At 38.8% G+C, this 144,179-nt stretch overlaps 1 protein-coding gene across 2 annotated transcripts; it reads left to right on the forward strand.

Annotated features, from left to right (window-relative positions):
• Nucleotides 1–1,135: 1,135 nt before the first annotated feature.
• On the forward strand, nucleotides 1,136–109,389 carry arnt2 (aryl-hydrocarbon receptor nuclear translocator 2). 2 transcript variants are annotated; one of them, XM_084722239.1, is made up of 20 exons: nucleotides 1,136–1,458; nucleotides 12,799–12,910; nucleotides 23,127–23,174; nucleotides 25,327–25,374; nucleotides 27,731–27,944; nucleotides 30,436–30,649; nucleotides 41,685–41,787; nucleotides 54,604–54,669; nucleotides 57,584–57,669; nucleotides 68,112–68,188; nucleotides 70,779–70,913; nucleotides 74,632–74,706; nucleotides 78,997–79,148; nucleotides 88,966–89,041; nucleotides 89,343–89,466; nucleotides 89,614–89,716; nucleotides 89,805–89,943; nucleotides 92,507–92,657; nucleotides 108,506–108,651; nucleotides 108,806–109,389. In XM_084722239.1, exons 1-20 carry the CDS (start codon nucleotides 1,428–1,430, stop codon nucleotides 108,902–108,904), a joined length of 2,199 nt encoding a protein of 732 aa, XP_084578365.1. In that variant the 5' UTR covers nucleotides 1,136–1,427; the 3' UTR covers nucleotides 108,905–109,389. The 2 variants fall into 2 exon arrangements, with proteins under 2 accessions (XP_084578365.1, XP_084578373.1); XM_084722247.1 differs by lacking the exon at nucleotides 25,327–25,374.
• The last annotated feature ends 34,790 nt before the right edge of the window (nucleotides 109,390–144,179 follow it).

Raw genomic sequence — 144,179 nt, forward strand, 5'->3', positions numbered from 1 at the left:
TAACCCTACATTTCTCCGCTTGTCTTCCACGCCCCCCTGCAATGACTCTACACCCGCCAAGGGGGGGAGTGCCTCCCAGTTTAGGAACCTCTGTTGTAGAATATAATGCACAGTTGTAAACAGTGTGGCAAGATTGGGGTGTTTTCCACTCAGTTTTTTGGGTTGCATTGTGCAGGCTGAAGTGGGCTTGGACACACAGACAGAATTTGAGCTGGTTTAGCATGACTAGGGCTGGTTTTTAAATACATTAAACATGACTCTATATTAAAAATATATTCCTATGTATATATGTATTCCTTACCTATGCAAACACATGCAGTCACTCAGTACATAAGTTGATATGACATAAATCTTTATTCTGCTGAGAGGAAATCTGCAGCTATCAAATCTGTATATTCATTATAACAGAAACCTCTTGCAACACTGCAATGTCATTATTTGTCTGGCTCTCTGATAGCATGGGATTGTGTGCACTTCTCTCTTTCCCTCCAGATGCATGTGTGTGTCGGAGCACTTTATCAAAGCCTGTTAGATAAAACCTATTATTTTATGTTATTTGCACTGTCCCTTTATTTTTTCTTTATTTTCAAGGCAGAAATGGGGGGAAAAAGGTTTTATGGTTGTGTTGTAGCCTCCTATTTGCATTCTAGTCCATTTGTAAATACTTGTACTTGTAAATTGTTGTTTTATTATAATACCATATTACAAATGAGTTATGATCGACAATAATATTCCTATTGTTTATGAATTTCTTTGTATTGTTTATTTTTTTGTCATCAATTTGGGTGGATTTTGTGCACTTCTTCCAATCCTGGAAAACACTGGCTGTAGATTAAACTACTCAGCAGTAGATAAAGTAGTTAAAATGAGCTCAACCTTAGACATCTTCAGCAGTAAAATCAACCTAAAAACAACATATATACTTTTACTTTTCATAATTTGTGCGAATTTAGCAGATAATACCTTTTTAAAAGGTGTAAATATCTTTAAAAATGAAACTTAACAAGCCAACCAAACTTAAATCACTATGTAGCATCACATTGGAAACGCCATACGTATTTAGCCCACATTACATCCATCACTGCACCAGTCACACTGTATAACATTAATTTATTCAAGCAAGCCTAAAATCTCGCGGTGCTACCATTCAGACATCTTGCATTTTATTAAGTCTGGTCTTTGGAGAAAATTTTCATTAAACATACACTATACACATATATTCTACACAGAAAGAGGCTTTTGTTAGTCGTTTGAATCCAGATTAGTTTTCCTCCGGGTTAACGGATGTGAGGCGGTTGGACCGACCGAGCCTCGCGTGCCAATCCAGCGGAGTTTAGACGGTCTCTCACGGGGGCTCTGTGCTCTCTGCCCGTATTGTGCGTCATCTCCATCGCTGCCGTTTTGTTATTTTTCTCCACCGAGGGAACATGGCAACTCCCGCCGCGGTCAACCCGTCCGGTAAGTGAGCGCCCGGTCTGCCGGTGGATACGGAACTGCATGTTTATGAATGTTGTGCGGAATATAGAAAAAACAGAAGCAGGGGTTTTGTTCAGACTGTTGCTGAAGAGGGCTGAAGCGGCGACAGGCCGCCGAAGCCTGGCTCCAGCATCCATCCCCCTTCCCCCACTGAACCGCCGCTCACAACACTGCTATTCTTCACCGCTTTGGGGCCAGTTTATACGGCCGAATGTAAAAACGACTTGGTTGTTGTGAAAGTGTATCCTCAAATACACCTTTGGTATTACAATATGCTGCTGTTTTTCTCGATATAGCTAGGCTAATGCGTTCATTACGCCGACCCTTTGCTTTCCTCGCTGTGATACAAAAGGTTACTTTGCATATCGTTGCCCTACAGCAGTGCCCTTCATATGTTAACGTTATTTGTTTAATTTTAACATTTGTTTTGCAAAAACATAAGCATGCTGACAGGGTCACTTGTATTTGTATTTTTCTGTTCCTCGCCTGTTGATTCCTTTTTGTATATAGAAAGGGTTAGTTCGATATGTTCGCCTCGGTAGAATACGAGGCAAACGCCAAATCGTATTTAAAAATCTGAGAATTTAAAAACATTGGGGCATTTCCTAACGGTACATACGACAAACAGCATACACTAAACACTAAACTGTTTCTCTAAAGTAATTATACAATTCGGCATCTAGTTATTACACAGTGAAACGCGTATTTAAATAATAACCAAACTTTTATGCTCCATGACCCTGGTGTTGACTGAGTCCTTTCCCTCAGTGGACAGTTGAGAACTGTGTGAAAAGGAATAAAAGTTTTAGTATTTCATTAAAATATGTGGTCCTTGATGATTCACATGTTTAGCCGATTTGCTAGTATTCGATGTTTATATAACGAAGTGTAATGTTAAGCTCCAAGTGCTGTGTACGTTTCTGGGTAAACAAAGGAAGATTAAATTGTTAAATGTTTAAACAGAGTCTGGTTTGATGTTCTCTCAGTGCTGAGCTGATTGTTTTGTACAGCAAACAACATGAATCTGAGTTGAGTTTAGGCACCTTAATAAAATGATAGTTTGTTTCTCTTACATTCAGATTAGACACTGTAACCTCAGCAGCCCTGTTTTTTTAGGGCTGATACAGATACAATTATTAATAATCAAGGAAACCAATAACCAATATTTGGAACCATATAAATTGTAGTAACAATTTAAATCTTGGTGTTTAAAATTTAGAATAACACAAATTCCAGCACAAAACTGTTCCCTTAAAACATGTTTAATTACAATAGAACTTTTCAACATTCAACCAAGAGAGATTATGTGAATGAGACCCCAGAATGGTACAACTACAGGTAGCAGCATCAGAGCCAAAGTAGCACAGTTCTAAATTAATTTACCTCATCGTCAATCAGATATATATATATATATATATATATATATATATATATATGTATATAAAAAGACAGATTCTGATAATCATAAAAATGATGAATATTGGATATGATAATTGGCCAAGGTGATAATCCATCTCTCCCTAAATCACAGTAAATTAAATTTAACAAATATGCAGTTACCATCTTGCTTTCATTACTTTGTTTCTAATAAGCTTCATTTTAAAATGGTCTGAGTTAACTTTCCTGGCAATTAAATGGAACACATTTGAATTAAGTAATTGTACAAATCGTACAGTGGCAACTGCATGTGACTATGTGAATATGCCTTAAAGTTTTTATTATTTGGCACTATTAGAAAAAACATCCTGTTATAAAACATTCCACATAGCAGCTTTTGCTTCTTGCCTCTCCAGATAGGCCTGAATAAGTATTTGGGTGAAAGAAAACAACCCCATAAGGATCTCTCCAAATTGGGAGAGAGTGGCAAAGTCATTATTCCTGCGTAAAGGACGGAGACTCTGAGCTTCTGAGACCTCCATATGAAAACAGGTCAAGCATACTCTACCTCACGCTCTGTGTCACTTCATTGGTGATGTAAATGAAAAGGGAATATAAATAAAGAATTGGCTGGTTATTAGCACCTTGGCTGCATACAGAGTGTTGAGACGAGGTGTTGTTAGAATGAACAATGAACAGATGAGAAAATAACCCTGTCAGATTAAAGAAGGGCACTGTGAGAAGACAAAACAAAATCCCTCTTCTTTGTCTCTTGCAAAAATGAAAAGGCACTCTCTCTGTCAGTCACTGCACATGAGAGTCATGTATGTTGTATGGATCCTCCAGGCCAGGCAGGGACAAACCCATACCTTCATTATCCCCTGCATGTTCTGCTCGTTGTAATGTAATGACCCACTCAGATGTTTGGCGGAAGCGTGCAGTGAGAGCTACGTGCAGTTCCTCTATCCGGCGATGACACCCAGTTAGAATTAACTCGTGCCTAATGCTGCCGCTGTGGCGGCTGTAGCCAGAGGAGGACATAGTTAGCCCGCTGATCTGTGATCAGCCTTACAGTTTCCCCTGGCGTGGCACTCCGGTCAGGTGCGTTGACCTCAGGCCAGATACCCGGGGGATGTGGGAATGCTGTGTCACTGCAGGATTATCTCCAGCTGGCCGTCGCCCAGATCCAATTGGTGTAAGAGCATGTGAAACATGACAAGTGAAATGATCTAATGAGGATCGCGTGTTTGGAGAGGACGAAGGTGATTTCAGAGTATACGCATCAAACTGCAGCATGTGTAGAAAACTGTCAGGTACTGAAAATCAACAATCCACAACTACTTTGATCATTGATTTATTATTCAAGTCATTTATCAAGTTTGTTAGTTGTGAGGATTCTGCTGTTCTTTGTTTTCTATCACCATAAACTGAACATCTTTGAGTTTGGACAAAACAACATGTTTAGATGCATCACTTTGGATTCTGGGAAACTGGGAAACTGTGACTTGCTGAATGATTAATCAAAATTTTATTGAAGTCATGATATGGCCCACAGCAATTTTCAAATCTCAGGAGGTGCAATATGTGCTAAATGCAAAATGTGTGTCAAACTACCATTTAAATTAAATATCGTGCTGCAGAAATGTCCTGGTCTACGCATCATTTTTTTTTTCAGACAAGAAAACATCTTTGTTTGGTACAGATCCTTGCAAAAATCACACCATAATATGTTTGAAATGAAAATGAGAATAATGATATAAAAATGAGGATGGACATTTTGACTATTTCCTTACCTTTTACTGACAGTAAAGAAAATTCACAGACCTTTTTCACAGCAGCTATCTTGACATGAAGTAGTAGGATAAACTCAGGTGTTACCAATGATACTAATTAAGGTTCCCTTCCATTCAGTTCAAACAGAGTCAGAGTGCTGCTATTATGCATGTTGGTTCACCTGAAAGGCCCCGTTACACTTAATTAGTAAGGGAAAGAACTGGTGTGCTCAGCCTGACTGTCTGAAGTATCTGACTGTTGACGCTCCAAAAAATTCCAAATGTGTGCACGAAATCATCGGCACTATTATTGCAATAAAAGTATTAAATCTTCTCAGTGAGTGCTGATGATTTCATGTGCACGCTTAATTAGTATCATTGATAACACCTGTGTTTAGCCTGCTATTTCATATCAATATGTCTCCTGTGAAAAATGTTTATTTATTGAGTGGGGGAATAAACAACAGATTACTTGTAAATGAAAACCAGTAGTTAAATTGTTACTTGGAAGCCAGTTTTTTCAATATTGTGTTGTATTTTCATTAGGAAATTACAGTATTAAAATAAAAGAAACTGTTTCTCTATAAACGTGTTAAAGTTTGGTAAATTTTGGACCAGAAAAAGACCACTGAGCCCTCTACAGTTGTAACACTGAAGATTAAAAATCCCTCTGTGTTTGAGGTAGTGTGTCCCCTCAGAGTTGCTGTAAGGCAGGATGTATTGGCAGCTCCATTATTCTGTTATTTTGACCCGTGGGAGAGAAAATAAAAATAAGCTCTCCTGTTTATTATTTCCTTTTTAAAGCTGTTTAGCAAACCCAAGATGTAGTTTGCAGCCATCGATGCCACTAATTGCTCTGAAATGATCGTGATCCTGTCAGAATTCTGTACAACTTAAGTCGACCAGTGGGATATTGATTCTGATGTCTGATATATGCTTGCAACAACCAGGCACTTTGGTGATGTTGGTGCTGGTAAAATGTTTGATTCAACATCTGAAGCTTGATAACTCGTCTGGATGACTCAGGGAGACCACTACTGCTGTTGCCATAATGTGCATGCAGCTTTTCAATGATGCCGGCTGTAGAAGGGTCTATACCGATGGAGTACTTCATTTGATACCTTTTTCACTTGTGGTGACTGGTTGCAAGCAAAATTGCATAACTAGTCATGTTTCCTTAGATCTGGGTACCAAAAGAATTGAATTTAGGTATGGTTTGACTGAGGAAGTTTGTACTGGATTATTTCAGTCGATACCTTATACATATATTTAGATCTGACATTGATATTTATATATTTAGTTCTGTGTTTGCATTCAGACAGTGAGATTAGTGGTGCATTTCCTCTGTGCATGCACAAACACGGAGGGAAATGTGATTTGTTGAATTTAAATTCTGTCAGGTGTGCACAAAATATGAAAAGTAATGGTAAATTCTTGTAAAAAAAACCCAACCTGTCCAATGTGTGTCCAGCTGTTGAGTTGGTGTAATTTAAGCCGCGATTCCATCGCAATAACTTTGATCAGAGAGAAGGGTCTTTTTGATGAAAGCATGGACCTGAGTCTAAAGTATTGCACAAATAATGATGCCTGCTCATTGCTTTGTATGGCGTCGTTGTTGTACAGTCGCTAGTTGTTAGTGGGTTCATTTGACAAATCTCTGTGGGTCTTCAGAGAACGATAGAAATACAGACAATACTAAACTAAAAGTTCAGGGTACTTTAGGTGGAAAAGAGCAAATATCTATTAATAATGTGAAATATAAAAGTGTAACTGCTTTGCTTCAGCTATGTGTAGTGGAGAAATGATGATGAAATGATGGATTTTATCAGAATTTTCTGAGTTAATTTATCGAGTAACCAGTTGTGTCAGACAGTATCAGACATCAGAGAAATAGAAATTCCTTTTCAAGGGGAACCTGGCCAAGATAGCCACTTGAAAATAAATCATTTCTGTCAGATGACATAAAAACAGGAATACATGTTCCGATAGGCAGGTCAGTAATCGTTATAATTTTGTTTCCAGTTTTGTTAGTTTGCATTTAGTTGGTAAAGGTTTTTATAATTAAGAAACTACTTTGAATTTATGTCCATTTGTGTTTGTGTGTGTATTCCTGTTGGAGTATCAGTTGTCCTTTTTGAATGGTAAGTGTCCCGAGGCTGTTTGATGGACTTGGTGGTTGGGGAAAAGAGTTGGAGGGAAGACAGAAATGATGACAGGGAGGAGAGAGAATAGAAACAACCTTGTCTGAGGGAGAGCAGTGATTGAAAAGGAGAAAGTATGCAACATTCCCCTCGGTCTCTCAGCAGGCTCATTAATGCGTTTGACCTCGGGGCTTTTTAGCTTTGGCTGTCTGAAGATGTACTGTATATGTGACTGAGTTAAAACCAGGCTTCTGATCAACTGGAGCCGTGTGTCTTAGAGGCTCTGCAACAAAGAAAACCTGAAACACTTGCCATGCATTTAAAGAAATGTGGAGATTGTCAAATTATTCTTTTGATAGCAAAGCGGTCCTCTGTGCTCCCACTTGAGCTTCATGGTGCCAAGTAACAGTGACATGTGGCAACTTTTTTGATATCGAAAACTGTCAAGTAGGGATGTGCCCTGTTTTATCATTCATGACAATACCTGTATAAATCTTAATGTCATTTTTAAAAAATGGTCATATGACTTGTACGGCATTGTGACATGTTTAGGTGTTTACGTCATGGCTTAAAAAAGCAGCAACACATGGCTGAATGTGTATGTAACTCTGCTGGCTCTGCTGTGGAGGAGGCACTTCCCAAAATGGAACTTCTGTCGTGTGGAAGTGGTTGAATAACTTGAACCTTTTTTAGAGAAAAAGAACAGAGGCACTGCACAAAATACTCTGTCATCAAGTAACTATTTAGTCTAGTATCTAGTTAGCTTGATTTCATTGTTGATGTTTTCAGTTTTTAAAGCTGGTTAATAAAGTACAAAGAACTGTTGTCAGAGCAACAAGTCCTTAGGCCCAAACCTGCTAAAGTGGAGCTAAGTGGACCAGGGTTTTCCCTGGATTTCTTTGAGACAAAGGTGGCAAAGGCTGGAGAATGTGCTTGACATGTGTGGCGCCCTGCACTTAAGTGGGAAAAAAAAAAAATCACAGTTCACTTTTTGTTTAATCATTAGGGCAGACAAAGGAACCAGAAAGAATAAGGACAAAAGAGCACAGAACCTGATACTGACATAAAATCATAAATTTTCCATAAATAATATAATTAAAGAAAAAGCACTAAAATCCTATAAAAAGAGCTTTGTCTTATTTGTCCAGTGTAGTAATACAGTTCAATATTGATTTGGAGTCACTGGGTCACAAGGCATGGATGTGATTGAAATAACTGCAATTATATTCTATTCAAATATTTATGTAAAATAAATGAATTACAGATTATCAATCAGAATAGTGTTTGCTAAATGAGACCAAGTTATTATAAGTTTTTGATCATAATTTTCACAAAGTCAGAAGGGATTTAAAATAAGATGGATTTGTGTCATTCATACTGTAATTTATTGACGGTCCCTCAGTGAACTGACAGAAGTTCTTGCAGAACTTCTTGCATCTGACTCATCTGTACAGTTATGTTGGGTGATTGGATGAATATAGAAGCTTGAATTCAGAAAGTGTACAGTTCTCTTTTTCTGTTTAAAATGGGTGTGAGAATGTTTCATTTCTTGACACTTTGTTAGTTTATTTTGTTTACTGGACATAATGAATGTACGTAGCGTGCATAATGTAGTGAACTCGCTGCTCTCCCTCCTGAGACTCAGGAGGATGGGAGGTGGTGTTTGTCAGTAGTTGCTGATAAAAGGCACAATAGTTTTGGTGTAAAAAATCCTTTAGGCTACAGAAATGAGTTCAACAGACGGGGAAACCTTCCTTGCTCTTGCGGTCACTATTAAATTACTTCAGTCAGTATATGAGCATGTGCGCTGTGATGCGAGCTCAAGCCTTTCTACATGCTTGCGACTCACAACTGCTCAACACTTACTGTTCGTTGGATTGACTTTTGTGACTTTAGATGCAGGAATGGAACAGACTGCGGCCGATGTCTCTCCTGTCTTTGTCTCCATAAGTTTGAAGGAAATACGATGGTTTGTTAAAGTTTTGTTATAAACACTCCCTTTGTAATCTTGACTGTGTACAGCCTTGACAGAAGTTTGACACAATCACTGTGCTGTTGATTTGTAATGTTTTGTTGTAACAGCAACACTGTGATATAACACTCAAAACAGAGAAAAGTGCTTTTTCTGTTTCAAAACAAATAACAGGGTCAGCACAGTGAAGTAGACTGCAGGCTGCTCTACAGCCTCCACATCAGCTAGAAATAGGGTGACCAGACGTCCTGAAAAATACAGGACAGTCCCAAAATTACAAACAGTCGTCCTGAATCCTGTCCTGTTTGTCCTATATTATATGACAGTTAATATGAACAACATATGGATCTGTAAAACTATTCTGATCAAATAGGTTATATGTGCTGTAATTCCCACTTTTAGTTGTTAAAAGATGTCCTGTTTTTGTAAATATGCTATATAATCCTGATGTGTTATCACCTGTGTATTGCTCTGATTAGGCTCATAAATAACAGATTGTTGATGTCATTCAACCAATTTGCGCAGCTGCCACTGTGAGAGGAATCTGTGACAAAAATATCAGCTTAAGGACAATCTTATCTGCTGAGAAGATATTTAAAATGACCGTAACACACTGTAGAATAATTTGTGCATCTTGTAAACACCCAGAACACTGTGCGTCATATCATCCTCAGAACCTCCTAGTCTTCATAATATTAATAACAAATTATCAATTTCAGTCCGATGTCACTGTAAATTATACTATACATTTTAATTAGGCGTGCATGACTTGATAAAGAAGTCATATTGCGATAATTTTTGTATTACAATTTTCATTTTTACTGAAAGTTGTGATTATGTGATATTTGTTGGGGTCTGAACCATCTGGCAAACAAGGTTCTTAGGCCAGGAAGTTTCTGCAGCACTACAGTACTTCATTTTATTACTTATATTATTTTAAAAAATTGCAATTTGGTTCTTCATTTTTACAGAAAATGAATGAATGAATGAAAGAGGTTAATACAGGGACATGGGAAAAGAACTTGGAAATTAGGGGTGTCCCGATCCGATATTGATATCGGATATCGGTCCGATATCAGCCAAAAAACGAGTATCGGATTTTATTGGACTGCATCTAAAATCTCTGATATAAGCGCTCTGATAAGCAGTCCATTTTCTGCTCCAGCACTTCTATCCATAGGTGACTCTGGTTGCTGACTATTGTTCTCTGTTTGAGTAACATCACTTGATCAAGCCTTTTCTAACATTCCACACTACAAAATATGTAATAAAAGTATGTATAATTCGTGCTGATATCGTATCGGTATCGGCCAATACTTAAGACTGCAATATCGGTATCGTATCGGAAGTGAAAAAGTTGTATCGGGACATCCCTATTGGAAATTATACTTTTGGATTATTCTGACTTTTGTGTTTAGCAGGAGAGGTGACCGATGGGACTCACTTTAAAAGCCAGTGTATTACTTCATGGCCCAGGTATAACACTTTAAACAGTTAAGTGCAGTTTGGGTTGTACATTAGTCGTGTAATAGAGTGTCTATTTAGACTGTTAGGAGAGGCAGCAGTGAGTGTGTGCTGTTCCTGTCAGGCTGAATGACCACACTGATTGTTAGATGGAGCTGTCTCTTAATCAGATTATGCTAGTTTAGAGCCTTGTGTTACTCATACTCACTTCATGAATGAATGATAGAAAACAGCTCCTTGGAAGGCCAGGCACTGCAGAGTGTGTGTGTGTGTGTGTTTCTCTGGAAGCAAAGACGGCAGGCTGAATGCACACTGTATCAAATATTAACTATGTTACTTGGTGCACTGGGGCATACCGGAGGGTTTGTTTGGCCTATCCATTGCATCTGGCTGAATGAGTGAGTGAGTGAATGGAGCGGAGAGATGGAGGGGAAAACAGCAGGGCAAACAGAATGGATCTGTGGATGAGCGAGGGGGAAAGTAATGCAGTGGCAGTGAGAGAGAGAGAGAGGTAAATATGAGAGGAAGATGGAGGCTGAATTGGCACGTAGTATAATACCTCTCAGCCATAATGACACACACACACACACACACACACACACACACACACACACACACACACACACACACACACACACACACACACACAGTGGCTTCATGTTGAATGGAACAGCCGGCTTCATTACTGACTAAAAGCTCAGTCAAGGGCCTGTGCAGGAAAATGCATGTGTATTTCTAAAATCTCATCAGATAGACGGCTGCTAACGAGAGCCTCAGGCTGCTCTGTGTAGGTCTGTGTAGACTGGTTGCTCTGCAGATCCCAGTCCTCTTACTGAATATGGTGCTGCCAACAGACTAACACACTTTCAGAACCAGATAGTTTCCCCAGTACAGGCCCATGTTTAAATGCCTGACTTTCACCATTTTCACCATTACAGTAGTTTTAGGCACAGATGAAACAACAATCAGCTTCTTGATAAACCGTGACAAAATTCCTCATGATAATATTATTGTTTCAAATGTTAATTTTCATAATAATCATGTTTGATTGCTGGGCTTTGAAAAACTTACAGTAAATACTGTCCAGCATCGACCAAATTTGGCAACAGTTGCAGCTGCAACAGCAACATGGGTGTGCTTTTCATCACTGAAAACACTGACATCACAAAGGACATGATGCCATTTAGAGCTGCAATGATTAATCAACTATGGAATATATTGCCAACTATTCTCATAATCCTTTGAGTAATTTCCAAAGTAAAAGAATCAAAACTCTCTGATTCCAGCTTCTTAAATGTGAATAGTTTTGGTTCCTTTATTCCTCTATGACAGTGAACTCAATATCTTTGAGTTGTGGGCAAAACATGACATTTGAGAACGTCACAGTGGGCTTTGGGAAACACTAATAGACATTTTTCACCATTTTCTGACATTTTATAGACCAAAAAATTATTAATCGAATAATTGAGAAAATAATTGAGTGATTAATCAAATATGAAAATAATTCTTAGTTGCAGCACTAATGCATTTTCAAATCATTGAGGTTTTCATCATAAAACTTGCTGAAATAATATCAGTGTGTGTATCAGTACTTTCTGAACATTTTCAGTACATTTTAACAATACCAAAATAATACTAATGACCATGATAATTTGGCCACTGTAATTTCATAGTGTGAATTAGTAGTAGTTCCTGAAAGTATTGGTTCGATTAAAAAACAAGATATACGACTTCTTGGCTAGTAGAGGAATCTGGCTGCACGTGAAGTCTTTAGATGTGTCAGATTTGAGCCACTTAAACTTCTGCTTCCATTCGCTCTGAAATTTTCATTGCATCTTGTTTTTTGATAGTCCACCCTTTGTATTTCTGGTTCTTCTGAAAGGATCCTGTTAGCAGTTTTAGTAGGCTTAGTAAACTCAGACTTCAGAAGCCCTGACATAGTGGTTAGTGTCGAACCCTGTCAGATCTTACATTGTGAACATTTTATCTATTTTCAAACTTAGCTTTGTGGATTAATTGATTAATTTGCTTATGGGGAATGTATAACGTCCCGAGTCAATCTGCTAAATTGGTATTGGAGCTACTGATACTAGTTATCACAACATTATCTTGTTATCATTGTGCTGTGATCAGGCTGTTTTAAGAGCAAAGTTCTACAATTTTTGAAACATGCGTTGTGTACATTATTTTTTGATAGCTAGCAATTTTCTTCTCTGCATTTGTTGGGACATTTCAACATTTTTGTGATTAACTTCTACCACCATTGGAATAGCTCATTCCATCAGCAGAAATATGACATTCATCCATGTGCACATGCAGAAGACACCAATATACAGCAATAGTCAATATTACCAGTTGTGTTCCATCAAAATAAGTGAACTAGAGAGAATTTGTAAAGACAGAGCATCACTGAAAGGAGCAGAACATCAAGATTTAAATGTCTTTTTACAGTTGTTTCAGACAAGCTTCTGAAAATGATGTAAAACTCTACAGAAAATGTTCATTATGTTTATAATAACTACTAATGGAAAACACACTAGTCCTGTATGTTGAATACTTCTGCTAACCCCCCCGCTGTCACTGTCGTATCTTCCAGAGATGGGCAGTGAGTTGCCGGGGACAGTAGCGATGCCGGGAGGAGTTGGGGCCGGCCAGGTGAGGATGGGAGGAGCCGTGCCAGGCCGTGGAGGCAAGAGGAGATCAGGAGGGTGAGTATCTGACCTGCTGTGGAAATTAGCCACAACAAATACAGTTTCTCAAATTTCTACATTGTTACAGGAGGGTCTGAAAATAACACTCAACTGTCCCCAGAAGCTAATAACTCCTTTGGTTCAGCTGCTTTCTCTCCTCGTCTTTTGCTCTTTTGCGTCAACTATCCAGTACACTTGAAATTCTGTAAAAAAGTCTAAAAACCAGTTAAACATTTAACAGTATCAAAACAGATGGGCAAAGGGCAGCTCAGTGGCAAAGGAGCAGGTTTTGTCTCTGTCTATTTCTCTGCCCTTCCAGCGTTCAGTTCTTACAGTGACCAACAATGGACACCTTGACGGTGCTGCTAGTTGTTACCAATGATTGCAATTTGATTCCTGTTTTCATTCCCAGAATCACAGCTACATTCTGAGACAGCAGACACCATTTTTCCTCATAATGTACTGCTATTTACATCGATCATACGTCTTGGACCATCTCTTGTGTCCTTGTACTGTTATAGGTTATTTTTATATTAGTCAGCCTAATGTTAAAGTAAAGTCAGTGTTTACTCCATATTTGGCAACAGCATGTTTGTCACTTATAATGAAACATCTTTCTTTGTAGCTTTCTTAACATTTTGCACAACTAAGAAGGTACCAAAGAGTAATAGTGGACAATTAAAATAAAAGAGAGCTACAACATTTTTTTAATTAATTTGAATTCATATCACACTTTTGTCCAAATTGACCAGTTTATAACAAGCCATGTCTTGAATTTGATAATAATAATAACAATGAATCAGAATAGGAACTCTTGAAGTTCCTGAACTTTTTTTGTTCATTTCCACCAAAATTATTTTGAAAAAATCAAAAATACATATTTTCCACCTGGCCTGTAGTGCTGTTTATCCATGTAGATTTTTATGGTGTAAGTTGTAGAGTTTTTGAGATATTGGTCATAGAATAAATATGAGGGACAGACTTAAAGATCTCTGTCTACTTTTGTCTTTGTGGAACCAAAGCTGTGTTTCCACTAAGCACGTCAGTTCAGTTTGTTACACATTAGATGGTTATTTTCACATTTCCATTGGCAAAAGCTGTGGATGGTACCAATATATTTGCTCTGTTTTGTCCTGTTGAGGTTGCTGAGCTGATACTAAAAGTCACCAGAATGGCCTCTGAGGTAGTATTTCCCAAACTCGGCTCATCAGTCTCTGTCTTGCTGCCTGCACCCTTATCTCAAACAAAGCTTCTCTCCTTGTTGTAGTAAAAACACACAAAGTGTAAAACCTTCACTGGACACCTGTAAATCATACCTGAGTATTCAAGATTCAGAAACTGCATTAAGTCTCTCTGCCAGTTTGTGGCTCTCAGTGGATTACATTCTGTACTATTCTACTGACAGAGCACTTTGTGAAGGTGCCAGGAAAGCTCAGGCAAGTGGCCAGGATGTGATACTTGCCAGTCCACGTTAGGTTTTGGACAATCATAGAACATATGGATTAATGTGGCAGCTTGCAACAAAAGATTATCTACTTTATTAAAGAATGATCACGACAAAGCGATGGGAAAAAATATTGAAATGGTTATAGAAACTTAAAGGAGAAATCTGTCATATATTTACTGTAATAAATCATAAAATGACCACGATGTGTCAACGGAGATCAGGGAAAGACGTTTAAATACTTGCTTCTCTGACATCAATGCGCCAGCCACAGTGTCCTCCTTTGAAACATCTATTCTGGAACAGAATAAGTTTAGCTTTAAGCTCTTAAGAACTCATTAATAATCTTGTAGAAGGCGTTGGTGTATATAACGGTTAATTGAGCAAAATGTTAATGGAGTTTGGCGGACAGTGAGACAGGCAGCCACTTAACTTGAAGTTCAGAGTGTATATTTTCAGAGAAGTGGGCTTTTGTTTTCAGGATAACGGGCTGAACTTCACATTGACAGGTAACTGTGTGTTATTAACAGCTGATCAATTTACAGTGGACTAGGAATGCACTGATACCAGCCTCGGGTATCGGTCCAATACTGTCCTCAGGTACTCATAATCTACTCCATTACCGCACACCCAATACCACATCATGAAAAATAGCTGCTCAACACAACCAAATACCTAAAGATCAAACACAACGTAGACTTTAGGGAGTTTGCTGATGCTTACCCTCTTTTCTTGATTGTGTCGTCTTTATCAGCGAGAGACTCTCTGTCCTCAACATCATCCACTAATGACTGCAGAAAATTTGGTGACTGTCTGAAAAATTCCATCTAAGTTCATGTGAAACAGAAATAAAAGCACAAAATGCACCTGTAGACCGCAGCCAGTCACTGTCCAATGAGTCCTGGTGGGCGTAAACTAGTAGAATGCCTTGACTAATTAATGTCGAGACAATGAAGAAACACCGCTGCCACCGTGCTGTAAAGAAGCTGCTACAACTTCTCTATGTGTACTCTTCATTATTCTCCTGTTAATCTTCACCAAAACGGCCTGACAGCACAGTACACCCAACTTCACTGTTTGTGGTTCACAGCAGGGTGAACAAAACTGTTGTACATATGGTACCACACTCATACCTGTCCCCCCTAAACAATGACAGGTAGGAACTAATTAGCTCTTAGACAAGAGGGACATGAAGAAGAAACTTAAATACTACACATGTAAATGTGTGATTAAAATACTAGTTAAAGTGCTGTAAATGATAATGAAATAATTATATATAACACCATTTGAAAGACTAAACTTAATTATTTAAGCCCATAATAATGTATAATTTTTATAATGAAATATATCATGTACTCAGTGAACTGCATACCTTAATAAGGAACACAAAATTAGTAAAGTAACGTAATATAAAGGGGCGGCACAGTGGTGCAGTGGTTACCACTGCTGCCTCACAGCAAGAAGGTCCTGAGTTCGAATCCCCCCCAGCGTCTTGCATGTTCTGTTCGTGTCTGCATTGGTTCTCTCAGGCATGCTAGGTTACTTGGTGACTCTAAATTTCCTGAATGAATGTGAGTGTGAGTGGTTGTCAGCCCTGTGATGAACTGGTGACTTGTCCAGGGTGAACCCCGCCTCTTGCCCAATGTCAGCTGGGATAGACTCCAGCCCCTGATTTCAACTTAACTTCCTATTTGGACCACACCGCTCATTTTTTCCACATACAATTGCTACATATTGTTCCTTAATGTTCACCTTTACAAGGTCTACAACTATTGATTATTTTGATGAATTTTCTCATAAATGTCTTTTGATAATTGTTTTGTCTGTTAAACAAAGGAAACCCTAAAATATTTAGCATTTTTGTGTATTACTGGTATACGCTTTTTGAGTGTTTAAATAAGTGGAGATGTTTAAGGCTTGTCTTCATCCACTCCGCAACTTCTGTTATTGCAAAAAAGAAAGTAAAGAAAACAATGTGACCATTTGTATATTGTTTTGGCATTTCGGTCTGGAGCTTTTGAAAAGTCATCTCAAACCTTATCATGAATGGAACCCTATTTGACATGCAAATGGACATTTCAGATTCTGCATTAGTGTTCAAGCAATGGACTGAGGTGGATAAATTCGGGAGTCTGATTTAGACTTGCTTTTTGTGTTTGTGTCTGTATGGGGGGCCACTATACATGAGTTCAGTATCTTGTAAATCTAATCCTCGGGGGACAAAGCAATGCATTTAACCAATGCACATGCATTAGGCCTACATAAACATGAATAAATAATACAGGCCTGGATCTAGACAAGTGTGTGTGTGTGGTCTCTCTCTCTGTGTGTGTGTGTGTGTGTGTGTGTGTGTGTGTGTGTGTGTGTGTGTGTGTGTGTGTGTAGATGAGCCAGGTTGTAGTTCAGTAAGAAGATCCAAAGACAACAACAGACACACAGCTCCCATGTTGCATCAGGTAGATCATGCATACACAGTGAGTGGTGACAGAGCAGAGGAGGTGTGGGGGAGGGGAGTTTAGTAAACACACGGTGCGGTGCGTTCACATGTCCTCAATATATGAGAAAAATCCAAAAAGGGTTATATTTGGAAAAATTTGAGAAAACGTTATGAAGACTGTACCTGAGAGAGGGTGACAAGCAAGTAAAATTAAAATTCTAAAATATATTTTTTCCTGTGTGAGTTATGGTTTTATGGCTGTCAGTTGAATAAGGTACATAGGACAGAGGTGGGATCGTTGTTTTTGAGAGGGATGGGGGTAATCAAGCTGAATGGGGGTAGGCAATATAACTACATATACAGCAATGATAAAATTTTGATTCATGTATAGGCAATATGTCATTGAGCCTCAGTCGCCAAGGCCTTGTCCCCTTCTGGAGGAGCTCTCATGGTTTCATATAATGGGAGAGATTGGAAAGTGCAGAGAAGCTGCCGTGTAGCAGGTTGTCAAACAAGTAAACATACAAATCCATCAAGATCTCTGGTTCCTCATCCTTCTTGGAAAGGAAAAGGATCCCAAAAAGAGAGCAGTAAGACTGTATGAGCCTCCAGAGAACAGTAATTCTGTATTTTGGCAGCAGTGTTAATTCTTTTGAGATGACAATAAATATCAGTCAGCTGATTTATGCTGAAAAAGAAAGTAGAAACAACAAGGTTTTCACACTGAGATTTGAGGCACATCAGAAACATAAATATTCACTGTCAGTGTGGTAAATAGCTAAATAATGCTGGTGACAGTTATTACTGATAGCTAACGATGGCTTGAGTTTGAGGCTGCTGGAGTTCAGTCATAACGTTGCAGAACAGCAGCGTCAAACTAAATCTCAGCCTAACTCAGATCAACAGTTTATTAACAGGTTTTGTTATTTATGGACAATACAGTTTAATTTAATATTAACAGTGTCTGGTCACTGTGTTCGTTCATGGATCAACTTGTATGGGGAAAGACTGAAGGAGTGTGACGGCAGACTTATTAACCATAATTTATTAAGGTATAATGAATGCTCAGGTTCAGACAGGGCCACAGTAATTATTAGTTATGTCTCTAAAACAAAGGTTTATTTAACTCCACATAAATTCATACAAACTTGTTCACATTTTAATTTAACATTGTTGTTTATGGGATCTTAGTTTTTCTATCCCCCAAAAGTGGGTGCGGCCATGACATTTTGGTGAAGTACCCGCTTGTGGTGGTCTGATTTATCATAGGATTTTCTGTGATTAGGTGAAAGTGAAACCATAGAAACTGTCTGTTTTTTTCAAGTTATGGGTACAAAAAGAATCATATGCAGGTATCGTTTGACTGGAGAAGTTTCAATACTACTTTTTCCTGCGTTTACTGCAACCAATACCTTTAAGTTATTAAGAGGAATAATATATACAAATGAGTTTCTAGACAAAATTAAGAGTGAATAACAAATGTATGATGCTAAATATTATGTGCACAGATATTAACTACGAAGTGTATTGAGACAGAAAGAGCCATAAAAAATGAGAACAGAGCAAACTCTGTCTTTTAGTCACAGTTTCTGATCTCCAATAACTGTGACAAACTGAAAATGTTCAGTTTAAATTACAGTGAAACAGCTGCATGACTACTACTCCTGAATGAACTCATCTCTCTGTCTTTTTTTGCAGTATTATAATACGGATATCAATATTAGTATACTGAAGCAGTTTCCCCAGCCCCATAGTCAGTCAGTCATTAAAACAGTCAGATAACCACACGGTGCAGTGACAGTTATTTGTCCTGACAGTGTCTATGCAGTCGTATTTCAGTTGTTGTAGCTGGAGTGCTGGTGTTTTTACTGCTGTAAAATTTGTCAGACTTGTTAAGAATATTTTTAGCATTAAAAGCTAACAAATGAGTGTGAGTCATGTTAGCCTGTAAGTGGATTTCTCCATTAACTTTGAACCTTTCAAGAAGTGGCTCTATAATAGTAATCCAGCCTGATGTTTGTCTGAACATTTCTATGTTAATAGTACTTCGTCTACATGAGGACAATGTATGCAGAGACACAAACAGGGCGTGCACTGCGCTGCTCCATGTCACGCTGCTCTGCCTTCCATCTCCATCACCCTTTCCTCAGGGCACCAGACTAACTTTTCCACAGGTTGCACTGGTGCGACCAGCTTTCTCAGTTGGTCGCACCAGCACAGTATTTGGTTGCATCTTTTGTTTTTGTGGTACAGCATGGTATTTATCTATGACTTTGCATACTCTACACCTAAATGATTAAATAATAATTATTATTGTTGTTTCTGACATTTAATTGACTGAATTTAGGCAAAAGGCACACCAAAACAAAAATCCATATTTTTCACCTGACATGTGGTGCTATTTATCCAGTTATACTTTCTTGGTATGAGCTGCAGAGTTTTGGAGATATTGGTTGTAGCAATTTCTACCTGGCACTCAGCCTGTGATTGCTCAAAACACCAAAAAATACATTTGAAAAATTAACAGCAACGTCTCTTTCCAGAAGTCTTGACCCAGTTACTCAAGATAATCCACAGACCTTGTTGTGAGCAGTTTCATGTTGGAACCACTTTCTTTCTGCTGTAGAATCTAATGAAAATATTTTTTTTCCAATAGAGAGAAACATGAAACTGCCCACAACAAGGTCTGTGAATTATCCTGAGTAACCTGTTTGTGATTTTTGGAAAGAGACTGGTTTTCAGTTTTTCAAATGTACTTCTTGGTGCTTTGAGCAACATAAGCCAAGTGTCATGTAGTCCCATTATATTGGAGAGAAGGCAGACATCTCTACGGCTGATATTGCTAAATCTCACACCAAACAAATCCAGGTGGATAAATTGCACTACAGGCCAAGGGAAAAATATGTATTTTCAATTCTGGAGGGACTGTTCCTTTAAGGGAACATTTTGTCATTGTTGGGATTCTGTTGGATTGATCATACTGGGCTCTTACATCCTTTATTTTCTGTTCCCTCAGATTGGATTTAAGTTGGTACGTTTGCTCAAAAGATGCTAAGTGCTTTGTCCTGTAGTGGTGTTTCACATTGCCAATTTTAAAGGACCAGTGTGTAAGATTCATTGGCAGATTTCAAGGACCTTATCTCTCCTTCCCCTTCCAAGGATGGAGGAAAAACTGTGGTGGCCGTGAAACTCACACAAAGACCGTATCCTAGAGCCACTTGATCTTCAATAATTGCCACAATCTTGGAACAGATGATAGTCTGTCCATTCTTGAATAAAAGCTCTGTTTTAGCTGTTTATTTTTCTCATTTTAAAGCACGCCATGTGAAATTATTTTTCTCTGACTCATTTCTGTGACTGTCTCTCGTCTTCTCTCTCCCGTGCGTGTATCTCAGTCACTGATGCGATTTGCCATGCTCATGGGAATGCACAGACTTGAGATGATTTACAACACATGCAGTTGGTCTGTGAGCTTCCTGGGCTCTCAATATGTGTTTTACTGCCCTTATACAAATTGGTTTATATATTTGCAGTCATCAAATAACAATAAAATTACCAGTGGTACTAGTAACTAGAGTAAAGTGAGAGGAATTACACACACATCACATAGGTGCAAGGCTATTACAGATATTTTCAAAGAAAAAAGGTAATGCCTGCACACTTACTCCATGCCACAAAAAGTTTAACAGACTATGTTTCAGTCACTCTTGGATCTTCATCAGGTAGACTGACAAACTGCACGACAGCAGGTGTGGTTAACCATTCGAACGTCACAGGTAGGGCTGGGCGGTATACCGGTTCGTACCGAAAACCGTTCTTTTTTTTCGTTATGATATGAATTTTTCATATACCGCCATACCGGTGAATAGCCCAAACAACGCCCGGAACGTGCGCGGCGGGAAAGAGTTTCAGCGGAGACCCATTTCACTGCTGCACACCAACACCACAGGCGTGCTGGCTTGAGCGTGTGTACTAGGGATGTTCATGGCGACTCATTTCTCTGTTGATTAGATTTAAAATTTAATTTAGACTAGTCACTAAGAAAACACAAGGCAGAATTTATTACTTTATAATGTTAAACACTGTCCGAAAAAGTACTGTGTGTATTAAGAGCCATTTGAAGACATTAATCACAGTCTACAATCGCCAAATCGTACTTGAAATGCCGCGCAAATGCGCGCTACTACGCACTGTGCAATACAAACCTTACACGCTTATGCTTCACCTTTTCAGACTGAAGAGCGTCACAGTGTCTGCAGGTAAAGGACCCAGAGCTAAACGTTAGCTTCCAGCCTGACACACAGTGTGGCTAACGTTAGCAGCTAGTAGTAGTAGCAGCAGCAGCATCTCTGCCTGCAGGTTTATGTCTGTGTCTGTGCTTAATGTGGTCACGTTTCTCCAGTCGAGTGAATATCTATCAGCTTATTCTGTCACAGTCTCCATTCATCTGTCCGACTTCGCTGATGTAAACATCCGGTGTTGCCATGGCGATCGGTTCATACGCGCTGTCTGACAGAGCCGCAGCCCCGACGAGTGCCGTGCGGCAACAGATAACTGGCATCATGCATGAATGAAATATTGACACATATTTCATTTTTAAATATTTTAAACGGCTAGTATTTCTGGTGCCGACTAGCGTGGGTGGGGATGTTTAATTGTATAGTCGTCCATGTGATGGTAACCATACTTTGAAGGGGTCATGCTTTTCTGTGTCTGGACATGGAAAAAAAACCATGATACAATCCTTATAACAGTAAAATGGGCTATTTAAAGACAATCAACTGCAGTAATTATGTTCTCAGTAGAAGAAAATGTGGGTAAGAACACTGTTGCATGAAAAAAAAATAAAAAATACTGTCAAATACCGTGAAACTGATATGATTTAAAAAAAAAACGTGATATGAAAATTTTGTAATACCGCCCAGCCCTACTCACAGGGTGATGAACTTTCAGAAACATTAATAATACAATAAATTACAAAAACATTTTGCATTGGAGAAAACCACTATAATACCATGATACAAAAGCCAACTTCAAAATGTCAGACTATATGAAAACAGATTAATCATCTCATATGTGAAGATAAACAGGAACCACATTCAAAAATATTTTAGAATTGATAGAAGGAAGGTTCACATTACAACAATGGGGAAAAACTTTTTCACAAATATGTCTGTGACTGCAACCATTTTTAAATTGTGTTTTAAAGAAAATGTTTAATCTCATACTCTTGATTTAGACCTTAATGTGCAAGAGTTTGGAGATTGAAAGGGTATTGAAATCACCTCCTGCTTTGAGATTGAATGCGCTCAATGCCAATGTGTCTGAGAGCAGCCTTCTGGTGATTTGCCTCTGCAACGCACTGCCCCCTGGGTTACGCTGGTCCTGGGTCCTAATGCAGCTCCTGTGCTCTGCTGTTCTGGTTTTTAGTGCTCTCTGAGTTTTTCCTACATTTGTTAAACCACACGGACATTTTACAAGAAAGGGATTACATTCCTAGAATAAGATATAATGCTTTTGACTTTCATAGTTTTTATTGTTATCAGTTGTGAGTACATGTTACACTTTCTTGTAAAATTGTGCTGTGTGTGTGAACCACACTGATAATTCCCTGGTGATCAAAGAAAGTAGGGGTATGCAGATACAAGATCAGATGTGACCAGCATTTGTCTCAAGTTAAGGAGATGTTTAAACACTATTTTTGGTAAATCTTTGAAGTCATTTTTAAGTAGTAGAGTAGAGCTTAAAATGTGCCAATGTGTATGTATAGTTTTTTTTCAAATTAAAAAAAAAACCCTGAAAAAAATGTTATACTGCAGTGCTGTTTGTACAGTGTCAACAAAATTTGATAATCTCAAAATCTTATCAGATTGACTGTCCTGTCCAGTGCGTGCCTCATCCTGATTAGTTTCTTCAGATGCATTGATGTTGGCTTTTCAAGCCACCGTCATGATACCACGGTCGTCTCTTGTCACAGACAGCTGATAGTTCAAACTTTGTGTTACAGTGATTTGAACCCAGCAGTGGGGTGACGAAATGGCTCATCACTCATGCCTGTGGTGACACGCTGAGATGAAAGCAACAGCTCTGTAATGACGAACTGTCCATCGCAGGACAGATAAACAAATTGATGTATCGCTTTATTTGCCAGCAGACACAACTTTGTCATTTCGCAGCAGCAGAACGAAATGAGGAAGAACTCCAAACTGATGTCTGCTGTCTAAAGTTATCACTGTGGCTGTAATATGTTTTTCTTTACTAGAAAACACCGGGGGTTTACTGATGAGAGAGCGCTGTCAGCTCTCAGTCTGATAGAAATCATATTTACTGTGTTTCCTGTGGTTGTTTCTCAGAATGGACTTTGATGACGAAGATGGAGAGGGACCTAGCAAATTTTCAAGGTGAGACCACTGAAAGCAGATCGCACCGGTGCTGTCTGAAATGTTTTAGAGCTAGTTCACTCAGTCACACAGTTCCTGTTTCAGGGTATCCACAGGTGAGATCAGTTGAAATGAACATTTTAAAATGGTCATTTTTTTACTGCACTCTTTGAGTCCTGAGTTTTAAAAAGTCCAAATTAGTCTCTGAGAAGCCTGCAGATACCCTATGTTTGTAACACTGACTACTGTGTGGACATCTCATGACTTACTTTTGATTTTCACTTCATCAAAAATACAGAGTTCTGTTATGTATTTCTTTTTTTTTAAAGAGGGACTCAAGTCTTTCTCTTTCACTGCATCTCAGCCGTCCTCTCACATTTAATTTATCTCAACTTGTTTTCCTTTTCTTTCTTTCTCCTTCTCACATTGCGTAAGTGTGTACCGTGTACAGTAAGTGCTTTATGTCTGAGCTGGCATCAGTGGATTTGTTGCTGCCGAGTTGAGTAGTGACAGTGTGGAGGAGGAGCTGCTCTCTGCTGCACACAGGAGGAACTGCACTCTTATTAATGGACAGTAGCATTACATGTATGATTTATCTGGCTACAGGACAGCCTCATATTCATACTGTCAAAGGGTTTGCCAGTGAACATACACTTTGTTCATATGTTATTCCCATAAAACAGACAATTCACTGCTGTCTCCCATAGTTCACCCTGCTGCTCAGTATGTGATGCACAGTGATTCACAGCTGCACAGAGGCTAGATATGGAAAGGATGGAAGAGTTTTCCCAGTCAACTGAGTTATAGGGCTGTAACATCAGCATGAAGACACCTCAAAGTTTAGACACATCAGGACACTCCTTTACAGTGTGAATCCACAGGATGTCAGATTACTTTTCTTTAATCTACACTCTTTTAAGTTAGGAGTGACTCCATCTTCTTCCAAAAAGTGTTGCTGTGCTTTAATACACAGGTTAAAAGAAAGTAGTTACACAATATGGATTTTTTCAGCAGAGAATAACCAATAATTACCTGCTTTTCATGGCCAATACTGATAAGATAATTGATATAATAATAATATTAATAATAATTGATAATTTCACATTTTTAGATTATAAAAAGAAGTCCCTATATCCTGTAGTTTATGCACACTTTATAGTAAATAGGACTCAGGTGTAGTGAGAAAAGATGGATGATTTAATATTCTACGGCTCTGACTGAAACAAATCTAACTGACATCACTATTAAAATATAAACAAAGAAAAGATCTGACTCTTCACATGTTATGTTTTTTAAATTTTAATATTTTATTTTATATATATATTTCAGTAAAGTAAATCAGGTAACTTCAAATACTTATTTTCAGCATTTTACCTAATTAAAATTAAATAATGTGTCAAATCAGTTGTTATTGTAGCCAGTATCTATTGGGTGGACTTTCATTATCAGAATGATAAATAATAATATATAATAATAGAGCCTGGGTTGTAACCAATAGATGTATCATAGGAGATTTTGTTTGTCCACCAAATAAACAAACACCTTTTGTAAAACCTTTAAAATGTGTATATTGTTTTACTGAAATGATGAGATAGCCTTGTTAAATCAGTCTAAATGAAAATTAAAATTTTTATTCATGTCTATAAAACATTTAACATGTCAAGCATCAAGATAATAGAAGGAAATTGGGAAATAACAGTAAAAATGGTCTTGAATGATAATATATGTACAAATTAGGCTAACTCTTGCCAAAATGTATTGATAAGGCCTGTTGTGAATTGGGTTGTGATAGATTTCTCAATTTTAAAACGTGGGTCATCAGAAAAAAGTTTTGGAAGCTCTGCTTTAAACCACATATTTCCCTAGTTGTCCGTAATGGTAACCTTCAAATATAACTTTAAAAAATAAAAGCCAGACTGTAAGGAAAGCATAGTTTTGTAAGCTGTGATTACTCAGAGTAGAACAGAATACTATAATCCCTGTACCAGGTACACCAGTCATCAGCACTCTGTTTTGTCCAGTTTTGCTCATGTTGTTACCATCAGACTTTGAACCATCTACTCAAATGCATCAATATATGACAGCCATTGCATGTGAGCAATATGGATACATGCTGCTTTTCATCTGTGTGTGTGTACATTGTGTTACATGCTGTGTCCTCTCTTCTCTGTAGGTATGATGATGATCAGATTCCTGGTGGGGATAAGGAGAGATACGCCAGGTAGGCCTAGCCAGCTGGGGCCACAGAGGATTTTCCATTGACTCAGGGACCAACAGACTGTACAACCTGCACACCTGTTCTGATCTGAACACATTCAAATACTAACAACAGGTGGTAGGGTTTACATACCAACATATTAGATCAATATTGATATATTAGAAATAATTGATAAGCCTGTCAGTGTTGACCATCAACATGAAAAGTCTGATCAGACCACAGAAAGCAGTCCACTGTGGAGAGGGAGTAGTATATTCAACAGGTGCACAGATGTCAGTCGGACTGGGTGATAGAAACGCTGCGTGACAAATGACGTCACAGAAATGAAGCTCCGTCTAACCAATCATATGGTATTCTGTCAGGAACGGCCCACCTTCCACAAATAAGTACAGTTGGGTTGGTTGAGTTGGTTAAACTCAGAAGATTAGTTTTTGTGTCAGATGTCAGATAGAAAGCAGAAATCTGTGTCCAATCACCTGAAGCTTCACCATCCAGAGTAAAGACAGAACAGATGAGCAAGTGCTTCTGGCTTGGCGGTGTCGACCTCTGTGGACTGCGTCCAAGAAAGAAGAACTGCTCAAAAATCACACAAAACTGCAAGGTTGAACTTTGCTAAAGAATGTGGAAAAGAGCCTAATGAATATTTTGGCAGCACATTCTTCCCAAATACATTTGTTTGTATCAGATGGGGTCCAGCATGCTTGGCTTGGACCTCAGCTCAGACTACCACTGTGACAAATAAACATGGAGGTGGGAGTGTGCCAGTATGCCACTGCGGGAGATGATATTTCTCTGGCACCATGAATGCAAGTTTGTAAACCCAAATACTGAATGAAAAGATGAGTCAAAAAGTTTGTCAGGACAAAATAAAAAAAGAGATTAAAAAAAGGAAAAATGTCAAACTTCTGTGACAGAATGTTCTCTGACTCTCATAGAATACCCTTTGAGGTTTTAAAGGGACAGTTCACCCCCAAATCAAAAATACATATTTTCCCCCTGGCCTGTAGTGCTGTCTATCTAGATATTGTCTATTTGAGTAGCAAAGATTGGAGAGATGTCTGCCTTCTCTCCAATATAATGGGATTAAATGGCACCCAGCTTGTGATGCTCAAAGCACCAAAAAATACACACAAAATACTCAAAACCAGTGTCTCTCTCTAAAAACCATCACCTGGTTATTGAGGATAATCCACAGACCTTGTTGCGAGCAGTTTCATGGAGGAATTACTTTCTGTCTAGCAGGAAAGAAAGTAGTTCTGGTAGATTCTACTGCAGAAAGACAGTAGTAGTCTCGTTATATTGGACTCTACAGACATCTCTGCAGCCAATATCTCCAAACTCACACCAAAACTAGATGGATAAATAGCACTAGAGGCCAGTGGAAAAACATGCATTTTTGATTTTGGAACTGAACTGTCCCTGTAAAGCAGAAGGTAGAACAACAAAATTTGTCCAGCAAACAACAGATGACAAGATCATCCGATATCATCGATTGCCAGGAGGATCGAATCTGTCCTTAAAAAACGTTGGACCTAACAAAATAAAAGCATGGAACGTCAGTAATACTGACTTTTGTTGCATGTGATTCTTAATTATGGACATTTCATTATCTAGTGTAATTGGTTAGACATTTTAAATGAATGTGCCCCACTCTTCCTGAACTGGTAACATTTCAGTGATATTGTACAGAGGTAAAATATTGTGTTTCATTTTTTTCCATATTATCCAGCTGTTTGTGTCAGTCTGTTAAACCTGCTGCTTCCTGCCTGATGGTGTTGCTAATCCAGCTACAGGAGTCTCACTAAGATTTTTCCTCCTGATGATAAGAATTGCTTTTTGTCAAAGTTATATACTACAAAAATCCATTGACAGCGTCAGACCTCAGTGAAAAGTGTTGATTTGTATATTAACGGGTCTGCAGGGGATTTAAACTGAGACAAAAAGGTTTAGTGTTTTCTCAAATACAGAGTAGAGTGGGAGCCTCTAAAAGCCTTTCTTGGCAAAACCTTGTGTTGTCCACTCTGGTTTCTGACAAAAATTCCCCACAATCAAAGACACATTTCTCATAAAAGACCTTGCTGGCTGAACTGCACACTCAACTTTCAGTCAAAGGAAAACTGAAAACCAGAAATGCATCTCAAAATAAAAAAAATAAAGAGTTGATGGGTGGTTTTATTCAACTATGCACTCCTCTAACATTTCAAATTAGACTAAAGCAGTTTAGTAAAACCTGTGGTAAAGCTTTGGAGAAACACTGGAGAGAGAAATCACGATCAGATGCATCACAGCTACTACTGGCTACTGGATCCCAGTCTGTCACGTTTCCAAGCGTCTGACGGCTCTTGTCTCTGTTGCACAGAGAGAACCACAGTGAGATTGAGCGACGCCGGCGCAACAAAATGACCCAGTACATCACTGAGCTGTCAGACATGGTCCCCACCTGCAGCGCTCTGGCCCGAAAACCTGATAAGCTGACCATCCTGCGTATGGCTGTTTCCCACATGAAATCCATGAGGGGCACCGGTAACACGTCCACTGATGGAGCCTACAAGCCCTCCTTTCTCACTGAACAGGTACTGTACTGTCAGACACCAAAGAGAAAACATTTTCACCATACATGTTCTTGCTCTTGTATTGTATTTTCTCTTGTTATTTTTATTGAATCACAGTGGCACTGGTCAACAGAAATGTACTTTAATATTAAAGTGAAAACACATTTCTACAGATTGGTCTAAATAATATCATTGTGGAAATGCTCAGTTTGGACAGAGATTTGAAGAGTCAGATGAACATTTTACATTAAAACCACAAAAAACTGGGACTGAATTCTTATCTAGGTTTTTAAAACCAAGATATTTGGCTTCATGCAGCAACATGCCTCTTATATTTTCTCTTAATTTTCTCTTAAGTGAAAGAATTAGATAAGTCAACTCCAGATGTACCAAATGTTTCAAATTTGAGCTGAATGATGAATCCCAGTTGATCATAAACTAGAGGGCTGTGGTTAACCTGGACCTTAAAGGAAAAGCTTTATATTTCTTTTTACACTTTTAATTAAACTATTTAAAAGACATTATTATTTTTTAAATAATAACTTTAGTTACATTTTTGACTCATCTAAAATTAAATTATGTCTGTGTAAGTTTATGGGCTTCATAGATGTCTTCAAGTTTTGTCCAATCAACAGTCTAAAACCCCTTAACTATTGAACATAAGATGTAAAATAGCAACTTTGTGAAGCAGGAAATAGATGGGAGAATACTTGTAAAATATGATTCTTTTAACTGTTAATAGGTTAAAAGGTGTGAGTTTTTTTTAATTATGATATAACTATAGATATTTTATTTATAATTATAATAATTAATTATTTATAAGTGGTATTTTAAACTTGTGTTTCTTTGTGTTGGACAAACAATTAGTGAGAAAAAGAGAAAAGCAAAAGTAAGAAAATACTGGTGAATCCCAGAAATCAACGGGTACTAACAAAATAAGAAGAATTTTTTTCAGAAATGTTTACTTCTTCGTAGTGATTTAATAAATGTATCTGTAATCTGTATGTGAAAAGCTTTGAATATAGAATAATGAAAATAAAGCACTGCCATCTGAGGACCTTTTTTTTCTGGGGTTCCCCTGTTAAGCCTGTGTTTAACGTCACAATGCTATGAACTGTGGGTAATTCCCTCAGGCAAAGTCTGCAGAAATGCCGACTTACGGAAAGTGTGCATGAAAGGCTCAGAGTCTGCAAGAGAGCCCTCATGGACTGTTGTACCAAACGTAAAGTAAAACCACACTCCTATCTGCCGGCCACTGAGCGGCTCCACTGGAGCAGGTGGGCTTAAGGGCCTTGCTCAAGGGCACCTCAGTGGTGGCAGTGATGGAGGGACAAGTGCTGCCTTTCACTTTCCCCACCCACATTTATCCCGCCGGTCAGGGGTTTAAACCGGGGACCTCCCAGTCCTAAGCTCGCTTCTCTAAAGTTCTGGCCATCAATGCCTTTTCCCTCCATCCTCCTGCCAAGAAAGTTTGTAAAATACATCCAGGTGTTCTGTTATTCCTCTTCCACTGTTTGAAACAGCATGGTTAATCCACTCGACTTGTTTAGAATGAGGTTTTGTAGCATCTATCATATTAAACTGAACGTAGACTGCTGGTCTTTTGAACTGTTAGAAAGATTTCTTGTTTGCTGCCATGGCTTCTTAGGTTAGCATTGCTAAAATCTCTACTTGTCATTTGGTTCCACCTTGTAGCCACAGATGCACCTTGTTGTTGATTGCAGTTGTTGTTGGACTACACAATAGGAGTAGGCTAACTCAACAAAATTAGAATTACATCTATCAATATTCCTGGTCAGTGGTCCACTTGGGTATTCGTGGCACAGAATCTGATTGACTCTATAAAACGTGGATCTGAACCCATATGGGTCTCAGGTCCTAGGGTTGGGTGGATAGGTGAAGACCTCAAGTGTGCAGATATTATATGTGTTTAGTTCAGTTACTGCAGTAGTGGTATATTCTGATTCAACAGTGCTACAAGCTCAGTGCAGGTCCATCCTTTCCAAAGTGTTGTCTGGATTCAGACTTTGCTTACTGTGAAGCGGTCAGTGACATAAGTGACCAAAGCTTCTCACTACTTTTTATGTGAATCCAGGGAATTTTTACGAGAAACTGGAACAGTTTTGGTTTTGGGAAACCTGGAAAATGACTCCCTGGGCAGACCACTACCTATTAATCTACAGAGTGGTTTGAGACACACCCTGAGGCAAATTAGAGCCTGATGTCCTCATTTGTCATGATAATATACAATATGTTGAAGCCAGCTACCAGTGTGTAATTGACAGCCTGATTTGTCATCATTCAAAAAGCTCAGTATCTGTATTTTTTTTTTAACATGCTCAAGTTTTGAGTTGAACATAATGAGGGTACAGAGCTCCTTCAGCATTATCTGACTCTCACATTTGTTTGTAATTATGGCTAATTAGTGAATGTTGTAGAGCATGCAGCTGATTAGAAATAGGCCACTTCCTTCCTGATGTCTGAATGCTCACGTACTCTCTGCTCCCTGTAGGAACTGAAGCACCTGATCCTGGAGGCGGCGGACGGCTTCCTGTTTGTGGTTGCCGCAGAGACGGGCCGAGTGATCTATGTGTCGGACTCCGTGACCCCCGTGCTGAACCATCCCCAGTCTGAGTGGTTCGGCAGCACTCTTTATGAACAGGTCCACCCTGACGACGTGGACAAGCTGAGGGAACAGCTCAGTACTTCAGAAAACTCCATGACGGGTACTGTCACTGAGAAAACTCTCTCAGCTCAACTTTCTTTTTTTTTTTTGTTTTTCTTAATTATTGGTTTACAGAAGGTCACAGAGAAGCAGATGAGAGTCAGACACACAAGTAGTACCATTTAATCTTTTTCTAAATATAATAATATATATAATAATATGAAACTCTTTCCTTTGTCACACACAGTGTGTTGCAGAAACTCTAGGCCACATGTGTCAAACTTGAAGGCCAAATCTGACCTGGGACCTCATATCATGTGGGCTTGCAAAGAACCCTTATTGTTATTTTGATCTTACTTATACTACTTTATAATACTTAATACTTTGCAACTTTTCTGCCGATTCTCGCTTAATTTTTTAGTTGTTTGGGCTATAAAATGTCAGAAAATGGTGACAAATGTCTCCCAAAATGTTTCCCAGTGCCCAAAGCTCAGTTTACTGACACAGAGGACTAAAGAAACCAAACAATATTCACATTTGTAAAGCTGAAATCAGAGAATTTTGACATTTTTTTCTTCCTCATAATGATTAATTGAAAATAGTTTAATAGATTAATTTAATAGTTCTAATTAGTTAATCAATTGTCATTCAAGAGGAAAGAAACCAGAAAATATTCATATCTATTAAGCTGCAACCACAGAATTCTGACGTTGAATTGATTAATTAAATAATTGACGCCTAATCACTTAATCATTGCAGCTCTAATAGGTTAAATATATTACATAAACTTTAATATATGAATATGTAATGCATAAGTATAAATTGTACAATAGTTGTACAGGGCTTGCAATTATCTTTCATAGACTTCTGCTTTCAGTGCTAGTTATTGATAATTAAGTTATTTGTAAAACCAATAATCAAATGCAGAGGCATTTATCTTATATGATAACAAGTAGATACATTTATATAGTCCGGCCCTCTGAGGGTAACCATAACACTGATGTGGTCAAGGATAAAACTGAGTTTGACACCCCTGCTTTAGGCAGTGGGAATGAAGAATGAAATTAAGCACAGACATACTCTTGAGTCTAGACTTTTCCTTAACAATTTTGCTTTACCTCAATGGAAAACAGTGATTTCCTGAGGACTTAGTACAAAACAACTGCGGTGCTGAGATAATCTGACTGGGTTTATACTGGGTTATGTAATTATGCAACACTAGATGTTATAGACATGGACCTGCTGTGGTGAAACTACAATGTTCTGGAGATGGACTACTAAAAAACTTAGCTACTTTTCCTCCTGTTTTCTTAACTGTGTTGTTTCATACAGGCTATTTAAATGTGGATATAATGTGGATTCATTACCAAGGAAGTGAAATTGAGAACATTGAGAAGTGTTGCTCACGCTCAGCCCCCTGCCCACTCAGAAATAGCAATTTGTACAAGATAAGATGTGTGAGGCCTACAAATCTACTGCTGTACATATCTGCTCGACATAATCTAAAGGCTCCAGGATCAGGTAGAGATGGAGTGAAATGTCCATGTGGATTTCTAAATCAAAGACAATAATTTGTTCGTGTGGGTGGTGGGCGGATGATTTATGCGCACATGCAGATTTGGATGAACTCAGAGCTGAACCACAAATCAGGAATGCACTGTTTGAGGTTATCCAGACTGGCAGTGTTTTGAAGAAGTGCTTACTTTTTGGAGTTTTTGGTGTCAGCTTCAATTTTAACAAATGTAACAATTTACACTGACTTTGAGAAGTGTGCTGGAGATGTGAGTCTGCATGTTGAGTCTTCTTTTGTGAGTCTTCTTGTTTTTTCTCTGGCACTTTTGGTGAAGCATAATCCCCACAGAAAACTATTTAGATAATACAGATTTATCTTTTGTCCATATACATTCACTCATGCCAGTTTATTAGACACAGCTAGCTAAAACAAATAGGCTGTTCTGTAGTTAATAAGTCTTGCATCTTGTGTGAATTCCCAGTTAGGCCTCCTGGCACCTGCTTAGACTTTGTTTCAAGCTAGAAAAAAAATAAAAGCTGAGACAATAGATACACATTTTGTTACATACATAATTAGTTTGTATTCATTAATGTTAATGAAGCTGATGTAGAAAAAACACCCAACAAATTGTTCAGGTAAATTAAAGTGAGCGTGTAAACATTTTACTAATGAAAGAGGCCGGTCCAGACTCTGGGTTTTAAAGGATTAAAAAGTAATTAGACCAAATTATCTCTCACAGTGTGAAAACAGAAAGGTAGCTCTCCAGGTGGCTGTTAAATTTAGTGAAAAAAAACAACAATAAAATCAGCATGGGCGTCAGAGTTAACATCTCTACCTCCTGTCTGTTTGGAAGAGACAACACCATAGAAACTGGCAGCCAAAGTCTTTATTAAAATATATTAAGCCACGTTCTGCAGTCAGCTGCTTTGAGCTGAATCTACATGTACCTGGATACAATCTCACATGGTTGAACAGCTCAATCTGGTGGACAGTTTAGGTAGAAGGAACAATATTAAATGAACCAGGTTGAATTGATTGAATTGTTTAGATAATTAATCTTGATTATATGAATGACAGCCAGTCATTGATAAACTGGGGGCCTTGACTCAATACCTTTAATGCATTGATTGAAATAACCCGGCACTAAGTAGTATTGAAACTTCTCCAGTAAAGTGATACCTGCATTCAATCCTTTTTGTTCCAAGATCAAGAGAAAAATTATTATTTGCAGGGTTTTTTCTCGCAGCGGATCTCCTCAAGCATCGTTTGATTTAATGTGACGGTGATTAGCACTCTACCTCAGTAGCTAAAACCCACACAGTCAAACGTGGCGTATTTGACAGAATTGGCTGTTTTAATATAAAGGTATCAAATGAAGTACTCTATTTGTATCAGTATCACTTGAAGGGTACTGGTATAGTTCCTGGTATCTTTTTTTTTTTTTTTAAACGATATCCAGCCCTCGACTTACCAGGACAGACACTGGTCCAGTCTAAACCAGGCCTGGTTGTCCTTATATGGCACAGATTCTTTTAAACATAACTGAGCTGAAATTCTGAATAGCGCATATTCAAGAGGCAGGATTCTGAAATCAAATATTGAAAAATATATGGTAAGGGCCACACTTTGGAGCCTAAAACCACATTCCCATCCACAGTACCTGGAACTTTTAGTGGTGTGTTTTCACCACTGTCTAAAGAGCAGCAAAGCTGACAGATGAGTTTTTATATGCTATTTTTTTGTGAGACTATACAATGATGACGCCATAGGAAGCACTTCCTGCTGCACTCCATCCAGAGCAAAAATCTTCTTCTGTGTGGATGTGTCAAAGCACAGTGAACAAAAGACTGGTTTGTGGCTGCAGACTTTTTAAAAAAGGTGTCTGAAATAAAACGCTGTGAGTACTCGACCAATAAGAAGTGGTCTGCATTGTAAGCCCTTAGTCTAAAATTGTTGCACATTTGGAAAACTTACTACCCCATGAGCAGGGATTTTTGGGGCGTAAAATAATGCCTCCAGAGCTTAATTTAGGGCAGATTCCCACCTAAAGGTCCCATGCTTGAATTTCCCACAGGGCTGCAAATAACAGTTATTTTCATTTTTTTTTTAATCTGTCAGTTATTTTCTTGATTAGTGAATTAATTAATCCTCTCACAGTTGAAAAATAGGTCCACATGTTTGGACCAATTTTTCAATAAAACTTTTCATAAAATGTCAGAAAAGGTCTTGGTGTTTCTCAAAGCCCAAGATGCCGTCTGCAAATGTCTTGTTTTGTCTACAACACAAAAATATTCAGTTTACTGTCAGAGAGGAGTAAAGAAACCTGAAAATATTCACATTTAAGAAGCAACAATCAGAATTTAGATTACTTTTCTCTTAAAAACAAACTCAAACAGATTAATTGATAAATCAAAGTACTTGGCGATTAATTTTATAATTAATTTATTAAATTATTAATTATTGCAGCTCTCATTTTCCAGCTGGTGTGGCGATCCAGAAATTGTAAACACAAGTCATGTGGTACAAATGTGGTTTGAGTATTAGTCATACTGTCATAGATGGACAACCGAGACCACACCTTCGAGACAGACCAGAGAGCGGCCGCTTGGTCTGCACCAGACTTTGAGTCTAGTGTTCACAGAACAACCCAAAGAAAACTGGAAAAATCCTCCAGGTTTTGGTTCAACTGGACCAGTCCACCATTAGACCCGAGCCCCTGCAGTGGAACGCCATTGAGTTCCTCCAAATGTTCCTAGTCTCTGGGGAAAGTTCCTGTAGTGGAAACCCAGCTTAAGCTTCTTTTAAACAAGAACATCAATAAAACCAGTTGTATAATGTCTTCTTAGAGGGTCTAAAGTCTAGATATCTCAGCCACTGCCGAGACCCTTTTGTCGCTTATGTTTTTCATTCTGGTTCCCCAACTTTATGGGATGATGAAATGAAAACACTTGTAACTAATATAAACTCAGGCCAAGGTTGCACTAGGTTGAGTCAGGAATTATAAACTCTGTCTTCTGACTTTCAAGTGATTTCTACTCTGCGTTTAAGTGACTCCTCCATGTCTTGTATTTTTCATGTTATATGATAATTCTAGGGTGAACAATGAGTGTGTTATAAGGCACTGAGAGGGATAGTTAAAATACATGCTCACAGTGCTCACTAGAGGGCAACATCGCCTTGTTAAATCCTCTAAATTCCTCTGGATGGTACTCTAGAGGCTCCACACCATGTCAGTTGAGTTTGTATTTGAATCTGTCCGTCTTTCCATCTGACCCCAGAGGCCCTGTGAAGCACACTGAATACCCAGCAGTGCCATGTAATCCACATAACACAGTAATCTCCATGTAGAGCTGTGACAGATGAAAATACACTCACACGGGTATACACAAGCTCATACACAACCTTTGAAGTGCCAGCATTTCTCAGAGTTTAAGTTTCCTTCAGTGGAACTAAATCGGTATGTTTTGGAGACTCTTTCTCCGTCTTCTGCTGCTCACTGTTTGAACTTTCTTGTGCGCCTGTTACAAAACTGCATATTTTTCCAGCCTGCTGACGTGGAAGGACTGAACAACATTAATCGTTTAGAAGTGGAACAAGTGATTGTTTCCTGCACACCAGTTGTTGCTGTCTGTAGTTCGTTGTGGGAATAATCAGTGATCCATTAACTGTTATGGAATCTCTTTTGGGGGGCAATAATAGTTGGGGTGATCTGTGCATTCCATTAGCTAGTGATCAATATCTGCTTCTAATACTTTCAGAACTCCTTCAACAAGGAAGGCAGGTTTTAAAGCAGGTTCCTCAGGCTGCCAGTGTTTAGGACGTGGTTGATTTAGGACGAAGACTAGAAGCAGGGGGAAACGGTCAACCTGGTTCTGTCCAGAGTTCAAACATAAACCTCATGCATATGGTAACGGTGTTGTCTCTCGGTAACATATCCATTTCTGGCCCTTCACACTCACACAGTACATCCTCAATTATGGTGCAGTGCTTTCAACAAGAGGCAGAGCCCCAAATAAAATAATAGCAGTGATTTAATTTGTCACATGACTCTCTGTGGGCAATGTTGAACTCCTTTTTTGCGGCCTTCCTCACATGATTCAGCTCCATCATCTTTCTCCACAAAAATGGTCTGAAAACATTTTTTTCTGTCATTTTACAATCTGGAGAAAATTGATTCACATTACTAGATGAGGAAAGTTTAATCTTTAGTTGTTTGATGTACTTTCTTTGAGAATTAAGTCATGGAAAACGGTTAAAATGTAAATGCTGCCTTGAAGTAACACTGTACTAGGGCTGGTTAATAAATGTCAATACTAGCACCAATACCAGTACCCTTATAGTAATACTGATACTAATGCAGTACTTCAATCAATACTTTTTTTTGAAGGTTCTATATGAAGAACACTTGCATTGATTGGCCGTGACCATAACAATATAAATAGTATTTCTTTTCTATAACCAGGTAACAAAAGGATTGAATGCAGCTATCACTTGACTGGAGAAGTTTCAATGCTACCTTAAAGATATTACATATCCATACCCATCTCTGCACCTTATCATGGATCCCCACCATGATATTTTGGTACTGTGTTACTGTTTATATGCTGTTCAACCAAAATAAGATAAGACAATAAGGCTGTAAAATGCATTGATAACTATTTTATTTTATTTTAACTCATAAGCAGTGAGTCAAAGATGGCAGCAACACAACAAATGGTTGCAGCGTACTGTGTGTCAGCAAAGACAAACATGAGGAAATAGAAATTTTATTATTTTTAGCTTCTTTGCAAAAACAACCATATTTGATGCATTGTAGTCCATCCCCATCTCGTTGGTTTAACTGATACTGAGCTTCAGGTTATCAGTCCTCTGTACTTCCCTGTAAAAATAGTCTGTAAGTGAAGACCTCCCCTGTGCACATAAAAGCTCTCAAATTATGTTCACTAATTTGTTAAAATGCTTATTTGCGAGCACTTCTTTGCTAAAATGGTCCATCCACCTGGCAGGTGTGCCATACAGACATGCTGATTACTGCACATGTGACGTTTTATCTTGAATAAAGGCATTTCTCAGTGTTAGGGCCAGTTAGGTCTAAGCATGAGGAGTGATTAGTTAGGGCAGCAGGTCATTGTCAGGCCTCTGCAGAGGCTTGATGACGAGCTGATCATTTGAATCAGGCATGTTGGGGCAGGGAAACATCTAAAACATGCAGGGCAGGACCAAGGACAAAGGACAAGGATTGGGAAACGCCGGGTTAGGATAAGAATATCAGGGTAAGCCAATCAAAGGTAGCGTATTTGAAAGAAATAAACCTCGTGTGCACAAAAGGAGTTTCTTTTTTCTCAGTCAGTAGACTTTTCTTGCAGCAGCCATATTGGTGTGAAATGGTGGTGTAAACACAGGTGTTACCAATGATACTAATTAAGGTCCCATTCCATTTAATGCAGCAGAGCTTTTGCACTGAGCCAACATGCACAACAGCAGCAGTGTGACTCTGTTTGACCTGAATGGAACAGAACCTTAAAAGGATAGTTCACCCACAAATAAAAATTCAGTCATTATCTACTCACCCTCATGCCGATTGAAGGCCGGGCTTAGTTTTTTGTTTTATGTTTGTTTGTTTTTTTCTATTGTTTTTTTCTGTTTGAAAACTGGTCACCATTCACTTTAATTGTTTGGGAGATTCTGCAACACTGTTTCCCTGTGAAACTCCAGCAGAGTTTTGTGGACTAAAAAACTAAACCCGACCTTCAATCGACATGAGGGTGAGCAGATAATGACTGAATTTTCATTTCTGCATCTCTTTAGTTAGTATTATCAGTAACACCTGTGTTTACTCTATTTCATGTCAGAATGGCTGCAGTTAAAAGGGTCCATAACGAGGTTTGCCAGATACGGTTGATGAATAAATGTTGGTCTCCAAACAGGCATGATGGTACAATTTTAATTGCAATAACAGTATTGTTCATAAAATGTGTAATTAGAAGTTTTCCTCAACTTGTTTAGCTCTAGAAGACATTTTATAACTGTTCTCACAGACAGAATAGTACAATCTGTGACTCGTAAACTGATGCTGATGTGTAAAATTGGTTCAAAATAGCTTATGTGGAAGAGAATAGCTTGTACTTGTGTTTGTCTCCTTTGTTCTGTGTGGGCAAAGTGCTGATGATGTAATCTAGACTGTTATGTGTTTATCTTGGTCATCAACCTCCTCTCCTCTATCTGCATATTCTCAACACAACATCATCATACTCATGTGTTTGCATGTGAACTTCCAGTCAAATTTGTGAGATGCTGAGAATTCCTTTTCCATCTGGAAAGGGTCAGCCACATCCTGATGATGATGGAGACTGATTGTGCAGGTTATGGTAACAAAGCCAAGCTGTGGGGTCTCACCTTTCCTTTTCTCCTCCATCCTGGACAAACTCAGCGTTAATTTAAGCCATAATCCTGCACTAAACCACTTTAGCCACATGATCAAGAAACACAAGGGCCCCCGGGGGTCCTTGAGGCAGTTGTTCTGTATCCTTTGGCAAAATGGGACTCCAAGGCCTTGTTCAGACTGCCAGCCCAAATCTGTTTTTTGGCATATCCAGATTGTATCCAGACTGATTTTGTCTGAGGTTGTTTGAAATTATTCTAATTGGATTTCTGTCATGCAATGCGCTATACAATGACAACATCAAATCCACAGTTACAGAAGTGCATCAGTGCAGCTGAGCAGAATCACTGCTGTTACTAGATAGAGATGAACCGATATGAAAATTTCATGTCACGATTGTGTTATCACGGTTATCAGTATCATCATGATATAAAATGTGCTGAAAATGTTTGAAAAGTACTGATACACACTGAAAATTGGGAAAAACTCTCATCGATTTAAAATGGCATATTGGCCTTTGTGATGTTATCACTGACGCAAAACAGCCCACCCTGCTGTTCTGCCTGCATCTGTTGCCAGCTTTGGGTGATGCTGGACAGTATTCATTGTGAGTTTTTCAAAGTATAGTAATCAAACACAATACTTAAAATTTAAAATTATAATACTAATTTTTTTTAGTTTATTGTGAAACTGATTATTGTTTCAAGTGCACTACTAGCAGAGTGAAATGGAGGACAGCACACACAGAAAAAACTGTTGACAGTTGGGTTTGCATGGTGTGACAGAAGCGCTCTGCACCGTGATGTGACAGTGCGATTGTTTGGAGGGCGAGATGATGGATCTCCATTTCTCATGCTTCCAGCTTTGGAAATCTACATTCCAGGTGTACATAGATACTGACGCCGACGCTGTTACAACAAAAGCCCATGCAGATAGGTTGGTGATATCTGGATCTGGTTTGGGCGATATGTTAAAATTTTCCAACCGGCCACCATCAGCCCATTGATTGGAGATATATTTGTCTCCCCCTCCAACCTCCTGCCGTCCTCTCAAGTCTCAACTGGAAGATATGTGCAAGTAGTGGATTTGCTACGTTAGATATGCCGTTCACTACGTCCACTAAACAACATAAACTCACAGTGCCAAGAAATTAAACATTCTCCCACTTATTTTCCTTTTTAAACAGAGAAACACAACCGTAAACCTTCTGAGTTCATTTTTTTTTTATTTTACCAAAGACGAGCTTAATTGACTCATTAACTCCTTGTAATACACACTTCATTAAAACTCAGCAGAAAACACGTAAAACTCACCAAAACCGCCTTTATTAGTCTGTTCACTCTTCCAACAATCACCAACTGTGGTTTGGTCGAATTGAATCCCTATTTCACTGCATGAAAAGAATGCAAAGAGTCTAATTCTGCAGGCTGTTTTCCTCTCACTGCTCACTCAGTGCTGGCTGAGTGGGTGTGTACTGTGCCGCTGGTTGAGAACGCGGTGCACAGCAGTGGCTGTCGCTGCACACCATTGCATTAGCAAAACAAAAGGACAAATATTGCCCAGCAATGGATTCAGGCCATCATCAATAAGCAGTATATTTGTCCAGTCACTCAACCCAAGCCTTGACACATCTGATCACTTGCTACTAACAGTCCAGACAGTCTTTCTAAAGGTCTGATTTGTGCAACAAATTTGATTTGCTTGCAGCCTGAACAAAGCTGCAGGGAATTCACAAGAATTGTGTGAAGTTATAAAAAATAGTTAGGAACTATTTTTCATAAGTTTCTCTGTCAGCACTTCCATGCCACAGTGTTGACGGTTCTAAAATTGGAAAATCAAGATTTAAAGGGTCAGTCTAAAGTGTCTGTTGTTGAGAGCTCAGTGTTGTGTTGGAGAAGCTTTCCTCTGGCAGCTCCAGTGATCAGCTGTCTTCACAGGAATTTCTCTCTTTTCATCTCTGCTTCAGTGCCAGTAAATAGAATTGGTTGAGGAAATGACTGTGCACTTAGCTCACACAAATGGCAGTTTGATGTTAGTCACAGTCGGATAAATCGGCCCCACTGGGGCCTTTTATTTAGCATTGCCACGGGTCTGGAAAGTACTTGAAAGTGTTTGGATTAAAAAAAATCAAGACCTTGAAAGTGCTTGGATTTACTGAGTAATACAGATCATTAAAGAGTTTTAGCCCTGTTACCTCTGTCATTTCAAAATTCACCTATGATACCATTCTTACCCATCTGGAGCGCGGGGCCAACACTTTCTTGTTATCTATAACTGCCCATGTGGGCTCCAAGCATACAGCAATTTGTTCGTCTCTCTGCTGTGTCATCGGCTTTCGTGCTCTCTTGTAGGCATGTTAAAAGTGTTAAAGCACAAAGGAGTAGTCAGGGACAGGATAGCTGGATAAATGATGGGCTAAAGCTCCAGTAATTATGCTGCATTCTGTTGGTTTTTGGTTCTCTGTCTCTTGGAAAAAAAACACCACACTGCATTGTGTTTAGTCTAATTGTGACTCTCTGCGTCAAAGCTAGGTTGAAAGTGTGTGCACCTCTCCCTCCCCTTCTCATGAATTGTCTATTCTATTTATTTTGCTCCTATAACATGACATCTTTAAAATTGATACCATTAATATGTCCAGAGAGCACATATGTTCTTTTTATTATAAACAATATACTGTAAAAGGAAAGTTATTATTAAGTTATGAAAGTAAAAAAATGTGGCAGCTATAGTTGGTAGAACTTTACCGTAATACAGTAGAACATTCAATTACAGTGAAAAGATATTCGTACCTTTGATTGTAGATTTGAAGTTTGGTGCCATATCTCACCACAAAAATACAAGTTTTATAATTAATAGAAACACCGTTTTGCCATATAACTAGCAGAGAAATATCACATTTCTGTTGTCAACACAATGGTTAGTACGTTTAACAGTGACAAAGTGTGTTTTATACAAATAATAGTACTGGCTACAGTATTAGCTCTTATATATTATTGCAAATTTTTATAGCTAAAGTATTTAACAGTTGAGTATGTATTTTTTTAACTGGAAAACGACCAAAATACAGATTAGGAGAGTTGAAGGAAGAGGCAACTGTTTGTTTGTTTGTTGTAAACTGGTCTTTACTGGTCGACATGTTGCTGGTATCTGTGTGCTTGTGTTGCCCTGTTTCAGTCTTTTCTGCTCTTTGTGTGTTGACAGGACGGATTCTGGACCTGAAGACGGGGACAGTGAAGAAGGAGGGACAGCAGTCCTCCATGAGGATGTGCATGGGCTCCCGACGCTCCTTCATCTGCCGCATGAGGTGTGTGTGTGACTATATCACTAAGTGTGTGTAGGGCTGGGCGGTATGACAAAATTTTCATATCACGTTCTTTTAAAACTCATATCAGTTTCACGGTATTTGACGGTATTTTTATTTTCATGCAACAGTGTTCTTACCCACATTTTCTTCTACTGAGAACATAATTACGGCAGTTGATTGTCTTTAAATAGCCCATTTTACTGTCATAAGGATTGTATCATGTTTTTTTTTCATGTCCAGACAGGTAAAAGCATGACCCCTTCAAAGTATGGTTACTATCACATGGCAAGGACGACTATACAATTAAACATCCCCACCCACGCTAGTTGGTACCAGAAATACCACATTAAGCACACACACAGACATGAACCTACACACGGAGCTGCTGCTGCTGCTAGCAGTGCTAACGTTAGCCACACTGTGTGTCAGGCTGACAGCTAACGTTAGCTCTGGGTCCTTTACCTGCAGACATTGTGACGCTCTTCAGTCTGAAAAGGTGAAACGTTTAGTGAGTTGTTGTCATGTTTTGTACATTAACATGTAAGGCTTGTATTGCACAGCACAAAGTGTTGCGCATTTGAGCGGCATTTAAAGTATGATTTGGTGATTGTAAACTGTGACTAACGGCTTCAAATGGCCCTTAATACACACAGTATTTTTTCGGACAGTTTTTAACATTATAAATGAATAAATTCTGCTAAATTTTAACTGCTTTATGAGTGTTTTCTTAGTGTTAGACTACTCGACTAGTCTAAATCGACAGGGAAATTAGTCGCCAGGAACATCCCTCGAGCACACGCTCAAGCCAGCACACCTGTGGTGTTGGTGTGCAGCAGTGAAATGGGTCTCTGCTGAAACACTTTCCTGCCGCGCACGTTCCAGACGTTGTTTGGGCTGTTCACCAGTATGGCGGTATATGAAAAATTCATATCATAACGAATATAAAGCCCGGTTTTTGGTATGAACCGGTATACCGCAGTGTGTGTGTTTTTATTTCTGTCTGACGACTTTGTGGATATTTTTTTTTTTTTTTTTTTTTTTTTTTTTTGGTATGTTTTTTCTTTGCACAAGACATCCTGAAATATTTCACTCGTGGATTATTCCAGTCACACATTTAAAGGGACAAACTCAAAATCAAAAATACATATTTTTTCCCCGGCCTGTAGTGCTGTTTATCCCTCTAGATAGTTTTGGTGTGGGTTGTACAGTTTTGGAGATATGTGCCGCAGAGATGTCTGCCTTCTCTCCAATATTAGTTCCACTAAATTGCACTTGGTCTTGTTGCTCGAAGTGCCAAAAAGTACATTTGCAAAATTCAAAACCAGTGTCTCTTTCTAAAAATCATGACCTGGTTACTCAAGATAATCCGCAGACCTTGTTGTGAGCAGTTCAACGTAAGAACTACTTGCTTTCGGCAGTAGAATCTACCAGAACTACTTTCTTTCTAATAGAAGCAAAGTCATTTCTAAATGAAATAGCTCACAGCAGGTCTGTGAATTATTAAGTAACTAGGTCATGATTCCTGGGAAGAGACACCGGTTTTGATTTTTCAGATGTATTTTTTTGGTGCTTTGAGCACCACAAGCTGAGTGCCATTTACTTCCATTATATTGGAGAGAAGGCAGACATTGATATCTCCAAAACTCTGCACACCAAAACTATCTATAAGTCGCACTACAACATGGAGGAAAAATATGTACTTTTTAAAATTTTGGTTTGAACTGTGCCTTTAATTCTAATAGTGTTAGACTATTTTTTATGTCAGATAGATAGATAGCTGTTGTTTCGTGAAGCTCACAGAAATGATGAGAATCCTCTAGAGATGTTATTTTTCAGCAGTGCTAATTGTGCATCATTGTATCTGTAATAGATTTAGATAACAACTTATTAAAATGAATTAGATGTGGCTAAAATGAAGCATGCTGACAACAAATGGAGCTTCTGATATAAGGTCACTTCAGCTTTGTAACAGTAAATTTGAATCGTTTGACATGTGAGCAGGCTGAAACGGTACACAGTGGTAAACAGCGGGGGTTCAAGTAATGTGACAGGCAGTCAGCAGCATGTAGCTCACAAAGTGACAGCCACGAGAGGTTTACAAAGACATGAATGGCAGTTTTTCTTTCTTTCAGCTGCTGCACACACAGAACAGTCAGAGATTCCTGCTGAGCTGTTTCTAATTAGCGCCTACAGACAGTTTTACAATAGTGTTTCATATGTGATTGATTATGCTGTTCAAGCTATTATATCCACAATTAATCATAATATGCAGATCTGTGTGGAATGATCAGGGTGAGTCAGAGGCAGAGGAGGGAGCTGGATGGAAGATACTAAGTGAGGGAAAAAGTAGGGTGGAACAATAGGATTTAAATGAAAATGACAACATTAATAAGATTATTCTTGAGAATTGGGGCAAATCATGTTCTACCAACAAAAAAAACCTATAAACCCATAATAATACCCACACTAATTCCAATTTTTTGTTGACTGTTTGATTTTTTTTTTTATTTCTAAACTTGCTCTGTGCCAGAAAACAACCTTGTCCCAGACACGATTTCACAACTTTATACAATTTAAAAATGCGTTAAAATCCTTAAAAATCTAAAACTAACAATATCTACTGATAACATAGGTGTAAAAATGTATCTTAATCATCTTTGTTTAAAATGTTGTCCCTTTAAAGTTGTGTCCCAGATTTCTGTCAGCTCCATCAGATTTTTACAAAAGCATAATTTAATCAGACATAAAGAGGGTCAGCTACACCCTAAGTGAGACCCCTGTCTCACTTCCTGGTTTAAAAAAAGGTGTGAATACTGCTCAAGCACTGGTAAACTTTCTATTTTTTGACAAATTTATGACATAATATTGCTCTCAGATGTGTCTCAACCATAACATATCAACTCTGTAGTCCTTCTAAATCAAAGCTAAATAAGAATTATGATTTAAAAATTTGTATTTTGATTAACATTAAGAGAACTAGGAGTAGCTTTAAAAAATAAAACAGCTGCTCACTGCAACTATGCTGTGAAATGAGAAAAAAAGTAACATTTTGCCAACTCCATAAAACAACTCATATTTTTCAGCATACTTGAAGAGTAAAAATCAAAACCCCCTCAAAGTACAGTTTTGTCCCAGTTCTCAAGAATAAGTGATATATTGTATATCCAAGTCCTTTGATATTGAGTATCTGTAGTACTCTTTAGAGTGTAGTACTCTGAGCATGTACCTACACAATCAACATGACATCTGTTTTCTATACACACATCGCTTAAATCTACTAGGTGGTAATGACACATAATGACCTGCGGTGTATTTAGGTGTGCATAGTTAGATTCTTTGTTGTGCTTAAAGGGATAGTTCAGATCTTTTGAAGAGTTATATGAGATACTTACCACGGTCCCATAACCTCTAAGAAGTCAATATCAGTTTAAGTGTACACTATATTTGTAATATTTTCACTGCTTTGCCTTGCTGTTCGACAGCAAACCAGAAACTCCTGTGTTCTCTTAGGGTAAATGATTGATTTTGTCAAAAGAGTCCGGTTGCTTTGGAGAGGGTGATATTTGGCTTGTATAAAAGATGTGCTCCGTCAGAAAAGGCTGTCTTACTGCAAGGTAAAGGAGTGAAAATATTCTAAATATAATGTACTTTTACACTGATGGTGATTATTTTTAGATGTCTAAAGTACGTTTTGTTGCTGACCCTGTCCACAGCAGTACATTGATCTTACGGCGGTATGCTGCTTCTCCAAAGTGGTCGTGTTGACCGCCATCTACTGTAGGTAACACACTGACTATGGATAAGTACCTCATTCAACCACACTGCAAAATATCTGAACTATGTCTTTGAGGTATGGCAGTTTGTATAAAGAAATGAATTATTGAATCTATTAAAATGACCTAAATTTGTTCACTTAGACTCATTAATGTCATATTTTTGTTATCTGTTAGTTTTTGATTAATTGTCCAGCTCTATGTGTGCCAATGAAGAATCCAGGGCACTGCTGGGGACAACACCAGTGTTCAGCGTCTCCAATCACTTTTTCAGTTTGATCCGTCCACTGCACCCATCCTTTATTTTCCTATAGTTTTGTTTAATCGTTCTAATTTGATCCCTGCACTGAGTGCTGCTATGTCCCAGTTTGTGCCAGTGTTGTGTTGTACTCACCTGCTTGATCAACAGCACTACGGACGACCCCTGAAAATAGCTGGAACTTGGATTTTCCGCTAGATCTTTTCCACTACAGGAACTTAAACGCTCCCTGTGGAGTTTTTAGATGACTAGTACCACTGTGGAACTCTTTGACTGGTCCCCTGTTTTGTTTATGTCGTTTATGTTCTTTAGGGAAGAAGAAGACTGCAAGGTAGTAAACATGCTGGATTCAAAATACCTAATGTTTATTTGATATTTAAACCATATTCATATAAAAACACAAACAGAGGGAAGAAAGTTATGTTTCCCAGGACCAGGGTGCAAAGTAAATAGCAAACATACCTAAAACACAGACTTTAAAAAGACAATAAAAAGCAGCAAAGACCAGTGTTGTGCAAAAAAGTCAATTTCGAGTAAAAAATGAAAGGATAAATAGATAAAAGACTCAATAAAAGCAGCAGAATTAGAGTCAGCATGTGAAAATGGTTGGTGCAGAATGTTTAACAGTCTTATGGACTGTGGAAAGAAACTGTTACACATTCTGGTTGTGTTTGATTTCATGGGGCAGTATTTCCTGCCAGACAGCAGGAGATCAAACAGGCAGGGGTGGGAGGAGACTTTGATGATGCAGAGGCATCTTTCCTGCTAAATGTCCTGAATGGACAGGAGGGGAAACCCAATGACCTTTTCGGCCATCCTCAACAACACACTGCAAAGTCTTCCTGTCAGATACACTGCGCCAGGAAGTGATACAGTTCGTCAGGACGCTCGTGGCAGTGTCTCGATACAAGGTGGTGAGGATGGGGGGGGTTTCACCTGCCTGAGGCTCCTGAACGTCAGCCTTCATCTGCCTCAAGTCCACGATTATCTCATATCGACAATGAGAGACAAGTTGTTGTCTTTACACCGACCCACCAGCTGTTTCACCTCTGCTCTGTGGGCTTTGAGCTTCACTCCTGATGAGTCACACTACTGTAGTATCATCTGCGAATTTGATTTGCAGGTTTGTGTTGGATTTGGCAGTACACTCTTGTGTCAGAAGCGTGAAGAGCAGCGGACTAAGCACGCAGCCCTGAGGGGCCCCCGTGCTGTGTGTAATGGTATGTGAAGTCCTCCTGCCAACCAGGACCGTATGTGGTCTTTCTGACAGAAAATCCAAAACCCTGTTGCAGAGGGGAGGTGTTTTGACCAGACAGAGAGAGCTTCTCTTTTAACTGCTGGTGTTAAAAACCGAGCTGAGATCAATGAACAGCATCGTGGCATAAGTGTTCTCTTTATGATAGGATGGTGTGTGGGGGGAGTGAGGTGGTGTCAGAGCAGCTCCCACACCTCCACACAGGTGTGTCTCTAAAGGAGGCAGCAGCTGCTGAACCCACTCATCATCAAACAAGCCTAATGTGTGATTCTGTCTTGAATTAGAGGACTGTGGAGTACACAGCAACCATTTTTGAGCATTTTGTCTTCTGGAGAATATAGGTGGGTAGCATTTGGTTGCACTGCCCTGCTACTTACTTTGTTGATGTGTGCAAATAAACAAACATCAAATACACTAAAAACAGCATAAACTGAAGCAGATTGCTTGTTAAAAGTTTACGTGTTTTCGTGACAAAGATGAAAGAGTTGGTTAATTTTACAGATCCGGTCTGTGAATATTACAAAGCCTGCAGTGTTTTGATGTTTGATGAGATTTTTAATGCATTAATCTGTTACTCCTGGAGTTCTTGGAATGTATTTTATTGTTACAAAGCTCTGTAAATCCAAGGGGGGCTGCAGATTTGGGTGTCGGTTTTACATTCATCACTCTGAATGCACCCATTCACACTGCCACATTGTTTTCTCATTGTCATTTGATAAATTGTTAACAATATTTTTATATATATATATATATATGTATATATATATATATATGTATATATATATATATATATATATATATATATATATATATATATATATATATATATATATATATATATATATATATATATATATATATATATATATAATAGTTATAGAGCTATAGGGACTTCACCTCCATGTTAAACCAACATGGAAGAGAGGTCTTAAAAGTATTCAGGAAAAAAAAAAAAGATCCTGAACAGCTACCAATGGACTTTGTGGTGGAATTGTTTTGTTCCAAAATCAAGAATCAATTTTCAGTCTTTTAAATACATAGACATGTGCAAATTTCCACAAATTTTAACCTCACATATTTGGTATCTTTGGAAATAGGGCTGTGATGACGATATATCATGTGAACGTTTCATATTATGCTCTTTTGTAGCACTGATCACACTGATGCCTTTCCTTTGTTTATGTTGCTTGAAGGCATCATGAAGCTTGTACCTAAAAGAGGCAGGGATGCACTGATTGACCAGCCACAGACTGGAATGACCAGTTTTCAGTGTGAACAGCCCTGACCTGTGACCGGCCAGTCAGTGTCACATATCTGATTCTGTGCCCGTTATTGTCACACGTGTTCTGCAAGATGGTCACATCATGTGTGCAGCAGACAAACTGATTGTGATATGACACCCACCACCACGCTGATAACAGCTACACACTCAGACACATGCTTGCATGAAGTTGGTGTCAGCAACAGATTCCACGAACAGGATAAAGAGAAGACAGACAGTCTACAACCAGACAGAGCAGCTGACAATGTCGCAGAACAGCCGTAAACTTTGTAGCTCTTCAGGCTAATGTTAGCCAGCAGCAGACTGCTGTTCACAGAGGGACAGTTAAAATCTCATCTCCTGTTCTGTCTGAAGAATAAACAACCTGTGTTGATGTGTCTCCTCAAACATTTTCTCATCTAGACTCGTTTAACTTCTGTGTCTGTTTGTCTCATGGCAAAGTTTTACTGCAGCAAACTGTTGCACCGCATCAATCTCTGGTTGTTTTTACATCTGCTTCCACAGGAGATCACGTGAAATGATCTCGTGAGATCATGTTACCCCTATTCATAATCTTAATCTAAAACTATAATAAGGCCTGGCTTTAACCTGGAGTACTTTGGAGAAAATGTAAAATAGTATTTAATGAATATTTAATAGTCAGTGTCTTATTATGAACATCCAATTTAATTTTTACAAGAAAAGTTGCAAAAATGTTTGTGAATGCTGTCAATTACAGTTCTTAGAAAGACTGAAAATCAGAAAATCGGAATTGGCTGGTCAGACCCTTAAAAAAAACGGAATCGGCCAAGAAAATTGAAATTGTGCATCTCTACAAAGAGGCGCTACTTAAATTATACTGCAGACTGGTCTCCACAACAGACTCAAGCAACACTAACCTCTTATTCATATGAAAGACCATTTCTGCCAGTGATAAAAAAATGTCCCCATGGTAAGTCAGATTTATGAGACTTGAAATTATAAGATAAAAAGGAAAACAATAGATAAAAATTCGTATTCTTTTATAATTTCAACTTTCTATTGATTATGACTTTTTGTCCTAGAACTACAACTCTTATCTCATAATTATTACTTATTTTTTCATCATAAATTCAACTTTTTATCCCATAAAAATGACTTTATCATAATTTCAACATTTTATTTCAAAATTATGACCTTTTATCCTATGATTACTTTTATTTCATAATTTCGATTTTTTTTAATCTCATGATTATCCTTTTTTAATCATCATTTCAACTTTTCATCTCATAATTCTGACTTTTTATCCTATAATTATGACTTTTTTCACCAGCAGAAATGAGCTTCCATAATTCCACTTGCACAAGAATCATGTCAAACAGCACAGAGAGAGTCAGCGGATGAGAGCCACAAAAGTACAGTCAAGTTCTCAATATAAAACCCAGACTCAGACGTTGCAAGAGGCTTTTGATCGCAGCACGCTTTATAATAAAGAATCACAAACATGACAGGGGGGTAATTGCTGCCATACGTACCTTTTTTGGTCATTCTGTGTATTCATTTTATATAAACTATTTATTCTTTGATTTTACAGAAATTGTGCCACATATGATACGTATATGTGATATGCATTGTTACCTGGATATAAAATGATCTATATCGGGAAATGAGAGTTTGGTCATATCACACAGCCCTCCGTGGAAACTTTGGAATCTCTACTACAAGCTTATAAAACTGTTTGAACAAAGATCCAAATTCAGGTTTTTATTGTCCATGATTATGTGAATTATATGTAATGACTTACCAACCAGTGGGAGGCCACTGGAGGAGGTGTTAATCTGATAAATGGCTGTAATTCTTTTCCTCTAAATTAGACATGTCTCTTTATGCAGTTTCGAAGGTACCTGTATTTTGATGATGACATATACGATAAAGTTTGAATGTGCTTGACAGCAAAATTCTTGCTCTGTAACATCAGTTTAGTGACTAGACAGCTGTGACGGCGTGCACACACCAGACCACTTAATAGCACACGGCAGTAGTACAATATATGACACATACCTGCTTTTTAAATTGAGATGTTCATGGATCCATAACCTATTTCACACCACATGAACCTGGAGCCATATGCCTTTCTATCCTGACGTGATGGCATTAATATTCCTGCTTCCCAGAGGTTGTTGGAGAAATGACTGATGTCTCCATACTTCATAGATAATTAGACTTAGCAGACCCACCATCCATATTCTAATAATTATTGCCGTCTGTTGGAAATCACCCCATCTCCACTTCATAGCTTCTGACCCTTTGCAAACCCAGTTTCGTGCTAAATTTGTCTCTTTCCGTGTGCTCTCTGTCAGAATATCACACACTTTGCCCCACAGCCCTCATTACTCATTGGCTGCAAACTACATCAAAGTAGCTTTGACTCTTTCAAGGGCTTGGAAGTGCTCACATTTAGTTTAACAAAATAACACACCTTTTCATTTTTTTCTGGCACGCAAAGGCTGTGTTAGAGTTTGGAAACAGCTTTAGCCTTGTTTTGTCTGGAGCTGACACAAAGGCCCGCAAGTCGCACGAGAGCCGCAGTGTGTCGTGTTGTTAGGAATTTGTCGGACTGGCATGTTCTCCTGTTCTGTTGCTATTCCAGGCTCCGCATAATTCAAACAGCATGCTGCTGGGACGCCGAAAGAGACTTGCAAGCAAACAGTGGAACGCAACCACTTCTGTGACACATACATAAACAAGGCAGAGAGGAACGCAGCACGATCAGCAGGCAAACGTTTCAGGGAAGTGATTATTAGATCCAGGCCAGCTTATGTAATGTTCCGCATCAAGACTGGCCTTTCCACTAAAAAACACCCGCTGACTGTACCACTCAAGGAAATTCAGCTGGAGCCTGTAGCTGCCTGCAGTATTCAGACCTTAACCTGTTTGACTTGTGCTTCATTCTGCACACTGAGCCGAGATGACATGTAATCAGGCCTCTTTTTGGCCGAGGTGCAACAAGGACCTCCTGCCATGGCCAGGTATTTGCACTGTTGTCACTCACTCATGCAACAGGGAAGCTGTGGAACAAACCCCTTAAAGTCTAGATGAAAAATGCCTTTTAACCCTTTTGCATCACGTCCCCTGTAATATTGTGCATCTATTTAACAATATATGCCAAACAAGACAAAATCAATTTCTTTGTATTTTCATATCAAAATCCAATCAAGTTTTTTCCAGTAAAACAAAATATGGCTTGTGCTTATATTAGCTTGAACCAACTAGTTTCAACCAGTAATATCATGACATCCACCCATCAGTCAATCTTTAAAAATTGTGTAAAGCACAGTTGCACATTATACATAGAATGTAGGGGCTGAAAACATGAAAAGACTGAGAACTGTGTAGTACTGGGTGGTGGAGGTAAAGTGTTGACAATTTCTGTGTTCAGGATTTCTTTGGGCAGACCTGAAACATGGCTCAGTGATGCGCCGGTGCTATGGTCCCCCAAAACTATATAAGCCCCACAAAACAACACATAAAAGACACCAACTTACCCTCCCTAACAGTCATTTACAACATACCATCAGCGACTCTCCCAGTCCAAATCAGCCCTGCAGTTCACTTCAGCTCACTTCCTAATTTTATACACAATTTTTTTTAATCATTCAAATTTGGCTGGGTGGTTAATAACACATGGTTGTGTGGTGTGAGAAACTCAGAACACACATTTATTGTTGCTTGATCTTTTAACTTTTAGCAGAGTTAAGCTTCATTAATTTGCTAACTGAGCTAGCAACAGTATGATAGGTCAGTGTGTCCTCTGTTTGCCACCTAAAACCTTGTCCTGTCTCCCGAAAATACCATGGATACAAGCTTGCTGACTAGAATTCACTTTGAAGAAAGTGGTATCTGTGACAGATGGACAGAGGCCCGGACCTCACTGATTAACTTTAGTAGAATAGCACAGCTTTATGACTATTCAGTGATTTGGGAGAAAATGGATCATATTTTATGGAGAAAATCCCTCCCTGGCTGTCTGTTTTTACAGAAAACACTCAAATATGAAGAAGCAAAGAACACCCTGCTTTGAGTTTTATGTGGACTTTACGCCTGCCTCACTGTGCTGATTCAGACAGAGGGAATTGCTAATGAGAATCTCATTTCACTGTATTATTTCACCGGCCATGACTACTTTACAAACATATGTACAACATAAACATCACAAACTGGCATGGACTGGACAGGAAGACTCTGCAACGGGTGATTCAATCTGCCCAGAGCATCATTCATCTACCGCGCATCATCGATAACAGAGGTTTGGTGCCTGTGCAGAGCCAAGGACAATACCCACCACAGCCTGTTCATCCTGCTGCCATCTGGCAAGAGATGCAGAAGTATCCACTGCAGTACTACCAGACTGAAGAGTAGCCTCTTCCCTCAGGCTGGGAGACTGCTCCTCCATAAAAATGGTATTTTGTTTTGGGAGTTGCAACGCAAGCTGTATACTAGCTTGCATTTTATTGTATAACCCTGTGTTGTTTATTGATAAATGAAAGAACCTTGAAACTTGAATATAATTATAGGAGAAGTTCATCTGTGTTGCAGCTGTTCCAGCTGCTGGAGTCTTTGTACAGGGAGTCTTTGTTTTCTGTCTGTGTGATACCTGGTGGATTTGCAGGATGTTTTGGAGGAGCAGACAGAGCTGTGGCTCTGTGCTCCTCTCATAACTGTCTGATCCTTAAACTCGCCTTAACTTAATTCAGACCATACTGTGTAAAAGAAATCCAGCTGTTGATTATCAAACTGGTGTTAAACTCCTTACATTCCTCTTTCCTCACACATCTCCACCTGACTGTGACCAACTGCACCATTTTCTTCCTCTTTTCCAAACTTTAAGTTCTTTAAGTTTAACGATATAGCCCGTTTTGTTCTGCTCTTTTTCTCACAACACGTCCACCACTTGAAACTGACTAACAGCAACATCAGTTACACTTTGGGCCATGTGTGCTGCTGCTGTATTAAGTTATGTAAATGCATGAACCCATGAAGAATATTTTTTATGTTTTGATATGAAAAGTTTTATCACATTACACATTCTTTTTTTTTTTCACTGCAAATCTACTTGCCAAAAGTCAGTTTTGCCCCTATACAAATGTCTCAGTTTGTCAGTTTAGTATGATAATAAATGAAGAAAAGTGGGAAATCTCCATATTTGTTCGATTAGGCAAATGGTAAAAAAAAAACTTTACTTGCCTGACATGGAAGTTTACTTGCCCGAGGCGAGCGGGCAACCCTTATAATTGAGCCCCGTCATACAGGAGAATATTAGAATAGAAACTAAACTGAAATAGTGTCTACATAATATAATTTAATCCAGACACAAATTATGCAACCTGTCCAACTACAACAAAACACTACATCAGTCATGTTGGCCAAATATTTGACACACATATGTGTTGGATATCACTTTTGTCAGCTATGCCTGCTTTCGTTCACAGTGTAACTTTCTTACTTTACCGTCCAAGTTTTGTGTAGAGTTGAAAATGAGCCAGATTCACAGTCTTGGAAATGTCTGAAAAATGCCAAATATGTCTGTAAATCTGAGAGGTTTTTGCTGTCAGTAATCACGATTGAGCCCCCTGAAATATACCTTTTCCAGACATCCGGCCACAGCTGACTGGCTCTGCTCGGGGACAGTTTGAAGTCAGAACTGTACGGGGTCACGTTCATCCACGATCATCCACAAATAAGCATAATTGAGACCACACCGGTCCGAGACTGAGTCAATTTCATTTCCAAAATTCCGATTAGCTGTTCCCAAACTGAGAAATCTGGATTTGGAGGTGTTAGTGTATTTCCTGTAAACCAACAACATCACCAGAGGACACTGCCAGCTGCATCTGGCCTCCACACTTCACTGTGTGGCTCTCAGATTTGGTGGAAGATGTGGTGAATCATACTAAGTTAATGAAATACATATTTACAGCACAAAGGAAAAGGAAATGAGATGGTGACGCTGTGTCTCCAGCTCAGATGGAACTAAAGAGAACACCTAAGTCTTTGAAGAAGAAACATTTTCTTGGTGGAACAGTGCCAGATTGTTTTATGAGAACAGCGGTCAACTTACAGCATTTTACAAAACAATCCAATAAAGAGGGGATCATGTGAGCTGTGTCAGTACATGCTGAATATTGTTTGTCAAGCAGTTGTGTGTGTGCTACCTCCTGCTGTGTTAGCAGCCAGTTGTCGGTATCGTGTACCACTGGAGTGTAACATCTGCTGTTGTGTTTGTGTGCAGGTGCGGCAGCGCTCCTCTGGATCACATCTCCCTAAACCGTCTGTCTAACATGAGGAAGAGATACAGGTACAGATCTTCTTCTCTAATCACGCTTATGATCCATAATCATTCCTTTCCTCCTCACCTTCACTCTCACTCCCATCCTGTCCTCCCCTTAACATCCTCCAGCATCAACCTGTCGATGGGGGACGTGTTCGTGTCAGTTTTCAAAATGCCTCTCCCGTCTCGGTCAGTTGGTCTTAACAGTGAGCAGATTTCATTTCATTTTTATTTGTTCCGCTTATGGTAATACACAACTCCAGGGGAAAAAAAAAGACATAACACAAAAACCAAAACAAAGCATTCCATAACTGAAAAGGAGCATGGAGGAGAATAAATATTGTTTTGCCTGCTCCTTGCTCAAAACATGAATAAACAATAGAAATAGATGATCTGTCAATTAGAGGCTCTTCTTGAACTTAAAAATGTATTCGATCCTTTAAATCATCCTGCAGTGCATTCCACAGTTTGACGCCAACCACTTAAATACACATCTGCTTTAAAGTAGTCCGTGCAAACTAAAGCTTAAAATGAAATTTCCTTCTATTTTCCTCACCCTCTTAACTAAAAACAAACAACTTTTGCGAGTTTCTGCTTAATATCCTTAATTCAACTAAATCCTCTAATATTCCTGACTGATAATAATAAACAGTCTGTTGTTGTGAAGTCTTGAATCCACTTCATGAATAATTCTTACTGCTGTTTTCTGTAACATACAGATGATAAATGCTTTATGTTGCTCATGTACGTTACCTCACAACTCTACACCAGTTGAAATATGGCAAAATGAGTGAAAAGTATATAATTGACTGAATTATTTAGTTTTTGCACGTGTCATCCGTTATCACACCCCCAAAAATCTAAATTCAAACACTCTTCCACTATAAATGGCAGCTATAATTAGTGAAACATTTCATCCTTTTTTTTCCTTTGATAAAAACATAAACTGAGTTTTTTATTTTTTATTTTCTCATGTTTAGGCCTTTTCAGTGCAAATTACAGTGTCCTCCATTACTTTGATCAGTACTGGTCTTAAAATGAGCTCGTTTGACCAAAACGCTGACAACAATTCTCATTCAGAAAACACACAGCATCACTGATAACGCACTGACCTAAAACACAAACAACAGAGAACATGACATAAATGATGAATGAAGTTTAAATGATTTTTCACACAAATAAGTATTTTATTATAGAATAAGAATAACACCTTCTCACTTTATTGACTTTACTTTTGTATATTTAACAAACTGAATCAGATTTTCTATATCTTTGCATACAGTTCTCTAATTAACTCGAAAAGAAGTTGAAACATTAAAACAGTCAGTTTCAGTTCCTGAAATTCTGGAGCTGCAGTACAGTAAAAATCATTCTGAAGCCGCCCACTTTTTTCTGTTTGGTAATTACTATTTCATTTTATTGTAAATATTCTGCTAAGATTATATTTAAATATGGTTATTATAGAGATGCACAAAATTTGCCATAAATCTGTTTTGAATGTGTTCTTTACATTTTGGGAAACAGTGTGTTAACAGTTGAAAAATGTGCAGCAGATATTCAGTGTTTTATAGATGGAGAAGTAATATATAGAAATCTGTGTCCCTGACTGTGTGAAGAGTTTTGACAATGTGACTTCAGTGTTGACCGATGTGCGTGAGCGCTTGAAAAAAAGTGTAAATAACTCCCACTCCCATGTCTGGCTCACTAGCCTGCCATTATGTTTTTATAACCGACGCCTACCTGCACCATTTATAGTTTCCCAGCTTTTATTTAGACTCTGTTCAGACTCTTTTATTTTAACGCAGAAAACTTCAGACAATTTTATTCTATTATCCCAAGTGGGAAACCTAACTTGCAGTCGGGGCATAAGATAAATAACAGCACATATAAAAACAGCATGTAGAAGCAGGCTTCTGATATAATCTAAATACAGATATTCTTGTGACATCAACAGATGCAGATAGTAGATTTCCATTATTGCTCAGGATGGATATCCTTTAAAAAATACCAGTACCCTTAAAATGATACTGATACCAATAGAGAATTCAGTTCTGTACCTTTTTTACACGGTGCAGCTCTCCGGCTTTAAGTTTTCTTCATTCAGTGCTTCATCATGTTGGTCATATTCACTGTTTTTTCTGAAATAATCCTTCCACATTTTCTACATTTATTTTCATCAGATATCACAGCTGTGTAATACAGCCATATGTTTTAACATTTTGGTAGTGCAGGTGTTGTTTGACTGTAGATGTTTCAGTACTTCTTGGATTATTTCAATTGATACCTTAAAGCAGTGCTTCCTAAACATTTTTTTTTCATGGGACCCAAATGACAAACCATTGTGACTGAATTTAAGTTCAAATAATAAATCTTGGGAGGAGTACATTTGTGTATTAATAAACATTCCTGACCCTTTTTACTTCCATACACATTTTAAATACTTCATAAATGAGACATACATTTATTTAGGCTAAATAAACAGGGCATCTTATGATTTAAGATGAAACAAATGAGATAAATGAGACAAAATTAGTGCAATCTGGAAGAATTAACTGGTTCTCATTTTTCCCTCTCATTAGTAAAACTTTTTAATACATTTTAAATCTTAAGTTTGCTGAATTTTTTCCATACTGTTTTATTTATTTGGTGACCCAAATAAAATCTCCCGTGACCCACCTGTGAGTCCAGACCTGGTCTTTGGGAATGACTGCCTTAAAGATACTGAGCACTGATGCTCAGCCCGAATTACTGCCCTAACGCTAAGTAAAAATGCTTGTAACCTAAAAGCCACGACTTAAACAGAGAGATGAAGCCAACTGTTTTAAGTATTAAATGTTTGTAAAGGTCTGTATTTTTGTTGTGTCCTTCCACACCTGCGTCTTCCTACCTAACATGCTGCTGTGCCTGTCTTTGTCTGTGTGTTTGTGGGTTTGATGGACAGGAATGGCCTTGGACCCTCTAAAGAAGGCGAGGCTCAGTACTCGGTGGTGCATTGCACCGGCTACATCAAAGCGTGGCCTCCTGCAGGTAAACAAACACACACACTGGATGCTCTTGTATCTATCCCCGCTTACCCCAAACTTCACCTCCCTGCATGACTTCCTGCTCAGAATCAGTGTGGCCCAGTCTAAGCTAAAGCAGCTGTGGGCTCCGACACAGCTTTGGATCAGGCCCCGGCCTCGACCGCAGATCCACAACAGCCCGTGTGGTTCTGGGACTCATTCAGAGCCGCTTTTTTTGAAAGTCTGTGTTCTCCTTTGACGTAAGACTCATCCTATGATGTTCAGGCACAGAGCAAAACAAACATTTTGTATCTTTGTCTCTGTGTGTGCGACTGCTGGAGTGTTTTTGCAGTCTGTCTTCATGATGATGAATTTCCCAGCTGACAGTGCGGATGTTTGCTGTAACAACAAGCCTGTGTGTGGAGGAGTGTGTCTCCCCTACCAGGAACATCCCAGGAACTCCAGGTGTTCCTCTGTCTGCTCCTGTCTCTCTGTACGCACAGGATGTGGAGTCATGCACAGGGTACCTCCAGGGTTCTCCAAATATAAATGTACTCTTTTAAGACTCTTTTTTTTTTTTTTTACTATTTAACATGAAATTTAATGCCAACTTCACAACCATACTGGCAGAAATATTAAAGATATATTGGGAAATCAGCAACAATTATTTACCAAGTACTTGAATTAAGTAAAGCATTATGATACTCACATTCATATTGCCTGCAAAGCTTAACTAACACATATTTGGATTCTGCTGCCACTTTAAAAAACAGCACTTTTAGGTTCTTTTTCATTACTAAATAATTGCTCTTTAAAAATTATATTATTTTCAAAAAGAATAAATCCAGAACAGGATTAGTTAGACTTGAAAACTTTAAATGTTCCTAGAGCAGCAGTAATGTTTCTAACAGCAAAGTCTCTAAACTCAATAATTTACCCTTGGAAACAATTCTACAATGTCAACAAAATAAATCATATTCCTGACATCAAAATGAGCCAAGTTTAGAAAGAATGAAGACATCAGTTAGTGTCTTCATCCTGTCCTCTGTCCTCCTGTGATGTTTTCACTGCCTGCAGGGACAACTGGCAGTGGGAGGAGAAGCTGATTTGTCTCAGCCAGCAGGACGTTTACAAGAATTTGCCAAATTTTATGATTGGTGGCAAACTGAGCCAAACAGTGAGACGACCGTCGAACAGCTTTTGTTTTAGCTCGCTCCTCGTGTGCTGTGCTTGTGTAAGACGTAGTGGATGGAGGAGAGATGGCAGACAGAACAGACTGACACATTTCCACCACTGTGTTTACGCCTGTAGAACAGGTGTACTGATAAGTGTTGGCTGTTCACTCCTTAAGTTTTATGGCACTTACAGTAACAAGCAACTTGAGTTGGCTAATCTTTTACTTATTTTCACTTTTCTGTCTACTCACCATGATGTCTCTGCTCTGCTGTTCATTTAGTTCGCTCTGTGTGTGTGTGTGTGTGTGTGTGTGTGTGTGTGTGTGTGTGTGTGTGTGTGTGTGTGTGTGTGTGTGCATGTGGAACAACTGCCCTGACACGGAGCAGCGTGATGATAAATCGCACCAAAATGATAGGCGTTTGAGTTATTTATGACGTTATGGGATTTATATAAGCCTATGAAAGGAAAAGAAACAAATAAGACCTTTGACAACAAAATTCAAGATTTTGTAAATGAAATTCAAGACTTTAAAGGCCTTAATTTAGATTTCTAAGTTTTTAAAATGCTTTTAAGACTCTGTGGGTACCCTGCATAGAGCTCAGCGGGTCTACAAGTTTGTTCCTCTGACTGAACCGTCAGCTTTCATGTTTCCTCTAAATATCACTTCATGTTGCAAAGTGCAACTGCAGGGCAGCGTTCACCACATTTGTTATGGAGTGAAACCGGAGCAGATTTAGCGAAAATTGCTGCTCTGCTTGGCTCGCATATTGTGATCTCATCCACATCCTGAAGATAAGCAGTCAAAAATCTATCTTTGGAGAGTGAAACACTCACCCCCCGTAGGTCGGAAACTTGGCTGTAAAAGCTTTGTAGTTTGTTATTTTATGATGACCAGCAGCTGTAGTCAGCCAGAATACACATTTGTTACACTGCATTCCCATCCTCACACTGTTTTCACTGAGATAAGAAATATCTTAAGATATTTCTCAAAGCTCTCCGATATCCAGTCCCACCTTTCTACTGACCTGCAAACAGAAATCCAAACCTCATAAGCCGTCAGCCATCTGAAACCCTGGAACACAAAACAAACTCTGTTTCTTTTCTTGACTACTTTACTTCTTATTTACTTCCCTTGCTGTTTTGGGGGTTAAATGAATCTAGTGTCCATGAACTGACGTTATGCAAGTGCTTGTTTTTTTTTCCAACATATTTTTGTTTCTGACAAGTGTACTATAAACAGCAGCAATGTAATCATGCAATCATAATGGAATGCACTGAATTTCATCATGTCCCTCATCTGTGCCCTCTACCCCCGAACACCCAAGTAAACAAAACAGACAAACAAGCAAGCAAAAGAGCAAATAAAGGAAAGGAAAAAGAACTGCACTTAATACAAAAACAAAAAAAAAAGGAAAAATACCCCAAAAGAATCCAGAACATGTCTCAGTCCATTAACTGTGGGGACAAGAGTTCTTGAAAATATGTCCCTGATTATTTTTCCTAAGGTTAGTCTCTCTAGGAATGTAGGAATTGTGAGAATTGGTGCAGTCGTGGAACTGATACCTTTTTTTTGTACTGTCATACTTTCATACATGAACATTTGTAGCATCAAAGCATGCTAAACTGTTAACTTCTCAAATACACCACACTCAGCTTCACTACCACACCACTGACTGTTGGATTGTAGCTGCTGCGGTAGTGGGCCAATCACTTGTCGTGTTAAACTGAAGAACGCCTGCAGTGATTGGCTGTTGGCAAAAAGATACAAACAGACATTTTTTTTTCTAGATCTGGGTACAAAAAGGATCAAATGCAGGTATTGTTTCAGTACTACTTGAAACTGGGTTATTTCAGTTGATAGGTATTGAGTACTGATACCCAGCCCTTGGCCTGATGGCCTGTGGCAACAAAATGTTATTCTGTGGCTACCAAATATTCCATTTAGGTGGCTACCAAGTTTTATCCTCAAACTGTGAGCCCTTACCAACACAATGTCTCAGATCCACAAATATCCAGATTCCTTTGTGCTTTTGAATTCAACTTTCTGACGGTGAACAGTACTTGTCATCAGATAGCTGTGTCGGAGCTACTGAAGTCAGGTTTTACTAAGCCTAACTGCTGCCTTATAGAAGAACAAAAGATGGACTATGAAACAAAACAGCAACAAATATTTCTTGAATGGAAACAGGAGTTTAAGTGGCTAGAGGATGACACAAGGATGTAATGTGCTGTGTGTCATCAGTTCCCTCAACTAGCTGAAAGGTCTTGCTCGTTTTTCATCAGAAACAACACCTTCAGGAAACACCACATCACAATTCATTTGAATCATTGACAACACAAGTGTCACAATTAAGGAAAGCAATGTTAAGCTGATTTAATTGCCTTTTCTGTATTGCTCTTACATAAGTTATAATGAGTTTACCACCAGAAGTGAACTTTAGCAGCCAAAGTTAGGGGCTTAGTGGTGTGTGGGGGTAGTGCTTAAAGGGATAGTTCAAAATCAATCATGAAAATCATCATCAAAAATACATATTTTCCTCTGGCCTTTAGTGCTGTTTGCCCATATAGATAGTTTTGGTGAGTTTTGGAGATATCAGCCATAGAGATGTCTGCCTTCTTCCACTATAATGGGACTGAATATCACTCGGTCTGTGGCGCTCGATGCACCAAAAAGTACATTTGAAAAATTCAAAATCAGTGTCTCTTTCCAAAAATCATGACCTGGTCCTTCAAGACAGGCCTTGTTGTGAGCAGCTTCATGTGGGAACTACTTTCTTTTTAGAAGAAACTCAAAATATATATATTTCATTAGATTCTACAGCAGAAAGTAGTTCCTGCATGAAACTGCTCACAACAAGGTTTGTGGATTATTTTGAGTAACAGGGTCATGATCTTGTGAAAGAAGAAAAAGGTGTTGAGTTTTTCAAATTTGTGTTTTTGGCGCTTTGAGCACCACAGGACTTGTGTCATCTAGTTCCATTATACTGGAGAGAAGACTGATATCTCAAAAACAAGGCATTTTCTTTCTGAAAACAAACAAACAAACAAATTCAGTTCCTTTGATCCTCCTTGAAGACCTTAATTTAAAGCATAAATCTTTTTCTTCTATTCATTTTTTTCTACAAATCCTACAAAGAGATTTAAACTAACAGTGAATTGATCTCTCTAACAATTAGAGTGTGTGCCTCCAACAACTAATACAACAATACTTATTCCTCTATACCACAGAGCTCCATTGTTGTTACATGTCAGCGAGCCACGCTGTTGCACTGGATGACATGTTCCTTCATCTCACATGAATTTCACTCAATCCCACATTAATTGGTATCACACATCCTGCTGTCAGAAATAACTCAAATGTGGATTAAGCCATCGTTGAAAATAGTCCTGCAACATTTGCTCCAGTTAGAGTACTATTTCCTCTAAATGACAGGGACCAGCTGTTTTAGGAAATTATACATCCTTGAGCGGCTTTTAAAGATTGGCATCTTCAGTAGGAAGCAGTGGGCTTGGAGCTGAGAATCTTGGACAGGGTTGGGAAGTATTCGAGGATCCATGGACATTTATTACACAACACAGCATTGGTCAATGAATTAGAGTGTGGTTCCTTCATAATACAAACAACATACAACACAGATAAATGGAATAGGTTGACGATGTGTATGTAAACAGTAGCATCAAAATGGTGATGATAACAGGGTTGACATCTAAACATTAAAAGTTCAACATCTGGGAAATATAGAGATTGAGAGACAGACCAACACATTGTTGGGTTGGGTCTTTTCATGGAACCTGACAGTGAGAAAAGGTTAGAATTAACTGCTGTACTGTATGAGCTGAAACCTTTCTGCGTTATTTGTCCAAAGTCCGAAATGAAAATGACCACAAGGTGTCATGAGAGATCAAAGACACAGATTAAGTTGAAATACTCCTTTCACTTGACATGAACGCTACAGCCACTCTGTACCAGAGTAACTGTTTTGTCTGTCCGTTTCAGGTTAATCAGAGTTCAGTTTAATGCAGAATTTTCTCCAAATGAGTAAGTGTGTCTCTTTGACTCATAAGAAATCACTAATAATCTTGTTGAAGGTGTAGATGTTTATAACTGTTAAATTGAGCAAAATATTAATGGAGTTTGGCAGGCAGTGAGACAGGCAGCCACTTAAATCATCATTCATAGTGTGTATTTTCAGAGCAGTGGGCTTTTGCTTTCAAGATAATGGACTTAACACTACACTGACAGATAATTGACAGTCATGAACTCCTGATTGAGGACTGGTCATTGCTTGCAATTGTCATTTTATGAGGTTACGCACATTCTGCAGAGCTCCTGCAGTTTGCCTATGTCTAGAGGCGGGGAGGAAACAACTTGCTTCACTCATATTGCATATAAAGCAGGATTTCAACCTATTTAATATACAGGCTATGGCTCCAAGTCACTATTTGGACTGCTGTACTAATTTTTGCACATGCAATGGCTACATATCACTCCTTTAAGATATCTTTTACCTGCTATACCAAGGGTGGGCAATTATTTTTCATGGGGGGGCCACATGAGAAATTGATCAAGCTGCTGTGGGCCAGACACAAATGAAATTAGGTCCTAATAATGGCCAAATCTTAAATGAAAACATCTCTAATCAAAACAATCTCTATCTCGCAACAATAGCTGCAAAAGTAGCAATATGGATGCACAGCATTTAGTGAATAAAGTTACAGTTTAACATAAAAGACACAGTTCATTATCATTCCCACAACACTGAACACAACACTGGACCTTTTCAAAACAGAGGTCTAATAATGGTTTAACGGTAAGCAAAATGCTATTGACTGTCTGTCAGATTTTTAATTGTTGGTATTTCCATGATGGTCTTGCGGGCCGCACTTTGCCCTGGCCTGCGCTGCACTATCTGCCAATAGAAGGAAGACTTCAGCCTCATACCACATATCAGTATAGCTGTGTTATGAAAACTCACAAGGCCTCAGATGCACTCTCTGACTCCAACACACAAATACACACACAAAAACAATCACTCACTGTACAATGTTTAAGGCAGGGATTGGAATGTACCCCCTCGGTCACGGACCAGGTGACTAGAAGGCTGACGTGGTGAAATGGGGTGATGGAACTGAAGTCAAACACAACAAACTCCCCCGCTCCCTTATAACTTTGAGGTCACGCTGGAATACATCCAGATATTACACAAACACACACACATGCACCGTATGTGTTTTGAATTTATTGACACATGGTTCACTTCCTTGCACTAAAAATACTCCTTTGGAATGTTCTGGACACAATTCTGCTGGCAGATTGTCATCAGGCGAGACACACGCACACACACACTTATAAATCACAGATGGATAACAGAGAGACACGCGCTGCAGACACAGATGCTGCTGCTGACTGGACTGTGTTAGAAGAGAGGAATGTGGCCACGATTGAGGACAGAGTCGTGGTTTTTGTTTTTATGTGAAGAGGAGCTGATGGAGGCGCCTCTGTTTCAACTCTCTGCTAAACTGATATTGGTAACTGGAGAGGAATTTAAGCAAAATAAATCTGCTCTGTGATGCATATTAAACAGCACCCCAGTAAATCTGAATGTGATTAGAGACTTTTTATGTAATTTTATAGACTCTGTGGGCTTTGGATGGACTGTAGATGTTCCTCGGTTTCTCTGGGATTATCCAGGGTTTAAAATCATCATAAAATTGATATGCTCTGGCTTATAGATTTATAGCTGTAGATTGAAAGAATCAAAGCTGCAGAAGGCGAAATGTCATGATTTTAGTCCCTAGTGCAGGTCAAACTCAGTAGCATACTGTGTGGTTCCAGTCAGGGCCTTCAGTAAGGAAGTGAACAGCTGTAACAGTGAAATAAATATGAAACAAATACGTGTATCACTGCCATTTCACTATTAATCAGGAAAAAACCTCACACGTTGCACAGTTCCACAACGTTCCACTTAGAGCTAGGAGTGGGAGAAATACTTGATTTTTAGATCCATCGTCATGTGGACTTGGAAGATTCTGAGTCTAAATGTTGAATTAACATGATGTTGATGGAGCGAAAAAGGTGGAACTCAGCAGTGCAGCACCCGGACAGTCTACAGCACACGCACACTAGAGTTATCAGCAGTTAACAGGGAGAAATATAGACCCTTTTACGGTTTGCAAATAGTGAGCAAGCTCCATGTGCAGTTTGACAAGAGAAGTGTGGCGGACCACAACGGCGGTTGCAATCACGAGCAGTCCTGATTGTGTGGTCAGTCCAATCGACACGTTTAATAGCTTGCAGCCATAGAAGTCGCTGATTGCTCTGAAACAATCGTGATCCTGTTGGAATCTTGAGTTGACTGGTGGGATATCGATCCTGACAGCTGTATATGCCAAAATGTGTGTGCAGCTTTTTCATAATGTTGGCTGCAAATGGGTCTGTACCTCATCATCACAACAGGCAGGGGATGCAGTCATGTTTTGATCTTGTATCTTAATAATTGCATTTGCAAGACGAACATGAAGTGCATTGTGAAGACTTTTTATGCCATGACCTAGAGAGTAACATTAAGATGCTGACAGAGCAGCAATCAGCTGTTACGAATGAGAACGGCTGAGCGGCACACACTGTGACATTAAACATGTTACACCACTACCGTGGTGAAGAAAATCACTGTTTGCTCAGCCTGTTTCACCTCAAAACTGTCTCCGCTCTGCATCCTGCACAGTGATTGCTGGAGACCTCACGTTAACACCGTGGAGCTCTCCACCTCCACCTCATGTTTTATTCTCATACAGGCAGGGAACTGTAAGGTGCTTACAGATTGATGCATTCATTAATTAATGAAGTTAACTTTTCAAAACAAAAGGCTGCAGACCATTTAATTGCCAGTTAGTTTCCAAATTGTATTTTAGGGAAACTGGAGTAAAAGACTGCAAATTGTGCCCCCTTTTTTTGTTGATTCCATCAAGAATATATTCTGAATCAAACTGGACAAAAAGATTGCCAATTCTAAATGTAACATGTACATTATGCTTACTTCTAAAATAAATCAATTCTTGAGTTTTAGGGAGAATGGCTGAACATGAGCAGCTACAGACAGATACAATACAACTGATTCACTCTGACTTAAAAGCTTAAAATTATGATGTAGAATCATTTTTTCATTGAATGGTTACCATCTGAATCAGCATCAAATCGTGAGGTACCAAGAAATTCCCACCTCCACCAAGAGCCACTGTACCACCTGCCCTGACAGTTTACAGCTCACTTTATTTTGTAGTCAGCTGTGATTTTTTAGTTTCCCACGCTTTTTATAAGCGTTTGTGCCATAGTGGTTTGCATAGCTGCCTTCCATGCAGTTGACCCTGGTTCAAATTTTGGTTAATGCAGATGTCTTTTATAGGGCAGCAGTAGCTCAGTCCACAGCGAGGGAACCACATCAAGTCCATTCAAAAATAATTTAATTTCCCTTCTTCTTTTTCTTCTTCTCCAGTTCAACTTTACTGTGATGTGTATTAAAAATATAATGAAATTCTTGCGCTCTGGCTCTCTGCCTTAACCAAACCGACAGTGTGAGCATAAACATTTAAGACAAACACAACAATGTGAGGTACGTACGAGGATCCATTCATAATCTGCACAAAATACTTGAAGTTACATACAACGTGTGGTGTGTTCATGCCTCAACTTTCGAGTCTGTGTTAAGAAACTATTACTGAGATGACTGGTGTGTGATTTGGAGCTCCGCTAACATTTCTTAGAAGGAAAGATGGAGAACAGACCACGAGGCTGGTGTTAATGATGTTTTGTTCTTTCCTTTCGCAGTGTGTGGTGATAACGTTGTGACGTTGTGGTAGCTGTGTGCCAATGATTCTTCCTCTGTTTCTTCATCTTCTGCTTCATCTTTACTTTCATTTGTTATTGTTTTTCTTTTCTTTTTCCTCATCATCTTCCCTTCTTTTTCTTCACATTCTTTTTCTTAATTTTCCTTTTTGTTCTTCATCTTCTGTTTCATCCTCTGCTCTTCTTTCATTATCTTCTTTTTCTTAATTTTTCTTTATTCTTGCTTTTATTCATCATCTTGTTTCTTCATCTTCTTTCTTCTTCTTTTTGTCTTTTTCTGAATCCTCTGTTTAATGTCTTCCTTCATTATTGCCTTTTTCTCCATCTTTCTTTTGCTTTTTTCTGCTTCTTTATCTTCCTCTTTTTCTACTTCATCTACTTCTTTTTTCCTCTTTTTCTTCTTATCCATCTTCTTATTCTTTTGCTAGCATATAACTAATTCTTAGCACCATCTGTATATCAGTGAAATACCATTCACCTATCACTTAGTACCAAAGACCTTTCTGTCTCTATTACCATTGATGTCCAGGTTCCTATGAATGGCCGACACAGATCTTCCATATGAAATGGTTTCAGCCTGGCCTCTACTCCTAACAGGATTCTTTATAAGTGGCTGTGATCTTAAAGGGGGAATTGTAATCGGACAGTGAAAGCACTGAATAAACAGGGGTGGCATACTCCACTACACTTGTCTCAAGAGCTGAAGTGGCTGGAGATGTTTTCTGCAGAACCGATCTGCTGCACTGTACAGTCACACCAGAGAACTGATACAAACAGCTCTGTGTTGAGAGCTACTGCGGCTCCAGCTGCATTCTCACCATCACATCAATGTGGGTCATGTTTCAAATTCTGTAAAGGACCGTTTGAGCATCTGAGATTTTATACCACTTATCAGTTTCAAAATCATTGTTTGTCAATCATATTCCAATATGATAATGTAAGAAATGTGATTTAAAGCCTAAAACAAGGCCTACAGGTGCCTCCACCCAGCTTCACCAGTTGAAAATGCAACATGAGCATGACTTTTGATAAGAAAACGTGAGCAGTTTCACTGTCAATGACAGGATTGATGGAAGTGTACAATCCAAGTGCTACTGTGGCTGGAGTTTACTGAGATCCACTGTGTTTAATGGGAGAGGAGCCATCAGAATGGAATTGATTTGTCTGCTTGTGTTTTTGTCTGGAGGAAGTTTAAATATTTGTTGGAATGAGTCTGGTGTTGTGGCTGAAATCTATCTTGCTGTGTGAAGGCTTAATGGAGAAAACATAACTTATAAATCATTGTGGAGGAGCAGTGGCCATGTCAGCCAGTGGATTACCTCTCACTGCTGCAAAGTTCAAGTAGCAAATGGAAAAATGAGTGGTTACACTTGATGAGAAATGTCGGTTAAATGGCACTCATGTTTCACCTCCCTCTCCATCTCTCTCTTTGTCTCTGTCTCCCTCAGGTATGACTATACCGGATGAAGACACAGAGGCAGGTCAGACTGGAAAATACTGCCTAGTGGCCATCGGGAGACTGCAGGTGTGTATATATGAATATGCTGCTTCCATCTGAGCCTCTGAGCTTCGAAGGGGGGAAGTAAGCAGGACAAACTTTAAATTCAATTGTATTTTGGACAAACTGTGTTTGAACACACAAGTCAAGTAGAGAAGTGGATTTGCTTCAGGAGTGGTTTGAGTTTTTTATGATTTAATTTGATTTGATTTATTTATTTTTGCTGTGGAAACTTTTAGAATCAATCATAACTGACATGAATTGAAGCTCGCCTTGAGACTTATTTGCCTGGGACTAGTATTTCCACAGGACCTAATGTAATTTAGAAATTACCTCCCACGCCTGAGTTTCATGCAGCACAATAAGTAGAGTCTGTATTTTACTCTTACAAAACTCACTATTATGTTTGTCCATTCAAATTAAAAAAAACATCATTAGTCTTGAAAAAAGCGTAGATGTTTACAACTGTTAAATTGTGCAAAATGTTAATGGAGTTTGGCAGGCAGTGAGACAGGCAGCCACTGAACTCATCATCCAGAGTATGTTATTTCTTATTTATTTACATTATCCCCTAAATATGAATGTCTGTTTTTCAGCAGCCACATTAATAATATAGTTTCAAGTTGTTTTGCCCTCTTTCTGCACGTGTTATAAACATACATGCACATTTACAGCTCATTTAAATCAAGTAACAGCTGCCTTTTGGCTGTGCTTGAATATGACAACCTTTCGCTGCTCCTAACCGTCACCATCACTCATTTTAAACGTCAGTACTGCCGATCTCACAGCACAGCTGCTGACTGCTGTTCAATCAAGTGTCATACTTGTTTAGTTGTCTGACTGCAGAAAGCAGATGTTAAAAACAAAATACATAAAACAGATGTTAAAAACAAAACATGACCTCAAATCACCGAGATACCGATTCACCCCAAGATTATCCCCAAGACATGGAGTCAAGGCTCTACGTAACATCAACATTTCAGAGGCAGAGCGTCCTGTCTTCAGCAGCCGCATTAATAATGTACTTTAGAGTTGTTTTGCCCACTTTCTGCATGTCTTACAGCATTAATAGACATTGCAGCTCATCACCATCAAGTAACAGCTGCTTTGTGGCTGCACTTGAACATGACAACCTTTCGCTGCTTCTAATCGTCATCATCACTCATTTTAAACGTCAGTATAGCCAATCTCACAGCACAGCTGTTGGCTGCTGGTCCATCAAATTTCATACTTGTTTAGCCGTCTGACAGCAGAAAACAGATTTGTTGTGAAAAACAAAATACGACCTCACATGACTGAGATTCACACAGGACTGATGTAATCACAGGACCTCTGTGTCTGACATATGGAAAGTAATCTGCAGTGAAATCTTTACTTTACAAAGTACAGAGGCAGATTCTGCTCTAAGATCACAGACGACCTGAGCAATTATCACAAATTACTAGAAGTCATTTTGTCACTTTGATTTCCTCATTTATTAATTTGCTTCCTATTTGTAGTTTCATTTATTTATTATAGCAGTTTTTTTTTCCCTGCTCATTAATTTCATTTTCTTTCCACCCTGCTTGGAGCAGGGTGACCACAGGTCCTTAAAAAGTCACATTTAGAAGTATTAAATGGTCTTAAATTCTGCTCAGGGAGGCCTCATGAATATTTATGTATGAATGCTGTAATGTGGGTCTAAAATTCACTCCAAGGGCAAGAATTAAATTTGAATGCCTCAGTTATCCTGTTACAGCCGTTTAGGATTTTGCTAACAAATGTATTTGGACAAAATGTTTTTTTAACTAGGGATGTTAGTGATGAATCATTCATTGCTTAATTGTGGTTAAGAATTGAATTAATTAAAACAATATTAATCAATAATTAATCAATAGTGTAGAAATGGTGGTAATTATGCCTCATGTGACATTGTTTTGTTTGGCAGAGCTGTTTGAGAGAGCCGTTTTCTCTCTTCTCTTGCCTCTGCCTGCACCACTGTCACCGCACACCTACTGCCTCGCCCACACAAAACAAGCGCTCCCCCCTCCCTCTCCTCTGAACCGTATTCTACTGAATCATTAGCTATTTAAGATTTTTAAGATGCATTGTATCATTGAAAATGTATCAAGATACGTATCGAATCTGTCTTAGAAAGTGTGATGCACACCCCTACTCAGAAGTGACATTAAAAACTCTTAAAAAGTTTTATATTTAACTGTCTGATACATGCAGAAACCACGTAGTGGGAAAACACTTCTATGAAGTGAGCCACAGCGACAAAAAACTATCATGGATGCTGCGTTTTCCATTATTAATTAATCACAAATGATTTGTTTTTAATCTCATCGTCTGCCACAGTCCCCTGACACACAACTCACAGCTTCAGTGAGTTGACACTGTGCCACTATTGACAGTCACAGCTCAAATAGTGGAAGTAATTTCAGACTGTTTTATCACGGAGTCTTGGATGAGATGAATACATGTGAAGCCAGTGGTAAACAGAGTCAACAGTAACTTACTGCGCAAAACACTGATGAAGTATTATTTGTGCTCTTAACTCTCTATTTTCCTTTTTAAATATCTTTGCCGATGTTGCTAAATGATGAATCCTAAACCCGTGTGTCCCCTCCCTCAGGTGACCAGCTCTCCGGTCTCTATGGACATGAACGGCCTGTCGGTGCCCACAGAGTTCCTGTCACGTCACAACTCGGATGGTGTCATCACTTTCGTCGACCCACGCTGCATCAACGTCATTGGTTATCAACCTCAGGTTAGAAAAGCATTCATGATGTGTCATCAATTTACCTCAATGGCAGAGAGGACCAGGCCTTTATTTGAAACAGGCTTAGATTAGAGTATGCTATAAATTCCTAGTTTTTCTCATTTATATGAATAAATTATGCTGAGATTTTAGTAAGAAGCCTGACCGTTTTCTGATCTGCTCCTGTTGTAATGTACTGTCAATGCAAACTCAACATTTTCTCCATGTTAATTTGTTTTCTTGAGTAATTCATATAACATATCATGTCACACTCACCAGTCTGCTGCTCTCATGTTCGCTTGTGTAAACAGAAATACTATTCTCATTCATTAATTAATTACACTTGCCTCAACTTTGACATTTTTTGGATTGCTGCTATCGCCAGTGAAACTCAACACCTCCTGTGCAGTTGTTTCCCAATAAAGGCCTTCCAGTTGTTCAAAGGCGTAATCCCTCCTCTTCCCGGTCGGCTTATGAAAGGAATGCACAACAATGGATCTTATCAGTATCTGACATGCAGAGATTTTCCAACTCATTTTGGCTGATACAGACAAATGCTCATATAATTTTCTATTTTCTGTATTTTCATATAAAATCTAATTACAGAGAACATCAAGTCTCTCTCTCAGTGGAATTAAAATATTATTGTGTCTACTGTTATCGTGATGACCCCCTGTCACATGCAGACATAAAATACACAACACATTTACTGGGCAAAATAAGACAACTGCTGACAGTTTTTTTTTTTCTCTTTTTTCTTCACAAATTCGTCGTAATGATCGTGATGACAGCTCTGAAGATAACCAATTAAATTTGTGGTGCTGAAAGAATGTGAGGAATACTTGCAACATGTGACCATAATTAAAGCATCATCTTATCAGCCTGTCATACAGATACTGATGACACTGAGATTCCTAGTTTCAATGGCGGCGACTTAGCAGCGATTGTAACAACAGCAATACTGAGAGCATCAAACTGGCGAGTACGAAGGATCCAATGGAATCATTGCTGTAGAAATATACAGCATGGGCACAGTAATTCCACCCCCTTCTATGTTTCTTTCCTGGCCTTCATTAGCGACAAATCATTCCTTGTTCTCACCATTATCATCTGCCATTATTTTAATACAGGTTTTCATTTGAGGAAATTAGAGCAGTCCTCTCATTACGGATCAGTGTTTGTTTGAGTGCTTGCAAAGCTTGAAAACACTTGAATTTCAATGTAGTTTTTTCGAGGTCTGAAAAGTGCTTTAGTTCTGGATAAAGTGCTTGAAAGCTACTGGAAATTGCGATTGCATTACTTTCATAATAAAACTGTACCTGTCTGAATAGTTAGCTTTTTAGATAAAGAAATAATAGGTTTTATAGGATACCAAGTTTACTTACAGACAAGTGAGACATTTTGAAGCATGAAGCTTTATTCCTGTAATTTTTTTTTTTTAGTTTTCCTTTAATTTGTCATCCTTAATGTGACTCACGTAATGTGATTTTGGTTGTTTAGCACAATAACATATGATTTAATATGACTGAATGATAACGTGATTTTATATTACTGAATATGACTGTAAGTTACTGGAAAAGCTTAAAATGCACCTTCAAGTTCTTGAAAAGTGCTTGAATCTAACTTTGGAAAAGGTATAGGAACCCTGAGGGATACACGGGATATAAATGCCTATATCTTTGAAGGAAATTTCTATTATTATTTATTATTCCAATAATAAAATTATAGTCAATATATCATTTAGAATAATATGAAATTTGAGCACTTGAATTAAATTCTTAGGCAAAATGCTCTATAAAAGCCAAAGTACAGGCCTGTTTGTGAAGTTTTATGATGAACTTTACTAGAAAAAGCTGCTGAGTCAGAACTGTTGTTTTTGTTTTAACAATGATGTCATTAGATTTGGTTCAGTCAGAACTGTGGAATATTACAGTGAATCATCCATCGTCCACCGTCAGTTGCTCATGAAGTCCACGTTATATGAATTTTCTTTTAAAATACAAAAATGTGAGATTAGTAGTTACCCTATCATTATCATGAAATAAGGGATGAGACTAATTTCAAAATAAACTGCTGCTTAGACCAGAGAATTAAAAAGAGTAAGGAAAGTGTCCTGTTCCTCGACATGCCCACCTGACAGTTTTCACGGCTTCATCTGTGAGTTACAAACACTTGTTTTCAATCACTTTGGCCTCTAACCTTGAGATAACTCAGCAAGGCTCTGTTACACAACCTCAGTCACGCTACGGACTCAGATGAACTCCTCAGGCTCCACATGAGGAGCAAATTTCACGACTAAGCACTACTTTGCATTATCAGCTCCGCACACCGGTTAATGTGTTGACAGTGGAAACATGCAGACCAGGATGAAAAACAGTGTTGTTTTTGTTGTCTGCGTCGCTACGTCAGACATTCCTGTGGTCGGTCAGCGTGTGCCGCTGTTGACTGGGTCTCCCCTGACTCAACAAACCGCTCCGAAGAAACCGCTGAATGAAAGAGTTATCATTCATAACAAATAGATCCTGTTAGTATTCATGCAGACATTTACTGCAACACATTAATCTTACTTTTCAAATGATATATCTGGCATTAGATTTATTGTTTCATCTGATTCAGCTAACTGGCATTTAATCTCTTGAAGAAATGATTCAGTACATTTAAGAATAAAATAGGGAAAACAAAGAGACACTGAGTTGGACCTCAGGCTGGTTAATTTATCACAAAATGACATTTGGATCTGCAATCTACAGACAAATGCAGCTTCTTCTGGTTTCAACATTAGTCTGTGGCTCCACTTGTATCATTGATTCAGTAATTGTGCAGTAGCAGTGCTTCCCAAACTTTGTTTGTCGGGGACCCAGTTTTTAAAAATGACAGTCCATCTTATCCAATTTTCGGTAGGCCTTATGAACAAATGTTTGTACATAAACAAACGTTCCTGACCATTTTTCCTGCTGTTTCACTATCACTTTACATACAGTTGATTGATGAATCGATCAGTTGTTTGATCTATAAAATGTTGTAAAATGTCAGTGTCAGAAAGTAATGAAAAAGTGTTTTCCAAAGTCCAAGATGGCGTCCTCAAATGTCTTGTTTTGTCCACAACTCAGAAATATTCAGTTTACTGTCAGAGAGGAGTAAAGAAATCAGAAAATATTCACATGTGAAGCAGAAATCACAGACTTTTCACTTTCTAAACTCATCAAACTGATTAATCAGTTATCTTAATAGTAAGTAAATATTTTAAATATAAATAAATATAACTATAATATTCCAAAATATATTTTAGCTTTTTCATAAATGAAACAAAATAAGTGCATTTTTTGTAGAATTTACAGGTTCTCAGTTTTTCCTCTCAGTAAAACAATATGCACATTTTAAATGCTTTATAAAAGATGCAGTGCAGATATAAATCTTAAATTTGGAGAATTTCTTCTGCAGTGTTTTATTTGGCAACCCAAGTAAAATCGCCAGTTTTGGTGTGTACTCTAAATGTACCAGCCTTCCCTCTGTCAGTATTTTTCAGATGTAAGATCTGTTGTTGATTGCCAGTTTATTTAAGGAGAAAAAAAATCTTACAATCCTGATGTAGTGTGTAATATGTAGTATAAAAATATGTTTTAGTGTTTCTTGTGTATTTAGATGTATTTGTATTTGATTACAGCAAATGTACCTTTTATTTCAAGAGGATAAATTGCTGTTAACTGACTGCTGTCCTGCCCTGTAGGACCTGCTGGGGAAAGACATTCTGGAGTTCTGCCATCCTGAGGACCAGAGCCATTTGAGAGAAAGTTTCCAACAGGTAAGACCTAACCCTAGCTGATAATGGACCGAAAGGTTCCTTTTTGAATTGGAAAAACAGTAGCAGAGATTATAGGGTCAGAACCTGAGAAATGAAATGAAGAGAACGCAGGTTGGGATGGAATCCGGTCCGCTGTGGTGAGGACTCAGCCTTTGTACATGGGGCATGCACTCTGCCTGGAGAGCTACAGTGACGCCCCAAACTTAAATTGTTGATATGATCAATTGTACATGGAAGTTAACAGGGTCCTGAAACAGAAGTGAGGCAGCTAGATCATCTCAGTGGAGAAGATGCTCCACACTGTTGTTCCCCACTGAGATCCAGAAACACACAGTCATGATGGTGCAGTGGTGTTACAGAGTGATGCTGAGTGCAGAGAGAACTTTTTTTAATCTAGTTTTTATTTCATTTTTCAATACTGGAGATTAGAGCATGGCAGGAAATCAGCAGCCTCTAAGGTTAAGGTTACACTCCTTTCCCTACTCCATCTTGATAGCACATGGGTAACATAACCTATATGTATATATACATATACCACTATGAAACTTCTCACAATAAGGTCTGTTGGTTATCTTGAGTAATCGTGCCATGATTTTTGGAAAGAGACAATGGTTTTAAATTTTTCTGATGCTTCTTTTTAGCACTTTGAGCACCACAAGCTGAGTGCTATTTAGTCCCATTATATTTTAGAGAGGGCAGACATATCTACAGCTGATTTCTCCAAAACTCTGCAACTCACACCAAAAAAATCTACGTGGTTAAACAGCACCACAGGGCAGGGGAAAAATATTTACTTTTGCTTTCGGGCTGAGCTGTCCCTTTAATCTTAAACTTAAAATTAGAAAAAAGAGGAAAAACAAATCCAAAAAATGAAAATAAAAACCATGTTCTGTATCCTAATTATTGATGGTGAATCGATTAGTCGATTTTCAACAAGGTCAAGAAAAATGAACAAAATTAACATCACTAGTCAACATATTGAATATAAATGGCCACCTAATGTTACCTGTATGATTTGCACAGTGCTAATTAAAAAAACAAAAAAAACAAACAGAAACAATAGTGGCTTTTGGACATCCACACTAACATCAGTTGTTTCCTTTATTTCCACAGCAGATCCACACTAACTCCTCTCCACAGATACTAGACACAACATCATAGGACACTATTTAAAAAAAAAGTGTAATAAAACTCCTCATCAACGTCAGCAGCTTGATGGTAAATTTCACCAACAGCAGGAATGTTTTCCTTCTGCTCGCTGGCTCTCATCCAGCTCAGCCACAACCTCTGCATGCACACACACACACACAGACACACAATCCGTCAACACTTGTTGGTGGACGGCGTGTGTGTTGATGGATCTTGTATGTATGTACTTGTTATTCAAGTGTACGTGTCTTAGCAGACATGCTAGCCTTCATTGAGCATGTATTAGTGTGTTTTGACTGACAGAGCCCTGGCAGGCTGAATGATTAAGTTCACTGATTATGCTTTATATATCTGTCTGTGAGTATACTTAGCTTCTTCAGTCAACAGCAGAGTTCATTCTGATTAGAAGTGGGTCAACTGCAATTTTCTTACGTTATATAACATTGAGTAATACAAGTCGATTAGGTGATGAAAAAGAACATCTGTCTGATTTCTCTCTGTGTCTTTGATCTGTTTGATTTGGTCTCCATGTAATCTTATATACTTTATTAGATATGGGTACTTATTTAATTTGATGTAGTTATCCGGTGTATTTGATTTAATTGTCTGTTATGTAGTCAAAGAGACTGCCCTATTTATTAGAAGCACAGCCTCATTCTGATTTCATAGTTGAACATTTTCCTTCCTCCTCCCTCTCTGTCTGTACTGAAAAGTCCTCACAGACAGCCTGTCTGGGATCATCCTCTGAAGTCGTTTTAGATCTGTTTCACATCAGGTTAGAAGTGCAGTGATTTCATTACTTATCCTGACAGTCAGCAGAGTGATTGGCTCAGTGGAGGGAAATCAGGAGCACAGTGCTGGTAGCAGTAGACTGCTCCAGAGAGTACATCATACAGCAGGAATCACTGCTGTGTACTTAGAAACCAGGGGTGTCATTACACAAACCACAGAAAGCCTGAAATCTTATCCTACCTCAGTTTAGGACGACGGTTAGGATTTTTGGTGTTACAGAAACCTGTTTCCTAAGTGCATTTAGGAAAACATCTCATCTCATCTCAGGATAGGAATTTAGATATTGCAGAAGCCTCTTAACTGAAACATTTCCAAAGTTAGGAGTATTAAATTAAGACGGCGTAATTATAAAATAACTGACAAAAATGTCAGCCTCATTGTTGTTAAGCCTGTGTGGTAAAGACACTGAAGACGGCAAACAACATCAACACCAAACGCTGCTCAAACTGTATGATGAATTTCCCAGAGCATGTATTAATTGATATACACCGACTGTATTTGACAGATTTGGTTCAAATCTGAATCTTGTAGATAATTGAGAGGAACATTTCCCAAAAGGGTGGGGGTTCCTCTCCTCCACCCACACAATTAATGCCTGTTTTAAATATAAAAAAAAAAAAAAAGCTCTGCAAAGGTAAAAAATATTTCTGCTTTTTTTTGTTGTTGTTTTTACAAAATAAGTTCTAATACCTTGTTATAATGGCTTACATATAGCTTTACACCTTGTCTTCATTTAGTATGCAAGGACGCATAAATATGCTAATTGTTCCTGCCCTCTCTACACCCCCCAACCCCCACCTCTACCCTTCAGTAGCCGTACCTGGCTTCTATTCTGTTTTGCTAGCCAAACACAGCAAGTAGCTACATCCAGCTTCTCCTGTGGGCCGGGCATTGCTGCTAATGATATGTATAGCCCCGCCCCCTCAATTAACAGGATTGGTTTCTTAGGTTTATGACATCATAAACCAGCCTGACTGCATCTGTTTTTTTTAGATTGCTGACTGCAGTTTCAAAGCAGCAAATGCTCAGACATGGTGTTTAGTGCTTATTTCACGCCTGAGGTGTCTTAACACATGAAGAACACCATGTGGACGTGTTAATGAGGTTAAAAACCTGATTTTCACTGGAGGGCGTGTATAAGGAGGTCGAATACATGCCATGAGTTTAGGAACTGCTTCTGTAATAGGAAGAGAGGATTTTTCTTATCTTTGAAACTGAAGTTAAGATATGACAAGCAGTTTGTAGTTTTTCCTGTATTGAGGCTCCAGGGTTATTAAAATGTCTTCAAACAGCTGCTAATTACACTCTTTAACAGGAATCAGTTTTGATGGTAAATGTAGGCAGATGAAGCAACAGATTCAGTGTATGTAATATTGACCAGAGTTGCAGTGATTAGTCAGTTAATCAATTAGTTGTCAAGTATGAATCAACTATTTAATCACCAACTATCGATTTGACAAATATTTAAAGAAAAAAAGTCAAAATGTGAATATTTTCTGGTTTCTTTAGTCCTCTTTGACAGTACACAGAATATAGTTGGGTTGTGGACAGAACAAGACATTTGAGGACGTCACCTTGGGCTTTGGGAAACACTGATCAACATTATTTACGGTTTGCTGACATTTTATAGACCGAACAACTAATCAATTAATCGAGAAAATGATTGACAGATTGATCCACAATGAATATAATCATTAGTTGCAGACCTAATATTGACCAAGATGTGTGGATTCTCCTGCTTGCTGAGCTTTGCTGGTTGGGCCTACATGTACCAGGATGCATTGCACATGAGCTTCTGATACCATGTATCACCACCCTAGCCTATAGCTATAACTTTGTTGGCCAAAGTAGTGTTAGGTGACAAAAAATACACATCTAGAATAGTACATCCTCTGGTCACCCAGAAGACTAGAAATCCAAGCTGAAATACCCTGTAGTTCTTATTGAACACCAGCGACATCACTGTGACATCACCAGATGAAGGAAGAACAATAGTTTTTGCAGCAGGAGATCTCAGCTTTCTCAGTCAATATGGCAGCACCTTCATTCCTTCAGCTGACTACATTTACCATCAACACTCACTGGACATCCACATCAAAAAGGGTGTATTTTCCCTTTCTCACTCCTTGAGTTGAAAAAATGAAATGGAATAAATGTGCCCCCTCAAGACTGCTCTGCTAAAATTTAGACTTGATTACATCACAGTTAACTCAATGTTTCACTCTGAGGTGAAATTGCTGAAGAAGATTGTATAGGGATGAATCGATCTCTGCGGCTCTTTCCTCTCCCAGACTCAACTGCACATATTAGAGACGGTGATATTAATCAGTGTTTTTCCTCCCTCTGCAGGTGGTGAAGTTGAAGGGTCAGGTTCTGTCGGTAATGTATCGTTTCCGGATGAAGAACAGGGAGTGGATGCTGATCAGAACCAGCAGCTTCACCTTCCAGAACCCATACTCTGATGAGATCGAGTACATCATCTGCACCAACACCAACGTCAAGTAGGTTCCTCATACTCATCAACACCCCTTTATTTATTTAAGTAGTGTTAAGATTGTAGATGCAGACGTTACGTCACTTAAGGTTTAATATACACTGCTCCTTGTATGAGTGAAACAATATTGAGAAAGTTAGGTTAGAGGGTAATTCAGTCTAAATCAAACAGCCCCAGGTGTGACTATGCTGTCATCTGTACTTCTACACAGGTGTTGCTTTAATGGAATGCCACTCTCGAAAGATGTATAGATGAGTTCAACCCTAATAAGTATATCCTTCAGTATGAAATGAGGGTTTCAACAGCTCTGTTTGGACCTGAGATGTCAGCAAGTCACTTTTCTCACCTCGCTCTGTTCTCAGTATCAGCGCTTCGCTGTCTTACCAGTCAGGAATGATATTTTCCAGATCCAGACCATTGAAAAGAAGCAGTGTGAGTCCCCAGACTGTTCAAGGCAACAGGGATAATATTTACATACTGTTATTGATTCCCATGTTGTACATGAAAGGTGTGGAGTCTCAGTCCCAGTAAACTCTGCTGCTTCTTTTTTATTTAATTTTATTTTTCAAATAGAAATCAAACCCCACAATCACAGTGACAATACAAAAACACTTACTGTACACTACAGGCATCTCAAAAATAAATTGAAATTTTAAAAAATGTGAACATCTACCAGCCACTAACAGATAAAAATTAGTAAATAGTAAATCACTATTCTCTGTTTGAAGTCTACCAGCATTTGGCTGGGGGCTGGTGCTAATTTCCTACCCTTGGATAGAGAGACCAAGCAGATGATCATTCACTCATGTGAGACAGAAGACTGTCCATGTAGTTGAGAAAAGTTTGCTGTACTTTCTTTAATCTTATTAACCTTATCCTCTCCAGAGGTATGCAACTGCTCACTTCTGAGAGACACAATTCTTCTGGTAATACTAGATCTGACTTAAATTTCATCGTAGTGCATTTTTTGGCGATGAGCAGTAGGATTTCTGTAAGCTTGATGGAGTGACTGTGTGTAAGACTGGACTTTGAGGGGCTGCCCAAAAGACATACCTTGGGATCCACTGGGGAAGTGAGTCCTTGTTTTGTGGATAAATTATCACAGATTGCTGAGCTGTTTTTTTTTTTTTTTTTTTTTTTTTTTTTGTGTTTGTACCATGTTGGATGTTGGAGCCCCAACAGCTCTAACATAGAAGTATGGTTAAGAGGCAGCACTTCTTTCAAGAACAGAGGATAATGTCATGTTATGTGAGACATATGAGATAAAAATTAGCAAGACAATCAGGTTAGGAGTTTGTTCTGATCCTGTCTTGCCACAGGACCCCTGAGGATCTTGGTGATGAGCTGGGATGGGCTGTCAGGTCCTCTGTCCCAATGTTTCACAGCCTCTTTTAAAAGATCTGTAATACACATGAGGCCGTTTCTGGTTACTTCCAGCTCAGTTTCTGTCTGACTTCTGTCTCTGCTGAGCAACAGAACAACCAATCAATTATTGGTCCTGCTTGTCAACCAACCTCTGGGGGCTGGAAATACATTTGAAAATCTCAACACCAGTGTCTCTTCCCAAAAATCATTACTCAAGATAATCCACACACCTTGTTGTGAGCAGTTTCATGAAGAAAATACTTTCCTTATAGCAGGAAATAAAGTAGTTCCAGTAGATTCTACTGCAGAGAGAAAGTAGTCCCTACATGAAACTGTTCACAACAAAGTCTGTGGATTATTTATTTATCTCTTTTGAAAAGAAACCAGTTTTGGGTTTTTCAGATGCTTTTTTTGTCGCTTTGAGCACCACAAGCTGAGTGCTATTTAGTTCCATTATATGTAAATATATATTTTTTTAAAAAGTTCTTCACAAGAGAAAAAAATAAATAGCTAAATAAATAAAAAAAAAAGTCAGCCTTCAGAGAGATACCCTGAATTGATTGAGTGAGTTATCTGCTTCAGTGGGTACTGATTTATTCAGATACACAGTATATTTCATAGTTTAATTGTTTATTTATTTCATTTTTACTTATGAGTTTAATTCAGAGACAGATATTTATATTTTTCATCTGACATTGATTTAATTTGTTTCTCATTAATATATTTCATCACTTATTTATTTCTTAAATTGTCTACTTTATTAATATAATTATAACCCCACCCATCTTTAATGCTCATCTCCTGTTGGCAGAGAGTTAAAACCCAAACAGTCTTTCGGTTCATGGGCTTATAACTGTGAGCTCAATGTATGATTTGTTGTGACAGTACAGTAGATTTCTGTGCAGTCAGTGGCATGCGGAGGTGTTAGTCAGTAGGGGGCAGTGGTGTCACTGCTGAGTCAGTAAACAGTGAAGGAATGGAGCCATGCATACATGAGTGAACAGGCACAGCCTTCATCAGGGCGCTGATCAACATGGATCCAGAGGATCACACATCCACACTACAGACTGTAACGAGTCAGATTTACAGTCGGTGTCCGTCAGTCTTCACCTGCTAACATTCCACGTCCTCTTCCTCCTGCATGCGCTCTCAGCTTTCATCATCAGATTACCAATGTAAACACACAGCTAATAGCTTTCAGTCACGACTCACGTGTGCGCGTGTGTGTTACAGGCATGAATCACTGCCAGCAGCACCCTCAGGCTGAAGTGGCACCCAGAGCATTAACAGAATATGTTAGATTGATGAGGTCACTGTAGAATAAATGGATGTCGTTTATCAGAACAGCACAAAGTTCAGAAGCAGATGGTTTTCTCCAGTTCCTCACAGCATGATGAATACCTGTGTGCCGCCTCTGTGTACATGTCTGCCTACACTGATGTTATTTTCGAGTAGGAACACAGCGAGCAGGTCTCTCATACTGCTGAGATGGTACATTAATGAACTGTATGTTGGATGTGTGCACAGTGAGGATCTGTGTGCTGCATATTTGGAAAATGATTAATCTATTCATCATTTGTGTGAAAAATTGGTGCATTTACAGAGGAGGTAATGATATTGAGGATGAGGTACACATGACTCAAAGGAGCTGCATGTTGTCGGTAAACTGTCCATTTTTTAGTTGTGATCAATTCTTAAAAATGATTCTTCTCAGCTGAAATAACCAAAAAGATTCTATATTAACATTGCTGAGAAATGACAGCATAATTGTGTGATGCTTCATCACATCTGTTGTGATAAATACAGTTTTAATATCTTGTTTTGAATTTTCCTAAATTGCACACCTTCCATGTGGTCTTTCTCAGTGAGAAATGTGATTTATCTTCAGTATTTTTCTTATTTTGATGGGTAAATTGATTTTAAACTCGACTGAATCCACCACAGGCCCAGAGGGAGCTCTCTGCATGTGAAACAGTATCAGTCGTTTGGTCTCTGCTGCTCCGACACCATCTGCATTTAAGTTGTATCACTGTTGCAATCAATGTATAGTCAGAGAAGATTTATGGACTGTTTAAAGGGCGACTGCATCACCGTTCTTTTCTGGGTTTCTCAAATGGAAACGCCCACTCAGCTGTTAGAAAAAGCGGTGACGTAGGATACAGCGCTGAGTCCAATCCTCTCGTCGTCTCAGCTGGGAGATGTATATGAGCAGGCACACTGCAACTTTCACAAGCTCTGAGCTGTTATTGTCTAAAACACAAAATAAACTCACAAAAAGCAAGAAAGTATTCTTACACCAGATGCCTGTAAAAAAAACATACACATTCTGAATTTGAGTGTCTCTTACTGGACCAAGACAAGCTTGTCTGTTAAACACACTTAAAACTCAACAGGAAGTAAATAAAACTCACCAAAAAGTCTTTCTTAGTCCCTCCACTGTTCAACGATCACCGGTAATAATAAATCCTTAATCCACCTTGTCAGATGTGAAAAGATTTTGGCTCCCCGCTGCCCCTCTGATGCTCGACCTCCCTCTCGTTTCTCTCTACTTCACCTCTTTCCCGTCCCCACCTGCTGTCATCGTCATCGTATATCATCGTATATCAGCTCTGTACAGTATTCCCTGTTGTCAGGCTGGTCTCTGTTGGTCTCAGAGACTGCGTTTGGTCCTGGTTTGATCATGTTCACTGTGAGGCTGCTGAGCCTGGTTCAGTTTCCCGCGGTGTAAACATAAACGCTCCCCTGCTGCTCAATGCCGCAGGTCCGTCCAGACTCCAGTCATGTTTGGACTTTCAGCTACACAGCTAGCTGAGCTAACAGCAGCTAGGAGGGTCAAAGTGAGTTATAATGGATAGAGTTACCTTTGACAGGCGGCCATTTTTGACATGCTGCTCCTCCAACCTCTTGGGTTTCTACAGCAGCATCATCATGCAGAAACCTACATCACATTACATGGGATAAAGTTCTTATGGCTTGGAAAAACAATGTGTTGACCCTAAAACCTATGTATTTCAACCAAAATTGAAACATTCTGATTTGCATACATGAGAAACACCCCTGGGCAGCTATAGAATGATACAAAAACTTCAAAAAACAACCAAAAATGAATGTGGTTGCCCTTAAAATTTTTTCTTCTCACTTGTTTCAGTCAGAAGTGGTACCACCTGGTTGCCTTATAGGATGGTACACCGAGTCGGTCACATCAGCTAAATGGTTAGTAGCTAGCTGTTAAGCTGACGTGACCAGAGCATCTACCATTTTATCTCTGTGCAGCAGGTGATGACAGGCCATCACTGCAGAAGCTGATTTCCAGCTGATTTTGCTCTGGTGAATGACTGGATGAACCTGTAATAATGTGCCATGGCAGCATAGTCCTCTGCCCTTACTTAACTTTTTGACAAATTATATGTCGGATGAACTTCTACATTCACACACACAGATTGCAGCAGTGGTACAGCCACCATATTTAATATTGAGCTGCTTTATTAATACATTATTGCATATTGCATGGGCCTTAGTCCTATTTTGGCAGGAGAGGAAAAGAAGAAATTTAGATTTTTTTTTACCACACATTTTTTACCATATTGTAGAATGGTACTGAAATGGAAACTCGAGTCCAATTTTCGTTGACACTCACTAGCTAGAATTCATTGTTTTTCACAGAATTTAATATTTCACTCTTTCAGGCGACATCATGAATTTCAAAAACTTTGTTGCATACAAATGACCTCCATACATAAATGATGGATTAAAGCCAGCATTTTCAACTTAACTCAACGGAGTGAGGAAGGTGTTACAGGGAGAAAAGTTATTTGTGCTCTAGAATTAGAAATTTGTGCAGTCAAATGAATAATTAATAGATGCAAATGAAGTCTTGTAAGGGCACAAATTTATACTCACAAATGAACTTTTTTAACCACATGACACCTACCTGGGCTCATAAACATGTAATGTAATTAGGATCACAATTTTAAAAGCAGCAAAGACAGCTGATCAATAATAACATTTTTGGGAGATGCTAGTAGCTATTAAATGGCTGTTTACAGAGACAAACCATGACCTGTCCCTAAACCTAACAGGGTAGTTTTGTTGCCTAAATGTAACAAAACGTGTAATTTTTTATTTTATTTTACTCTCCAGGTTGAAGTTCTCTTTTCCACGCCACTGCATCCTCTCTCTCCTCATTTAAATGTGATGAAGTGTAGGAGTTTTATTTCAGTCAGTGAACTGGCTTTTAACTGTTTGAGCATTATGTTAAAGTAATTACACCTGTGTGGGTGAGACAAACAGCGGCAGTTTGTGCTCCCACAGTCTCACCCTCTTTGTAGCCTCATGCTGACTCAAAAAAGCATCACAAATCACTGTGAAGCAGTGAAGCTTTTGTTGTCTGTCACAGCCCAGTGGCATTTTGTGTTTATGAATCAGATCTGTTCACCACTGTTTGTCGAAGCTGTGGTACTGCTTACTTCCTGGTGAATGCGTAGCTACATGCAGGTTAAAGCAGGGGGGGTCTGCCTGTGTGCACTCTGCAGCACCTCTGGTAGTCATGTGCATCAGAGTGAGTTGTGGTGGCGACACAGGAGTGTGTGCAGGCTTCTCTGCTCCTACTTCACCTTCAGTCACCTTCAATATTTTGAAGTAGTTGACCTCCCCAGTGATATTAAGTATATTTAAGTAAATTCTTGATATTTTATTTTTGAGAAATAGTCTGTGCTTTGTTGCTATGTTGTGGTGTGCAACAAAGCTATAAACATGCACATTACTAAGACAAACCAATGCTAGCTTGTAGGTTAAAGTATAAAATTAAGCAATTACAAATACAGATGTGCAGGTGTCACAGAGACAAACTGTGGGATAACAAACTCACAAGTTAGGACAAGTCACAGCTGATTTGTAGTCCAGTCTAGCACAGTGGAGGATTTTCCTGATCAGTTCAACCACTGTGGAACACTTTGGATGTTCCTCTGTATGTAGCTCGACAAGGTTGGTGGCGTCCTTCTCCAGAGAACACCTCAACCACCGATCAATCCAATAAATCTGCACATTTCCAGAACAGTGCGATGAGTCTTTTGGCTGTCGTATCAACCAACGATTAATAACCGCTCGTTATGTCAAGACCAAGAGCACTGAGGTGTAGTTACATAGACACAGTAGAGGATCCCTGGTGGCTGTGGTGACAGCTTCTTCTTTACTGATTTAGAGACTTTGGGAGGATTTTTCCAAATTGAAGCCCAAACATCTGTATCGCAGGTCACCCCCTCTCCTAATTCATCAATTGCACTTCGTCTATCTTCCTGGGAGGCATTCCAGAATGTGTAGATCTTGGAAAAAAATACTTTGTTTCTCCAGTTTTCTCTGACCTGCTGCTAATTTTGACGGTTTTGCTAGACTTACTGTATATTCACTGTCTGTCCCAAATAACCAGACGCTGCAACTTATCTGTATGTAGGTTAATAAATCTTGATGTCAGATGGGTCTAAATGAACCATCAGTCAATTAATTCATTTTTTATATACAATCATTAATTCCTGGTGTGGAGACGAAAAAGGAAGAAAAGGTCATTACATCATTTTATTACATGTACATGACTTTGTTAAATAAGCAATTCTTATTACAGCAGTCTAAGGTCTGTCTGTTATGATGCATTCAAATGCGGCCGTTTTTACCCTATTTACAAGATGAGCCCCCAGTTGCTATAGACACAGTTCTGATCTTAGGCTCTGGATGAGTAATACAAACTTTTTGAATCCAAAAAATCATTTTATGTATATGTATACTTTGGGTCAAATAATTGTTTTTAGAAGTGGGATGAGGTAATAAACCTCTGCATCACCCTGGATCTTAGTGTCCATGTGTCTCCCATAGACTCCCAGTAGAAGTGGTACCAAAGTCTGGCACCGAGCAAAGCATGGAATATTCTATAGGGATGTAAGGACCCTTACTTTTTAGTTTTCTTGCATGTAGAACAAAATAATAAACCAAGAAAAAGGGCAGAAAAATACAGAGAGGGATAGCATGCTCTCATTCTGTGTTTTGAACTAAACAAATAGCCCACTTTGTGCTTTTTGATAAAATTGAAGAGTCTGCAGTAAGAGCTCTTCAGCTCCTCATGTAGACAATTTTGGTCTTGAAGTGAAGTGATCCAAAGCTATTACAGCAGTGGGGTATCTCCCTCCTGAAGCCTTTCACAGTAAATGTACTTCCAGTCTGTTGCATTCAGAACAGGCCATCTATGCGGTTTTTTTCTTCTTTGTTTTTTTGTTGTTTTTTTTTTTTTTACGAACAAATGAATTCTCTGGTTCATTCTCTGTACCATTAACAAATGGAGTGTGAGATGCACAGGTGGATCAGTACAGCCTTGACAGTAATGCAGACATTGTACCTAATGCTGTAGTAAAGAGGGAGCTGAGTATTAAAGTGACACTCTTAATTAACTAGTAGACCACTCTGTGTTCATGACATGTGGCCTCAGAGTGCTTCAAACAAAGTGCTACAGAAATGAACCCCCCCATCTTTCTACAGGCTGTGTTCAGCTATTTTTGCACCTTTTTTTTAAAGCAAAAATCTGTCAAGCACACCCAGGTGTGTGAAGGTGTTAAAGTACTAGTCAAGGTTTGAACATCTCTCTCACGCTCTCACTTTTGTTCCTTGTTCTTTGCGCAAGTACTGTCACTTTTCATTTGAATAACCAAGTGCGACACTTTGTATGCCTTCAAGGTGAGACCTGTCTGGAAATGTGCGCGACTATTCCCTATTTATGATTCATCACCCCTTACCATGATGGCAGAGATTTCACCCTGCGTTCAAGTGTTTCTGTGAGGAGCAGGTTTAAATACTTTGCCTTTAGACATAGTCAGACTATGCTTAGACGTCCAGAAGAGCTCAGAGTAGCTGCTCCTTCATACAGACAGGAACCAGTCAAGCTGATTCAGGTGTCAGGATGCCTCCCTGTTCAGGTATTCCAGACACAACCAACTTTGAGGAGATCCAGGATCTCCCAGTTTATCCCAGAACCAGAACTTGCTTGAGGGTTTGCATATCCCATCTGGTCAAGGAATGTCTTCAGATCCCAGAGGAGGAACAGGAGGATGTAGCTGGCCACCTGAGTTAATTTACAGTACTTAACCTTTGCAATGCAAAGCAATACAGCAGCTAGAATTTATCACAGCCACTCCAGACAATGCATGTGATTCCACCAGAAGCGTTGCAGCACGTGTCCCAGAGGCAGCTTTCTACTCTACTCCGCGGAGAATATGTGCCGAAGCTATTTTTGACAGCTGCCGCGTCAAGCTGCGCATAGCAGATCGAGTCTGACAGGAAGTCAGACACAGAAACAGCCCAGAAAATCCAGTCAGCTTTCAAAACAGAAGACCCTGTGCAGACTTAGAGGTCATAAAAACAGACAGACAAGAAACCATGAACCTACCTTACCCATGATAGAAGTACAAAAATCAAATCAAGGAAAAATTACCCAATCAGGGTAAATCAGGCAGACAAACACTTCTGAAACACTCCTGGTGGGGCATGAAGCCCTGTGGAGGACAGAACAAACCGCTTCACCTATGAGACATGCCCAGTGAAATCAAGGCGTAAGGCCATGAATTCTCTTAAATGTCCCTGTCACATTATTGTTATTATCAGTAATGGGTATTGATCATTCTGAGACTAGAGATTTGTACTGTATTGAATGGAACATAGATTAGCTAAAGCTCTGTTATCAATGGTGTGTACAAGGTTAAAAAAAGACTAAAGTCTGTGAAAAGACCTCTTTTTCTACCTGTCCAACATCATTTATGTCATATAAAGTTCATTTGCAGTCTCAAATAATAATACACATATTTGGCTCTTTCTTGGGACCAGAGAAGACAAACACATCAGGTTCAGTAAAGTGCTGTCTGTCTCGGTCAGTCACCCCAGTTTGATTTCCCCATGTGGGTCCATTCAGCGCTGATGATGCAGGATGACATCACTAAAACTGTCCAATCAATGAGTCACCTGTCAGGCCATGTCACATCACGTTTATAGCTCTTGGTTTGTTTGTAACGAGTCAGCAGGAACATGGACCGGACCAAAACTAAAAAACAAGCAGCAATGTAGCTTTGTTTCCTTGTTCCAGACCTGACCCACAGGTCTGAAAGGTCATCTGAATAAATGCATCTGAAAACTTCCTCAAACATCTCCAACTGAAGCAGACTGAAAAATACTGGCGTACATTGATTGTTCGTTACTCATAACTTTAATCTACACAAATGTTTAATGTGTGCATGATGTTCTTTTCACTTTACTAATCTTCTTTCTTCTTTGACTTATTATCATCTACAGGAATTACATATTGTTGTATTAAATGTTTATTTATCACATCAGTCAAGTTATTTTTAATTTTAAAATGCATCCAGTGACTTACTGCATGTTTGCATTCTGAGGTGCTGATGCTGTATATGGTGTGTTGTGTTTTGCAGGCAGCTACAGCAGCAGCAGCAGGCAGAGCTGGAGGTTCACCAGAGAGATGGACTGACTGCCTACGATCTTTCCCAGGTAACCCTTGGCTTTACAAACACTTCACGACCATTGACTGTACATAAAAATGGAGGCTGCAGCCCCACTGAGGCCACACAATTAATCAAGATTTTACTGAAATGGCAAAATGGCTTCCTGCCAATTTCAAATTGCATGTGCAATATTTGTTAAAGGCAAACTTTCGAATTAATGAATGCTGTGAAGCACACTACATTCTGCTGTCTTAAAAAAACATTTTAACTTGTTTTTCAATCAAAATAAGAATAATAATGTAAAAATTTCAGCCCTACTCCTAACCATGCCACCCCCTCACCCTCAGGTGCCCGTGGCCAGCGTCAGCAGTGGAGTCCATGAGGCAGGGAAGAACATCGACAAGACAGAAGCCCTGTTCTCCCAGGAAAGAGACCCCCGCTTCGCTGAGATGTACACCAGCATCTCTGGCTGTAAGACTCACACAGACAAACACAGAAACATCTGCATGCACCACATAGATACATCCCGACAGTTACTGGCATATGTCTTCTCTCTGTTATTTCTACAATACTGATCATGATCCATCTGGGGAATTTTTTGTGTTTGTGTGTGTGTAGCGGGAGATAAGAAGATGATGGTTCCCTCCTCTACAGCTGGAGGACAGCAGCTCTACTCACAGAGCTCCCCCTTCCAGCAGGGACACTCTGGCAAAAGCTTCAGGTACGTGTCAGTGATTTGTGGCAGTGATGTGTGTTAATGCCTGTAATGTTCGTATTTCACAATTATTTCCTTTTGTTTGTGCAAACAGTTCCTCGGTGATCCACGTCCCCGGCGTGAACGACATCCAGCCGTCAGGCTCCTCCAATCAGAATCTAGCTCAGATCACCAGACAGCTCAACCCAGGCCAGGTGGCATGGTCAGGCAACCGACCCCCATTCTCTGGACAGGTAACACACAAGTCAGCAATCTCCATGGTAACCATGTGTCAGACTCATTTTATCTGCTCCTCTGGTGTCCGTTAACAGATGGACCTTTCTTATTTTATGTTTTATTTGTGTGTGTGTGTGTGTGTGTGTGTGTGTGTGTGTGTGTGTGTGTGTGTGTTCCACAGTCTTGCTAAGAGAATGTGCTGAGCATATGTTTCTTAACTGGCTCATCTGTCTTCCACACACGCTGCTGCACTTGTCAGGTCATCCACCAGACTGAATTCTTTGTTGTTCAGTAACCTCTGAATGCTTCACAATAACTAGAGGCAGATGACATGAGTGGACAGGAAGGCTGAAAGTTTTCACCACCTCTAAACACAGCAGACATTAATAACTAACATCCTACAAGGGTTCCATGTGTCCTGGAAAATCCAGGTTAACATGGAAATGCTGCAGTGCAGTTGCCCAATATTGGAAAAGCCCAAACTATTCTGGAAAACACTGAGTTGCTTTGGAAGATCAAGAGAAGGCTCAACACAAATTTATCAGGTTGTTTTTGAATCATAAAGCCCCCAGGATGTATTTTGGTCTGATGTCTTTGCAACAGCTGGTGCATGAATTACAGGAGGAAATTAAAGAAACATCAGTCTGTAGGTTGTTGGAATATTATGTCTTGAATAGCAGCAGCCATGTCTGTAAATTAAGTATTGACATTCTCAAAAGAAACAGTTAATTCCTATGAACATTTTAGGCTGTTTTTGCTGTAAATTTTCTCAACACAGCTGTGCTGTTAACAATAACCTGTTTTTGTAAATGATAAAAGTTACTAAAACAACTTCCCACTAATGTGGTTCCAGAAGTGTTTTCCTCCCTATTTTAATTTTTTGCATTTTAACAATGTCCTTCAGTGTCATTTAAAGGGAAATAAAATCTTCCCCTTGGCCTGTAGTGCTATATGTGGTGCTAGTGATTTTTTTGGTGTGAGTTTCAGAGTTTTGGAGATATTAGCTGTAAAGACGTCTGCCTTCTCTCAAATATAATGGGACTGAATGCCTTCAAAATACATTTGAAAAATTCAAAGCTAGTAACTCTTTGTAAGAATCATGACCCAAGTACTCAAACTAATCCACGCACTTTGTTGTCAGCAGCAGCATTCTTTCTTTCATCTAGTATGAAAGTAGTGCCTACGTGAAACTGCTCACAACATCTGTAAATTATCTTTAGTAATCTGTCATGAGTTTTGGAAAGAGATGCTGGTTTTGAAAATTCCAAATGCATTTCCTTGGTGCTTTAAGCACCACAAGCTGAGTGCCATTTAGACCCATAAGACTGGAGAGACATCTCTACGGCTGATATCCCCAAAACTCTACAACTCACACCAAAAAATTCTAGATAGAAAAAACAGTGTTACAGGCCAATGAAGACTCAAAGAGGCAAAACTCCTGCAACACTCATAGTACAGCCAACAATGCGTTTTGGCTCTGGCCTTCATCATGAAACACATTAAAACCAACTCTTTAAAAGGATATGAAACAGACAAAGGAATTCAAAAAGGTTAAAAAAAGAAAATTTGAAGTTAGGTTGGGCATGTGGTCATGTGGCCTAAAGCCAATCATTGTCTCAGACTAACAGATTAATCAATGGGTTTTTATAGCGGCCTCTAAATATCCCTTATTTATGAGGTTGTGTAGTGTTTTTATTATGTTAATTATATTTATATTTTGTTCCAGTTTTGGTTTTCTTCTGTGATATATCTTGCTACTCTCTCTATACTGTATATAACATTGTATAAAAGTCTGTAAATTAAAGTTTTATTTAAGTATGCCATATTAAATAGACACATTTTTGCTTAAAGTTTTTTTCAGGTATAAACCTGCTACCACCCCTTGATTGCACTTCTTCGGTGTATTGACCAAACATGGTGTCAATCATGTCCCTTATTGGTCTGGGACAATAATTGGCCTGAGGCCACATGACCACATGCCCAACCTATCTTCAGATGTGCCCTACTGGCTGACATGTGTATGGGTTTAAATGATTGCTTGACTCTTTTATTACTCTTTTGAATTCCTTTGTGTGTTTCATACTCTATTAAAGTGTTGGTTTTAGTGCGTTTCATGACAACCTTGCACTGGTCTGCAAATTAAGCTGTTCAGCGTACCACAAGTGTTGCAGGAGGTTTATATTGTTCACAGACAGCAGCTGATTACCTGTTAGACAATAATGTTATATGAATATAGTAGCTGCATTAAGCTCATTTGGCAGAGCACATTTGTCAAACAGCAAAGTGTTTCATTTTGTAATCTGACATGTTAATGTGTCACACTGTCAGATCATTTTTCATGGGTCTCAGAATGGATATTAACACATTTAACTTAATTACAAAGACTGTTCAAACTTGAAAGTACTTTTTTTCTCATTTCATGTCTTATGAAGGCATAAATAAGTAATCATAGTTTGTCTTCAGGAAACTTGATAAAAACTAACATTAGTGTACTTATTGTGTCTTATTCTGAGCTTTGAGTTGACTGTACAGTTACAACCCTGATATGCTGCATATGTAACCATTATCTGTGCTCTCCAGTCCAGTAAAGCCCAGTCCAGTCCATTTGGTATCGGTTCTGGCCACAGCTACCAGACTGACCCGGCCTCTTACAGCCCCCTGTCGTCCCCCGCCACCTCCTCCCCCAGCGGCAACGCCTACTCAGGACTGACGAACCGCAGCACAGCTTTCGGTGAGCTCTCATTTATTACTGGATGATCTATGATAGTACACACACCTGTGTGCTACAGAACATTCATTTCATATTTTATGAACGCAGTAACTGAGGAACAGCATGTGAGAAACATCTACAACCCCGATTCTGATCTCTAGAAGGTTTTAATAGGCAGGTATGGAATCACACATGGCTAAATACTTGGACTCATTCATTTAGACAAGAGAATTTAAAATTATAGCAGCCATATGATTGTATCATCACAGTAAGATTCTTCTAAAATCCTTTAGATGATAATGGTCAATTATCATTCAACTGGGAGATCATGATTAATGCTTTCTAGTCATCAATTGTGCCAGTTGTCAGTACAAGTAATCCAGTAAAACTATAAAGTCTTGTTTTGTCCTGCTCTCATTTGGTCTGTATAAGTGACTGCATTACACAAAAACCAAACACGTCCTGAATTGGTTTCAAATAAAAGCTCTCTAGTGTTTCAATGGACAAAACCCGTAATTTCTTAGGCTTTCATTGTGAAACATCTGCAGGAACATGTTGTGGAAAAGACACTGACTTGCAACTCCATTCTCATTCATAGGATAATGTTCCACTTGGGCAGGGGTCTGCAGCCTTTATGATCAAAAGAGCCATTTTTCTCTCGACAAAAAAAAAAAATCTTTTTGGAGCAGCAATTATTATCCTCTCTTTTCCCTGAAGACTTATTTTTGATTTGGACAGTCAAGATGTTCAGTCACCATCAAAATTTAGAGGAAAAGGCACTGAGCTATAGATGTGGGCTATGATGCACACGAAATAATAACACTTTTTTAAAACTTGGTGTATAGGCTACAAATTTTTCAGTCAAAATGATTATCAAAATCACTTTCTACTGAAACAGCTCAAGATTTCAAGGCAATGTACTGCAGCAGATTTGAGTCTTTAGCCCAAGTCAAGCTCTTGTGTTTTGAAATAAACCTTCAACAGTTTTGTTGACCTGTAATCTTTAGTTGAGATGATTTACTTTTCTTCTCTGGATAAACTTCAGTCTTTGAGTTTTAGAAACTCAAAAAATGTAATTCAAACTTTGGTCACAGTGAGAAGTTATTTTGGTACCTGAAAATTAGATGGTTTTAATTGAAAATATTACATTTCTAACCATCACTTACTTTTAGGATTTCTAAAACTGTGGAGTTTGAGTTTAGCTCAAAAATCTATTGCAGTATGTTGCCTTGAAATTTTGAGTTGTTGCAACTTTTTTGTAGACCTACAACAATGATAAATGAAAATTAAAATCCTGCATTTAAGAACCGCATGTAGTTGCAGACCCCCTGGCTGACTATTACTGATCCGTTTTTGGTTTAATATTTAACTGACCTGCAATACTGCTATCCCATCTGCTGCATATCGGTCGATATGCCTCATAGATGAGGATCTGCAGCAAAAAATGTGACATCCCAACTTTTTAATAAGGTCTGGCTGTGACTTGCTATGTACATCTGCATTAGTAAACCTTTGGCAGAACATCTGGCAGCTTGATAGTATCACTGTTAAAATCTAACTATAGTCTTTCAATCTGTCTGTCTGAATGTATGTAATTTGTATGTAATGCATGTAATCTTGAGAACCACTTATCTGGTCTACTTAAAACTTGGCATGTGTGTTACTGGGGACCTCAGGAAGTGCAGTGCCAAATTTGGGGTAATGGCATGAAAATCATTTAAGAATTTACAATCATTACAGATTATTGTTACAGTCTGCAGTTAGCAATACCAGAGGCCAAGTAGTCAGTTCCAAGCAGGCATGTTGTGAATGGACGCTGCACTAGTCGTATACAAAGGAGAATGAACAATACACACAGTTTGTCCCTCTCACCATGTTATCACCTTCTGCAGTGGACAGAGGTGAAACTGAAAGTTGTTGAAACTGCAGCACATAACTGAGGCAGCAAAGAAACCAAAGGGTAAAGAGATAATTATTTCAAGACAGAGGTGAATATTGTTGCAGAAGCTTTTGTGTGGTGGAAACCAGTGAGAGAAGACAACAAAGAGAGGTGTTTCTTCTCATCTAGTAATATATTCACAAATGATATACTCAACTCTTTAGATATACGACCTTATCTTGTTATTTACTCACTGGCCTTTGTGTGTTTGTTGTCAGACAGGGCAACAAGAGACCCAGCCTTATTCAGCAGCTGATAATATTACAGAGATCAGAGATTTGCATCTGATTCATACGGTGTGTTCACTGGTGACACCATTGTTACCGGAACAAATACACTGAAGGTATTCATTTACAGTGAAAGCAGAGATTTGTGGGTTAATCACAGCACAGGCTTTTTCTAAAGCAGAAATGAGAAAAAGAAAAAAAAAGACAGAGAAAAAGGTATCATTAACTGTTCGCCCTCCACAGTCTGGAGGTGAATGTGCTGTGGAGTTAATGAGCATTACACACTACCTTATGATTATACATCCACAAACCTATGATCCATGTTTCTGCAGTGAAATCAGAGAATATGTTTTACATGTTTTGTGGAGTATAAAGTCAGTTTTTTATGTGGTCACATCATAGCAACAACCTGAGAATTTTGAAAAAATGGCAGTGTTTGTCACAGGTTGAAGTCTCCAAATTATCCAAAATGTTTCCACTTCTCCCCGTTCATGTGAAGGCACCATTAAAGGTCCAGTGTGTAAGATTTACGCCTTGATTCCACTGGACACATCACATCGATTTTGACCTGTTCTCTGCAAAGCGTCATGCCCCACCAGGAGCATTTCAGAGGTGGAGTGTTTTGCCTGTCAGATTTTGTCAACCTGCTAAGATTTTGTTTATTTAGTCAGTTTTCCTTGATTTTTGTGCTTCTACTATTTGGCAGAGGTCAGTAGTTTCTTTTTTGTCTGCTTTGTTGATCACAAGTCTTCACGGGGTCTTTTATTTTGAAAATTCACCAGATTCTCTATGTCTGACAGCTTGACACAGCTTCTTTCAAATATAAGACACAAATAATGGCATACCGGGGTATTTAGAACTTCCAAAGGTATGATTTTTAACACACTTAGTGTGAATACAGTTATTTAAAACATACTGTAGTTGCAACAGTTTTTTATTGATGGAAAAGAAAAATATAACATGAAATGAATTTATTAAAACAGGGAACTTAGCCAACAGAAGAATTATTTCGCAACTTGGCTGGTCATTTCTGCTCTATAGATCATCTAGCTGATCAATTAATGACTAGTTGTGGAGTTACATACCACATAACTTTATCTTGAGATGACTTGCAGTTTATTAGCCACATGATTTTATTCCGTTACCAGTTGGCAAACATCATTTGCACATAAGCTCCATTCACCCTATTTGATGTGTTGCTATATGCTGCAGCAAAGGTTTGTTATTTCCTATTTATTCATTATTCTATGGGACATAAGTATTTAAATCCAGCAAGCCTTTTCTATGGAGTGTAATTTCTTATTACACAGACACATAGAATTGGAGCCTAGACAATGTTATACATGCTACAATGATTTCTACCACCAGCAGCTCAGTTTTTACTACATAGTTGTTTGTTTTTACTGTCATATACCATCTGCCCTGGTGAAATGTTATGAAGGTATGACAAAATAGATAACGCCCAAGTCATGCCATGACAGACATGCCATGAGTCCACAATCTTTCACTGCCATGTTTCTACAGTAGCCTAGAAGTGACAAACCAAACATGCTCTAGAGAGGGCCTTTTGCATTTTTCGCAAGTTTCTCAGCGACCATAAGTTTTCCCACACATTTGGAAGGAGAGGACAAGATGTTTGCAATTTGCAGGCTCACCACAAGATGCCACTTACACGTACACAGTGATCCTCTAATGCTCCTTCAGTGGGTTCCATATGTAGCAGTTCAATACTGTAAGTGGCTTCTTGTAAAATGAGCATTGGCAAGTAAACCACAAAACACTGAACTGACTTTACAGTGATTTTATTTGGAGCAAACAACACATTTCGCCCCTGGCTTCTTCAGGTTCACTCAACAGAATCAGATGAACACTAGGGCTGTACAATAAATCAAAAAATTATTGAAATCGCAATATGGCCAAGTGCAGTATCCAGATTGCATAACCAGAAACTAATTGCAACTTTTTGAAAAAGGAAAAATGTTTGTGAAAACTGCATTATAATGAGATATTACAGTCCTGCGAAGATGCTCTGGGCAACAAATCTTGTTCTCCAGATGTAATAAAACATGTTTGTTCACAAGCAAACGTCACATTATTATGATTTTAATCATTATTTAAATATGAAAATTTTAATACAAAACGGTCATTCCCACTAATCATATCTCATATCGTAATTGCAGTTTCAGTCAAAATAATCGCAATATGACTATTTTACCAGATCGTGCAGCCCTAATGAACACCCACAGGTGTGATAAATATACTTATTATATGGCTTTGTTAAATACTTGATTCTGATTGGTCAACTACAGCATTCTGTTATTTCTGTATAACAGACTGTTGTTATGAAGAACAGACTGTTGCCAAGTACAGACTCTGGAGGAGCAATAAAATCATTGTTAAATCACTAAAATCATTTTAAAATATATATATTATATTTTGTGTAAAATTAGGCATTCATGTAACAAGCAGGATGTACAGTGAGAAAGTCACTAATGCTAAAAATTCTATCAAATCATTTTAAAATTCATGTTTTGTGTCAAATTATTATTTTTGGAGGGCTGGTAAGTAACCAAACTAATAAGCAGGATAATGTACAGTGAGCAGGTCACTGTTGTGAATTAAAGCCCTTCAGGATGATTCAGGGTCCTGCATTACCCTGTTGGGGTTTATTTCCCAATAATGACCACATTATCCCTTATATAGATCACATGACTAATTATCACAGTCACCTCATTTCCAAAAATAAACATTAATCCAAATAGCTTGATAATTTATCACAAAATTACATTAATCAAATAACAGAGCAAGATTCATGATCAGTATGTCATGTAACCTCATACTATTATACAACCACATGAATAGGAAATGTTAAAAATGATGAATTAATGTAATTTTTTTGTGTTAAACTGACATGCTCTTTGACTCTTTGTTCAGTGTTTGATATTTTTACCTGAGATGTTGCTGTGACTGACCACCACCTGATCCAGTATACTGGCTGTACAGAGAGAGTTCTGTTTATTTTTATGTCGAGAAGTTTCACACAGCAAACATACGCCACAGTGATTACACCCTCTGCATCAACGCCTCGCCGTGGAGCTCATTAAGATAACACAAGCTGTTTAAGCATGCCAATAATATGAATCATACTGGATGTATGGAGAGCCTCTCTACAGTGTGTATCTAAATATAATGAATAACCAGCACAGATTGCCAAAGAGAGAAGAAAGAAAATGTTGATGGTATCTTCAGACCTCGGCTGAGACCAGGTTACTGTTGCCATGTATTCGATTCAATTAGGAAAGCCATTTCCCTGCTTTCAAGCCGTTTTGCCTTATTTTTGTCCTGGTACAGAGCCAAAGTCACTCATTAACAGTCCCATCCACCGTTAATATACACCATTCTGTACGGCCTTCAAAGCTTTTTTCTCGCTTCACACTGTGTTAACAGCCTTTTCATGAGTGTCATCTGAGTGCTTCTGAACACTACTCAATAAAAAGTCTTTTTCCACTAACACGCTGCCACTAAAACTTGTGTCAGATGGAGTTGCCTACATTGAGCTGTCTGCAACACTCTGAGCATCATTAAATCCCAGTTCAAACCGTGCCTGCTTAGAAACACAATAGCAGCATTTGAGAGCGGCCTGAGAATATATTTGTTGTGGTCGGCCACCACAAGCTGTGAGCGTGTGAACGGGGGGGTTTGTGTGCTGCTGGGAGACTCTGACATCGCACACTTAAGAGTCAGCTGCAAGTCGGCACTGCGTTCACAAACTTTTGATCAAGACAGTTATTTTTCACTCTTAACAAATGCACATAAATGGAACATTCTAGGATCAGTCGACAAATAGTTGTTTGATACATCTGATGTCTTTGATATATGTTAATTAAACTAATCATATACATGTCAATTACTCACTTGTAGAATAGTCGACTAGTCTGTACTTAAATTTATGTTAAACTGGTTAGGGCAGGGGTCTGCAACCTGTGGCTCTAGAGCTGGGTGAGGCTCTCGAGCCCCTCGCCAGTGGCTCCCTGTGGCTTTGGCAAAGAATTATGTGGAAATGAAAAAGTTTTTTTTTTTTCTTTACATTTTAATTTTCATTTATCATTGTTGTAGGCCTACAATGTAAAAACAAAAAAGTTGAGAAAACTTAAATTTTAAAAGCAGTGCACTGCAATAGACTTTTGAGCCCAACTCAGATTCTTAAGTTTTGAAAAACTTTTGCCAACTACAAATTTTTTGTTGAGATAATTTACTTTTCTAAAATTGAACCTTTGAGTTTCAGAAATGCACCAAAATATCTTTAAAAAAGTATTGAGTCAGTGCATTGAAGTGAAAGTGAATGATGGTCAATAAAACTTTTTAGAGTTTATTTCAAAAGTCTTTTGAAATAAAAGTCATTGCCTTGAAATTTTGAGTTGTCTCAATTCATTTTTCTTCCAGTGTAAAGTGATTTCTACATTTTCCAACAGTACAGATATGTAGCCAGTACAGGAAATTTGAGAAAAAGTAAGATGTGTGTCACACCCTACATCAAATACCTTTTCCTCTAAATTTTGGTTAGTCTTCCTGAGTCTCCATAAGGTCAATATGAATGTCAAATTAATAAAAAAGAAAAGTCTTCAGGGAAAAGAGAGAACTTTAATAGTTGCGGCTCCAGACAGATTTCTTTTTTCTTTTTTTGGACCAAAAATGGCTCTTTTGATCGTAAAGGTTGCAGACCCCTGAGTTAGGGTGTCATCACTTGGGTCTCTTAGAGACCACAAAAACAGAAAAACCCCAGAAAGTCTGTGTTACAAAACTGAGGCTGTGGAGGTTAAAGATGTAGTTGTTTACTTGGCAAGGTGGGTGGAATGAAAAGATGAGAGAATTGAGTGATTTTGGAGTTGACGTTATATAAATTTGTTACAGAGACATTTACAGATATGTTGTTGAAGACAAATCTGTCCCAGTGACTGAGAGTTTGCGTCTGGCTGCATATCATACCACAGTGTCTAGCATTTAATGGTCTAGGTCGACCCCAGAAACTCAATATGTGCTTTATCCCCAGAGGGCACATTAATTTAAACATACACAACCTCCTACACACACTCCAGCACGTCATCTCGCACTCTGCTGTCTCACTACACATTACTTTTGGAAGCATTTGCTTTTAATCCCCTAGAAGTTGAACTTCTCTTCTGAAAGACGTCACACACTAAAAAACTATTTCTAAAAGAAATCTAAATCATTTCAGTTTGGTTTCACAGTGGTGGTCAGTCACATAACCAACAGCAAAACAATAGCATAGATCAGTGAGTCTTCGGTTTTTAATCGTCTCTCTCAGATCTGATTGTCAATTGAAAAAACACACAAAATGCAGTTTTTGCAAATCTGCTAATCTGCAGATGTGTCTCCATCCGGATGCTCTGGCCACTCAAATCAGACTCCAAAATATCTTTTTCATCACTGCAACGCAACACACAGCAATGACGTCAAATCCACAGTGACAGTAGTGCATCAGAGCGGCTGAGCATACCAGCCTCCTCGTTGCTGAGTTTTTCTGATGCAAGTTCTGCTCCACGAGTTAAGAGTGCCATTGTTTTGGCAGGCAAAATTATGGATCTCCATTTGTCATGCTTCTCCGTTAGAAGCCCGTTTCACCAGCATATGTGGTTACTGACGCCCAGATCATCACTAGGGTGGTGATATCTCTACACATATTATGATCTGATACTTGCAACTAACAGTGTGGACAGTCTATCCATCACTTTGAGAAACAAATCTGATTTGCCTGCAATCTGAAGCCTATTTGTAACTCATTCATCTGTGATCTATAAATCTCAAATTAACTTAAAATTGACAGCACCTGCCTTACAGTCAGAGATTTGTGTAATGCAGCAGCAGGGTTTTTTCAGGAATAGCCATGGGCTAAAACAGAAAAGGAAAATTTCTGGAGGAAGAGATCATGGCAAGGGTAGAGGAGATTGAAGCCAGACAACACCAAACATGAAATTCCTATCAGATTGTTCATAAAGTTAATGCAACATTCACCACAGGCTGGGGTGTGTATGCAACCCAATACCCCCTCATGACCAGCAGGAAAATCAAGATTTAAAAAAACAAAGTTGGTAGAGCACACTCCCCATGTACAAAAGCTGAGAGTCCTCAGCAGTGTCCATGGCTTCTGTTCCAACCTGGGTCCCGCTGCTGCTTGTCTTCCCCCTACTCTCACCCTATTTCCTGTCTGTCTAATGCTGTCTTATCAAATAAAGGCTTAAAAAAAGCCCCATAAATAACATAAATAAGTAGGAATCAGCCAAAATTGGAATCAGCAGGTCAGACCCTTAAAAATCCAGAGAATTTCCATGTCAAAGTAACACTAAACACTATTTATAAGTGGTAGAGTCATACTTGAGATCAACATTGATAGCAAGTCCGTTTTATAAATGAAGCCCTATGAGTCTAGTGCAAACTACAACAGGTACACACACAGTCCAGCTGTTCATATTGTCACTATTTGTTGCTTGTATGCTTCAGTAACTAGTTTTCATGGACATATCCATTCAACAGAGACTACAAGTGAAACAAATTGGTGGATAAATTAAATAAGAATATAGATGGTGCCAAAACTTAACTGGTTCCAGCTCTGCTAGCAAAATGAATATCTTTTCTGACCAACATTCCAAACCCCAGACACGATGCAGATATTACCTTGGATTTGGAGATTTGTGAGTGGCATTTTTAAAGACTAAATTAAAAGATAAACTGAGAAAATAATTGGCAGAGTAATCATTTCTGCAGTCATCGCTGAAAATAAGAGTTCCAGCCCTAGTTGAGAGGCGAGAAGTGACCGAGAGCCACACCTCTAGCCGTAGTGGATAAAAATGGAATCATGGAGCACAAAAGGTTGGGGATGCTTTAGCGTGCATTCAGTCAGTGATGGCTCATCAGCCAGCTGCTCAGGACTCCCGCTGTTTGTTGTCCACATGGCTGCAGGAAGGAAGCATGTCCAGCATGCAACGGCTACTTGATGGCATTTTAATGGACACACACATTAGCCAAATGGATTATCTCTCTCTGTGCTGCCTCGTTTATTTATTCTTTATTCCCTCCCTTTTGTTCTCTCAGGCAGATTTTTACACTAAATCCATTTTTACTGCGTCGTTCTCACCCTCTTTTTCCATTTGCCTGTCAGCCGATTTGAGGGATGGTGTCAGTCACAGCCAATGCCATTCATTTGCTGTGTTGTTGCGTTTGTTTTTCAGTATTCACTTATGATAAGCTCTTGTTTTTACTTATCTTGTCTGCTTTCCACTTCATGTACACTAGGCCAGCCTGTTCTGTGTTTGGTTAATTACTTTTCCATTCGTATTTTGTACATGTGCTCTCTCTCCTGTCTCCATCAGTGGCGCAGCCTCTTGCTTGTATCTGTGTGGAGATGAGATGAACATTTTGTTTATTATTGTGAAACGGCAAGAATGTTCCTCTGCAGGGGAGGCAGACAGCTTATCAATCTGCCTTGCTGTAATGCACTCAGTAGACTCTCAAAACAGCCTCGCGGGGAGCGTGCGTGTATGTGTGTGCATATCTATATTCATGTTTCCTGTAGAAGTGTGTTACTGCAGCTCAGCATTGTCAGTCAGAGAATGTAGTTGTTGTGTGAGTGAGAGAGAGTGACAAGAAGAAAGTTATAAAGCTCCTACTGCTGCTAGCACCACATTGTGTTAATATGGACTGCAAAGAAACTTTGACAATTTATGGTAGTTTAAATTTACATACAGAGTGATTTGAACCAGGCCTTTATTTGACACAGGCTTGTATTAGAGACCAGCCCTTTATTCCCCATTGTTCCTGTTTTTATTAGAATAATTGATCATATATTTGCAAGAAGCCTCAATGTTTTCCGATCTGCTCCTGTCTTAAGTTGCTACTGATGCAAAATTCCATAAGGTAATTATGGTTTGAGTTCTTCCAAATACTGAAGGTTGTGGTCCAAAACTGTTAAGTTAATTCATTTAAATTATTGACATGATATGAATTAAATTTTAGGAAGGCAAAGACTAAAACTGATGTGATGCAGTCACCTAAAGAAAAGACGCTGCAGCTAAATTCCACCAGGCTCGGCAGTCAGAGCTGATCATAGCCATTCTATACAAAGATTGTGATTCCACCAGCAGCACCTCAGAGCGTCCCGAGTCTTTTTGATGGACGGCACATCAATCTGCTTGGAGCAGATGGAGTGGGCAGGAAGTCAGATACAGAAAAAATGTAGAGATTCTGGTGAATTTTCAAAATAAAAGACCCCATGCAGATTCGCAATCATAAAGACAGACAGCAGAGAAAACTATTTAACTACATATTGTACTTATCCATGATGGAAACACAAAAAGCAAGGAAAGAGGACCAAATCAACAAAATCTGAGCAAGTGACCATAATCAGGTGGGCTAAACACTCTGCTGCTGAAATGTTTTTGAAATGCTGCTGGTGGGGGCTGCAGACCTAATTAAAACTGTGGTGCAGGTGTACTGTGCTCCGTGGAACCATCATGGATGATGGTATCATTGTTGGGTGGGGGAAGTTGTTCTATTTTTGACTGCATCCCATAGTAGAAAAGCTAGCTTGTTCAAACGAATAGGGAGAATCTTCACCAGCTCACCACTGAAGTCACCACCACATCCCACTGTCGCTCTAAACAGCAACAAACTGTCTCATGCAGCTGAGAAAAGTCTGGCTCCCATCACCAGCAAAGGGAGCAGGCAGATAAACTCTCACGTCCCTGCTGGGTGAATGTCCAGCTAGTTTTGGCACAATACTGGAATTTCTAATTTCATTACAATACCTAAAAATATCAATATTCAATGCACTTTTCAATACCACAGGGAAAAACTGACTCAACAACGAGGGCGTAAAACTTTAGTTTTTACCGAAAGATAACTATGACAAGGCATGAGAAAAAGACAGCACTCGGAGTATGAGAGAGGAGGTGGGACTATGTGGCATTGCAGCAGTGTGTGTATCAAGTCACTGTCGGAGAGGAGACGGCGAGAGAGTACTGCTGGTACCCAAAAATTAATACTATGAAAAATGAGTAAAGCATTTCACATATTCAGTATGGATATGTAGCAATATTTCGGCACACTATGTCCGACTTACAACCCTGTGCCTGCATTCAAAGGGTCTCTGCACCACGTCTGTAACTTAGCTTAGCCAGTAACTTAGCCATATCGAGGAAGCTAAGCTAAGAAAACAATATCAGAAATAACAGAATGTTTGAAAGAAACACACTGACAGTGGTCAACAGAAAAGTGACACTGCACCAATGTAATGAAATGTCTTCAGTTCACCTAACTGGGCAGGTTTAATGAGAAAATGTTTAATGGGACATGAATACATAAGATTAGTGCAATGACCAGCAGCTTTTAATTTCTCTCCCACATGCTACCTCAAATGCAAAAGGCTGTTAAATCAAGATGTTGTGATGGCAGAGGGCTCAGTGGTCAATGACCAACCCTTGAAGACGTATCACTCTTTCGGAAATACAAGAATGTCCTCTACCAGGGCACCTGCCTCCACAGTGGTGTTTACAACAGAGTGGAGTGTCTTTCCTTCACAGATAATCTTTGGCTGAGCACAGACACCTGCTTGCAGAGACCATAAGCACCGAACAACAGCCAAGTTTCATTTTGGTCTTTCATCAAGTTACTCACAGAATTAACGTTAATTACAGACAGCTGATATGATCAGATGCCAGCGCCGTTTGTCTTGAAGCTACTACCTGAGCGTTTTGTACACTGTTGTTTGCCAACTTCCAAAGTCCAACTCAAGAAAACAACTCATGGGGCACCCAAATCATTTTCCTATAATTTTCTCTCTCTTATGGAGCAAAATCCTCACACTGTAGATACTAGCAGCATTAGCAAGCTCAAGTGAACAAATCACAGTGAAGTTCAGTAAAGAAGGGATCAGTATTTTATCAGCTTTATTGTAGCAGATAGCAAGTAATTAAAACATCCTCATATCGGCCCTGATACTGATCCTTTGAACGGGCTCGGGACATCTCTAATGTTCTCCATGGTCACCTTTATCTTCATCCTGACTAATTACTTGCAGTCGTTTCCACTTTTTCAAGGTATGTTAAGGTAACGTCCATGAAACTCAACAGCTGATGCAGATGTTTCACTTTAAAAGCCTTTTAGCAAATCAGACAGCATATTATCTCTCTTTCCTTGTAGGTTTTTAATGCAAAAATCTTTGTAGTAATTGAAGAGTTTTGTTGACATCAGAGTATAGGGCTGCACGATTTGGTAAAAAAGTCAGATTGTGATTAGTTTTGACTAAAATGGTGATATAATAATAGTAAAAGTTCTCAGTTTTGCATTACAATTTTCATGGTCACTGAAAAAATCTATTAAAAGGTCTGAACCAAACAAACATGTTTTCTTTCATCTGGAGAAGAAGATTTGTAGGCCAGGTCATCTCTGCAGCTCTACAGGACCTCATTATAATGCTGATGTCTCATAGAGTTTCCTAGTGGTTGGTTCTGGTTCTGTGATTTGGATATTGTACTTGGCCATGTTGCGATTATATTGCAATTGCGATGAATTATGCAGCCCTAGCAGAGTAACATGAAGACATAAAACAGTGAAGTAGAAGTGGTTGGAATAACAAAGTAAATGAAAACAGTATTTCTGTTCAAAAAGCTAAAGTGTCAGCTGTTAGAATGACGTGACTGTTATTGCTCTGACGGAGTTTGTGCTGTAGAAATGTACATTAAACTGAATTTAGCAAGAAAAGAGATAAACAGGGAAAACATTTCATTAACAGTGAATGAAAAGAGCTGATTAGAAAACAGAGACATCTTTCTAAAATATGAAAAAATCTGTAGCAGTTAGGGGACATTAGAGATAAAGCCCCGTCTCTAATTAGATACAAAGATAACCTGACACAATATGTTATCACATCATCTATAATTATGTGATACAGAAGTCACAATTACAAGATAAGGCCTCCAATTTTTCTTTTGGGGAAACTCGCCTTTTAGAAATAGCATAAGGATAACTGCAAAACAAAGTTGCCATTAAAACTCAGTGTACAGTCACTGCTGCACATGCTAATGCTACTGCTCTTAGTTTCATGCTGTGATCAATATTATTAAGCCTTGGGTGCTGATGGTATTTAAATGTTTGATGTTTTGATCTGTGGGTCAAAGTGAAACGCTCAGCAGCGCTTCCATCCACCTGAGGTGTACTGTGGGTGTTTCGAAGCATGAGAGCAACAGCAGCCAGTGCTGAATATGAGATGGATCCTTTGGGGCCTCTGAGCCTTCTACAGTCGGCACAGCAAGACAGAGAACTGTCATCCTGCACACAGAATGATGTATCTTATAGTCATAGCATAACTATAACTGCTGGTGTATCTGTCTGTGTGGGAGAAACACATGTGGAAGTTCTCTTCTCCATCCTCTCCCACTTCTGTGATGTGTTCAAGTTCAACACCATCTGTTTATATTACAGAATGTGATCAGTGACAGTTTGATGGAGCTCAGAAACCACCACGCTGCCAGATACTCTACTGGGAAATATTAGATGTTGTTGTAGTTAATACTTTGTTGTAGTTGTGTGCTTTTAAACAAGTATGATTATAAAACTTATTAAGCAGCAAACCATAGCAAAGTATGTTCCAGTATCTATAGAGTAAAATACCTACAGTACCTCAGCACAGTGGAAAAGTCTGAAACATCAGAGAGCTGCAACAATTAAATAAATAATAGATTATTAAATGAATCACTAACTATTTTGATAATCAACTAAGTTTGTTTTTTTTATTTTTACCTAATAAATTTTCTCATTTCAGCTTCTCAGATGTTAATAATTTCCGGTTTCTTTATTCCTCTCATGACAGTAAACTAAACTTTCGACTTCGAGACATTTGAGAACATCACCTTGGGCTTTGGAAAACAGTGATTTCCATTTTCATGAAATAAATCTTTAGTTGCAGCCATGAAACGCTGAAAACAAGCTTTCATAACTAATGTTATTCTGTACTGTTATTGAAACATCTGTTGACACTACAGATAGGATTGCAACTAATGGTTATTTTCATTGTTGCTTTATAAGTCATTTATTTTTTTTAATCACTCAATTAATAATTTACTCTGACAGAAAACTCTGAAAAATGTCCTTCACTGTCTCCCAAGAAGACATTCTTTAAAGACTCGTTTTTTCCAAAATGCACAGAGATTCTCACAACTCAGACAGGAAAAACAAAGATGGCCTGCTCACAAACCTGCTCAAATTACAGCAGAACATCACTAAAATGTGTGTCTGAAAACATTTGAGTTGAGAAATAGGTTTGCAGTAACAGAATCTTAATTAATATTTGATCAGCACTGCACAGTTTGACCATTTGATCTGAGTTTTGTGAGCTCAAAACATGTGACTCTTCAAATCTGGACCAGTGACACTCCCCTGTAGAGTCACTGTATCAAACCCGACTCATATTAAATATAAATGGTTATGATTGGCCCGAAGAGGTCCAGGACGGGTGGAAATCTGTCGGAATGGGACCAGACGTACCTGCCAGAGCAAATGAAACATGAGCTCACAGATTGGTCTGGACTGATCATATGAAAAAAGAATGAAAATAAAGGAGAAACTTGAACAGAGGAGGAGGATCAAGCAACACAGTATGTAATAATGAAATGACAGTAGATTCATGAGATATCATCAATTAGATAGAGTGACTAGATAAAGTGTTTTTTTTTTTAGTTACTCTGTCCAGGGTCACTTGATTACATTTTTATATTTGTAGAAGTGATTTTTTTGAGGCTGCTAGGGCTGTGACAGAATGGATTTATTCTTTCTGTGGTCAAAAACATCATATTCCTGTGGGATGCCCCCCCACCCTGCTGTAAAATAATTCAATTTATCTGACTTTATTTAACGATGCTGTTGTAAGAGCAGCGTCTCTCCTTTAAGGACCAGAGAAGTTTGTAGTGTTTGAGTGCCACAGGGAAGGGGAGTGTAAGTAGTGACAGAGCTGCTCACAGCACAGCAGAAACTTGCCTACTTGTCCATCTGGCAGTAAATGTACAGTTCAGGTGTGTCCAATAATTAACTCTGCAGCTTGTCTAGACCAAGAAAAGTCTTGTCTGCTATATTTCAGCTGTTGAAAAAGTGAAGGGGGTTAGCCCTGAAGTAAGCCAAGCAGAAAGGGCTAACATTAGCATGTCTATCTGAAAAAAGTGGTATTTGTGCATCCCTACTTTGGTTGGTCTTTTGACCAGAGGCTGTTTTCCTGACTTGTCAACCAGTCAGCGGCTGTGTTGCTTATGTTTCTGGCCATGTGTTACAGCTCATCTAACTAGCAATAAAATGAGATTGGCTCTTCAAAAATAAAATTTGTAGTGATGACAGTAATGAGCTCAACCCTGCTGCAGGCATCATGTGACCACAGTATTATCTGATATCAGTCTGAATTTGAGAATTAAGTTTGAAAAAGTTGTTGAACTGAATGATTATGGTCATACATAATGATAAATAAAAACACATTTGAAACACAAGTAGCAATGTTAGTGTTAACAGTGTTAACAACAACCCAAAAAATTCACCTGAGATCAAACTACATAAAAGGAAAGGTTTATTGTACAATAAACAGATTTGTGATCACTGTGACACTAACTGGACCTCGTGTTTGAGTGTAACCCTGTGTTTGTTTGCAGATGTGTCGGGGGAGAGCAGTCAGAGCGGAGCCCAGTTCCAGGGTCGTCCCAGTGAGGTCTGGTCGCAGTGGCAGAACCAGCACCACTCCCAGCAGGCCGGAGAACAGCACACACACCCCAACCCCAGCCAGACAGAAGTCTTCCAGGTAACACACACACATTAAGATACACACACACACAGACACAGACACACAGCTGCTGGCTGCTGACCAGTGTCCACAGAATGTAATATGTCTGATAAGATCTGTGTGTCTGCAGTACGTCCCTGACCTCTGACACCCTCCCTCTGTGTCTCTGCAGGACATGTTACCCATGGCTGGAGATCCCACCCAGGGAACAGCCAACTACAACATCGAGGACTTCGCTGACCTCGGCATGTTCCCACCCTTCTCTGAGTAACACTCCCACCCCTCCCCTCTGTCCATCACTCTCCCTCTCAGAACTGGACTGATGTTTGCATTCATCTCTCATGTTGTCTAATTTTTCTATATTGCTGGGTCACCAACACACAGCTGACGTGCAGCACGGTGAATGTCTGGGTGCACTTATCATTCGCACACACACACACACAAACACACAGTCCACTGATGTTTGGGCTCAAACGCCTGCAGTATGTATCTGTGAACGTACACATACCTCATCGCTGCAAACAGGACGCTGCTGTCAGATGGAGGGAACATCAATCAACTTGCATGAGCTCTTTGTCTGTCCTCACCATGATGGACACTGTCTCAAGCTCTTTGAGTCTGTCACATTCAGGTCAGTCAGACTGTGAAGCTCTCTGCAGTCAGCAGCAGCAGGACCAGAGGACGTCTGTCAGCTGACAACTATCAGCACTTTTATTCAAGATTTTACACTTCCTCTCTTATAGATTCCACAAAGCAAAAGTTTCTACCAAAACTCATAATTAAGACATCATTTTCATCAGTAGTTAATGTCTGCAAGCTGTGGAAGCTCATTTCTGCCAATGTGATGAAAAAAAGATCTTGTAAGTTATTATAATGAGAAACTTTCTCTTATGACTGACTTGTCTCAGAAATAATGACTTGATATCTCAAAATAATGATCTAATATTTCAAGATAATGAACTATTTTGAGTTTCTCATTTTTGAGATTCTAACGCATTATTTTGAGATGCAAAGTCATTACTTAATTCCAGTTGACTAAAATAAGGCATTAAAAAGTATTAGAGGAGAAAGTTGGTGCAATAGACTGGGTGTTAACTTGCTTCAACAATAGAATGTATAATAAACAGAATTACAAATTATTTGTTTCCCCTGCCCTTTTCTCTTCAGGCATAGCAGACAGGCAGGCTGCAGGACTGCAGGATGCACATAACCTTGTAAAGTGACAATAACAAGTGATGACAAGTCCTCCACATTAAGTTGATCACCTGTTTATAACTGTCAGTTGTCTGTCAATTTAAAGTTAAACCTCTAATCCTGAAAGCAAAAACCCGCTGCTCTGAAAACACACACTCTCGACGATGAGTGAAGTGGCTGCCTGTGTCACTGCCTGCCAAACTCCATTAACATTTTGCTCAATTTAACAGATATGAACATCTATACCTTCTACAAGATTATTAATGATTTCTTACGACTCATAAACAGACACTGACTCATTCAGCAAAAACTCTGCATGAATTTGAACTCTGATTAATGTGAAACAGACAAAGAAAACAGTTACTCTGGTCCAGAATGAAAATTTCAAAGAGGGACACTACAGGTTGTAGCATTCATGTCAGGTGAACTAAGTAGTTCAACTTAACATGTTTCCTTGATCTCTGATGACACATCATGGATATTTTATGATTTATTACAGTAAATATATTAAAGATTTTTCCTTCAAATCGTCTTGAATTCTGTTTGGGAAGGTCTTAAATATTTATTTATTGAATGCTGTCAGCTTGGCCTAAAATTCACTCTAAATGCAAAATTACATTTGAACTTAAGCAAATTGGTTAAAGATTTTTAGGTTTTTGCTATTGGATTAGTTAGTTAACCTGCAAACACGCCACACTTCTGTGGATTTACTTCCTCCATCATTTTAATCATCAAGCATTAACTTGAACTAGTGATTTATCATTAGTTGCTCTAAATGACTTTCAGCACAGAAATGAGGAATTCTACCTCAATATAGCCTCATTTCAGATAATCAAAATCATCAAAATGTTCTGTAACTCAACTAGTGCTTGTCATTTTGCCTTACTTTTAATTTTACTCTGAAGAATACACTTTTATATTCACATTTGATGCTTAGTTTCACTGCAAAATTGGCAGTAAATGTAATATCTGATACATGTAGACACATTGCACTACAGTTTTTTTCTAAATGTGGGCAGGTGTGGATGATCAAGGGAGAAATACAGAGTGAAACAAATTTGAATATGATTTATGTGGGGAAAATAAACAAACAAGTTTTCTGATGCTATCACGCTGACCTTTATTTCACTAAAATTCAACTTGAATCCTGTTTTATCAGTTGCTTCACCAATTATCGTTAATGACTGATAATAATCGTGGGGTGGGGAGGACATGCCAGGAAAAGTTTGCTGCACTGTGTCATTATTTCGAGATACAAAGTCATTATTTTGATAAAGTTTCTCATTATGTTGAGACACTAAGTGATTATTTGGAGAGGGTTTCTCATTAGAATGACTTACGGGATGGCCTTCCATAGCGAGCAGCCACGCAAACCACCAAAATGTATTACCATGCCAACTGCACATATGCTCCAGATGTACAGAAGTGCATACGTGTCCACGTCCACATCTGTGTTAGAGTATGCCAGGACTCTCACATGTGAGCAGAACACTTACTTATAGGGAGAAGGTCTGTCACGTAGCAAGACACAGGCTGATTGCAGAATTGAACTTTTCCAGTTAATCACAGCACAGTTCATCTGTGACACTTTTAGTATCAGTCCCTCAGCAGGACTGACAGACACAGAGTAGTGTGTCAAGTTAAAGATGAGCCCAGATGTCTCTGCTAGCAGCCTGTCTTTTCCTTTTCAAATTGTTTATGCAGACATTTTAATGTTATTTTAGGTAATATTTCTGGAAACAGTACATTGCTGCTGTAACTTTGACTGAAATATTCATTTATTGACTTAACAGGCGGTAACAGGTTGTTAGAGTTGAACATTTGATCAGCTGGTACTCAGTTGTACTGCACACGATCTTCACATTCAGTTTACTGTAAAAAAAAAAAAAAAAAAAAAAAAAAGCCATAGCCAGTAATTAATCATGACTTATCTGCAGAGGAATTTAGGCCTGTTAAGAGAAAAGTTGCCCAAAGCGTTCAGAGTTCTTGCTCAACTGTGATTATTGTAACTGAGGAGAAAATGATTGCAAAACATTGGCTGTCTCTGTGCATAGTCAACATTTTTGTTTTTCTTTTTTTAAAAGGAGTTTTTCACCAGTTATGAAACAGTCTGAGCCCTGATGCCTCTATATGACCTACATAAACAAATGAGACCATCAGTAAGAAGATATTTCTAGACAAGTTATTCTTAATCCCTGCCATAAATGTCATGTGCAGACTGTAATAGCCCATGTTTATATTTTGACAGACAAAGTTATATTTTGTGGTTATGGTGGTGGAAACACAACCACTTTTGTCCACACAGAGCTCCAAAGTTAACACAATAACAAAGTTCCTTGTAGCTGCTTTGAAGATGCTAAAAAATGAACTTCTGCACAGTCTGCTGTAGGCCACGAGTCCAGGGAGTTAATAACCACAATGGTCAATCAGTTCATACAACAGTGTGGTAATAAACACACACACTGCATCACACATTTGCCCTGCCTGTGTCATCAGTCGGTAGTCTGTCACAGCTCTCGTGTGTCGGTACATGATGTGACACAGAGGCTGCTGCAGTGTTATTATTATTATTAGGGGATGTTTTTCGGGTGCCAAGTTCAGAACAAGTCTGGTTTATGTTCAGCCAAAGTTCAGTGCAGTCATGTCGACATCCACTCATGAATAATTGTGTCAGTGTGCTCTGTGCATGTGCACATAGTTTCACAGTGACAGAGAGAAAACACAGAACAAAGTGGACACACGGCGCTGAGGTTCAGCTCAACACTGTGTATCACAGCAGAGTGTCGCTGCCACGCCAGAAAAAGACAAACTGATCAGTATCATCTTATAACGTGAATAGTGTGTTATGACAAATGATTTTCTTGTTATAACAATTTATTTTCATGTTATTACAACATTCAAACTTATCGTGTTATAAAAAGCTATGTAACATTATGTAATGCGTCAAGATCCTGCATCACCTTGTCTGGGTTTATTTCACAATAATGACCTGCCGACTGTATATTATCCATTATTTAACAAAGCCCTGTAATAAAACAAGGTATTTAACTCTTTAACTCTATTTAACTTATCTCGTTATGAGATATTTTCACGTTATTACAACATACAAATTTTTCACGTCATCACGATGTACAAATTTAGCATATTGTAAAATTTTCATTTTATTACGACATACAAACTTATGTTATAACAAGCTGTTTTCACGTCATTACGACGAACACAAGACATCTTCATCTTTTTACAATGGGCAAACTTATCAAGTTATAACAAGATATTTTCGTTATCACGACGTACATTATCACTTTATAACAAGCTATTTTCATGTCTTTACAGTGAACAAACTCATCAGATAATAACGACATATTTTCATGTTATTACGACAAACAAATGATATTTTCACGTTATTACCATATACAGATGTATCAGATATAACAAGATATTTTCACGTTATTACAACTTACAAACTCATCATGTTATAATAAGATATCGTCATGTTATTACAATGTACAAACCAGATATTTTCAAGTTATTGCAACGAACAAACGATATTTTTACGTTATTACAATGTACAGACTTATCAGCTAATCATAACATGACAACATCACGGCACAGGAAGACCGATAGGATCAGTAAATGAGTAGCTGATCAAACACCTCCTCTGGTAACACCTGCAGTGACTGAAGAGAGCATCAGTCAACAACACTACTGACGTACATGCCAGAAAGACCCAACACTACATGTCCCTACACACACAAACACACAGTCAGATGTATGTGAGTGTTGAAGATGTTCACCTCCATCTGCTGCTGAAGCCTCTTGCACCCCACTGCTGACTCTGCCAAACAGCAGCAGGAGAGCAGAAGCTGCTCGCCTCCGCCTGCCGCTGTCCTCACTCTCCCATCATCCTTATTGTGTAACCTATATGTAGTGACGCCCTGATGCGACTAGAGAAGGATTCTATGTATACATGAAAAAAATAAAAACAAAAACTCATCGCAGACAGTTGCTAAAGCTAAGGCTTAAAGTGCACTTCATGAAGCTAACTGCTAATCTCACCAGCCTGCTTTAAAAGGGAAAAACCGCCATACCGTCCAAGCAAAACGCAGTATTTACTAGTGTATTTGGTGTTCTTCAGCTCTGGCTACTTGACTTTATTACTTTATAATCTTTTCAACTATTAAGAGACTGAATAATACTTTCTAGCGGGGGAGCTTTTACATGATAGATTGTACAATGTCTCTGACAGACGGATGGGAGAACCTCGAACAGACATCAGAGTCCTTTTGCTAAAGATCTCAAATTGATGTTTTTTTGTAAATAATGTGATTTTTATGTCGACTCGTGTTACTTTCACACAGTACATGTTTTTTGTGTAGGTTTTAATGATATTGTGTGCAATGTGAGTACATATTTAACTATTGGTATTTAGTTAGTCTGTTAATTGTACATTGAGTTCTAGACCTGTATAAATTGTGTAAATGTGACCCATTATTTTTGTGTAACAAATTGTGCTTGTGACAATAAATTCTTATTGGTTACGTGGCTTCCATTCAAAGTTTTAGTCTTTCATTATTCAACTATGCTTCACATTCACAGCATGTGGGTTTTTCAAGGGCAACGTCTTTCATTTAAAAGAAACAAATCTAACACTACAACTAGACTACTGTGCTCAGTACAGATCCTCGCCAGGCAATGTCGCCATGACTGCAACACACAGATGCAACCAACAGAGATCTGCAAAGTTCCACCAACATTATCATGACCCCAACACACGTTGTCCCAAGCTCTCAAACTGAAGCAGATGTTGATCACTTGTGGCCCCTAGTGGTCAGTTAAGAAGAGTGAGAAGTCAGCTGACAGTCATCGTGTAAAACAGAGCAGTCAAAAAATAGAACTACTGTCTCATAGTTGTTTGTCTCCACCAACCAGTCAAATTACAGTTTACATCCATGTCTGTCCACACTCATACTTCTTATTTTACATGTGTGATTCCAGTGAATAATTTCCGGGTAGAAACATGCTGTCTTCACACAGACTACTTTTACAGAAGAGGACAGACAGAGAGCTGAACATTATGATGTCACTATGAGTTTGACCTTTGACCTTTTAGATTTAAAGTGTCATCACCTCACTATTTTATGTTATTAGATATTTGTGTGTAATTTGCGTGTTAAATCTTGACTTATGGACAAAAATACTTTTAGTGAGATCACAGTGACCTTTAACCATCAAAATCTAATCAGTTCATCTTTGAGTCCAAGTGAACATTTGTGTCACGTTTAAAAAACTCTCTCGAGGTGTTCTTGAGATATCACGTTCACAAGAATGGGATACAAATGGGATATAAATATATGGGATATATATATAAAACATAAAGGCATAAGTTTTTTCAAGAATTCTGAATCACAGCAGTCATGAATGTGCACAAAAAAAAATTAGGCTGATCGGTACAGTGGTGTTTGAGAATAGCTCTCGACAAGATGCACACACACACATACACACATAATCAATTACATAACCCCCTCCAGGTTTACATCTGGCGGGGACAATAATAACTTCAAAAATGCACACATGGGATGAAAAAAAACACAGAGGGCTTGTAAAAGAAACCCACCAAACACTGAAATCAAAGACAGCTATACTGCAACAAATTTACAGATGTAGGTATTTTAAAAATCTAAAGAAAGGAGAGGATACAATGTCCACTGAAGAAATACCAGAAATGAAAAGACCAGGAAGAAAAAAGAAATAAAAAGAAGAATTGCAGTAACATATGTTTGGACTGTGTTCATACAGTAATATCATACGTCATTACACTATACTGTCCTCCCTTAAAGAAAGTTGTTTCAGATCTTTTTGTAAAAATCATAAATGAGGAGTGACTGTGAAGTGAAGCAGTAAAGCTCTTCCATATGACTGGACCTTCTTGAAGTGGATGATTCACTGCCCTGCTGTCCTTGTCAGTGATGCTGAGTCCTCACTCTGTGTGCACACACACATTATATTTCTACCAACCGAAAAAATGATGATCATCTTTCTCACTTTTCAATCTCAAATTTGTCATTAACCAACAGGATGTAAATTAGGGCTGCACGATTTGTCACATCGCAATTATTTTGACTGAGATTGAGATTTGCAGTACAATTAGTGGAAATTATCAGATTTGCATTACAATTTTCATGTTCACTGAAAAACAAAACTCAAAACTATTAAATTGTGATGATGTGATATTTACTGAGGTCTGTACCAAACAAACAAACAACAAAATGTTTTCTTTCGTCTGGAAAACAAGATTTTTAGGCCAGCTCACCTCTGAAGCACTACACTACTTCATTATAATGCTGCTTTTTTTTCAGAATTTGAACTTTTTTGTATAATTCATAATCATTTTGTTCTGGTTCTGCAGTTTGAATATTTCACATGGCCATATTACAATTTTGTAATGTGATATTGCAACTGTGATGAATTGTGCAGCCCTAATGTAAAGTAGTTCAAATGAGCTCCACCATGACAGCTTTAAAACTTTAAAATTCTGCCTGAACCTTAATGTATTAGTATCAATAATATTACTAGATTATTAGTTTTGAGCAAGTTTTGTTGGGCAACTTACTGAAATGTAGTAACTCTCTTACTAAATGCACACATAGCAACATTATTTCAGAGTCGCTGTATTATTACTGCTCCAACCACCAGAGGGCAGCAACGATTATCTTCTACCTGTAAGCTACACTGTTACTGTCTATGGTTAAGACCAGTTTTTCTCAAATGTTTTATGACGTGTACCACCTCAGAAAATATTGAGCTCTCCAACTGTCACCTTACTGTTTTGTGCCGTTTGTTGCCATGTTTAACGCAGCTGCTTGATTTATTCTCCTCCTGATCTGCACTTCTCTCTGTAATATTTCCCATTTGGAGGCACTGTTGCAGTGTTTTAGCAGCAATCATTCAGTTCCTTCATTTTACATCCGTTAACTATGAATAGCTCATAACTCTTAGTAATCATGGATCACATACATGTGCTCTACATGCAAGATCACTATTATATAGCAGACTGATACTGAAACAAAAAAAGGACAGAAAACTTCTTTTAAATTACATTTCAGTGATCTCATGTTTTCATTTGATTTTTTGTAGTATTTTGATAGTATATGTTTTTAATTAATTTTCCATTTAAAAATTATATTTCTGACATTCTTTTGCGTACCACTAGAGGGAGTTCATGTACCACCAGCGGTACACATGTTACAGTTTGAGAATCTGGTTCAGACAGTAGGATTAAGCAGAAGAAGCTCACAGAAGCTGGACATGTTAACCAAGTAGTAGTTTATAAATAACTGCTGAACATTTTACATTAAACTATGATAAAAACATGCTCACAGAGGCTGAAGTGTCTCGGGCCACAGTAAAATCGTGGATCGGGGGACTAAGGCTGGGTTCGTCTGCTGCCCTCTGCATTTTCAGACAAGACAAAACTAAGTAATGAGCCCATTTATATTTCAGTAATTGTATTGTTAGTTTGTCTTGTAATCTCGGTCTTGAGTCTTATGACCAATGTAGTTTTTGTGTTCTTGGCTTCTGTTTGTTTCAGAAAAGCTCCCAATCAACTAAGTATTGTTCAGCTGCACCTGATCCACCTACATCAGGCTCTTCTGTCTCCCACACTCTCTGTCAGCCAGAAGACTCTGCACAAGCAGAAGCAGAATCCTCCCACACCACTTCATTTAGTCTTTCTTTTCTTTTACTTAACATAAACTTTGGTTTAACTAACTTTGTTTTATTCCTTCGTGTTGCTCCTGTTGAGCATGAGTCACAGTTAGGTTAGGTTTAGGCAACAGAACTACTTGCTTGTCTCTGCTGTGCGGGTGTAAATAGCCCCTAAATACAACATTGTTAGCTACTGACAACAGGGTGCTAATGGCATCTGCCTTCTTCTTTTTAATGAAGGTGAACTGTTTTGATATCACACATTAAATCCTGTTTACAAGTTTTTTTGGGAGTACCACTGCATATGTGTATTTTTACTTTGTGGTATTGCTACTTTTACCTGCAATAAATGTTTCTGGGCCACTTTTGAACTTGTTAGCAAACAGTTGCTCATTTATACATTTGGCAGTTATAGAGCACTCGTGTTTTCTGACTGTCTTGTTTTAGCTCTGATTTTGGTCTCCACCATCTCCTGAGGGAGGTATCTGTGCTGTTCTGTGTCTTTCAGTGAGTCTCTACCTGTGCCTGCCTGCTGTGTGTGTTTGGTGCTGGGCAGGTAGTGTGCAGTGGGTTCTGGCTGCTGCAGCTGAACATGATGCTATTAGAAAGTGAGAATGAACCAGAACAGACATGTAGACGAGCCAGTGAGCTGAAACTTGATCAAAAGCCCAAATCATTCACTGACAATGTATAAATTAATTATAACCCACTGATGGAACTTTTGGGTTGTGCAGCTGACCGTATGACCGCTGGCTCTTTGGTGTCTGACTTTTCACAAATAAACCAACGGGTGTGAACATGAAGTCATGGACCAACATTCATTCATTCATTTTCTGTAACCGCTTATTCCGTAAGGGTCGCGGGCTTCTGGAGTCCCAGCTGACACTGGGTGAGAGGCGGGGTTCACCCTGGATAAGTCACCAGTTCATCACAGGGCTGACACATAGACAGACAACCACTCACACTCACATTCACACCTACGGGCAATTTAGAGTCACCAATTAACCTAGCATGCATTTCTTTGGACTGTGGGAGGAAGTATGAAACTGTTTTCATACATGCATGTATGGAGGTTTAGTTACAGTCCGGAGTGTAAACAGCATTTGGATCTAGTATGTAAATATGATCAGCTATGTCAGTGTTTCTCAAACTTTTTATACACATCACCTCAGAAAATATCATACACTCCAAGTACCACTGTTACGTGCCACAGTGTCTGTGTGGTGTTGTACTTTCCTCTGCCCAGGATCTGCCCCCCCCCCCCCCCCCCCCCTTGCAGGTTGCAGTGATTGGCAGCGGGTGCAGTCACTCTGCAATCAGGACCTGCAGAGGCTGTTCAGCAGACTACAGTCTGCAAGTCTGTAGTCTAATCCTGCAGTGGCAGCTAAGACTACTTGCTGCGGTTGACAAGTGCTTTGCTAGCGCTCTCAGCTAGTGAAGTCACTTGTCTTTGTGTTTCATGTGCCTTGTTTACCTCCATGGTTGGCAAGGGCACTCGTTTGAGCGTCCCCGTGTGCTTTGCTAGCTCTGCCAGCTAACAAAGGTACTCGTTGTTTTCTGTGCTTGTGTGCGTGCTGTTGTTGTTTAATTTAGTAGATTAAATTAACCCTTTTGTTTTATTTAATTTGTTAACTTAATTTTACACATAATTTGTTAATAAAATAACCTTTGTTTACATTTTCATCTCAGTTTTCCTTCATTCCTTTTTCTCCCGGTTAAATGTATTCATTGTTACACCCCTCATCCGCTACTCCAACTTAGGGGTCGTAACAACCACCTTACTGTTTTGCGCCATTACACAAAATATTCTGTTCAGATATTGTTTTTTGTACCTAATTCTGTTGTATATAGATCTACTTATTCTTAGAGCGACAGATGGAGCAAACTGTTTCAAAGGAGGGAGGACTGTAGTGGGAGATCTGGGGTCTCAGGTGTAACTGTGCGCCTAATGGTTTACATGGCTCATGGGTCAGTTAGGAGGGGCCCTACACAGAATTTTGCGTAGGATCCATACAGAGAAAATCATGTTCTAAAATCATGACTGACAGCAGCCCATGCAGCACTTTATCAAGCCTGATGTATTCAGGAAATTCAAGAAATAAGGGATTAAGGGCATTTTGAGGTCAGACCTGACCTCTGCCTCATCTGTCACAAATAATCACTAAGAAAATTGGACAGAGAGGTGACCTGTCCTGTAATATCATAGGAGAATAATGGAACTGTGAACAGTGATCTGGTGAATTAAATGGCTTTTTTTACTTTCATAAGAAGACAGACATTTAAGCAAAAATAAGAAACTACAGCACATAGTAACAATATAATGAATATTGCAATATCACAATAAAAAAACATGTCTTAATACTGGGAATGTGCATGATTTGTTGACTACACGATTAAAAGTTGCCACCCTCGTTAGTCGGCACCAGAAATACTAGTTGTTTAAACTATTTCTGAATATTTTTTTCAGGCGCAATGCCAGTTAACTGTTACCTCTAAAATGTTATGCAGCCGCCCGCCACTAGACGGGGCTGCAGCCCCATCAGTCGGCAGCCCCTCTCACTGTACGCAGTAAGCACGTATGCCCTGATGGCTCAGGCCAAACCCGGATGTTTTTATCAGCAAAGTAGGACAGATGAAAGCTCGAAAAACCAGCATGGTTTGGCAGTGCTTTAAACTAGAAAATGGAAATAATGTTGAATGTAGACTCTGACATAATAAACTGGTATATAGTCACTTGACTGGAGCAACATGTGACCACCCTCAGCACAGACATGGACATTAACCTGCAAGCAGAGCAGCTGCTGCTGCTAACATTAGCCACACTGTGTGTCAGGCTGGCAGCTAACATCAGCTCCAGGTCATTGACCTGCAGACACTGTGATCCTCTTCAGTCTGAAAAGTTATTTCGTGAGTTGTTGTCAAAGTGACGCATTTCATCGTCAGTTAAAATACGATTTGGTGATTGTAGACTGTGATTACTGGCTTCAAATGGCTCTAAATACACACAGTATTTTTGGACAGTATTTAACATTATAATTAATAATTTTTTACTGCTTTCCACGTGTTTTCTCACTGTTAGACAAGTCAACTAGTCTAAATAAAAATTTTGCATTTAATCAACAGGGAAATTAGTTACCAGGAACTCAATACAGTATCAGACTGTGATAATTTTACATGTTTTTTTTCAATTATGTATTTTAGTGTTTATTTATTTACTTATTTAAATACACTTTCAACATAAAATGATCTCAGGTGCTCTTAAACGTTGCAGCTGCTTAAATTTAAAACTCTTTGATATTCAAAATATCTACATATCCAAGTGCAATTTAGTGAAAAGTAAGTAATCTGTGTTGACAGATCCTGCCTCCTCAGTTCCTCAGCAGAAACTCTCATTTTTGACATATTTTCACATCAAACCACTAACTTTGATGTGAATGCTGCCTGAAAACAACACACCACTGTCACACACGCGCGCAGGAGGGTGAATATGTGTCAACGCTGAGTTTGACAATCAGTGGCTCTACTCATTGAAAATCTGTGGAGGTTTTGTCAGAATTCTGAGTGCAGATTGTGTGTCGAACTGCTCATTACATTCAACACACTTCTTAATGGGGAAGAGAAACGCTGCATGTAACACACCGCTGTTTCCACTTGTTCAGTCTTCTCCAATGGATCACTTTTGTGCCAGAGTTTCTGAACAAAAATCTGTTGACAACATTTGCATCTGTAGACTTAATGGACTGTTATTAACGATTTCTTACCATTTAAAACTTTTTTCATGTTTTATTAGAAAGTGACAAATGTGAACAGTTATTTTAAGCATTCGAACAAATGATTAAGAGAACCCTGCAGAGCCAGCTGCTGTGCCAAAGTGTATTTGATTGATTGATTGGATTTTCATTATTGTTTCATGCACAATGTTCCCAAAGAGGCTTATAAGACAGCATTATTCAGAAAAGCAGACCAGAAACTGAAGTGGCAACACAAATTCCAAGTAATACTAAGCAAACAGTTTTCCAATACTGAAGCCACATTATCACTCTGCATACAGTATTTATTACCAACATGCATCCTGGCCAAACAATCTCACTTCCAAAAACTCACTCAGACCACCAACACTTCACATCTCAAAATAAGCCTTTTCAACCAAAACACTGACTATACTATATACTATAATAAACTCTTATTCACAAAGCATTAACTGTCATTCTTAACACACTGAGCTGAAAAAGCACCAACAACACCAAGAATTAGATAAATGTTGAACTTTAATCTTAGAGATTTGAATGATTTTTCATATAAATTTCATTATAGAATCAGAATAACACTTGGCTTGGGGAGTTTCAAGATATTATGGTATGCCAGGGTTATTTAGAGATCTTGAAGGTATGGTTTTCAATACTCTCACTGTGAATAAAGTTATCTAAAACACAGAAGTCGCAACTTTTCTTATTGATTGAAAATAAAAATATACAATGAAATGAATTTATTACAACAGGGAACTTATCCAACAGAGGAATTATTTGGAGGTAGAAAATAAATACTTGGTTGGTCATTTCTGCTCTGAAACCTCAGTCTTCTTATTTAGAGATGAAGTATTCCAACTACAAAAGCAGTCTATTAACCACATAATACATCTATAAGTCATCTCTGTTCAGCCAAATGATGTGCTGGTAAGCAATCATTAATTGAATAATTTATTGAATAAGGGAGCTATTTTTCCTATATATTTTTTAAATTCTATACAGTACAGGGCCTATAAAAAGTAAAAATAATAATAATAATAATAATTGACTTTGACAAAAAAAAGTGAAAACAGATTTCTACAAAGTAATGTCAATTAAATAAAAATATGTCATGTAAAATAAGTGATTGCATAAATATTCAGCTTCTTCATGTCAGTATTTAGTAGATGCAGCTTTGGCCGCAATCACAGCACTAAGTCTGGGTGGATAGGTCTCAATCAGACTTACACATCTGGACACTGCAATTTTACTCCATTCTTCTTTGCAAAACTGTTCAAGCTCTGTCAGGTTGATCAGGGATCAGGCATGAACAGCCCTTTTCAAGTCCAGCCACAAATCCTCTATTGGATTGAGGTCTGGGCTTTGACTCAGCCACTCCAGAACATTAACTTTGGTGTCTTTAAACTATTCCTGTGTAATTTTTGCTGTATGCTTCAGGTCATTGTCTTGCAGACTGAGTCAGATTGTCCTCCAGGATTTCACTATATTCCTCTGCATTCATTTTAGTCTCTATCTTGACAAGTCTTCCAGGACCTGCTGCTGAGAAGCATCCCCACAGCATGATGCTGCCACCACCATGCTTCACAGTGGGGATGGTGTGTTTGTGGTCATGTGCAGTGTTTGGTGTCTTCCAAATGTAGCATCTAGTCTGAGGGCAAGAAATCTCCATTTTGGTCTCATCAGACTAAAGAACCTTCTTCCACTCGACCATGGAGTCTCTCACATGCCTTTGGGTGAACTTTAATATCAAGCTTTAATATGAGCTTTCTTTAATAGTGGATTTCTCTTTGCCACTGTCCCACAAAGCTTTGACCGGTGAAGAACCTGGCCAATGTAACAGAGTTGTATTGTATTTCATTCCACTTGCTATTATGGCTGTAATGTTATAGTCATGCACCTCTGTAGTTAAACAGTTGTAATTTTGTTATTGGTTCACGGGCGCCTTCTCTCAGTTCCTTAGAGACATGCCCGAGCTGAGTTGTCGAGCACAGCACTATATACAAATATTGTCCACATGTCCACTATATGAATATATATGCACTGTAAGTTATAGAGATGTTACTGGAAAAAGTTATAAGCAGGTTGCTGTACTTTTTAAGTAATAAAATATCTAAATGATGGCATAATGCACTTTGTGAACAAGCTAGTTGGCCTTCGTGCTAAATAACATGCTGTTATTTTGTAGTGTGCTGTGTGAGAGCTGCCTATAATGAGCCAAATGGAGAACTGACCAGTATTTAATCTGTTCCTGTACAGAAATAAATGGTGGTTTAAAGACGGACGACGAGCCTCTTCATTAATATCACAACGCAGATTCTGAGAGTTGCTTACCAGCAGTTACAGCAGGCCTAACTGAGTTTGGTTACACCAACAGCTGTTGGATGCAGAGTCTCTCCCATCTCAGCTGCTGAAGCTTTGAACTCCTTCAGAGTATCATAGGTGTCTTGTTGGCCTCCCTCACTGGTCTCCTTCTTACACGGTCACTCAGTTTGTGAGGACGTCCTGCTCCAGGCACAGTTACACACGTGCAACATTCCTTCCATTTCTTAATGATGGATTTTACTGAACTCCAGGGGATGTTCAGTGACTTGGAAATATTTTGTATCCATCCCCTGACGTATACTTAACCTTGTCTCTGAGTAGTTTGCAGTGTTCTTTTGTCTTCATGGTGTAATTGTAGCCAGAAATACTGATGAACCAATGATTGGACCTTCCACACATGAGTGTCTTTACTACAATCACTTGAAACACATTCACTGCACTCAGCTGATCTCCATTTAACTAATTGTGAGTTTACAAGCACCAACTGGCTGGACCTCTGTTGAATTAGGTCAGTCACCTTACAGGGGGTGAATATGTATGCAGTCACTTATTTTACATTTTATATTTTCAATTAATTGACATTTTGTAGAAATGTGTTTTCACTTTGACATTTTTTGTAAATTTGCATCAAAAAAGCCAAATTATATTGACCATAATTCCATTTATAAAGGCTAATTGCATATTAAAAACAATGCATGGCGACCTAGACAATTCTGTCAATGTCATATACTATATACCCAAGTGAAATGTCAAGAAGGCATGAAAAAATAGATACCAAGCCTAAATAACACATTTTAACTTTACTAACTGGACTAAAGTATATGTAACGAGAGTGAAGCAGAAATACAGCAATTTGTTTCACTGTCGTGTTCCCTCTATTTTCATCTTTTTCATCTAGCAATTTACTTGTGAAAAATAAAAAGTTGAAACAACAGATTCCTGGACCTCCGGGGCTGCAATAATAATTACAAACATGTTCAGTATAATCACTGGTATTGTTCTGTGTACCATCCTTTTCTATCTGCTGGGTGATGAGACAAAAACAGGACACCTGGGTAGGAAACCGCAATTAAATTGGCTGTGTTTGGAATGATAATTTGATTTTATGTAAAATATTCTTCTAAGATTTTCTATATATTTCACTATGGTTGCTGCACAAATGCACAAAGTTGCCCATCATTCTCTTTTGAATGTGTTTTTAACTGTTTTGAAAACAGTGTGTTGGCATTTAAAAAAATGTGCTGCAGATAAAAAAAAAAAAAGTGTTTTGCTGTTGGTGGAGTCTGAATGAGGAAAGAGTTCATGGATTTTGGAAAATGTGGTCACTGAATGAATTCTGTGTGAATGCAAAGGAAAATGATTGAGAGTTTGCTCCACACAGACCTTTGTTTTTCTGACTGTGTGAAGAGTTTTAACACTGTTTTGGCCGATGCACCAGAACATTTCTGAATTCTGAAGAGGCATTTTATTCAGTATGGGTATAAGCATGTCCTTCTTTATTGATGGACGTCAGATGAATTTGAGAAAGACGCTGAGCTGCTGTCAGGGTGAAATATTCAAGAGCTTGTCGATCCAAAATGAAAAAACTGAGGTGTAATTTCGAAAGAATGCCAAGACAGCTTCCTGCTCCTATTTGTTTAGTTTAGGAAATTTCCATCAGTCCGTCATATACTGTATACTGTAGTGAACTGCTGTGGAGAACCCGAACTGTTCTGTCAGCAGGAAATGTGTTTGTGTTGCCAAAGCACTCAGCAGACTGATTACAGATGTACATGTAATATGAACATAAGTAACAACAGGTTTGGACATGAATACATGACCCACAGTGAATTTATGAGTGGGTGATACACTAGAAGTCTGTCTGGTGCTGCCTCGTGCTCAGGGAACACCGCAGGGATAAATTCCCTCTGATCACAAGTAAATAAACACAAGCATCAGAGCTGCAGAACACAACTCTTCTGGTCCATCCACGTCCACGTGGACTCTCCTACTGTGTACAGCCTCTCTCATGTTCAGTTATTTCAAGTCAAGTCAAGTTTTTTTTAATCACTTGCTTCTCCAGCTATTGTTAATGACTGATAATTATTGTGGGATGGGGGTGCGTGAACTGCCAAAGCATGCCAGAAAAAGTTTGGGAACCACTGTACTGAGGTAACAAAACCACCACCGTTTATCTTCAGGTGATTATACACTAATGAAAACACACTTATGAATATTATATTCATTTTCTGCCACATTCTAACAATATATCTGTCTAAATCTGACACACTTGGGGGGAAAAATGTAAGAAAAATGTAAGAAAACTCAGGAGGAGCAGCAGAGGTGGGATCCCTCCACCAGGACATGCAATAGATGTCATACAGAATTCTCCTTGTGCACCATGTGTGTGTGTTTATAAGCCACTGATCACTTAGCTTCCAGTGTCAAATCTGCAGTATATGTCTATGACCACCCAAGTGCTTTTTCATCCCCAAGTCATTAAAATGCTTCACTTTTTACAGTTCAATTTGTACATATTATTAATAGATTACTCTTCGCTTTATATATAGTGTTTATTAGTGTTTAGTTAGTATTCCACAAAAGTGTTTTAAATAGCAAGGTTAACCAGTTAGCTAGCCAGACAACCACGGTGTGTGAAGTTTATGAGGAGGGCATTGAGCTTCACAGAAGCCTTTTTATGCAGAAGTCGCCAAATCACCTCAACAAGGGGTCACCTTTAAGTCAGCTCTGTCAGCGCCAGCATAAAGCTGCCCCAGTGTGTCCTCACAGCGAGGCAGCATCACAAAAGGTGTGAAATAAAAAAGCAGCACACCAGTCACCAGCTGATTCTGCTGGTTTATAATCACACACACACAGAGCTGATAACCTCATGGATTTATAACATAAAGTTTTTTTTATGTGTTCCTGATAAATGGGCTGTGGCTTCCTCTGCTGCAGATGAGTTAAAAAGATCAACACCTTGTGTGATGATCTGTGGGAGGATTTCTCTCCTCCTGTGTGTGTGTGTGTGTGTGTGTGTGTGTGTGTGTGTCTGTTTAGTGCACACAGCTCTGTGTCAGCCCTGTAAAAAAAGTCTCCTTCTGTCTCCCAGTTTAAAACAGTTGGCAAATATGTGGAATAAGTTTGTAATTTAACACAAAGAGCAGCGAACATGTATGCTCACTTTCACAATAAGGCGTACATCAGCCACTCTCATTTTGCGCAGCTCTTCGAAGCACCAAGTGTAAAAAAAAGCCACAGCAACCTAATGTGCTTGTGGCTAGCTAGTGTTGCTAACAGGGAAATGATCAAAAATAGTAACTAATACATACTATATCCAGAGTGAATGGTAAACTATTAACAATATGTACAAATCGAACTGTGGATAAAAAAGGACTCTGGTAACCACAGACATATACTGCAGATTTGACACTGGAAGCTAAGTGACACAGTCAATAAGGTCGCTAAACATCTTACTATGTGGTGCAAGAGAACAGCTCAGCACATTTCAAAATACAGTAAACATATAAGGGATCTAGGAGGATGTTCAGAAACTTCAGGCGTCATCAAAGAGACAGCCACCATGGAGACCCAGAGGAGACCTGCTCAAGGTTTCTCCCTGTTAAAAGGAAGTTTTCCCCACCACAGTTGCCTCAGTGGGAACACTTGGGTTTATAAAGTGTACAGTCTCGACCTGCTCTGCTTGAAAACTGTCCTGAGGTAATTTCTCATGATTTGACCATACAAATGAAACTGAATTGAACCACACAGACTCACAAGAGCTAAGCTCAAGCCCACCATTCACACAGACAGAAGGAGAGGGAGACAAGGACAACAGAGAGAAAGAAAAGAGGCTGAATCTCCTGGAGGACAAAGATTCAGGTCCAAATAAGGCTCCGACAGCCAGACAGAGAGGTCCCAGGAGGGCCGGTCCAGCACAGAAAAGCCTGAGTGAGAGAGGACACTGAGAAGCGAGGACAAGGGAAAGAAACTAGTGAGAAACAAGAGACAGACAGGCACATGAGCTTCAATCATCTGTTCAATGTCCTTGGTTCACCCAGGCCAGGATAATAGCTCACATCTTATGTTGCCACAATTCAACACTATAATGGAGGACCTGGGCTACAACTTAGCTTTCATCACACACGGTACGCTCTTCAGTCTTTAGCAATATTTTGTCTTTGACCAGGTGTTCTCTCAGATTAGTGATGCCCTGACCAGCTCTACATTTCATATTACATATACTGCAGACAGTGTGGTCTGCAATCGACTTTTGAAGTTTAACCACCCTTCTAACCACTTTTGGCTTGCCATCACCCTGACTCACTGTAACTTTAGCAAGCTGCAGGACTCACACCGCTCCCTTTCTTCCTCTCTACTCTCGAAGTTACTCTCCCACCCAGATGACCTCTCTGGCACCGATTGATTTAGCATGAGCCGGTACTCAGTAGTACTGACATGATTCGGTCAGTGCTGGGACTGATCCATCATCATCAGTAGTCACCAGCTTTCCTGCAGTTACAAGTTCAGGGTGTTTGCTCTTTCCCCCCCATCAAAAACATGTATGCTAAATCAATTCTCAAGTCAGTAACCCTGACCAAGGTGCTGGCTGAGAAATGCAGCTGGTTCCTGGGTGCTGCACAGTGGTTTCTCACTACTTGTAAGATACTTAGGATGAGTTAAATGCAGAGTCTGAACCTGAACATACTTTGCACTGTTTATGTTTGTACAACCCCGGTTTCAAAAAAGCTGGGGTGTTGATGTACGTATAGAAAAACAGAATTCAATGATAGCTTTTAGATCTACATTCAATTGAATACAGGACAAAGACAATATATCTAATATTCAACCTGATTAAATTAATTGTTTTTTTTGTAAAAAATACACTAATTCTGAATTTAATGTCTGCAGCACGTTCCAAAAAAGTTGGGAAAAGTTGGGACAGCTTTTCTTTAAACAACACTCAGTATGAGTCTGGGAACCGAGGACAATAATTGTTGAAGTTTGAAAGTGTGTGAAAGTGAAATTCTCTCTTGTTTTTTTCCATGATTTCCCAAGAACTATTTCAAAGGGATGACTCGTCTCAGACCACAGCACACTTTTCCACTTTGCGTCAGTCCATCTCAGATGATCCAGCATTTCTGGATTGTTATTCACATACGGTATGTCTTTCTCTTTGCATGGTAGAGTCTTAACTTGCATTCGTAGATGCGGCGACAGACTGTGTTTGTGTTCTTGAGGTCACAGACATTCGATGTTGGTTTTCAGCCTTGCCTCTTATGTGCAGAGATTTCTCTGGATTCTCTAAATCTTTTAATGATATTATGGATTGTCGATGGTGAAATCTCTTAATTCCTGCAGATTTGTGTTGAGAGACATTCTTAAACTGATGGACTATTTGCTCACACAGTTTTTTACAAAGTGGTGAACATCACCCCATCCATGTTTATGACTGACTGATCCTTAAGACGATGCCCCTTTAATACCCAAACATGATACTGTCACCTGTAACCAATGAACCTGTTTACCTGTGGAATGATCCAAATAGGTGTTTTTTGACAACTTCCACAGTCTTTTGTTGCTCCTGTCCCAACTTTTTTGGAACATGTTGCAGGCTTCAAATCCATATCAAGTGTGTATTTACAAAAAACAAGTAAATCAGTTTGAACATTAAATATCTTGTAGGGTTGGGTGATTGGACGACTATATCATCTATCGAAGATGGGCTGAATCCATCGCCAATTGCTTTTTTTGCCTGATTTCTAGGGCGATATTTGTCATTTTGTTTTGCTAATGTCCGCTAACAGTCCGCAGAGTGACAGCCTCTGCTCTGCATCACGCTCTCATCCAGCGGTGCAGTTCACACCCACTCAGCCGACCATGAGTGAGCTGAGCTGGGTGAGGAGTGAGAGGAAAACAGTCTGCAGAGTCAGACTCTTTACACTCTTTTCACACGGTGAATTAAGGATTTATTTTGACCAAACCAGAGCTGGTGATTGTTGGAAGAGTGGACAGACTAACAAAGATGGTTTTGGTGAGTTTTACATAGTTTACTGTCGAGTTTAAATGAAGTGTGTTTTCCGAGGCATTAACAAGCCAAATAAGGTCGTCTAGGAACTTGAATTCAGAAGGTTTAACGTTGTATTTCTCCATTTAAAATAAAAAAATAAGTGTGAAAACAGTGAAAATTTGTAGACACTTTGTAGGTTTATTTTGTCCACTGGACGTAGTGAACGTACGCAGCATGCATAACATAGTGAATTTGCCGCTTGTGCACATCTCCCAACTGAGACCCACGAGGTCAGGAGAAGGTGGGTGGGGGGATGATGGTATCGCCAATCGCCGATAGATGGGCTGACGATGATCGCTTGGAAAATTTTAGCATATCGCCCAACTCTTAATATTTTGTATATGTACTGTATTCAATGCAAATCGCAAGTTATTGCACGCTGCTTTTATTTACGTTTTCCACAACATCCCAATTTTTTGGAATTGAGACATTAAAGTTAACCTTTATCTTTAGGTGACATCATACATTCTTTAATAATTAAACTTTTTGAGACTGTAATGTGGAGCAACATACATTCAAACTAACTTTTATCCATTTTTATCTAAGTCCATCTTTACACAAGTACTTTTACTTGAGTAAGATTTCTTTACAGTAACAATACTGTATGTTTTCATATATAAGGAATTGGACTAAAGCTCCAATCTACTGAAATGCAGTGCAGACAACAAGCATACATAAACAAGCAGCAAAGCTTTCAGTAAGCTTCAGGCGCGTTCAGTAATCCATCCACGTACATGGTTACTGTGGTAACTATACTGTACAGGGTTATATCTGGTTGTGCTATACAAACAGTGCATAAAGAGGGAATAAATATTTTATGAAAAATGTCACTGTGTCATGTCTTTAGTCAGCATTCAGAGTCCTAAAACACAAACACTCTAGACGACAAACTGCTCTGACTGGTGACATACAGGGAAGAAGACACAAAGGTAAAACTGGATGTTAAGTTCTTAACTTAAACAGTATCAGTGATGTTCTGAAAACACGGCTCATATACTTTACAAGTCCTGTAGCATTTCATCTTCCCACTCAGCCTCCATCAGCTCCATAAGCCTTAAAAACTTTTCGAAAGCCTGTCAAGTATGTGTGGAATGCCAGAGCTCAGATCTGTTTTTCTCATAAATACAAACTGGCAGCTCTTGGCATCTCTCCTGCTTGGCACTTTAACACCTTTCTCCAGTCTCGGGCTCTTGAACAAACTGGTAGGTGATTTGAAAAGAAATAGTTTCCCACATTCCTTCCTGACATGACATGCACTCCGATTAGCCTCTTAAATTCCCCTCTGACATTTGCTAAGCTCTGCAGCATTTGTGATGGACTGGCAGGGACGGGAGACGGGAACATTTCATTCTCAGGATGTCTTCATTCTGCATCTACATGCTGCCGTCGTCTGGCCCTGCTCCACATCTCCTGCCTGATTGTCATTAGCTGATAAACCGAAGAGATGGTGTTTATTTGAAAAGTCTCAACTCAAGTGTTGTAAATAGCGCTCGAATGGCATCTGGTCTCTTCACAGCGCCTCGCCTCGGGCCCCGAAACCATCACCGAGACGCTCTGCTGTGTTGTGTGTGTCGGCGTGTGTGCGCGTGAGATAGTGTTCAATTTGCATAAGCCACTGAGATGTTATGCAGTGTGTGTATATGTGTGCGTGCATTGTGGTTGGCGGAGCATAGCTGCATGCTTGTCTGCAGCCAGCGTGTCTCCATGCTGACAGGTCTATCTTAAATCATGCTGCTGTGAATCTCCTCCAAACACACTGACAACAGCCTTCAAACCACAGAGAGAAAAAAAAACAGCCCACTGTGCCCATCATCCTGCTGCCTGTTTACCTGCGCTCACACACGCAACACACAACTTTATTATTTTCCACGCAGCTCCGTCCTGCCTTCATATTCCCATCGTGTTCGGGCAGCACTCCGTGTTCACAGTGTGCGTATGGGACTGGATATGAAAGCTAGCTGAGTGTAATCTGTCTGACCACAGGGCCTCTAGAGACCAGGTGCTGAGAGGGATGAAGTGCTGCAACAGTTTGCAGTCCAGAGTTCAGCTCCCCTTAAACCACCGCACATGGAAATCAACAGTAAAAATTCACAACAGCAACATATTATCCCCTCACATCCAAAATCCACCAAAACTTGTTCTACCCTAACATGACTGACCAACAGAGGTGGAGAGTAACTAAATACAAATACTTTGTTACTGTAGTTAAATAGATTTTTCAGGAATCTCTACTTAACTTGAGTATTCTTCTGGCAACTTTGACATTTTCAAAACAGTCTTGTTACTTTAGTTTTAAGGAATTATTGATCGTTTTTATTTTGCATTATTGCGAGCCGAGACGAATTTCAACCTAAATGGACAGAACAATAACACACAGAGAAGACGATTTTTTGGATTTTATAGTGTATCCATCAGTGCATGTCTCGAACGACAGATGCAACAAGATGAAAACAACCCAACAAGACAAAAAACACATAACAGGACAAAAAGCTGTAACAAGACAAAAAGGATGTTATAAGATAAAAACAAAATAAAAGAGCGTTTGTTTTTTTCTGATGTGAGCCAAATAAATTACTGAAATGTGAGTATTTTGTCCTCCCTGACTTGAGATGTGTTACCTTTTTGATTTTTTGGAGTTGTTCACTGGATTTTGGGTTTAGCACTCCACTGAGAAGTGCAACCTCCTTCTCTGAATTTAGTTACAAAATGAAAAAAAAAAAATTAACAAGACAAGAACAGCGTAGCAAGATGAAAAAACATGGAACATGACATACAAGATGAAAATGACATAAAAGACGTAAGAAAAAAATGTTGTAAAAGATGTAATAAGATTCTTTTTTAAATGGCGTCAAAAGACAAAACAGACAAGAGGGGTAGACTCGACCTGGGAGAAATGGTGAGGTTCATTTATCTTTGCACAGAAACAGCCAGTAAAACTGTTCTTCTTCTATATTTTAGAGCCTGTACATTTTCACTTTTACTGCAGTAAAGAAGTTGAATCAGTACTCCTACTTTTACCAGATTTTTTTTACACAAGTATCTGTACTTCTACTTGAGTAATGAGTAATGAGTAATGAGTAATGAGTAATGCGCACACAGACGGCTGCAGACACCAGAGGTACGAAGTAGTTCTATTCCTACTATTTCCTGAAGTGCACAGTACATCAGCATCTACAGGATCACTGTAGTGGTGGTTGTTACAAACAAACTGGGAGTAGTATGCAGATACTGGCACAAAGCACACACCCTCTGATGAAGCCTATCAACATTCCCTTTACTTCTTCACATCCAAGATCCAGCTTAATACCAAAAAAGAACTGGTGTTTCATCAAAAAGGCTCAAAAAAGAGCTTCTTGTGAAAAGCCTGTCTTAAATGAGCCAACGTGAATCAGGATTTATCCATTTCATAAAGCTGACTTTATAAATTTAATAAGATAATAATAAGAAGACAAATCTGTGATATCGACGACCACACAGCAACACATTATAAACCAACTTGTTCTCATTACCTAGCCTGTGTTTTGTCACACCATCTGCATCTCACACAGACGCACAAGGTACCCTTTAGTGTGACACGCCCGGCTTTCAAGTACCATAAATGTAAACCTCTCTGCATCAGGTGACGCAGTATAAAGAACGTTCGCAAAAAAGTCAGTGGATGGAGGAGGTGGGGTGGATGAATGGATCAAACAAACACCAGACTTTCACCCAAGAGGCCGGGGTTCATGTCTCGTGTGAAACCAAAAGTCAACAGCATCTAAAGTTTGATGTTACATAACATCAAGGCATCATCCAATTTACTTACGTCATGTGACGTGTATAACATAATATACTTATTGCAACCCAAACCATGATCTTTCCCTAAACCCAACCCAGTAATTTTGGTGCCTGAACCTAACCAAACCGCGACCGTTTCACAACATCAACCATATGTCAAAAAGTCTTTCTGGCAGCGTCTCTTTCAGACGCTGAGGAGGACCATGTGCATCAGTATGAGATGCCAAGGGGCATGACAAATAAGTTGGTATCTGACAACCTGGGATGAGAATGTGCTGTATAAACATATTTAACAGAACCCCTGCAATTAACAAAGCAAAAGAGAACTTCTGGCAGCTTGTGTGGACCAGCTGTGAGCTGTGTTGGCTCAGATCATAGCAACACTGTTGCCATAATCACCTCATCATGGGTTCAGTTTTCTTTCTACCATTAAAAGCTGAAAATTAATTACAAGACATATCAAAGGCAACATTTAAATAACTTAGATTATATAACATATAGCATAATATACATATATATATATGTATGTATATATATATATATATATATATATATATATATATATATATATATATATATATATATATATATACATATATATATATATATTTTTTTTTTTTATTATTTTTTTTTTCTATAAATTAAAGTTCTTGACCAGTTAAATTGTTCTATTTGTGTTTTTAGATGTATATTAGGGTTAAGTCTCTTTGGCTAACAGTCCAAAACAAATTTGCTGGACACCATGTATAGATGCAGTCAAAAGTTTACATACACTAGAACATGCATCATGCTAGATGATCAGTGGAAGCAAATGTTCATAAGTACAAAGTAACTTTGCAATGTCTGGAAGACCAAACTCTCGCAGTCTGCTTATAGACAATTTGTCCAGATGGTCAGATGTAATCCACAAATCTCCAGAAAAGTGGTGTCTGTGTTCCAGCTGTTTCTGATTCATAGAAGACTTGTTATATTTACTTCTCACATGCATATTTGTACAAGTAAAACAGCAGTAAAATGAAATTGGAGTTGTTGCAATTTCATTTCCCTGCTGTTGTTTTTGAACAAATACACATGTGACAAAAATATCTTGAATCTTGAAAACAAGTCTGCTATGATTTAGCAACTGCTGGAAAAACAGACATGACTGCCCTCATCACTGATGAGTAATACCCCGAGAGAACGCTCCAAAATCAAAATCTCAACTTACATTTGTTGATGATGACATAGACAAACAGAAAGACCCTCTGGGGGAAGATTTTGTGGTCAGTTATTTGGACAAAATGATTATTTGGAGGCGGAAAGGCACTTTCACACAGGATAAGCAACATCTATATTTTATTTTAATTTACTGACAATATCCCCTGCATATGATATTAAAACTCGAGCTGCAACTATTAATCCGTTAATCAATTACTAAATTATTCACCACCTATTTTGATAATAGATTAATCATTTGAGTGAAAAAAAGAAGTTCTCTGATTCTATCTTCTTAAATTGGATTTTTTATGACATTAATCTGAAAATCTCTGAGTTGTGGACAAAACAAGACATTTGAGGACATCGTCCTGAACTTTTGGAAATTCTGATTGACATTTTTCACCATTTTCTGACATTTTATAGGCCAAACAACTATTAATCAATAACTGTAAGGAATAATCGACCGATTAATCAACTATGAATGTAATCCTTAATTTCAGCACTAATAAAAACTCTGATGTCAAGTCTGTTGAAATACAGAAAAAATGTTCCCTGCCATGAATGTCATCAATTATTATTATCATCATCATTTGAGATTTCACTCTTGCTTGCTCTTCCTGCAAATGGGCTTCCATGCCAATGAGACGAGCCTCCTTAATCTGTACCCAAAGCTATGAAAACTTGTATTTATAATTGCCAAGACAGCCTTCACAATTCTCAACTGGGAAAGAAGCAGAAAAAGGGCGCAGAGAAAATAGAAAACCCTGCCAAGAAAATACCCAGTCGATTCACCAAAATACTGATTCACACGGGACTGATATTATCACAGGACCTCTGTGTGAAATATGGTGGGTAGATTGTGGTGGAATATTTCCTTTACAAACTAGTTTTGCACAGGATTAAGCTCACAGATGACCTCCACAACTATTACAAATTACCAGATGCCCCACTAGTCCCATGCAAACAGGGTTTTAAAGGTATATTAAAGGGTTGATTCACTAAATGAGAAACATATTTTTACACTTTTCTCTCCTGGTTTCTAACCACCCAGGCAGTTCATGGAGCTTTAGAGATTTTGTCACCATCCCAATATAAAATCTGGCTCGCATTGAAGAGTTAAAACCCTTTTGGTTCCTCTGAATAATCCCCAGGCCTTGCTGTCAACAGTTCTCAGCGTTTTGTACCTTCAGCAGCAATTAGTCTTCAGTGAAAACTGTGGTTAAAAGTGAAAAGCCTTTGAGCCCTCTGTGACTGCACATACAGGGCTGGACAGGCCCTGACTGACTGACTGCAATTATGTTATTATAAAGTGGAGCTAATGTAGTCAGCCGTCATAAAACAGCATCAGTTGCTTGTTTCTCTCTCCGTCCCCTGAGCTCTCAGAGCTAATTGGCCGTGATTAACAGACCTCCTGTCAGAGGGCTAATGGTTTCGGAGAAGAAATGAAACAAAGCCTGGTCCTGCTTACTTTGTTCTGACACCTGCTTTAAAGCTCTGGACCTCTTCTGTTCAGCTGACTGCTGCCCAGGCCTCCAATTACACCCAGTGCTACTGACTCCCATCATCAGCTTCATCATACTGTGGCTGTCTGCTGTTGGCTCTCGGAGGCCACAACTGTGAGGCCGTCACAGGACAATCTGTCCTGTTTAGCTTCTGACCCTGATTAAACTCGCCACTGTCACATGTGGCATCATGAAAGTGGTGGTCAAGTACTGGCTCTGGCTCATCAGTCTCCACAGATGATGTACTGCTGAAGACACCAGCTGGAGACGGAGTGGACCTGCCATGTGGGCTGGCACTTGAACCATGCTCTGTGTATGGACATGTATTACTCCTGTTGTGGAGATCTGTTTACACACTCACATTGTGAGACTGGCCTTCCTTATTGGGACAAGTCCCCATAACAAATCCCTAAATTTTAGGGTTCAGATTTGGGTTAGGATTAGAGCCTGAAATAAATGAAATAAAGAAGAAATGTCTCAAAAGCCATGGTAAGGGACGATCGATGACTGCAGAGAGAGGAGAGGGTTAAGAAGAAGTTTTCATCATGGAGACAGAGGACAGAATAAGTGAGGATGTTCCCCTGGACAGAGACTTCATGAACCTGCATGTGCAGATATACGGCTAATTCACCTGACAGCAGGTAATAATAGATCACTGCATGAGTGATGAGAGGCTTTATATGTAAATTTAAAATTATATTATAATTCGAAATGTACTCAAACAGGATACTCATGAAGTGTAATTTATTTTTCAAACTCAAAATGTCTTCAAACTGATGAAATATACAGTCATGAGTGAAAAACTTCAGTTTGGATACCAGCAGACTGACTGCACATTACTCTAAGACAGGTCTGGACCACATTTAAATTGTGTTTGTATCTGAAAGAAAATTCAAAGTAAGAGAAAACTGATGAATGCCACAAGTTTTCTTAAATCACTCATGCGCACCACTGAAGTACAAATCTGTTCGTACGAGTGGTTCTTGCATGAGATCCACTGTTAGGGTTAGGATTAAGCACAAAGTCATTATGGGTTTTTTAAATTTGGTATCCATATAGAGGGTTTGGGTAGCTTATGGGGACACAAGAAGACGACCCACCATCAAAATTTAGACGAAAAGGCACCGAGTCATAGATGTAGGCTATGACACACATTCACAGTTGCTGAAATATTAAAACTTTTTCAGAAATTTGGTGTACAGGCTACATATGTACAGGCTTTAGACCAACTCAAACTCTTCCATGTTGAAGTTTTGCCAACCAATAATCTTTCACTGAAATAATTTACTGTTCTCTCTCTCTCTTTTTTTTTAAGATAAACTTGAATCTTTGAGTTTTAGAAATTAAAAACAATCTATTTCAAACTTTGGTCATGGTTTTGTCATTATTTGCCTAAGAATGAAATGGTTTTAATTGAAAATATCAAAGTTTTAACCATCACTCACTTGAATGACTTTACTTTATAATAATTTGTAGGTGCAATTTTTGGATTGGAACAAAACAAATGATCTCCACAAAAGATTAATAGTTGGTAAAACTTTTTCAAAACTAAAGACTTCAAAATTCAGCGATCTTTTGCAGTACGCTGCCTTGAAACTTTTTCATAGACCTACAACAGCGATAATGATGAAAATTAAAATGTTAAAAAAAAAAAAAAAAAATCATTTTCCATATCATTTTTTGCCAAAGTCACAGGGAGCCTCTGGAGAGGGGCTAAGGAGCCACAGGTTGCAGACCTGAGGGTAAATCTCCAAGACATTAATGTGAGTCAATGTTATGTCCTCTGAAGTGATGGAAACATGACTTTGTGTGCGTGTCTGTGTGTTCTGGCTCTGGCCGCTCAGGCTGGCTGGGAAGAGGTGTGTGAGCTGGCACAACCAAAGGGAGCCCAGCTTCTCTCTGTCCCTCTGCTCGCTGTCTGTCCACACTGCAGATTGCTACTGAGATTCTCTCAACTTGGGCCTACATGTGTGCTGGACGCGGGGCAGCTGTGGCTCAGGTGGTAGAGCGGGTCGTCCACTGATCACAGTTTGGCGATTTGATCCCCTTTCTCCTCTTGTCCACATACTGAAGCGTCCTTGGGCAAGGAAGGACACAGATGGTAGCTCACTGCCACCGTTGTGTGTGTGTGTGTGTGTGTGTGTGTGTGTGTGTGTGTGTGTGTGTGTGTTTGTGTGTGTGTGTGTGTGTGAGTGTGTGTGTGTGTGGACGGGCAAATGACCATCAAAAAGCTTGTAAAGCCCTCTGGATTAAAGCACTATAAATGTAGCAATTTACCATGTGTTGTTCCAATTGTTATGAAAGCTGGATAATATTCTACAGTCATCAAATTTATATTTGCTGGGTTATGTCGTGTTGTTGCAGTTTAATGTTCAGTGCTCTGTTTACTCTGTTGAGATTTGCTGTGTATTAAAAGAAAGTGCTTCGATCAAGTGGATTGATGGAGAGCCAAGAAATCTCTTTTGGATGCTGCTGCTATATATTTGTCTGCTCATTCATTCCTAATATAAGTGGGAGTAAGGGATTCATGGTCAGAGTTTACACAAGGCCACAAAGTGCTTGTAAAAAAAAAGGTAAAAATGAATTTATATTTCTACTTTAAGGAGTTACATTGTCCTTACGCCTGCCAGCACTGTGCTCATGCTTTGCCATACCTCATGGTTCCACACTGAGAAAAGTAATCCTGTGTTTTCTTTTTTAAATTTGTCCCCTGATGCCAATAAATGGATAAACGCATATCCAACAAACAAGACGGAAAGTGGATGTGTTGACAATACTCAATCACCATACCTTAACTTTAGCATTGGTGTTCCCCAAGAATCAATACTGGGCCCTGTTTGGTTCAGTTTGTATATTACCAGCATGCCTTTAGTCTGTCAATGTACAGATGTATGCTGATGACACAGTTGTTTATGTACATGCTAAAAACAAACAACAAGCCACAAACAAACTAACTGCAGCCATGGTCAATGTATCTGATTGGCTTTTTCTCACATACACCTACAGAGACTGTCCAACCTGATGCTTTAGTTGAAGGAGGATTGCTCAAAGTGGTGTCTGGGTTTAAATACATTATAATCATCCTTGATTCAAATCTTTCATTTAAATAGTATGTTAAAAAGGCAGCCAGTTCAATCAAATCCAACCTGCTAAATTTCAAGAATGTAAGACCATACCTAGCAAACCTCTTTGTGCTTTTTCCACGGAGCATACATTTTTATAAGCAAGCATAAGAAATCTGAAACCAAGTGAGTTGTTTTACAATCACCTGACCTGAACTTGCCTGAAAGGTCAATAGCTCTCACCAGTGTTACATAATACAAAATCACAGTTTATTTCATTTTGAATGTTTTGTGCAGATGATGGCCTCATCTTTAAGGTCTTTTCCTCCCCATGGTTCATAAAGCAAAAGGACAGCAGCAGCAGAGCTACAAGGGCAGCTTCCAGAGGGCACTGTGTGGTACATTACACCCTTTTTCATCTAATGTCATGATTATGTCACAGTGTTAACCGGAGGGAAAACAAAGAAAAACTAAGACGCAGATCAGTAGTAGGCCACATAACCAAAATCTTGTTGTGCTGTTGGGGGTAAGCTTTGAAGTAGTAATGGCTCAGAATTGAGGGTTTATCACACATTACTTCCCACTGCCGGTCAAAAAACCCCAAAGGTTAAACACAATAAGACAAAAACTAAAGATATGTGCGAGCTGCGACAAACTAAACTGACAAAATGACCTCACCAAATGTCAACAAAGAAAATATTCTCACATCTGTTTTCCTTACTGAACAGAAAATACAACAGCTTTCCTTCTGAATTCAAGTTTCTCACTTTTACTGAACTTGCACAAGCTTTATTTGCCTCCGCACTTCTTTGAAATTCAACGGACAGGAAGACAGAAAGAAAATAAAACTCATCGAAACCGTCTTGGTCAGTCTTTCCACTGTTTAAACAGTTACCAACTCCATCAGTCCCAGTTAGATGTGAAAACAGCTGGATGAGAGTGCATCACAGAGCAGCGTCTATTACTCTGCAGACCATTAAAGTAATAAAATAAAATGGGGAAAAAAATCGCCCCGAAAAAACAACAACAAAAATGACAACAATATATTCATCCAATTACCCACAACATGGCAATTATAAAAAGACGGTCCATCTATTCAGTGAATGTGTACTTTCAACCAGTCTGCCCCCTGTTACTTCTACAATGCACTTATGTATTAAACTGCATTATACTGTATTGTTTTATTTTACTTGCCAAAGTGCTGCATTGCTGTCATCAGGCATTAATGTGTTATAATATAGATGAAAATTATTTTTAGTAAACTCTGGCACATTTTCAATGAAGTGTGAACTGAAGTGTTGATTAATGTGCACTGTCTGTGGTAAAAAAACACGCACCTCCTCAAAAAAATAACTACATGTCAGGTCTATGGAGATACCATGTGGGGACTGCAGGAGCTATAATTGGTCAGCGTGATCTGTCAGGTAAATCATGGCTCATGAGTCACATCTCATTATGTCAATGCTGTGTGCCTACACAGTTTTCAAAGTTAAGGCTTTAAAGTCCAAAGAATGTTAGTTCAAATGTCATCTTCTCAGTGTGAAACCTTCAGCGTGATCAGACCTGTGGAGTACAGGCTGTATGATGGAGGTAATTGCCTTCCACTGTAATTATAACTAAATTAGTTGTTACAGTGCAAAAGGTGATCCCATTTGCTAAATCGACCACTCAGCTTAATAAGCTGCCTAAAGGTAATGATGCTCATCTTGTTGATATTTACTCATTGAGTTCTGGCCCACCATGTCAATGGATCTTATGTTCTGAGTGATAACACTAGGACTTTCTAAATCTGAACGCATTACTACTGTATCATGGGTGGGGATGTGCGTGATTAGTCGATTATACGATTAAACGTTGCCACTCGTGCTGGTCAGCTCCAGAGATACTAGTCAGTTAAACCATTTATCAATATTTTATTCAAGCACAATGCCAGTTAACAGTTATATCTAAAGTGTTATGTAGCTGCTCGCCACTAGACGGGGCCCTGTCAGATGTCAGCCCCTCTCGCCCAGCGCGTATGCACCGATGGCCCACCCAGCCCCAGATGCTGTTATCAGCAAAGTCAGACAGATGACAGCTCATAAAATGTGCAGTTTAGCAGTGTTTTAATCTAAAAAATTAAAATAAGGTTAAATATAGGTTGTGACATAATAAACAGATATATAATGACATTCAACAGAGACACAGACATTAATCTATAAGCAGAGCAGGCTGCTGCTCCTGGTGCTGCTAATGTTAGCCACACTGTGTGTCAGGCTGGTAGCTAACATCAACTCCAGGTAAACTATGTTGTTTGCCCGCAGACACTGTGATCCTCTTCAGTCTGAAAAGGTGATGCATTTAGTGAGTTGTTGTCATTTTAATAGGTTAATGTGCAATGTTCGTAATGCACAGTGCGAAGTGTCGCACATTTCAGTGGCATTTAAAATATGATTTGGCGTTTGTTTTCAAATTACTCTTGACACATGCAGAATTTTTTCGGCCAGTGTTTAACTTTATCAGCTAATAAAGTGTGTTCATTTTAACTGCTTTCCAATTGTTTTCTTATTGTTAGAGTAGTCGACTACTCTAAATTAAAATTTGCATTTAACTGACAGGGAAATTAGTCACCCACAACATCCCCAGTTATGGGAACCTCAGACCTGTGAGATCTCATCAAAATTGAAACCCTAACCTCCTTATATGTTTTTGTCCTAGGTTAAGGTTAGTTTGTACAGTACAACTTGCACGATGAAGAAATTACACATACAAAATCTCATGAGATTTTCACACATCTGTGGTTCCCATCTACACACAGCCATGTGTCATTCTCGGTTGCATCTATAAGGGAACTGCATTCACGGAAAGTGATCATTTAACCCAAACAGTGTAAGCATTGTGTTTTTTTGTCCCTAAACCTACCCATAGCTTTGCCACAGCACTGTCTCATTATAAAACAAAATTAGTCAAATGTGCACGAACACTTTAATAAATTCCCTTCGAGAAACTACCATGATGCATTTTATTTGAAGGACCACTGTCACCCTCCCCTTCCAACCATGTAGGGGAACCTACAGTGACCACACTGATTCTTATTTCCTGGTGATTACACACTAATGAAAAGATACTTATCAATCAATCACCTTTAACACCAAACACCTTTAATGCAAGTTAATGCAGTTTATGAATATTATATTCCATGTTAGCCACCAACCTTTAAAGGTCCAGTCAGTAAAATATATAGGGATCTATTGGCAGAATATAGAAGAAATAAAAGAACTATTCACCCCAAAATCAAAAACATATATTTTCATACATAGATTTTTTTGGTGTGGGTTCAGCCTTCTCTCCAGTATCATGGGACTAGATGGCCCTCGGCTTGTGGTGCTCAGAGCACCAAAAAAATGTATTTGAAAAATTCAAAACCAGTGTCCCTTACCAAAAATTATGACCTGGTTACTCAAAATTATCCACATACCTTGTTCTGGGCAGTTTCATTTAGTAACTACTTTCTTTCTGAATTACTTTTTTTTTTTTTTACAAGAAAGAAAGTAGTTCCTACATGAAACAACTTTTTTTGAGTATCTTAAGCTCCACAAGCAGACTAACATTCTGTCCCATTATATTGGAGATTGTCTTTAGTGTATAATTACCTGATAATAAGAATAATTGTGTTTTTGTTACCATATAATGAGCCTTTAATATGAGCAGAAAGTGTGGGTCTTCCTCCACAGAGACTGCGATGTTGCACCGCCATGTTTCTACAGCTGTCCAGAGCTGACAAACCAGACCCTGGCTCTATACAGCCTTTAGTGTAGGTTCTCCTGCTCACTTAGAAAGGGAGAGCTGGATGCCACTAAATCTTACACACTGGACCTTTAAATGAACGCTCTCTGTTTGCTTTTTACTGCTCATTTGGAGGTGGACCATGAAGCCATCCCTACCGGCAGCCTCAGTTATGGTCCTTCTCAGGAAATGAAAAAGCCATTTCATCTCCACTACACATATATATCCTCACAATTTATTTCTCACAGCAGGTGCATTCGGATAACCTTCACCCAGCATTTCAGAAGAGCTTACAAGTATTATATTTTCCTCTTGGTACTGTTTGAAAATGAATTTTGAACTTGCATGTAATAAATAGCAAAGATACTATGTCTGTGCGTCTGCAGTTGGTTGCCACAGGGTTTTAAAATCCTTAAATACTTTTAAGATTAAAGATGTTGATAGCAGTGGCTTTATACCGGCATGTGATCTCTAAAGGATAACAGTGTTATTGTTTTATATTTTCTTACTCAAAGTCCATGTAAGTTCAAAATCAATAATATGTTAGTCTATCTCTCAGTACTTTCTGGCATATTACATCTGTGGCTCACAGCCCCAAGCCCATTGGTTTCTACTGAATATTAAATCTTAAAAACACACACACACACACACACACACACACACACACACACACACACACACACACACACATAAATATATAGTTCAGAGGCCCCTCTCCCATCCTGAGGTGTTCCCCACCTAGATAGGATATATAATCTTTCCACCTTCCTTCAGGGTCTGTCCTGATGTCCCCTCCTAGCTGGATGTGCCTGGAATTCCAGAAAAGGGAGGCGTCCAGGAGGCATCCTGATCAGATGTCTGAACCACCTCAACTGGCTCATTTTAATGTAAAGGAGCACCTTCTGGATGTCTGAGGTCTTTTTAGAGTTAGAGCTTTACCTTCAGGCTTAGCTGCCTCTTCACCACTAAAGTGTTGTTCAACAAAGGCTGTATTACTGCTGACACTGCGCCCATCAGTCTGTCAGGCATGCTTCACACCATCACTCTGAACAAGAGATACCTGAACTCCTTCATTTGGAGGTAATTTACCATTTAACAACAGCAGAGTTGTTTAAACACTGTTTTCTGCAAAAACGCCTTGCATCCAAACTGGTGTTTTCAGGTGGGTGTCATAAAGACCTCTGCTCACAATGAGCTGCAGCAAAAAGGATAAATCTCTACTTGGTCA

The sequence above is a fragment of the Lutjanus erythropterus genome, chromosome 1, assembly GCF_056507025.1.
Source record: "Lutjanus erythropterus isolate fLutEry1 chromosome 1, fLutEry1.hap2, whole genome shotgun sequence".
Taxonomy (NCBI): Eukaryota; Metazoa; Chordata; class Actinopteri; order Lutjaniformes; family Lutjanidae; genus Lutjanus; species Lutjanus erythropterus.

Excerpts from the sequence above, each read along its gene's own strand:
- arnt2 (XM_084722239.1), top strand. The coding sequence starts at position 1,428 with ATGGCAACTCCCGCCGCGGTCAACCCGTCCG. Across the intron at positions 1,459-12,798 it reads CGCCGCGGTCAACCCGTCCG|AGATGGGCAGTGAGTTGCCG; the intron begins GTAAGTGAGCGC and ends CGTATCTTCCAG. Across the intron at positions 25,375-27,730 it reads GATAAGGAGAGATACGCCAG|AGAGAACCACAGTGAGATTG; the intron begins GTAGGCCTAGCC and ends TCTGTTGCACAG.